The sequence below is a fragment of the Equus quagga genome, chromosome 6 (genome assembly GCF_021613505.1).
Source record: "Equus quagga isolate Etosha38 chromosome 6, UCLA_HA_Equagga_1.0, whole genome shotgun sequence".
Taxonomy (NCBI): Eukaryota; Metazoa; Chordata; class Mammalia; order Perissodactyla; family Equidae; genus Equus; species Equus quagga.
Genome location: NC_060272.1, coordinates 14,544,354 through 14,682,806, shown reverse-complemented (window position 1 = coordinate 14,682,806; position 138,453 = coordinate 14,544,354). Strand labels below are relative to the sequence as shown.

Sequence of the window (138,453 nt, the reverse complement as noted above, 5' to 3'; positions counted from 1 at the left end):
GAGGAGGCTCGCGGCCGCCCGGCGCCCTAGGCCGCAGCCGCCTGCGCCGCCGCCTGCCGGGGCGGCCGGGGGTAGGAGTGTCTCCCGCGGCCGCCCCCCGCCCCCAGCCGGCGGGGCGGAGCGGCGCGGGGAGGAGGACGGGCGGGCGGGCGGGGCGGGGAGGGGGCGGCCTCCCGGCGGGGCACCGAGGGAACCGGCTTGGAGCCGGGGGGCGGCCGCGCGCCCACCCGCAGCCCCGGGGCCGGTCGGGCGCCCGAGGTGCCTGGGCAGGGCGGGGGCGGTGCGCCCCAACTCTCACTCTACCCTCTTCCCCCTGCCCTCCGAGCCAGTCCACTGCTCTCCGTCTGCCCCCGAGCACACCGGCTCCGGACGACCTCCTCGAGGGCAGAGTCTGGGGCACGGGGACCGAGGAGAGGGAGAGTGGCCCGCGGGGCCTTGGCCGGTGGCCGGTTCAAAACTACCGGGGCGGAGCTTGTTGGGCGTCTGGGTGAAGTTTCCTACCAACCCAAGGAGGAACCCGACCGCGGGGAGGCCGGGGGCTGGTAATTCCCCGCGCTTCTGCTGCGTGAACACAGCCCCGCTTGGAATGCTAGGCGCTGTGAAGCCAGCTAAGGGAGGGCGCAGAGCCCGACCGTCCGAGCCCCGCACCAGGGCGGGCGCGTCCCCCCGGGGAAGGGAAAGGTGGGGGAGGGGCCAGGAGGAAGGGAAGACAATCGAAGGAAACATGTCTAGACTTACCCCGGCCCTCCCCCTCTCCTTCGGCTGCCAGCAAAAGCACCAGCTTCGGCCTTCACCTTTTAGCCACCTCTTCAACTGCGGGCGAAAGACAGAAGGAACGAGTCAATACTGCCTCCGGAAAGTATTTTATTTACAATGACAGAGTGGCAGCCACCGAAGTGATCTGCTGCATCTCGGTTTGTTGGGCCCCTGGCTCCTCATTCGTGCCGGTGAATGCCCTTGTTGCACCATCGCTGTGCCAGGTCGGACCTACTAAAGTGAGCCCCCAAGAGTTCATAGACTTTTGGAGGGAACTCTCAAAGTCCTTCCCTGGGGCTTATAAGGAGTATTTATTCTTTGAGGTGGCACTGTGTTCTTACAACTTCAGTTCCCTCTGGTGCTCTGGATCAGAGTGGGGTGCTTAAACTGAGTCCCTCTTTCCCTTTGGAAATAGGCTTGTTTCCCTCGGGGTCCTTCAGGATAGTTCAGATCCCTTCATGGTCGTCACTGGTACACTGTCTTCACTGCAATATGAAGGCCCTCCACCTCCAAGTACTATGAAGAGAATGTGGCCAATACAAAGTTAAGAAAAGCACGAACCCTAATACCTAGGAGCTTGCCATCTTAGTATAAATTTTGTGTACCTAAAAAATGGATACATGAAGAGATGAACAGCAAAACAAGCAAGAATGTGAATCTTAAAAATGTTAATACTCTTCAACCCAGGAGTTCTACTTACAGCAACATATCCTAAGGAAACAACCAAGAAGTGCTTAAGAAAGTATACAAGAAGATGCAGCACAGTGATAGTTATAATTGTGGGAAAACTGGAAACATTACAAGTCTACAGAGATTGTTAAGTAAATGATAGTATATTCATACAGTGAGTAGTTATTAAAAATGATGTATTCCAGTATTTTCAACATGGGAGGATATTTTCATTATGTATTTTTAAGAAAGAAACTGCAGGGTACAAAATTATAGTCTGATCTCAAGCTACTTCATATATATGAAGTTATATTTAAATGTATATATAATTTACATTTATATAATTTTATGTGTATATGCATAAACAGAGAAAAACCTAGAAGTATGTACGCCAAGATTTAACAGTGGCTATCCTTGGAATTAAAGGTGATTTTTTTCAGTGGGTAGTCAACCAGTAGAGAGCATCATGCTAAGATATCTCCCCTTAGGGTCAACAGTCAGGACAGTAACATGGCAGCAAGCTAAGGAGGAAGAAACAGGACGAGTAGACAGAAATGGTTGGGCACTGATCGGAGGCATTACCATAGGAAATTCTCAAAGAACACTGGGGCCCACTTTGCAGTGGGCTAATTTCCAACAAATATGCCACGGGCGACAATGGACCATAATAACCTGGGTCTAAAAAGTAATCAGAATCCTGTTTTGTATCCAGAGGCTAGTGAGGCTAAGAACATGTAGGTGACAATGAGATATGACTTATCTGCACACAGTGACTTGCATTCATTAGCTGGTCTGTCTCCCTATACCCTGTGTATCTCCTCACCACCACTCAACCTCATTTCCTCTTTCGACCATATTTATGCAAAGGAGCACTACTGTCTTTCAAAGAGAAGAAAGAAGCAAGATAGGAGTTACTGGTGCTGCTCAGTCACATGCAGACATCCCCCAGCATCCCCCAGACAGTGGCCCTCTCCCTTTGTTTTAGCAGAGCAGAGATGTTTGACAGGGCCTGAGCCCAGGACGAGATCCTGCCCAGTTGCTCACTGCATTCATTCATACGTTAACACATTTTTTGAATGACAACTACATGTCAGACATCTGGGTTAGCATTGGGCATGTAAACACTGGATCCTCAAGTGCCTCTTATCCCATCCTAGGACATGGTCTCCGAGAATCCAAACTTCAGAATTTTACAATACCACAACTGATTAAATTTAGAGTCACAATAGCTGTAATCTCCACTAAGGAAAGAAGATTATCCTGTCATCCTCTTCCTCTTGTCACTTTCCCTCCACCCTCAATTTACAATTACGACAGATCATATACTGCTGTAATTTCAGGAGAGACTTTGAGGGTCTCCATAGAGATTATGCATTTTCTGGTCTCCATGGAGATACGTGCTAACCCATGGAATTATTTTCATCCCCTGGCCTTCTTTGTCTTTTGTGTTGACTTAGGGACATGAATAGGGCAATGAATTGTGCTCTGACATATACTCAGGACCACAAAGGACATTTCCATACGCCCACATAGAGCCCCTCCAAATATAGAGCCCTTGTGTGCTGACGACCCGGCAGCCAGCCCTGTAGTCTCGGCAGAGCTCAAAGAGCGCAGCCGGAAACAAGAATTCAACAATCAGTGCCTTCACTTCTCCTTCTGAGTTGAAAAGATAAACACCCCCAAATGCCACTTTGTAAAGAACAGCCAGACAAGTAGCACATTAGCAATTTAAATTTTCAGATTAAAGAAAGGGACTTACATGGTGAACTTTAAAGGGAGAAATATGAGGAGCTTGGTAAGTAACTAACAGAAGGCTTGACAAATTTCTACACATGTTCAGCAGGTGAAGACACAAAAGAGGAAGACAGATTATTAAAATCAGTATAAAGAAGCATGCCTCGTCATAGTTGGATGACATGATGGCAAGGAAATATATGCTAAAGCCCCAGGAAAAGATGCAGCTCCATTGAGGAAGGGTGCAAATGAAGTTTCGTTCTGTGGGTGTGAAGCTCAGAGGGCAAGCTCTCACAGACATGTCGCTCTATGTCAGTTATGGTTGTTAGGGCTGCCGTAACAAAGCGCCACAGACTGTGGGCTTAAACAACAGAAATTTATTTCCTCACAATTCTGGAGGCTAGAAGTCTGAGATCAAGGTGTAGCAGGGTTGGTTTCTTTTGAAGCATCTTCTTGGCTTGTAGACGGCCATTTTCTTCCAGTATCCTCACGTGGTCTTTCCTCTGTGGGGGGCTGTGTGTGTGTGTGTGTGTGTGTGTGTCTTAACCTCCTCATTTTATAAGGACACCTGTCATATTAGATTAGGGCCCACCCTAATGACTTCATTTTAACTTAATTACCTCTTTAAAGACCTTATCTCCAAATACAGTCACATTCTGAGGTCCTGGGCGTTAAGACTTCAACATATGAATGCGGGGGGGTGGGGGGGGTACGTGATTCAGCCCATAACATGCCCGTTTCACTGTATGTGGGTTTCTGGTCAGCTCCTTTAGCCGGTTCCTCCAGGCTCTGCTCAGTGAGCAAGAGCTTCCTCTCTCGTCTCCCAAGGCCCGCGGACCTTTCTACACACTTCACATTTTACATTTCTGCTAATAGGCGTTGCTTCACGTTTCCTTGGGTGTAGTGCCTCAACTCTATCTCGTGTAGAAACCAGAGCGTTAATCTCCAGTCACTGGACAACTGCGAGCAGAAGCTGGGAACAGAAGCAGGTGTTTGCTTGGTAAAATATTTCTAATTAGAAGAAATCACCTGGAATACATGGCAAAATCTGCCAGAAAAGGCAGGGAGTACTTCAAAAGTAATAAATACTCATTTCAGCCCAAAGGTTACGGTTTAATAAGGTCTGCCTTTCTCTCCAGTGCCTCCTTCAGCCCTGAGCATCACTGCAGTTGGAGGTGCAACTTACCAGGAGGATTGGGGTCTGAGCCCCCAAGGGGCCAGGGGGCTGTTTCTCGCACATTCCTGGCATGACAATTCTAGGAGCTCATACTAGGGAAGTTGAGGCTGTTTAGAAGGGCGCTTTAGAACAGACTCACTGGAGAAATTCTCATGTGCAATTTTGCCTGGCAAAAAGCCGGTTAACGAGCTTGTCGCCCTCTGAACAGTGGCCACTTGACCCTGCCAATCAGCCGATAAAGGCTTCAGTATACAAAGGCTCCTCAAGTGCTGTGTGTGTGTGGACTTCACTCCCTCCTGAGGCTGGGTTTGCTTTCAGATGGATCCAGAAAGGGCAGAAATGAAATCATCCCCAGAAGGGTGATGTCATCCATCCTACAGTCACGGAACTATAGCGCCAGTTCTTGAAAGCCCTTGGCCCTGTTTTCTGACAAAGAAGACAAATTGTAGAAAATGATTTTAATTTTCACTTCAAGGAGATCTAGGGAATTATGTGCTTAAGGAACATTGTATAATCACACAAAGGTAAAATGTGCCTGTGAGTTGCACACATCGGTTCCAGAAGGCACATAACCAAGTATGCTTGCAATCCTCACGAATATACTGACCTAAACACTACCCTATCATCAAGGCGTCACCTGCAGAAAGATAAGCATGTAGTCTCATACCTTGATTTTCCAGCCCAGTTTTATTTGGCTTCCTAAGAAGCTATGTTAGTGATGCTATTAGTCAGAGCTCTTTGAATAAGAAGTGACAGAAACCTAGCTCAAAACTCTGTAAGCACAAGAGGGAAATTTTAGCTCAGTGATGGAAATCCAAGCTTGGCTAAATCAAACTTGCATAAATCCAGGAGGGTGTGTTCAATAATAAAATCAGAACTCTCTTTCTCTGTCTCTCTCCCCTGCTAACCTCTGCTTGGCTTCATCCTCTTATAGGTTCTCTAGGTGTGGTATCCAGAGTCACTCTATATGGTCCTTGTAATCCCAGAGAAGAGAGTGACTTTCACTTATCCAGTGTCCATATACCATATCCAGTAAAGGAACTCAAATTTGTTTATGTGCATTCTTGTTGCCACAGGGCAAGAAGATACAGAGATAAAACAGTCCAGTCCAAATAGCGTGCAATGTGGAAGAGGCACTTCCCAATGGAAAGAAGACTCCTGGTCTGATACAGTCCACCCCTTGGCTACCCAGCACATGGGCGTGCACACATGCACACGTATACACACACAGATACTTGTGCACACACACATGTCCTCCTTTTCCATATGTATAATTTCTTGTGTGCACCCTCCACCCCAGCATAATACAGCCAACCCATGCATAACTATTCATGTGCGTACCTCTTCTCCAAAGCAAGGCAAGCCCCTGTGCCTTCTAGTTAGGTCATCCATTCCTACCCTAGGCCCTCTGGATAATATGCATTCTTCTTTGTCAAGTCTAGATATAGCTTTTCACAGGCCAGCAATCTGTATCTACCTGGTAAATGTTATCACCCTTAATGTGTCTAATATATTATGGAAAAGAAATTTTTTTTTTAAAGATTGGACCTGAACTAACATCTGTTGCCAATCTTCTTTTTTTTTTCCTTTTTCTTCTTCTTTTCCCCAAAGCCCCCTAGTACATAGTTGCATATTCTAGTTGTAGGTGCTTCTAGTTCTGCTGTGTGGGATGCCGCCTCAGCACAGCTTGATGGGTGGTGCTAGGTAGGTGTCCAGATTCCGAACTGGCGAAACCCCAGGCTGCTGAAGCAGAGTGTGCAAACTTAACCACTCAGCTAAGGGCCCAGCCCCTGGAAAAGAAAATTTTTGATAGCCACCTTAAAAACTCTCACTTGAAAAGGATGAGAAAGGGAAACAAGCAGGCATTATCATGAGTCCATAATACACATGATACCTTCATGGAAAGTAAGGCAGTGGGCGGAGGGCCTGAGTCAGCCTCTGGGGCTGCACTCAGCTCTGTTCTTTGAAAGATTCTCCCTGTTCTGTGGTCCTCCACAGCCACTTTGGAGAGGAGCTGGGCTGGCTCTTCTGCAGGCTGTGCTGCTTTACCAGATCACCTCCTACTGGTGACGATTTCAGATCCTAGGGATTGTCTTAGTGCAGAGGTACACACTTTCTCCTTCACAGCACCCATAGTATCTTAGTAATTTTTTCCTAGCATCTCTGAGCCAAAAGAAATACCTAATAGTCCAATTAACTAAAAAGCTAGGTATAAACATCTTTGTAATTATTTCTCTCTTAATAACTTAGTAACCATTTGAAGAAATAATACTGTAAGTTACAAAATAATGATTTTAATTTAATTCTTTTTGGTTCATTGGCTTTGGTTTTGGTTTTGGTGAGGAAGATTAGCCCTGAGTTAACATCTGTTGCCAATCTTCCTTTTTTTGCTTGAGGAAGATTGTTCCTGAACTAATCTCTATGCCAATCTGCCTCCATTTTATGTGGGGTCCCACCACAGCATGTCTTGACAAGCTGTGCTAGGTCCTAAGTCCACGCCTGGGATCCAAACCCAGGAAACCTGGGCTGCTGAAGCGAGTGCGCGAACTTAATCACTACGCCCCAGGTTGGCCCCTTGATTTCATTCTTAAGTAATCACAGTTACATGCTAAGGGGACATATGTTCCTGTTGGACACTGCACAACTTCTCAAACTTTAGAATCAGATTGGACACCACCACCTCCAGTTCTTCTTACACATTGATTTTTGTGCTTTTTATCAGAGCAACTGCCAAAAATATAAGCAACTGTTTTGCAATGGAGATATGACATCACTGAAAAGAATATAGCAGGATCTAACATTAAAATTATGGACTACCTGTCAGTGTGGTATCTGATGGATGTTTAACATTGCTCTATTTCTAGAAAATTTGAAGTATCTTGTGTTGCTTCTGTGAATTCTCTGCAGGACTCAGGGCACCGTGGGGCAGAGTTTGGGAACCATGGTTTTACTGATTTAGTCAGGGTTTGTGATTGCCTTGGTGACATAACTTCCTTGAAAACTGAGTAGGAGACGAAAGTCACAAACCTTTTGAGTCAGCATCCTTGAATCTGAACCTCTTCATTGCACTTTCTGTCCCTTTTATACCAAGAGCCTCCTGAGTGTTGGGCTGTGGCACACCAGCATGTCAGGTGTCATGCCATGGGCAGTGCCAAGGCATCCAGAGCCCCAGGCCAGTGGCCTCTGGTGGGCCTCTTCTATTTGGAACAGGGTGCCATACAAATACGAGGCTTCTTTATATAGATGAGGATGTCGCAAATTTTCATCCTCTGTAGCTTTAGAGTCCAAAGTCTACAAATGATCCAGGTCCTAAAGCACGAGTGGTAACAACTCAACCAGCTTCAGATTAAGGACTGCTCAGGTCGGGGATCCCCAGCTTGCCACATACAGGGACTTCTACAGTCTTCCGTTTGGTCCTTCCCATGCCAATTACCCACTTTCTCACTTGCACCTTCCATTCCTGGTTCCAGTTTTTTACTTGTCTGAACTCTTTTGGTTCCATAACAACAGAAACCCAATTAAATTAGCTTAAGCAGAAAGAGTAACTTATTATCTCATATAACTGGGAAATCCAGTATTTATAAGTCAGTCCCAGTCTAATTTAAAGAGAAAAATTGTAAGAGGTGAAACTACCTTTTGACAATTTGATTTGGGGATTCAAAGAAGGTACTCAGGACTCCGTGTCTTGCTATTTTGGCTCCTCTGCCTCTGCTGGCTGCTCGTCAGATGAGCTTTTTCCATAGGACAGCAGGATGGTTATGTGAGCCCTGGGTCTTCATCATCCTAATAGCTTGAGAGCCCATATTTAAAGGGAGCATCCTTCATGACAGCTCTGCCAGTATTCCTAGGGAGGATTCTGATTGGCTGGGGCAGTGGGAGGGGTAGGGTCATCCCATCAGGATCCAGGGACAGAGGACAGTTTCTTTGGTGGGAGGCTGTACCCTAAATAAAATGACACTGAACAGACAAGAGTCTTATGCCCACTGGAATGGGGGATCTGGAGGTTTGTTCTGTGCAGCTGCTTAATCTGGTAGTAGGGAAATCTTTCTTATTAGGTTCAGAATCTTCTTACAGAGTTATAAGGACCGAGGGTTGGCAAATTTGTCTTATAAAGGGCCAAATAGTCAATATTTTAGGTTTGTGGGCCATATGATCTCTGTCACAGTTACTCAACTCCCTGTGGTGTCAGCAAAGTAGCCACCGATAGTGTGCATAGATGTGAGCATGATGTGTTCCAAGGAAACTTTTCTGCAAACACACCTGGCAGGCCAGATCTCTTTCTGGGAGCCATAGTTTGTTGACCCTTGATCTAGATGAGTGATCTTGGTAAGTTGAGTGAGTGGTCAGACCATTGAATAGAGTTCAAAGAGGACAAGTTTAGGGAAGTATATGAAGGAAGAAAAAGAAACTACAAACACGCTACATGGATATGTAGAGTTGACGGAAAGAGACCAAGGAGCTATCCTGGACTATGTATTGTAAATAAGTCCATAATACATAAATGAAGTTAAAGATAAAGGCAGGGTCCAAAATGCATATATAAAAACACGGGGAGGCAAATTTCTGTTCAGAGGATTCACACCTTCCAGGAAGATTGCCAATGGACCTTCACGATGAAAAAGGAGTCATAGAGAATACCTATGATGAATCATCAACTCCTTGAGGTCAGGGTCCAAGTTTCATATTTTTTCTTGTGATCCAAAGAGTGTTCCTGGTATGGGGATACAGAAGAGTCATATAATAAATACTTGTTTATTTATGTCAGACACAGGCAAGTTTCAAAATTAAAATTCTATTAGTTAGAAAGTGCTTAAAAATATAGGGAAACTGGCACTTACTTACACACTGCTGGTGTAAATGTAAATTAGTATGATTTTCCTAGAGGGACCTTTAGAAAAATAACAAAAAACTTAAAATATTCATACTTTTTTACATTATATTTTTATTTCAAGATATTATACTTAAGAAATAATTACAACTACTTAGGAATGTATATATGAAGATGAGCATCATATCACCATTTATAATAGAGCAAAAAACAGAAACAGTTGGAGTGTCCAATAATAAGGGTTTGGCTAAAAAATTATGACTCGCTCATAGAAGGGTATAAATTCTATGTAGCAATTTAAAATTATTGTGTAAATTAATATTGACATATTTATTAAAGATATTCATGGCTCACATAAGGATAAATGAGAAAAGTAAGTGATAGGAATGTATGTGTATTATAATATTTTTTCCTTAGAGTATATGTAGACTTCTGCTTCTGGCAATGGCTTAATGCTGGCCTAGGTTATTTCAGAACAAACCTGCCATTAAGAATAAATAGAAAAGCTAGACAAATTAATTAATAGACAAATTTATAAAGAAAAAATGTTTGAAGTTATCAGGACACCAGTAAGGCAATTTGTGGAGCCAAGACCCAGGGAAGAGGGAAGCCAAGAGAGGTGGACCTGGCGTTTGGGGCTGCTCTTCTCCTTGAGCCACTTGCTAGTTTGAAAGAGACAGCTGAGTGGCAAAAGAGCAACACAGAGGTTTGGCACTCTCGCAGGGCCAGGTGGGTAAAATTTAGACGTCAGTGCCCTCTAAGGAAGAGAAATTCTGGCAGACAGTCAGACTTTTGATTGAGACCACAAAGCACTACATCCTAAAAGTAAGAGTGAATCAAAAATAGACTCTCACAAGGAATAATTCGAGCTTCAAATCAGCTCAGTAAATTAAATTAAGATGATCTGCCCTAGCCTTGCTCTAAGCCAGAAGTAAACATAAGTCCTTTCTGGAGGACGATACCATCATCTGGAGTCTCAAACCATCTCTACATTTTTTCATAAACAATGTATGGCACTCAATAAAAAATAACCAGGCATAGTGAAATAGAACTTACAAAATACAACTAGATGTATAAGAAGGCAAGACTTGACAGAAAACCAGGAGAAGAAATATGCAATAGAAACATACTCATCATACTCATGGGAGATATCTAAGTGATCAGAATGAACATTAAAATAAATATAACTAATATATTCAAGAACTTAAATGGCAAGGTGTAGAATTTTCCAGAAAACTGGAAATTAGACAAAAGAATCAGATGAAAATTTTAGAAAGAAAACGTATAATTGAAAAATTTAAAAAGTTGATGGGTTTAAGAGCTGATTAGATACGACCAAAGAGAGATTTAATAAACAAAAATAACGTGTGTGTGTGCATACACACTAAAGCTCAAAACATAATGTTAAATAAAAGAAGGCAGACATAAAAGAATACCGTACATACGCAGTACCATATGGTCCCACTTATATGAAATTTTAAAACAGACAAAACTAATCTACAGGATTAGACATCCAGAGTGGTTAAATTTGAGGAGGATAAAGGAAATAATAATTAGGTGTGGGAATGAGGGAAGCTATTTCTTGACCTGAGTTGTAGTTACACTGGCGTATTAACTTTGAATTATACATCAAGCTGTTTATGATTTGTGTACTTCTTTCTGTATATGTTATACATCAATAAAATATTTATTAATATATGTGTATACACATATGTAAATATGAAAGGCTATTAATAGAAGTTGTCTTGGAGCATTATGGATAATTTTTTTTGTTTTCTTTGTTTTTTCTACAGTGATCATGGAGTCCTTGTGAAAAAGGAAATGAGAAAAGAAATACTGATCAGTTTTTTTTGTTTGTTTTTTAAATTGAGGTATAATTGACATTTCACTGACTAGTTTTATTTGTTAAAATTCTTCTAATCCTAGAGTAAAAGAAAAAGGGATTTAGATTTGGCTTAAGAAAGAATCTCCTGAAAGAAAAAGCTAAACAGACAAAATGGCTGTTCTTCCCTGGTCGCCTTTCAAAATAGAAGAGTTAAGTGAGGTCTTTCCTGAAGGCACCACTGAAGACCGGAATCTCTCTTAAGATTCCTATAGTTTTTGATATGAGGGAGATATATTCAAGGAACTTCTGTTATAGTGAGTTTCCCTTCCAGAGAGTGAGCTGGTGTCTGGGAGTAATAATATGTAATCATGTCCTTAGGACCACACAGTTTATGGAAGTCACGCAATGATAGATTAGAGGTGATAAAGTAGAATAAACACCATTCACTGATTCATTAACAATTATGAACTGCATAGGCATAGATCAGATTCTGATCAAGGGGCTGGGATATTGCAGTAAACAAAACAAAATCTATGCTCTCGTGGAGTATATAGTCTAATAAACAAACAAACACAGAACACATCAAGTGTGATAAGTGCAGTGAAGAAAAACAAAGCAGAGTACAGATAAAGAATGATGGTGGAGATGGCTGTCCAGAGAGAGCTATTTTAGATAAGATAGACAGGCCTTGCTTATCTTGTTATCTTGCTTGTTTGGGGACATTTTGACAGACACGTGAATGAAATGAGGGCATGAGTGATCCGTGTGGCTTTCGACTTGAGCAGTTCCAGGAAGAGCAAGTGTGCTCGGACCATCCCTAAAGTAGCTAAAATGCTACTTAGTAGCTAAATGCTCCAGTGTGGCTGGAGCAGCATGAGGAGGCCAGAGAGAATGAGAGATCAGGTAGCTTGGAGCAGATCACACAGGGACTTGTGGCCCATGATGAGGACTTTCAACTTTATCTTTGTGAGATGGGAAATTATTGGAGAGTTTGGAAGAGGCATGATATGATCTGACTTCAGTTTTAAATGTGTTACTCTGGCTGCTGAGTGGAGAATTGATGTTGAAAGGGCAACTGTAGGAAAAACACCGGGAGAAGACTCTTACTCTTCTCCAAGCAGGACTTGATAGTGGTGTGGACCACAAAGGTGTTAAAGGAGCCGGGGAAAAGGGATATTATTCTGGATATATTTTGAAGACAAGCACAATAGGATCTGTTGAAGGAGTAGTTGTAGAGTGTAAGAAAAACAGAGGAGTGAAGAATAACTCTGATCATCTTGGCCTGAGAAACTGAGAGATATGAGAAGCAACATTTATTGAAATGTTGGTAGTCTTGAGAAATGCAGTTGGGGAGGGGTACAGGACTATATTAGCAGAATGAACTCACTGTTCTTTTAATACAAAGGAAGCAGCAACTAAAAAGACTGAGTTAGGCAGGTAACCCTTCAGAATGGATGAAGAGAACATCACATTTTGATACAATCTTTGAAAATTATGCACACCACAGAGACTTTGTAATGCTAATAATTTCACAAATGATTCGCTACTAATGTTGCTCAAATTCCTTTTTTTTAATTACTGCATTTTAATGGGGTCATAATTAATGGCAACAATAACATTCCCTCCTGGAAACCATTTTTACTCATACATAACCTTTACTGCCGACCTGAAGTATCACTGTTTCTGAGAAGCTTTCCTTTGCCCCTTCCGTTAGGGTTAGGTACTCCTATTGTAGGATCTCCATAGTATTTTTCTGCCTGATCTAATGGACAGATGGTATGGGAAAGGAAAGAGGAAGGGCAGGCAGGGAAGGAAGGAGAGAAAGGAGTCTAGAATGATAGTGTCTCTCCATTTTGTTGTTAATACCGTGGAGTCAATTCCAACTCCTAGTAGAGATGAACTCTACCTGGCCTTTTTTGCTCCATCCTGTCACCTTCCAGTGCTTTGTCAAACTGTGCTCTGCTCCTGTTCATAGAGATTTCATGGCCAATTTTTTCGGGAAGTGGGTGGCCAGGTACTCGTCTGGAAGCTCTGCTGAAACCTATCCACCATAGGTGACCTTGCTTATACTTGAAATACCAAATTCCAGTGGCATAGCTTTCAGCATCACAGCCAGATGCAGCTGCCACAGTATGACAACCCACAGATGGGTGGTGTTGGCTCCCTGACCAGGAAATGAATCCCAGGCCCTGGCGGGTGGTGAAAGCACTGAGTCTTAACCACTAGACCACCAGGGCTGGCTTGTCTCTCCACCTCCTGCGATTATTTCATTGCAGCAACTCTGCCTTGCTTCAGTTCACCCCTGGTCCATTGGGCCAGGTGAGAGGTGGGTATATTCTATAAACATTGTCCAATGTGATTAAGTGGAAAATGATAACACGATGACTTCTGGAAGCATCTTAACATCTTCTCTCTGTTGCAGTTCTATTAAGACTAGGATTATAGACCAGAGCTGTCCAATAGAACTTTCTCTAATGATGGAAATGTTCTCTGTCTGTGCTACCCAGTGCAGTAGCCACTAGCTGCATATGGCTATTGAATGCTTGAACTGTGGCTAGTGTGACTGAGGAACTGAATTTTTAATTTCTTTTAATTTAGTGAATTTAAATTTAATTTTAATGCAGCTAGTGACTACTATTTGGATAGTATAGTTACAGACTCTTAATATTAGCAGGCATATTTTCTAATTTCCTCACTATAAGATGAAGAAACTCAGCCTTAAGAAGCAATATTATTTGCCCAACTTCTTAATTCCCTGAACTGAAACATGTTTCTGACTTCGTCTCTGCTTATTCCTAATGTGACCTTTATGTTGAAACCTACTTCTCCCATAGAAACGTTTAATTTTCAGATATCAGGCCAAATGCGATCCTTATGGGCTAGTAACAGTAATAAACCACTTTAAAGAAAAAAACAAGACCTTAAGTGCTGCTATATTTAGAAAAAGTGATTTTCTCAATAAGGAATCTTAAAAAATTATTATGTTTATAATAAATTACATTCTATGGCTCATCTGATGATTACTCTTAACTGGTATCATTTGTTGAAACTCAAAATTAACCGCACATAACATTACTCCAATGGTAAACTGAACATCTAAACAAAGAACCCAATTTCTGAGACTTTACATTCTCCCCTAGATAATAATGAAGTGGGGACACATAAAATAACTGAAAAATGACTGACTATATAAAATAAATATCATATCTACCTCCAAAAGCACCTCCATATTCTGTACAAAGATCTTGGGGGGAAAATGGTTGGGTTGTATGTGTAAGTGATGGAGGTCAGGCAGGGGTAGTGGAGGGCTGGGGGAGGCCAGGAGTTGTCTTTTCCCCTGTAGTCATAAGCACAATTCTTGTGAACCTACTGTGTGTTCCGGGTCCTATAGCCTATAGAACATTCTTTTCAATAGCTTAAACCAAACTCTATTCCTCTTTGGACTTTTCTTACATATCCACCTGGCAAATCTCTAACCCTAGATGGACCAAATGTCCACCATCTCCCTCTTGCTGCTGGGAAGCTGAGCACCTGGAGTAAATCTCACTGTGGGGCAGACTGGCTATAGATGTAAGATCACCAGTCTCAAAGGGGCCCCTGACACTCCCTACGGACCACCTCTGCTACTCCAGGTGGTCTATCTTCCCACTCTCTTCACAGCCCAGCATCCCGCTTCTGCTCCATTGCTCTTAACAGAGGATCTCCTCTCCTGCTTCACCGAGAACACATGCTATCAGATGAGAAATCTCTCAGTATCTCACCTCTCCATCTACATGAACATTGGTCCCAATCCTCTCTGCCTGTTACAACAGGAGACCTATCCTTCCTTGCATCTAAGTCCATTTCCTCCAATCCTCCTCTTTTTTCAGTGACTTTATGCTATCTTTTATTCTCCATCACTTCTGGATCTTCAGTCTCTCTTTTTTACTCAGTTTTTCCCATCAGCATTTAAACACGCTCACGTCTCTTCTATTTTAAAAGATATAAAAACAACCTTCTCTCTACCCTACATCCTCCCCAGCTGCCATCCCAACCATCTCTTTCCCTCCACACACAAACTTCTTGGAAGTGTGTTCTGTTTCTTTACCTTATTCTCCTCTCTCAATTCCCTCCAACCTGGTGTACACCCCCACCACTCCACAGAACTTCATCGATGACCTAGGCGGGTATATCCCATGGGCAATTTGCAGTCTTTTATCTTTTCATTATAACATCTGACATGGTTGACTATGCTGCCTTCTCGAAGCATTCTCTTCTGTTGGCATCTGTATCACACACTCCTCTGGTTTCTCCTTCTTAGTCTCTCCAGTGGGCTCAATCTATTTTACCAAACCTTTAAATCTGAAAACTCTTAGGGCTCAGCTCTAGGCCCCCTCGTCCTCTCACTCCTTTTTTCTCCCTTGGCTCCCTTATACACATTTGGCTATCCTGATGATTTCCAAATTTATGTCTCTGGCCGTCTCTCTAGAGCTCAAGACTTGTAAATCCAACTATCTGCATGCCATCTCCCTTTGGATGTTTGCCAAGATTGAGATCTTCCCCTGCAGACTTGCCTCTCCTCCTGTGTTCTCAGCATCAACTAACCAGACCACACAAACTTGCTGGTTCAAAAACATGGGACTCTTGCTTGGCCCTTGCGTCTCCCCCTCCTGATTAATCAATTAGTCCTCTTATCCTGTCCTCTACATTGCTCTGAAATCCATCCATTTCCTCCGTCTGTGCTGTCGCTGCTCTACTCTAAACCTTGCTACTCAAGTGTGGTCTGTGACCAGGAGCCTCTCATTCGCCTGGGAGCTTGTTAGAAATGCAGCGTCTCAGGCCCCACGCCAGACCTCCTGAATCAGAATCTGCATTTAGTGAGACTCCAGGTGATTTGCAAGTACATGAAACTTGAGAAGCGCCTCTCTAAACCACTGTAACTCTCCGCCTGTTCACCCTGCTTCCAACAGATTTTCCACGTGGCGAGCCAGATCATGTCACTCACATACTAAAAGCCTTTCAGTAGCCTTCCATTTTTCTTAGAATAAAGTGTATTGTACGAAGTTTTCCTTTTATATGCTGTGATTCAAGATACTATTTTAGTCCTTTGTCTTTCATCTTTATTGTGTCTCTTTTAAGACAAGAAATATTTGACAGCTTTATTTTTCAAAAAGTACCTTAAATCAAGAAATGTTTTATTTCACTTTTTTCCTTTTTCATACAAATGTTATATCTGCATTGCAAATGGAACTATTTCTCAGTTCATATAGTTAGTTAATTCATATAATAAATGCACATTAAAAGGCCTAGGTATTAAAGAAGTGGTTTTTTTTCTTTGCAAAATGCCATAAATTATACTCTGAAAGCTTGAGAGAAACCCCTTTGGATGAATAGGATTGAAATCTGAATTCCGTAAGCACAGAAAATAAAACTCTTTCTGATTCTGTTTTTTCATGAGAAGACAGTATCCTGGATGCAAGGATCACTTCTTTGAAAGAACATCGTCTAATATGCCCAAATACGTTAAAAACAGGTTCAGCACTCTCTTTCAATTCCTGTGTCAAATGCCAGTGTGGGAAAAGTTTTTGTTGCCATAGGTAACCTACAGGCCTTTGAAAACAAAAGCACTACTGTTGAGTCTATAAAATTCAATTTAAAAAATATCCCTTTCCCTGGTTCAAATATAAAAGAGGAGTCTGGGAATAAAAATATTTCATGAAGCTATGGAATCCAATGGAAAATATGAAATGCAGTATAGATTCTCCTCCAAACCTTTCTCTACCTGACAGTTTGCAGTAGGGTAAAGGGTCCTGCTGATGAACTTTAATGAAGTTGCCTAGAATATTGGCTGAAATGATCAGGCAGCCCTGCTTTCAGGTAGCAGAGTCCAAGATACTTCAGGAAGACTAAAGGGGCTCCTCCAGAATATTTCCAATCCACTCAAAGCACTGGATGGCAATCACTGGTGGAGTTCTAGGGAAGTGCCTTCTTGCCTTGGAGGGCCACCAGCAAAGGCAGGATTTTCTAAGGATAACTTCAGGAGGGATGACAGTGGCTTCTGCAAAGTAGGGACCAAAGAAACTGAAACTTGGGGCTGCACTTGAAAGGACTGAACTTGGGAGAAAGGAGAAAGATCAAAAGACCCAAAACAGCTAAGTTAAAGAAGCCAGTTACAGAAGACTGCATATTGTACGATTCCATTGTATGAAACACTCAGAATAGGCAAGTGCCTAGAGACAGAAAGTAGATTATTGGTTTCCTAGGGCTGGGGGAGAGAGATGGAGGGATTAGGGGTCAACAGCTAAGAGGCACAGGGTTTCTTTGTGGCATAATGAAATTATTTTAAAATTGGTTATAGTGATGGTTGCACAATTCTGTGAATAAACTAGAAGGTACTGAACTGTACACTTTAAATGGATGAATTGTGCGGTATGTGAATTATATCTCAGAAGAGCTGTTAAAAAATAAATTCCAAAAAATACTCCCCAAAAAAAGATGAGGAAGAAAAATTTAAAGATATTGAGCAGAAATAGTAGGGATGACTGTTTCTCATGATACATATACAGCTATTTCTTGATTTTTTCCAAGTTTGCTATCAACCATTGACTTCCTGCTATTATGTAAGATGAAGATTCCACTTCTTATATACCACCCCCCCGCCATGCATACATATAGTTTTTCCTCCCACCATCCTCCCATTATAGCTGTATTGTAATTTTTGGTAAGATCAATATTCAGTGTTGATGACTCTCAAATTCATATCTCCACCAGTGTTCTTTCTGGAGCCTGGATCATATCCAAGTGCTTACTAAACATCTATTCTTCAATATCTAATAGGCATCTCAGACTTAATTTGTCCAAACCTGAGCTCTTGATCCTCCTACAAAACCTGCTCCTATCATCGCCTTTCCCATCTCAGGATATGGCAATGCCCTTTTCCCAGAGGCATCTTTGGATTCACTCTTACTTTCCTACCCCAGATCTGATCTGTCAGCAAATCCATTTGGCTCTACCTTCAAAATATATACAGAATCTGACACCTTACCACTTTCACAATACACCCACTGCCACCCCCACTGCAGCCTACCCCCGGATCCAAGATGCCATTATTTTTCCCTTGAATTGCTGCCATGGCCTCCCAGTTAGTTTTCCCACTACTGTCCTTGGTCCTTTGATCTATTCTCAACAGAGTAATCCAGTTAAAATAAAGGTCAGATCATGCTACCCCTCTGCTCCAAAGCCTACAGTGGCTCCCCATTGCACAGTGGTGGTGAGATTCCTGAATTAATGAATCCAATTGGCCCCTGGCTAGTCTGTTACCAAGCACACAAGCTATAAGAAAACTATAGTTTTCTGCAATGGCTAGGAAGGTTAAACCTCCACTTAAAACATGAACCACAAAAACAACTCAGCCTTTACCTGTTGAGTTTATAATGCTCTCCAACAAAGACGTTTTTCACCCTGATAAACAGAAGTCCTCACCATTGGCTAGGCATGGGACGACTATCTTTCTACCTGGTCTAAAGCAAATCCAGCTTTGGTTTCCTTAATGAGGAGAGGGGGAAAAATACTTCCTTATTTTCCTAAACTACTCTTTCTGTATACAATCTTTTCCTGGCTCCTTACGCAAAGCATTCGCAGACTTTTCAGGCTCCTAACTTGGGGAGCAAACAAGAGTCTCCAAAGAGAGACTGAGGCACATCTACTAGGGGCACCCTTGGATGTCTTAATACCTGTTTCTTTCCATTTGCAAATGGCCCTGTCCTTAATTAGCATGGCATTCTTGATCCAGTCAGTGTTCTATTAATCCATAGTAATCGTCTTAATCTGTGAAATCCAAGTCGGTTATCTAGGAAGCAGTGTCACTGGGAATTGAGGTATAGAATTTCTTTGGTAGATTACAGAAGCAGCACTGGAAAGATTTATAGAAAAATTGCTATAAGCTAGTTTAGGAAGCAGGCTATTAAAATAATCTTTTTTGAGACTATTTTTCTCTGAAATACTGGGAAGGGGGTAAAGGCAAAGGCATGATCTTGTGATGAGGCAGTTAGACTCCCCTCCCTCACCTTCCAGCAAAGGAGGGTCCACAGGGGGTGCCCTGCTCCCTAGGTTGCTTGCTGGTTAAGCTACTTCTTGGTCCTGGCCCTAGTCCTCATACGTTTTCTTTACTTATTCATTCAGGCTTCTGCGGATTCAATCTCATTTCCTTTCCCCTTCGTCTTTTACGAAGTATCTGTCTGTTAGAGTTCCTCTTCCAGAACCAACTTGAATTTCCTCAGCTGCCCTTTTCTTTGCTGTCTGTCATTCTCTTATTCACAAATACTTGCTCAACATCTACCATGTTTTTATAAGTGTTTACATCAGACTCCGTCTCTGCCCTGGTGAAAATCACAAGAGTGAGGCAGACAGATAGTAAACAACTAGACAATCTTGTATACTCGCACGGAGGACGCATGATCTTTTACATTTCAACATTTCCAAAGTTGAAATGCATCTTATAGGTGATGAGAGGGAGAGAAAGAGGAGAGAGAAACTTTCCAGTCTCCAGGCTAGAGAATGCTATTTGCCTGTATGCTTCTGAAAAGCATGCTGAAGCTGCTCTCTGATGCTGGATTCCTCCCAGAAGCAGAGCCTGGGCCAAGGGCTTGCATATGGACAGTTTGCTTGGGGCCGAATCCCAGGGAGCAGGAATGATGGACTGGGCAGAATGCAACAGGGGAGGAGGGGAAGCCAATACAAGGGGCATAAGGACTGCCGCCGCTGTGGGCAACTGTGGGTCAGTCCTACCGGGTCCTTTTAAGGAGCCACGTAGAACATGCTTCAGAACTGTCTACTCTGGATAGAAGGGGAGCGTTTTCCACCAGCATCACATTTCCATATGCATGAGCACTGCACTACATGCTGGAGAGGTCCCAGATGTGTGGTGCAGCTGAGGCAAGATGCTGTCAGATTACACCTGCTGAAAGCAGGTTGCTGAAGCAACGGTTGGAGAAAGAGGTGGGCTAAGAGGAAGAGGTGGGGCAGCAAAAATGTCCAATACAACTGCTATTTTTTCTCTTTTTTAATAAGAATGTTCATAGCAGCCTTGTTCACAACGGCCAAAATTGGAAATAATCCTGAAGTCCATCAACAAGATAATGGATAAATAAAACGTAGTATGTTCATCCAATGAAATCCTACTTAGCAACAAAGGAGAATGGAGCGCTGATACACACAACAACATGAGCAGCTCTTACAGACATGACGCTAAGCAAAGGAAGCTGGAAACCAGAGTACACACTGAGATTCTACTGACGTTAAGTTATAGAACAGGCAAAGCCAGTCTACGGGTGGGAGTCAGAATAGTGGCTATCTCTGGTGGGGAATGAGGATTAATTGCAAAGGAGCATGAAAGAAGTTTCCAGCATGATAGAAATGGTCCATATCTTGATTAAAGGTATGGATTGCATGAGTTTATGCATTCATCAAAACTCATTGAATTATACATTTAAGATGTGGACATTTCTGTACGTGTAAATTTTACTTTAAAAAAACCATAAAAAATATTGAACACTAGCTTTTAGATTTATTTCTCACAATGATATGGGTTAGTAACTCTGAAAGTACTTTCTGTGTACTCAAGTCTCGAGCAAATGAATAGGATATACTTAGGATAATGACAACTAAGTGTCTCACTGTTGGAAAAGGGAATTATAAATATGGACAGAGGGACGATCAGAATGGGCCGCGTGGTGTTGGTTTGGAACTGGAGGTATCAGTATGAACTCATGGTTTTATACAGATAGATAGAGATAGACCTACATATATATGTGTGTATTCCTACACACACACACATACGTACACAAGCGCACACACATACATCTCCTAACTGTATCAGCTGAGAGGGCCTAGAAGCAATGATGCACAGGAATAATGAGCACAGATATGGCCCAGATCTTGGTTTCTAAATACCACTCTCTATTAAAAGGAACTAGAGCTCTTTGGAGAAATGGCTGATTCCAGGGCCTGGGCAGAGAAAGCACAAATTGACCCTGAAACATCTTGTGCCATTAAGTAAGAAAGTGACTCAAATACTGATGGAGAGATATCAAAAGAACAGAGGGACCAACATGAAGGAGTTCCCAGTGGTCAAATCTGGGGCAATTTGAGCATCAAGATAAATAATGATTGTAATGGAAGTTAGTTGTCATGGAACCCATGACAAACTAAATTGAAAATGATGATGCTAAACTAACCGTAATTAATAAATGAAGCAGGAATGGCAGCAATTTGAGACCATGTCCCACTCAACACAGTACTGTTAATGCCCTGATAAACAGCATCCTTTCCCCAAACCGCAGGAATCCCAACTATCCAAGTATGCACAAGTGCCTCCAAATTGCCAAGAGCTTCAAGGTGGCCAGACAGACTTGTGCACAGCGCCCCAACTTAGAATCCTGAGTCAATCCCAAACACGTCTAACCCTGGTAACAGTAACCACAGCACTCTTGGTCACCATAGCAGGTACCAGGCTTAGTTTGCAAACTCAAGGTGAAGAAAAAAATCTACTTCTTTGTCTTCTTTATATCACACCAAACCTTCCAACCCTCCAGCCTGCATTTTCATTGTTATTGAGGTCTCCTCTCTTCCCGGACTCTCAACAGAAGTCAGAAGTTCCAAGTGGTGCCAAGAACAGACAAACCTTCTCTCCTGTGTTTTGTGCACTCTGTTAGCTTCATTTTCTAAACCCACCACCGTGTCTTTAAGCCTGCTGGGTCGCTGATTCCTCGGGGCTGGGACCCCTTTAGTTGGAGTCCAGCCTCCATAGGCCCTCCTAAAATCTCAACATTTCTGCTGAGGGCCGCAGGGAGCAAAGCCCAAAGACTGGAAGAAATCCCTCCTGCTGGCCTGCGTTTGCAAGCTGCTCCTCTCCCCACTGGTGTCTTCAAAGGGAGACAGCACTATTTCTCTAATAAACTCTGCTTTTATGAAAATCAAGGCCAGGAGGAAAAGCATCTTTTGAGTAATTTCATTTTTCTACACAGTGGCCCCCAACTTCCTCTGAGCACAGGGCTAGTGGGGGAAGTGAGGGAGCACAAAGGTCCTGCTGACCTTGGTAGAACAGGGGAGGGGGGGTCTGTCAGAAGGAACACTCCAATAAATCACCCAGTCATGTAGATTATGTGAAAGTGACCCTGGGTTATTTGTAAAGTGAAAAACCAATGACTTGTACATTAATCACTCAAGCATCAAGAGAGGACTTCAGTTTTTAGATCAGTTTTAGGTTCATTGGGGGAACTTTGTGGTTCACTGATGCACCACCAACTTTTCTTAAAGAGTCAGGATATAGTTCAACCTCCCGTCTGGGGAGGCCACCCATCACAACGTCGTCCCTGCTGGAGCACCCAGGAGTAGGAAGCAGCTGCCTCCAGGGGCAAATTATGCCTTTTCTGAACAGCTCTCATCTAAAGCAACTTCTCATGCCCTTTAACTTCTTTTCACTGATCCAGCTTTCACCCTTTGAAACTGCCCTGAATTTGTGTAGTTTACCACTGTCTAGTTTCCTGGCAGTGTTCCAGGGACATAATTTTAAAGTTTTTGCAGGACTCTGGGGAACAAGCTGCTTGGACCTGGAGTCACAAACTCCTTTGAAGCATCTAGATCTTCTCTCAATAGATAACTCCTTTATCTAGGACCTTGTATTCTCTTAAGCTTGTCTAGTCTCCCCACTGCATTTGAAAATTTTCTCATTAAAAAAAAGGAAACTAAATTGAAATTAAGTAGTTGCTTAACTTTATTCTCATTACATAAAGAATGGGAATTCATAGTTGACAAACTAGGGGAAAAAAAGAAGGAAAATTACCATAAACTCAACACCCAGATCTCTCCTCAATTTAATGGGTAATTATAAGCATAATTCTGTATTTACCAAATATCCCACTGGCTGTACTGTTTTGATCTTGATTTCTCCACTTAGCAATATGCCTTGAAAAGGCCTATGTTCTCATGCTTGTCATTTATCATTATACTCCAGTCTCAAGCGGTGAGTTACCTCTTTGTTCTCCTTCTTTTTTCAAATATATCCGTTTTTTAAGCTCCTGAATATTTTGTTCTTTGGGTCCCTGGTATTATTTTTCAGTTCCATAACTTTCACTGACTTGATTCTATACACATTCTTCTGTCTTGTGTACACAGTGGTTTATAATCTGTCCATCGTGGTGTCACCCATGTACAATCCAATTTCTTTAGATATCTTCCCATTACTTCCATAAAAAAGAGGATCGTTTGTAACCGCTTCCTCAGAATGTTGCTTTTCTTAAGCCCTCATCCCTCTTGAGCCCAATAAGCTTTTAGAACCTCTGGCCTTGGAGTCAGATCTCTTTCTTTCCTCTAGACGTTTTTGACATCTGCCTTCCTAACATCTAGGGTACATAGTTAGCTGAGCCCAAGCAAGGAATCTAACACAGAGTTGGCCATGTACATCCACACGCACGCATACACCTGCTGAGACCCTGCACGCAGTGGTTGACCTATGGAGCATCCTTGGCTCTAGGACCACAGTCAGTTGGACTACGGTGGAGACATCTGGTTCAAACCAAGCCAGTAGAGTCTCTCTCCTGGGAGGATGGAGCAGGGGCACAGAGACTATTAGTCTCTTGCAGGTACTTGCATGGGAAGTGGTAGGAAGCGGAGCCTGGAGCAGCCACATCTGGCCCGTCTGCACGCAGAGGACAGAGAAAGCTGCTTTTCAGAGAGAGAGAGAGAGAGAGAGAAGAACAAAGCAGGCAGAGAAGGAAGCAGAGATGCTACAGCAGACACAGTTGTTGCTCTGCCCTGATCCCCTTGGGTTCATTTTATCAGCTCTGTAAGTGCCCATTGCCAGCCTCTGCAAGCCTTGTCGCTCAGGGCCCTCATTAGTGACTTTCTGAGGATTGCCCTTGTGTGCTGGAGCCACCCCATCCATACAGACAGCCAGAAGCCTCTGGCCTGCCCATCTCACTCCCTCTCCTCACAGGCTGTCATCAATCGATCAGTGTGTGAGGACAAAGTCCAGCTCCATGGCTCGAGGCAGAACAAACTCTGAGGTCTAATTTATACCCCTGAACTCCCCCTCCTTAGCCCCATTACTACGTTCTACCTGGGAACATCTCACTTATACCCCGAATCCTTGGCATTTGGAGGAACCTGATGCAGAACGGATGGGAAATCAAGCAGCCAGAGAAGTAGAGAGAGTGGCCTTGAGCCTAAGAGATTGCTAGTTCCTGGTTCAGGTCCCTTGTGAGGCCTGAAGTTGCCCCCTGTGGGTTCTGTGGCCTGCACCTGAATCTTGGACTCACTTCTCCATTGGGTGAAGCTCAAACCAACCAGTTTCTCTGACTCGTTACCCTAAAGACCTGACTCAGACACCCAGCCTTCCCTCCCTGTTGGGAGAGTCACTGTCCTCCAAAGTTCCCAGGCTTTCACTTTGATCAATTATTTATTTCCAATTGGTCAGCATCTGGGGGATGAAATTGTCAGCAAGATAAGTTTAAAATTTTTCAGAGGCTCTGCTTTTACTGGAAAGTGGCTTCCAGCAGAATTTCTAGACCTTTAAGTCATTCATCACTGCTATTTTTGGCCATGCTTATGCTTTTATATTTCTTTCTAGACCTTTGAAAGCTAAATATACATATTTATTTATATGAAGTAAATAAATATATCTAATATATGTAAATATTTTATATATAAATACTTTTATATATATGTGTGTGTCACTCTTGTCCTAGAACAAAATTTTTACTGGAATAACAGCTTCACTAATATTATTTTAATCGAAAGTTTATGTCCTTTGCCCTTTTATCCAAAAGTCTATTTATAGGGGGGAAAAAAAGCTTGTGTTCCTTATTTGGTGTTTGTGTTTTTTCTATTATAGCCTGCCTAACAAAGATATTTTTGTGGCTGAGATAGAGATTTTTGGTTTTCTTAAAGGTTTTTTCCTAAAAACCAAGGACTTCTTCATCTATTCATTGTCTATTTCCTCCCTGGCTGTGATGAAAAGCACTATTGCTTACTAGACTTTTCTGTCAAAAGATTAGGTATTTCCATTGCACTGAGAACACATTACACCACAACTGATAAATATAGAAAGTCAGGAAGAAGGGAAGAAATTCACTGTGGACCTGCCAGAAGCCATGTGTCTAGCAAGTCCCCTCCACTCCCAGGCTTCACCTTTTCTCCTTAATAAAATAATGAGGTTGGTGTAAAAGACCTTGATCACTTCTTTTAATGCTCAAAAGAAAGATATTGGAAGCAAATGTTAGCCACACATTGGTTTGGAGAAGCGCAGGACTAGAAATTAATTCTCATTCCTTGCTCAATGCTTTTCTTTTTTCTATCATCTGTAAGGCCTTGTTCTTTTCCACTTTCTCCCCAAACTGCTCCTTTATTTTCAGCTCTTCTTTTGACTTCCTGATGGTTTTCCACCTTTAAACACATATGAGCAACATTTGGGGGCTCCAAACATTTTCATCTGGCACTCCCACAGATCGCTGGACTTGATTTTGTTGAATGCTAATCACAAGTCCAGAGGGTCCTTTGCACAGCAACACACATAGTATGATTTCACTAAATGCTTGGTAAGTGGCTGGATCAAAGAAGCAGAGAGGGCATATAGAAATTCCTTAGGAAAGAAAGGCATGGATCTAGGGTTCCACCGACTTAATAATTACACTTATAGGAGTGACATCAGCAGCATGGCAGAGTGAGTTGTTTCCTTAGACTCTCCCCTCTAAGCTACAACTAAATAGACATTCATTAACCAGCAGAGGATTCCCTGCAGAGCACAACAGGACTTCTGAGAGATCCATGCAGCTGTATATCTGAAACTGGGTGGACTGGATCCCCGAGAGGCCGTGGAACTAGGTGAGTGCACCCTTCCCCGCCTGGGCCACAGAGGGCCAATTCTTAAATCATCACACAGATGCTGGCATGACTGTAGGAGGGGGCAGGGATAGCCCTGCCTGTGCGAATGCTTTTGGAGTTAGAATCTGGCCCATGGGAGCACCCACTGTGCAATGGCAGCCCTGCCAGTGGGAATGTTCTGCATCAAGTGGCAGCAGCTCAGCCCCTGAAAAGGTGCCTGCCTGCTGTGCACAGCAGCTTATGGGACCCACCGAGTGATGTCTCAGCCCTTGCATGGGTGCCCCTGTCCCAAGCACAGTGCAGGCGAGAAGGCACCCCATCTGCTCAGAAGTTGCCCTGCCCAAGGAGCACAGCAGCCCACGGAAACACCAAGTAGTAGCGTGGTGCAGTGCCCACATAGGCACCCTCTCGCCTAGCACACAGCAGCTCAGCTGGTCCCCTGCTGAGCACAGATGCCCCGCCTATGGTGCCTGATCTGCCCTACCAGGGCAGAGGCCCTGCTCACATGAGTGCAACCTGAAGAGCAGCTGCAACCAGCCAGCCCACACAAATGCAGAGTAGCCCTACCAGCACAACTTCCAGCAGATGGGGTGAGATCAGGAAACACAGCTCCTGTTCCCCTCCCCAGCAGTGGCAGTGGAATCTGCAACCTGATACTGTCACAAATGTGCTGGCAAAGGATCAATTCATCAAACACCATGGAGAACCACAGCAACACTTCAGAGCAGAAGGAAAATGACAAGTCTCCAGAAACCAATCCTAAACTCACAGAAATTTACAATATAAACAAGAGAGATTTCAAAATAGTTGTCATAAATAAACTCAATGTGTTACAAGAAACTCAGAAAGACAGTTCAATGGGCTCTGGAATAAAATTAATGAGCAGAAGAAATACTTCACCAAAAAGATTGACACTGTAAAAAAAAAAAATTTTTAAAAAACCCCCCCAGAAATTCTGGATCTGAAGAACACAATTAATGAGATAAAAAATAATCTAGAAACCATAAAAAAAGAGCTGATGTTATGGAGGACAGGATTAGTGAATTAGAGGACAGAAACATAGAAATGCTATAGATAGAGGAGGCGAGAGAAATAAAATTTTTTTAAAATGAAGAAATCCTTCAAGAAATATCTGACTCAGTTAGGAAAAGCAATATAAGGATTATAGGTATTCCCGAGGGAGAAGAGAGGAGAAAGGAGGAGACAGCTTGTTCAAAGAAATAATAGCTGAGAACTTCCCAAACCTCGGAAGGAACTGGACTTACAAGCACGTGAAGCCAATAGAACTCCCAATTACATCAATGCAAAAGACTTTCTCCAAGGTATATACTACCAAAACTGGCGAAAGTCAATGACAAAGAAAAAATATTAAGGATAGCAAGGCAGGAGAAAATAACCTACTAAGAAACCCCTATCAGGCTTTCTGTGGATTTCTCAGCAGAAACCTTACAGGCTGGGAGAGAATGGAGTGATATATCCAAAATACTAAAAGGCAAACTTTCAGCCAAGAATATGCTATCAAGCAAAACTATGCCTCAGATACAATAGAGAAATAAAAGCTCTCCCAGATAAACAAAAGTTGAGGGAGTTCATCACCACTAGGCCTCCCTTACAAGAAATGATGAAGGAAGCCTTCCTATGTGAAACAAGAAGGCAAAGGTTTACAAAGCTTTGAGCCTGGGGCCAGCCCGGTGGTGCAGCGGTTAAGTTTGCATGTTCCACTTCTCAGCAGCCCGGGGTTCACCGGTTCAGATCCCGGGTGCAGACATGGCACCGTTTGGCAAAAGCCATGCTGTGGTAGGTGTCCCATGTACAAAGAAGAGGAAGATAGGCACAGATGTTAGCTCAGGGCCAGTCTTCCTCAGCAAAAAGAGGAAGATTGGCAGTAGTTAGCTCAGGGCTAATCTTCCTCAAAAAAAAAAAAGAAAAGAAAAGAAAAGAAAAGAAAAGAAATAGCTCCTCCCTTTAAAAAAAAGAAAGCTTTGAGCAAGGACATAATATCAGATACTTGCAGCTCTCTAACAGGATAGGTTAGCACACAATTGTAACTTAAAAGATAAAGGGAAGGAAAGCATCAAAAATAACTATAAACACTTCAACTTAGTCACAAACTCACAACGCAAAAAAGAATGATTTGTGACAACAATAACTCAGAAGGGGAAGAGGAATGGGGTGGAACCTACTTAGGCTAGTGGAGAAAAGAGGTTATTGGAAAATGGATTATCTCATCTATGAGATTTTGTCATACAAACCTCATTGTAAAAACTAAACGAATAATTAGAACAGAGATACAAATAATTAATAAGGACAAAACTAAGAAAATTGTCATAGAAAAATACCTAACTGAATTGGTAGTCTGAAATACACGGGAGAAGAACCAAAGGAAATTCAGAAGAATCAGAAAATGAACAATAAAATGGCAGCATTAAGCCATTATATATCAATAATCACTCTAAATGTAAATGGATTGAATTCTCTAGTCAAAAGACACAGAGTGGTAGTATGGATTTAAAAAAAAAGAACCAATAATATGCTGCCTGCAGGAAATACATCTCAGCTCCAAAGACAAACATAAGCTCAGAGTGAAGGGATGGAAGAAGATACTCCAAGCTAATGGCAAACAAAACAAAGCAGGTGTTCCCATACTTATATCAGACAAAGTACACTTCAAGATAAAACAGGTAAAGAGAGACAAAGAGGGGCAGTATATAATGATCAAAGGGACACTCCACTAAGAAGACGTAACACTTATAAATATTTATGCACCCAACACAGGAGCACCAAAGTACATAAAGAAACTATTAACAGACCTAAAAGGAGATATTAACAACAACACAATAATAGTTGGGGACCTCACCAGCCCACTTACATCAATGGGTAGATCATCAAGACAGAAAGTCAACAAGGAAACCATGCCTTACATAAAACACTAGACCAGCTGGACTTAATAGATATATATAGAACATTCCATCCAAAAACATCAGAATACACATTCTTCTCAAGTGCACATGGAACATTCTCAAAGATAGACCATATGTTGGGAAAGAAGTCAAGCCTCAATAAATTTAAGAAGACTCAAATCATAGCAAGCATTTTTTCCAACCACAATGCTATGAAACAAGAAGTCAACTACAAGAAAAAAGCTGGGAAAGCCACAAATATGTGGAGACTAAACAACATGCTACTGAGCCAACCATTGGATCAATGAAGAAATCAAAAAATACCTTGAGATAAATGAAAATGAAAATACAACATACCAATTCTTATGAGATGTAGCAAAAGTGGTTATAAGAGGGAAATTCATAGCAATACAGGCCCACCTCAACAAACAAGAAAAATCTCAAATAAGCAATCTTAAGCTACATCTAACAGAACTAGAAAAAGGAGAACAAACAAAGCCCAAAGTCAGCAGAAGGAGGGAAATAACAAAAATTAAAGCAGAAATAAATGAAATAGAGACTCAAAAAAACAGTAGAAAGGATCAAGGAAATAAGAGTTGGTTCTTTGAGAAGATAAACAAAATTGACAAACCCTTAGCCAGACTCACTAAGAAAAAAAGAAAGAAGGCTCAAATAAATAAAATTAGAAATGAAAGAGGGGAAATTACAATGGATACCACAGAAATATAAAGGATTATAAGAGAATACTATGAAAAAACTATATGCCAATAAATTGGATAACCTAGAAAAAATGGATAAATTTTTAGACTCATGCAACCTCCTGAAACTGAATCTAGAAGAAATAGAGAATCTGAATAGACCAATTGCAAGTAAAGAGATTGAAACAGCAATCAAAAACCTCCACCAAAATAAAAGTCCAGGACCAGATGGCTTCCCCGGAGAATTCTACCAAACATTCAAAGACTTGATATCTATCCTTCTCAACTATTCTAAAGAATTGAAGAAGACAGAATGCTTCCTAACTTATTCTACAAGGCCAATATCACCCTGATACCAAAACCAAATAGGGACAACACAAAGAAGGAAAATTACAGGCCAATATCACTGATGAATATAGATGCAAAAATCCTCAACAAAATATTGGCAAACTGAATACAGCAATACATTAAAAGGATCATACAGGATGATCAAGTGGGATTTATACCAGGGACACAAGGATGGTTCAACATCTGCAAATCAATCAATGTGATACACCACATTAACAAAATGAGGAATAAAAATCAGATGATCATCTCAATAGATTCAGAGAAAGCATTTGACAAGATCCAACATCCATTTATGATTAAAAAAAAAAAAACCTCTCAGGAGCTGGCCCCATGGCATCGTAGTTGGGTTCAGTGCACTCTTCTTCAGTGGCCCAGGTTCACGGGTTTGATCCCGGGTGTGGACTTACACCACTCATCAGCCATGCTGTGGCAGCAACTCATATACAAAAAATAGAAGATTTTCCTACAGGGAGACGAAGCTGTGCCACCTTTAGTAACTGAAATGTGCACAGAAGGATTGCTCACCACATACCAAATGATGCAGTAGGAGGCAGGAGAAATTGCCAGGTCTTTGGTATAGATGAGAGAAATTTCAAAGCCGTGAGAGGCTGGCGTGACCAACCAATCCAGGCACTATGCAGGGTTATCATTTAAGGCAACATGCCAAAATTTAATTGGCAGTATTTGTCTTAGAAGTAAATAAATAACGTATGCCTTTTATCAAAGACATCTTAGACTTGATTAAATATACTATCTCTATTTTGCAGATGTAAAAACTGAGAGTCGGGGAAATTGGGTAATTTGCTCATTTCACAGCATTAGGAATGATAGAGCCAGGATTTAAATCCCAGCCAGTCTGATTCTAGGTCTTGTGGTCCTAATTACAAAACCACCCCACCCCTCACAGCACTTAGCACAGTGCCCAGGAAAATAAATATTTATCAATACAAACTAAACTGTCTAAAGAGGGTTTATTCTTGGTGAGAAAATAATCAAATATGAACAGAATGTCTCTAGCCATGGATACACCATCATTCTGGTGGGAGAAAAACTCAGAAAACATAGTCGCTTCCAAAACTTTGAGCCCAAGGACAAATGGGGAACCTCAGAGGACTGCCTCCTCCGCATGGTCTCCTGTCCAGATCACAGAGCACCAGGGGCGTGAGCCAAGGGTCACGGGCTTGGGTCCACGGGCTGCAACACACTCTTGGACCCTTGTCTTGGAGTTTGTAAGAGTCAGCCCCTAAGAGACTATTTTTAACCCATCAGTTGAATTATTTCTGATTTTAAAACTTGAGTTTTATTTTAACATTAGTTATTTTTGTGATTACTAAAGTAACATGCCAAAAAAAAAAAAGAAAGAAAGAAAAACTCCTAAGAAAAGAGTAGCCACTGTCAATGCTCTAGCAGACAGACACTGTCAAGTCTTGAATTAGGCCGCTTTGTAACGTTTTCTTTGGACTTAGTATGTTTCATAAATGCTTTCCCATATATTAAACATCTAAAATGTATATGTTTCCATCATGCAAATATTGTCTTTTTGAAACATTTAAAACTTACATAAAGTGGAAATACCCTGCAGATAAGGTTTATTGTACAAATAATAAGGCCTAAATAGACAATGGGATTTCCTCAGACAAAATTTAAATGTAGCTGGTTTTTGGAAATGAACGGATGGATAACTGCCTTCTGAGTGTCCCCTTAAGACCCTCCCCTCCTGCCCCTTCTCCAACCTCCCAAATCAAAGGCTTCCTTTTTATATTTAACCACCAAAAATATGATATATTAGTTTCCTAGGGCTGAGGTCACAAAGTGGCACAAGCTGGGTGCCTTAAAATATAGAAATGTATTCTCTCACAATTCTGGGGCTAGAAGTCCAAAACCAAAGTGTCGGCAGAGCCATGTTCTCTCTGAAGACTAGGGGAGGAGCCTTTCTTGCCTCTTCAGCTTCTCCTTGGCGTGCTTTGGCTGGTAGAAGCATCTCTCCAATGCCTGCCTGCATCTTCACACGGCCATCTTCCCTGTGTGTCTCTTCTCTTCTTTTAAGGACACCAGTCATGTTGGATTAAGGGTCCACTCTACTTCAGTATGACTTCATCTTTTCTTTTTCTTTTATTGTTATTACTTTTTATTGTGGTTAAAATATACATGACATAAAATTTACCCTTTAACCATTTTAAGTGTACAATTAAATAACACTGTTTGTTGTTGTATAATCATCTTCATTATCCACTTCCAGAACTTTTTCATCAGCCCAAACTGAAACTCTACCTATTAAAAAATAACTCCCCTTTCCTGCTCTTCTCAGCTTCTGGTAACCTCTATTCTACTTTCTCTCTGTGAATTTGCCTATTTCTAGGTAATTCATGTAAGTGGAGTCATATAACATTTGTCCTTTTGTGTCTGGCTTATTCACCATAGCATAGTGTTCTCAAGGTTCACTCTTGTTGTAGCATTTATCAGAATTTCATTCCTCTTTAAGGCTGGATAATATCCCATTGTATGTATATAACATATTTTGTTTATCCATTCATCTGATGATGCACATTTGGGTTGTTTCCATCTTTGGGCTATTGTGAATAACGCTGCTTTAAACATTGGTTCATGAGTATCGGTTTGAGTGCCTGATTTCAGTTCTTTTGGGTATATACCTAGAAGTGAAATTGCTAAATCATATGGTAATACTGTTTAATTTTTGAGGAACCATCAAACTATAGTCCACAGTGGCTATACCATTTTACATTCCCACCAGCAATGCACAAGCGTTCCACTTTTTCCACATCCTCACCAACCCTTGTTATTGTCCACTTCCTCCATAACAGTCATCCAAATGGGTTTGAGTATGACCTCACCTTAACTTTACGTTTGCAAAGACCCTATTGCCAAATAAGGTCACATTCTGAATTTCCAGGAAGGAAATGAATTTGGTGGGGGACTCTTCAATCCCGTACCTGTGGTAAAGAGGATTCCCCATAGGTAGAGTGGGATTAAAGAGTAAAATTCCCAGAAATCAAATTTACCAAAGATAGGCTGCGAAATATAACTTCGAGTTTGATTGAGGAATGATGGCGGTTAAATGCAGGAAATCAAAACTAACGTTTTCCTCATCTTAGTGGCTGAATTGCTGCCCATTTAGAAGAAAACAGTGGTTGAATTAACTGAATTGGTGAATGGATATTTACTTTATATGCAGTATATCACGGATTTAAAATTGTAAGTGACAAAACCATTCTGAAAAAATAATTTAGCAGATGAAAGCCAAGAGAAAGGCATTGGTAGACTAATCAACTCATTGAATCTATAAAGTGTGTTTCTGAACATGAGTGTTCACTTTAAATGCATAGTAAGAAAATGCTAATCACCCACCAGAGCCTCTGTGCACACATCCCCTTCGGTAACGCTCGAGGGGCACACACAGCTTGGACGTTGACGTGAGTGGACATTGAGAAGTTTCTGATCTTTCCTCCCTGGGATGTGTGCTCCCACAATTCACCCTGTAGAGATTACAGATGACTTTGGTTAAATAATGTCACTGAAAGGGAGAGGGGATGCATGCTTGAGATGCTGCACATGACAAGTGGAAGTGTTTCTCACTAGCCCTGGGTGAGCACATGGCCTCTTCTACCTCTTTTTCTATTTTTTGGTTGTTTTTAAACCTTTCTGGGTAAATTTTTTTTAAATATTAACCAAAATCCATGAAAAGAAAATAGACAATTGTCTAGTTATTTCATTTTCTGAAATACTTGAGTGGAGAAATGTGTTCTAGTAGGATTAATTAATAGTGAACTAATTAAGGGATGAATAGTTAGTTAAGTAAAGGCTGGGATTCTGGAGTGACTGGATGACTTTAGTCTAGTCACAACCTCATTCACCAATCCAGTGTCCTTATCTGACAAATGGGGATAATCGTTTCTACTTTCCTAACCCCACATGGCATTTGGGGGGATTAAATAAAATAACATTCTTGAGGGTTATGTCTCAGGTCCCTCTGTTTCATTCTCTGTTCACCACCGGGCCCTGGCCACCTGCTTGCATGCCTTCAGTTGGTATCTGTAGGTAAATGCCTCTAGTCCAGACATCTCTGCTGAGTCCAGACCTTAATATCCAGCTGCCCACTAACCACCTTCACCTGGCATCCGACTCATGGGCACTCAAACTCACCATGTTCAGAACTGAACTCATCGTCTTTCTCTACCAATCTTGGCTTCCTTCTGTTTTCTCTGTCTCGGTGAATAGTAACAACATCCCACCCACTCGGCAGCTCATGGGAACCCTGGGAGTCATCCTCACCTCTTGGTCCTCCCTTTACAGTCAGTCCTCACCGAACCCTTGACAAAGATTCTGTCCTTGATCAAACTCTAGCCAGGCTCCTCTGAGGCCCCTTCTGGACTAGGCCTTAACCTTGGCCCATAAAAACTTGAACAAACATTAGCATGGTTTCTAACAGCTCAAGGCCACATTCCTAGGATGACCCTCGTCCTCCTTAAAGTGCCTGCCTGAGAAAACTTAAGGCTGACCAAACAACCGACTGTTCCAGCAACACTGAAGATAGGGCCCCTGTGGCCCAGCCTCTGTGACAGGGGAGGAAGTTGACTTCCACAGGCACCAGTGTGCAAACCCAGATGGTTTCACACGGACCAATGCCCTCTTCCTGCTTTTTGAAATTTTTCACTTCCCTGACTCTTTTCAAACCCAGTCATTCCCCCTACTGCCTCCTTCTTCCTTTAAAATGCCCAGTCACCTCTGCACACATCAGAATGAAGCTCAGCGGTTTCCCATACTGTCGGTAGGAAATGAATAAGATCTGTTTTCACCACTTTACCTAATGGCCGACTTTGTTTATCTTCGACACCCTCTCCGTTCCACCCCCGAAGTATCTCTCAGTCCCATCTACGTTTTTCCAATTCCTTTGCTTCAGTTTGGCCACCATTGTCTGTCCTTTGGATCACTGCCGCAGCCTCCTAGAAGGGTCCGGGCCCTCAGTCTTGCCTTCCAAGCACTTTCCACACAGAGCAAATTTGATCAGTGTGGCCTCCCACATGGCCACTCAAAGCCTTCAAAACTGGCTTGCCCTGCTCTCAGGATGCCATTCAAACTCTCTCAAATGGTCCACAGTGAGGTAGCTTGTTGACCATGAGATTAGCAAACTCATGAGGAGGTGGTTGAGAGGCAGAATCCTTCGGGGCAGGATGTCCCGTCCTTTTCCTCCCTGTCTGCCAGGGAGAGTCTGACTTTGCACTTCCACCCCTGCCTGTCTCCCCATCCTCCCAGGCAGGTCCAGCCTCACTGGGCCTGTTCTTTTGGGCTTCACCGGTGCAACATCCCAGGTCCCAGGAGGGAAGAGGCAGCAGGGAGACTAGGAGGTGTTTCTGATTTTCTTTGTCTATTTCTTAACACAACATTGTTTTCACACAGCTCCACTCTCTGTTGCAAGGTGCTTTAACATTTTTCTTTCATTTAATTCTTATGATCACTCTGTGAGGTAGGTTTATTCTTACTGCCATCTTATTTGCGAGAAAACAGGCTCAGAGAACTTAAAAGACCTGCCCCGAGTCCACGACTCATCAGAAGACAACCTAAATCCAAGTCTTGTGCATCCTAACCAATTCTTCCTTCGGCTCTATCATGCTCACCGGCTTCTGCTTCTACGACATACCCTTTTTGCCCCTTTTGCATTAAGTTCACCAATTCTTCCTCGTTCTGCATTCTAACTTCTTGTGTGCGAGGAAAGTGTTTCTTCTGGTTCCCTGTCTCAGCTCTCCTGTACTCTTCTGCCTGTTCTATTGTACTCCACAGAGCTGACCGGCAATCTGACATTTCTATCCTTACTTGAAAATATAATGTTAATTTAATTTTTTGAACAAGTTATTTATATAAATGGTTGAAAAATTAACTATACAGTAAGACATATAGTGAAAATTTTGTTTTTGCTGTTATTCTCCATCTTTCTATTCCCACTCTTCTTTTCCCCACCGATAACCATGTCTATTATTTTCTTTATTTTTCCAGAGTTTCTCTATGCAGTACAAGCACCAATATCTATGTTTACACCCCTTACCTTTTATACAGAACTCTGCACATACATACACCATCTCAACTTTGCTTTTTTCACTTAACAATAGTATATATTGGAAATTGTCCATTATAAGGGCATAGAAAGTTCCCTCATTCTTTTTTATAGCTGCAGAGTAGTTCAATGAACGGTTATATTCCATGATTTATTTAGTTTGTCCTCCAGTGATGGAATTTGGCTAGTTTCCATTCTTTGGCTATTACAAAAAATGCTGCAAGGAATAACCTTGAATATACTTCATTTTGCACATGGAGAATAAAGATGCCTGAGTCAAAAGAAATACTTGATAGATGGTGCCAAATTTTCTAATATACATTCCCGCCAGCAATGAATGAGAGTGCCTGGTCAACTGTTTGTGTTGTCAAACTTTGAGATTTTTGCCAATCTTATAGATAAACAGTGGTATATTATTGTAGTTTTAATATGCATTTTGGTTATGTGTAAGGGGGACCATCTATTAATATTTTAAAAGTCATTAGTATTTGCTTTAATGTTAACTGTCTGTTCATATTCTTTACCTTTTCAAGAAATGGGTGTTGTGGTCTTGTTGTTGACACTTTAGAACTTTTTACATATTAGGGAGACTAGTGCTTTGTTTGTGATATGAGTTATATAAATATTTTTTCTAACTTTTAGTCATTGGTCTTTCGAATTTGCTTATGATGCTTTTTGCTATGCAAAAGGTGGCTTTATTTTTTTAAGTTAACATAAAGTACAATTGACTTTTCTTTGGTATACACTGCTATACATGAATAGATTTGTGGAACCACCACCTCAATCAGGATACAGAACAGTTCCATTACCCCAAAAAACTCTCTGGTGCTATCTATTTGTCATCACATCCTCCCCACTCCTAGAAACCACTGATATGTTCTCTTTCACTATAGTTTTTTCTTTTCAAGAATATCTTATAAATTTAATAATAGATAGTCATGCACTGCATAATGATATTTCAGTCAACAGCAGACTGCATATAAGACAGTAGTCCCAAAAGATCAGTACCATGTAGCTTAGATGTATAGTAGGCTATACCATCTAGGTTTGTCTAAGTACCACAGAGGAGACAGAATTTTTCCTCTACCTTTCTAAATTCTTCTGGCTGACCTAAGAATTAAATTGACATGAGACAGATTAACAGGAGAAAAACAAGTTTAATAACAAGTATACATGGGAGAAACCCAGGAAAACCAAGTAACTTGCCAAAATGACCAAAGTCCTCACCTTAAAGACCATCCTCAGCTAAAGACAAAAGAAGGTGTTGGGGGTGGGGAGAGACAGGGATGTCAAAGGAAAGGAAGGGAATTCACAGGTAGGTGAAAAGGAGCAAATGCTTGGAAAACAAGAGTTTGGCCACACAGAAACAGAAGAAAACAGAGGGAAGCCCAACAAACAAGCTTTTCTAGCTTCCTTCCTGTCTACCACCTAGTTCATGTTATGCTAAGGTGATAGCTCGCTTCCTGGGACACGTTTTTTAATCTGAATTCTTTTAGGCAGTTAAAGAGGAGGTAACAAGAAAAACTTCCTGAGTCTTTTGTTTCTCAAAAATAAGCAGCCCAAAATAATCCTCAACTTAAAGAGACACATTTTGGGGTGGCAAATTTTGTTCTTCTTCAGTATACTCTATGATGTTCGCACAATGATGAAATCACCTAACAACGCAATTCTTGGAACATATCCCACACGTAGTGTGTAGTATGATGTAATATAGACTTTTGAGATTGGCTTCCTCAACATAATGCCTTTGAGATTCATCCTTAGGTGTGGCTAAAATTATTAGCTTTTTCCTTTTGGTGCTAAGTAGTGGTCCATTGAGGGACATACAACAGGTGGTTTATCCATTCACCCACTGAAGGACATTGGGTAGCTTCCAGTTTGGGGCAATTATGAATAGAGCTGTATAAACATTCATGTACCGTTTTATGTGTGAATACATGGTAAATACATATGAATGGGGTTTCTGGGTTGTATGTTTGACTTTATAAGAAGCTGAAAATTGTTGTCCAGTGTGGCTGTATCATTTTGCATTCCCACCAGAAAAGAGAGTTCCAGTTGCTTCCCATCCTTTCCAGCCATTGGTGTTGACAGTATTTTTTATTCCAACCATTTTAATAAGTGTGTAGTAATATCTTACTGTGGTTTTAATTTGTATTTCCCTAATGATTATGATACTAAACATATTTTCCCGTGTCCTCTTTGCTTATGTCCTCTTTGGTGAAGTGTCTGTTCAAGTCTTTCACACATTTTTTAAGTTGTTTTCATACTGTTCAGTTTAGAGAGTTTTCCCTATATTCTGCATGTAAGTCTTTTGTTGGGTATGTGGTTTGAAAATATTTTGTCCCAGCGTGTAGCTTGTCTTTTCACTCTCTTAAAGGTATCTTGGCAGATCAAAATTTTGTGTGCATGATACAAAACTGTATAGTTTTGATGAAGTCTAATTAATCATTTTTTTTCTTTTATCGGTTGTACTTTTGGCATCCTGCCTAAGAATGCTGCTTAACCCAAGTTCCTGAAGATTTTCTCCTATGATATACAGTTTTACATTTAGATCTATGATCCATTTGAATTTTTCATAAAATGTGAGATTTAGGTTGACACTCATTTTGTGCACGTGTTGATGTACAGTTGCTCCAACACTATTTGTTAAAAAGAGCATCCTTTCTCCCTTGACTTGCCTTTGCATCTTTCTCAAAAATCAGCTGTCACATTTGTTTAGGTCCATTTCTGGCTCTCTATTCTATTCCATTGATCAATGTGCCTTTCATTTGCCATACCACACTGTCTTGATTACTGAAGCTTTATAAGAAGTTTAAAATTGAATAGTATGATTACTCTGAATTTATTTTTCTTTTTCAAAATCATTTTGACTATTCTAGTTCCTTTGCCTCTCCATATACATTTTAAAATCAACTTGTCTATATCTACAAAAAATTCTGCTGGGATTTTTATTAGAGTTATGTTACATCTGCAGATCAGTTTGGGGGGAATTGACGTCTTTACTATGTTGAGTCTCTCAATCTATAAATTCTCCATCAATTTAGGTCTTTAATCACTTTCAGTATTAAAGTTCTGTATTTTTCAGCATACAGATCCTATACATATTTTGTTAGTTTCATACCTAATTACTTCATTTTGGGTGAGCTATTGTAAATAGTATATATATAAACACATATATATTTGTAGTATATATGTTATATACTATATATAGTATATATATAAAAATATATATACTACATACCATATATATTTATATAAATAGTATATATATATTCTAAAATTTCAATACATGTTTTATTGCTAGCATGTAGAAATATGATCAATTTTTATGTTGATCTTGTATTCCACAACCTGTTAAACGCACTTGTTATGTCTAGGAGGCTTTTTGTTGATTCCTTGGCATTTTCTATGTAGACAATCATCTCATCTGTGTAAAGAAACTATGTGAATCCCTTTCCAATGTGTATGCTCTTTATTTCTGTCTTGCCTTATTGCACTGGCTAGGACTTCTAGTGAGATGTTAAATCAGATGCAGGAGTATTCGTGGGTTTTGTTTGTTTTATTTTTTGTTTCTTTTTTGCTTCAGGAAGATTGTCCCTGAGCTAACACCCGGGCCAATCTGCCTCTATTTTGCATGTGGGATACCACCACAGTATGGCTTGATGAGCAGTGTGTAGGTGCATGCCCAGGATCCAAACCCATGAACCCCAAGCCGAAGAAGCAGAGTGCATAAATTTGATCACTATTCCACTGGCCTGCCCCTGTTTTATTTTTTGAGGTTGCATTTATCAATCTGATATGAATTTTGGATTTTGAATAATGAAAGAAAAGACTTTCCTGCTGAAAATTATTTCATAACTTTCCTTTTCAATGCTTTTTGGAAGAAAGATGCTAGGCCAGCTGTGAGGCCTAGATAAGAAAGAAAAAGAGATTTAAAGAGGCATTACTGGGGCTGGATCTGCAGCCTAGTGGTTAAGTTTGGCGTGCTCCACTTCGGCAGCCCGGGTTCAGTTCCTGGGCATGGACCTACACCACTTGTTGGCAGCCATGCTGTGGAGGCAACCCACATACAAAATAGAGGAAGATTGGCACAGATGTTAAAAGGAGAGGCATTACTGTAGCCTATGTATTTCTTTTCATGATGTCTGAGAATTGTAATACAAGCACTTGAGTTATTTTGAAGTTAATTTTTTACTGATGGACTCTTTTTTCTTTAATTACAAACCACTCTGAGACTGGACTATGTGGGTAAGAGAAATTTAAGTGTCATATTACCAAGGAGACAAAAGGCATCCACACTCCATTCTAACACATGAGTCTGTTTACTGATGCAAAGTGAGATCAAATTCAAGTGGCCTGACAAATTTAAGTATGATTTCAAGAATGACCAATGAGCATATGAAAAGATTCGCATTAGATATTATGAATGCAAATTAAAGCTCTAATATGACACTATAACATATTCAACACAATGGCTAAAATGGAAAAAGACAAAAATACACTGAGGATTAGTCAGAATATGGAACAACCAGAATGTTCATACACTGCTATTGGGAGTGTAAATTGGTATGATAACTTTTAAAAATTGGTAATATCTACCAAATGCTACCATGTATATCCCATAACCCATAAATTATAGTCTTAGGTAGATGTCCAAAATAAACGCATACATATGTTTGACAAAAAACATGTACAAGAATATTCTTAGCAGCACTATTGGAATAGTCCCAAATTGGAAGCTATCCAACTCTCCATCAATAGTAGAATGGACAAAGAAATTATGGTATATTCACACTGTTGTGTACAAAACTATATTCATTGAGAATGAATCAACTTTAACTACATACAATAATATGGATGAATCTCACAAACGTAATGTCAAGTGAAAGAAGCTAGACGCACAAGAATACATACTGTATGAGTCCATTTATATAAATTTCAAAAATAAGTGAAACTGACCTATGGTGCTGGGAATCAAGACAGTAGATACCCTTAAGTTGGGCGGGGGGTGGCGGGAGTGAAATGGGCATGAGAGGGCTTCTGGGAGTCTGTTAATGTTCTGTTTCTCGATGTGAGTGCTACTACATGAGTATGTTCAATTTGTGAAAATTTGCCAACTGTACACTTAGATTTGTATACTTTCCTGTCTGTATTTAACACAGTTTAAAAAATTCAATGTGTTTTTACTTAGTGAGCATGGTAGCTAACAGGAGGAGTAAGACACAACTGCCGTCAACATCCAACCACATGATGCATTACTTTTAATGTGCTGTTGGATTCTGTTTGCTAATGTTTTATTTAAGATTTTCACATTGTTATTCATAAGTGAAATTGGTCTGTAGTTTTCTTGTTTGGTGCCGTCTTTATCAAGTACTGGGATCAATATAACGCTTGTTTTACAAAAGGGACTTGGAAGTTTTCCTGTTTTTCCTGTGGTCTGGACTGTGTTAAGTAGCATTGGGATGATCTGATCTTTAAGGGTAGATAGAAGATCGAATTCCCCTGTGAAAGCTGAACTTGGTGTGTTTTTGAGGAGAGTTCTTCCTCTATATCTTCGCTGGTAATAAGTCTGTTTAGACAGGTTAATTTTGACAGCCATGTTTTTCATGAAAATTATACATTAGATCACTGCGTTATTTTAGGCTAGTTACCTAATCACTGGGAGCCTCAGTTTTTCTGTCCGAAAAAAGAGGGCTAATCTTCCTTGGAAAAAAACAAATTAATTAAAAAAATAAAATGAGGCATATAGCTTCCAAAGTGTGGCCATAAGGGGAAAGAGTTTTTCCCTTTCTTCCCCTTCCATCCTTCTCCTTGACTAGAATATGGGAACTAGAACCGCCATCTTGGACTACGAGATGCAAGAGGCTAAGGATGGCAGAATCACAGAACAGAAGGAAGCTGGATCTCTGATACCGGGAGTCCAGTTCCAGACAGCCTGCCTGGATTTCTTTGCAAGAAAATTATACTTCCACCTTGTTAAGTCAAAGTTTCTCTGCTAGAGCAGCCAAACCTAAACCCTAATGCTGTATCTTCTCACACGAGTTTATACTCAGTGCTCACTGGCTTTATACTTACTCTGTTCCTTGACCCACTGGTCTGGCGTCTTTGTGAAGGCCTTATCATGCAAGGGCCACTGATGCCCATGCCTGCGGGCCCCCTCCTCCACCCCGACCCCTCTTCTCCTGTCCGCCTGCAGGGGCTGGGCATGGAGATCCTTTCCTTCTTCCCCGGTGATCTCCCAGCTCTATTAGGCAGAAGAGTCTATTAAGCATTTTATTAAAAGTTATTAAAAACCTTAAAGAAATAATATTTTAATGGCTGAAAAGATTCCATGCTGTAATTTTTAAATCAACCTCTATCATTGGCTATTTAGGTTGTTTCCAAATACTTGCCATTACAAAAATTAAGGCAGAGTGCAAAGAAAACGGGCTTCGAGAGAGGCAGACGTGAATCTGGCTTCTGCTCCTACCGCTTCCCATCTGTGGGATTTGGGGCAAGGCATTTCTCCGCTCCAGCCTTCAGCTTCCTCGTTTGTATAATACACACTGCAGTACCCCTCTCTCTGATTTGTTGTGAGGATTAGAGACAATCACAAAATCAGCTAGCACAGCAGCACTCATATAGAGCAGGCTCAACAAATAGTAGCTACACAAGAAGGGCTGATAGTATATTTTTGTACATAATTCTAACTCTGCATACTAGACTTTTTCAAAAATGATAAAATTCCTAAAGAGGAGGGTTATTGTTCAACGGATAGAATGTTTTTTAGATTCTTAATGCATACTTGGTAGGACTTATTATTGACGTTTTTCAAATTAAGAAACCAAGGCTCAGAGAAGGTAAGCAATTCAGCTGGAGTTTAGGCGTTCATAAGTGGTAGAGACCAGATTAAACCCGTATTTCGTAATTTTTGGTCTTGGGCAATTTCTACTAAACGTCACAGACCCAGAACCCTAATCCTTGCACCATGGGAAACTGAATTAAAACCCTTTGTGAAAATCAGCTGTGTACAAGCTTCCTTATAATATCATTGTTTCGTTCTGACTTGTCCTTCCTTCAGTAAACTTTTATGGGTATAAAATGGGGGAGGGGTGGTGAGAAGCCGTCAGCTTTGGTCAGGGAATCAGAAGGCCTGAGATTTCCCCTGAGCCCTGTCATCCACTCTTCATGTTTTCTTGGAAGTCAACATAGCTCGGTCACAGTTAGTTTATCAGCAAAGTGAGAACTCTGGATGATTCCTAAGGTTACTTCTTGTTTAAAGCCCTCTTGTTAAGTAGAGCAATATGGACAAATCTGGGTGATCAAAACTGAAACTATCTTCCCAGATGCCCTCCACTAAATACTCTGCCACAGCTGAATTAAGTGTTGCAAATGTATGTACTTTTGTTCACGTTTTCTTTCAAAATATGTTCAGACACCAAAAGAATAACACACGTATGCATATCCCGTAAACGATCATTAGAAGGCAGTGTTAAGAACCTGAAGTTGGGTCTATTCAAGAATTTAATGTATAAGAAAAACATATATTTGTATGGCGAAGGACTAGAAGGAAAATGAACAAGTGAAAGCCGTCAGAGTTGGAGGATTGTATAAGCGTAGAATTTTTCTTTTCTTTTTGATTACCCTCTGTTTATGCAATGTCAACATCAACAACAATAGTAATACTTCCTAAGATGCTGGTGGAGAATTCTGGCCTTGAGAACTTTACTTTGAGGACTTTAAAAATGTAAATTCTTATTCTTTAAAAACATTTCAAAATCCTGTTTAGTTTGAGTCAGAGTGAGTACATTTAATAGATATGGGTAGCCTTCTGGGGGGTCTCTGAAATTGGCTGGAATCTACACACAGGCAGATTTCTGCACATAGCACATTTAACGATTTGCTGCATAAAGAAGATTTCGAGACGTAGTGGCAAAGGATCAGCCGAGCCCTGTTTCAGGATACACCTGCTTCCTCCACCACTTCTCTCCCTCCCATTTTATTCTCCCTCTGTATCGACCTGAAATTAGAGGCAATTAGCATCAGCTGCTTTCCCTCAGGGCCTCTTCCCTATGATTCTGAAAGCACAGGGTCGCCTTCACATCTGTGGTTCTCGATGAGGGGTTGGCCCGCCACTTCCAGCTCCACCCCTACCCCAAGGGATATTTATCAATGTCCGGAGACATTTTTGGTTGTCATAAATGAGGAAGATGCTTGCTATCAAGGCCAGGGTTGCTGTTAAACATCCTACAATGCACAGGACAACCCCCAACAGCAAAGGATGATCTGACGTAAAATGTCAATAGCGCTGAGGTTGAGAAACTGGGCTTTAGAGATAAGAGAAGTGAAGATAGACTGGTGGCTTCTGGCCTAGTTCCATGTGGCAGGCTGTCATTTGCAAAGGGCACAGAACGTAACGAGTCATGGGCCAGTCCTACGGTTCTGCCCCAGTGACGTCACCAGCTCCTGGAAAGCTTTGCCTGGATGAAGAGTGTGTCGGCGTCCACCGACCTGTGGACATAGGGAGTTGGACCTTGCCCGCAAATGGGTGCCATGACATACATTCCTACACGCTCCAGACTTCTCTGTGTCAGCCACCCTTTCTGTAAAGGCTCCTTCTCACTGCAGCAAGCTTCCTGCAAAACCAGTTTCTCCAGCTTGGCAGCAGAGCCCTTAGCCTTCCACATCTCCTCTTCTTTGATTATGTGAACTCAGAGGCAGAGGAGGCCAGGGAGGCCTGGAGGCCAAGTACGAGGTGAAAGGGAAATTGGCCTGAGAAGAGAAGCCATAAGAGACGATCATAAAACATCAAGTCATAATGAGGAAGTGTAACTAAAATTGGCACAAACTCCACCCAAAGGATGACGATGGAGCAACAGTTCCGTGAATTTAGTTCTGGGAGTTGGCTTGCAGCCTTGAAAAGGGAAAGATGAAAAGAAGGGAACTGGTCAGAGACCCTGGAATCAGAGACGGAAAGGGCTGACGGACAGGATCAAATCTCGTCCACATTTCGGTAGTGAAGAGTGGGAACTTCTCTTCACCTGACCGTAAGCTTGGCAAAAATATTTCTGACAGCATCTGGCTTCTTTTACTTTAGTTTTCTATTCACTGAGCAACCCACCTCAATGTGTTTTCTGAGGTCATATTTTTCTGTTGACCAGCTAAAATGAAGACTTGATTGCTTTTATTGTAAATTAATAAATAAGCATTTTGGTTCTGTTGAGTCCTGCCCGTTCATCCTCGGGTGGGTCTGGACTGCAGGACTTGCAATGCTAAGGGTTCTGGAAACAGAGCTGGAGGCCTCCCACAACCTCCATGGTGACAAGATGAGGGGCATCTTGCTTCCGGGGGAGTCTTTCAGTTTCAAGGCGTTAAAAATGGTTTTTAGCGTAGGTGGGTCTCTGTGCACAGATTTGCACAGCAGAGTCGTGCTCCCTGAAACCAAGACCCTTTCCAATCCTTACTGGTTGACAACACTGATGGTGGGAAGAGAGAAAATCAGGGCTCTGAATCACTGGCTTACTTGGCTCTCCCTCTGCCATGGAAGGATTTTGTCCTCTTGTCAGTCGGGCTGAGGACATAAGCTTGTTAATTAACCAAGACATAAGGGGTAAAGAAAAGGGAGGGCCATTTAAATCTGGAGGAGAGGGGCAGAGGGATGAACCTGAGCAGGTCAGTAGGCATAACAGGTTTTTCTAGTGTAAAACTCAGCAGGACCTCTTGAGCAGTGGTCAAGGCCAGTGTGGTTGATGGAGAGGGGACCAGGGGAGGCATCCTCCCTCAGGGTCTTGCGGGAAAATGCCTCCTTATACTTGGAGCCCTGGGCGCTTGCTCTCTTAGTCCTCTCCTGGTGGGTTGCGCCTTCTTCCATATGCCCCAACCACAAGCTTCTGGAATTTCTGCAGTCTTAAATCTGCTCCCAGCTTTGACTTGGCCCACTGGGTTGAGCCTGCTTAGATTTTGGATCCATTTCTCCACTCTGGACACCCCTACTTGTCTTAGTCACACCCAGAGCTGCCTAGGCAGCTTAAATGGATTCCATTTAAAGGTTCCAACCAGGGTAAACGATTGTGCATCGCCTTGACCATATGTCACATTCCTACCCCCCTTATCTGAGATCAGCGCAGCCACAGGAAGAATCTGAGGTGGGTTGGTAGGTAGGAAAGTACCACCCATACTGTGACATGTGACTGTCAAAGGCCCCCAGGAGCCCTGTCCAGGCCAAATGATACTTGTGGAGCCTATGTGGCCACCAGTAAAGGTAAGTGTGGTGAAATGTTTCTGTGAAACAGGACAGGAATGTGCACGATGCCACAAGGATATTTCTCAAAGATGATGCTATTAGAAGTACCTAGGTCTCCAGCCCGAGGTTGGCTGCATAAGAATATTTGAGGCTTGAGCCCAGGAATCTGAACTTTAACCAGGTTTTTCTCATAGTCCTTAGAGATTCTGAAAATGAGAACCATGATGGAAAGAATCGTATGCTCAGGAGATAACACTGCAGCAAGTAGTCGTGTGGGATTGTTGACGTATTTTTCTTACCCCACACTTTTCACTACTACTGTTTCACTTACACAGGAAAAGTATTTTACTTCTAAAATGAAAAAATAAATAAAAATTAAAAATACATAAATAAAAAGGAGAGAGGAATTGGACAGAGAAGGCCCTGGCGACAGGGACACAGCAGGCAGCCACTGAACAGCCCAGGTGAGAGACAATGAAGGCAGGACCCATGTGGTGCAGGTGTCGAAGGGGGGGACCTTTAGACCTAGACTAAGAAAACTTGGTGTCAACGCCAGCTCTGCGGCACCAGCCGTTAACTTGGCATAACTTTGAGCCTCAGGTTTTTGTGAAGTCTGAATTTAATAGCTGCTGACATCATTGCACACTTTCTATATGCCAGTCCCTGTTCTCAGCACTTTCCATAAGTTATCTCTTCCAATCATCGCAGAAACACTTTGGGACAGATACTAGTATCATCCCAATTTTTCAGATGAGGAACGTGAGAAACAGAGAGGTTACGTAGCTCAAAGACACTCAGCAAGGAAGTGACAGAGCTGGGAAATGAGTATGAATGTGTGAATGTGCGTTGTGAAGCCTATAGCTCAGTATGATGTCAGGAAGCAGCTTTTTTTTTTTTTTTTTTAAGTGGCAGAGTGATCCCTTTAATCAGAAGGAAACCTCTACATCCTCCGCCATGCCTTCATACATTGTCTGCTCTCTTCCCAAGAGATCAGCACCACCTGAGCCAGACTCTAAACTGAGTCTGCTGGGAGAATACCGTCCCTCCAGTGACAGCAGGTATGGTCACAGGGAAGCCCCGTGGCGGCCAGCCTCCTCGCACGACATCTGCTGTGTGATTCGAAGGTGTTACCTGCACTCTGAGCTCCTCGTGACCTGGCCCTTTAGCCAGAAGCTCGGGTTTCAGGATCAGTACGCCCGGGCTCAAGTCCTAGTTCTGCCACCTGCCCCCTGTGGGATCGAGGCAACTCACTCCACCCGCTGGTTTCAACCCTGGCTGCTGCACTCGCGGATTCTGGGGCTTTTAAAAGCCCTGCAGGTGATTCTAATGTGCAGCCAGCATTGAGCACCTCTGATTTCTCGCTAAGGTTTTTGTTCCTAGTGTATAAAATGGGAGTAACCATTCAAAACCAAAACTTATTTCCCGAGAACCAACTAGGCATTTGCTCATTTAGCCATCAGAAAAAAACCTATGAAACCAGGACTGTTTATCCTCTATTTCAGTTAGTTTGTGGTTAGTGGCAGAACTGAGACCCAAACACAAGTGGTCAGACTCTAGGCACAATTCTTTCCACTGCCTGACATCTCTCCATCAACAAACGTTTTCATACGTGGTTGTTCTGCTGATCACCGAAGAAACTCCTAGCACAATGCCTAGCACGTCAGTCAATAAATGTAAAATAATTTATTATTAATTTGAGATTGGAATTTATTCTAACCTACATTTTTCCAGATGTCTTGGAGCTCTTTTTTTTTTTTTAAAGGCAAGTTAATGTGTCCCTTTTCAGTGATTACTGGATGCATAAAATTCAAAATCAGGGCCCTTACCCCATTTCTGGACTTCCTAGGTCAACTTTGTTCAACCACTCTCTACATCAGGTGGTCCTTTGGGGCCACTACAGCATGGTCTGTTTCCTGGAGCAGAGGAGCACGATGGCCTTCCAGCCAGGGGGGAGCTTGGAAGCGGTGGTGACACAGTGCAGCTTGTGCTGTATCTCCTTGGTCGTCGGGAGAGTCTTGTTTCGGGAAACCTTTTCCTGTTGTCTTTGGGTATCTGGATGACTTCCTGATGCATTCCAGAAATCCCAGGGTTATGGTCAAGGCCCGTCTGTCCTTGTGGGCCAGCTGAGGGCTGTGCATTCCAGGTGACAGTCTGGATCACAAGGAAGAGTGTGACGGGCACAGCACATCAGCAAGGCCTACTTCACCTGTGTGTATCAATCACCTGCAGGCTTGTTAAAGCACCCATTTCTGGGCCCCATGCCCAGAGTTTCTGATTGAGTACAGCTGTGCATTTCCAACTAGTTCTCAGATGATGTTGATGCTGCTGGTCCAGGGACTACACATTGAGAACCAATGGACTAGAGAGACAGTCATCATGATCACCTGGGTCTTATGAGGCTGACTCTTGGGGATTCCAACAATGACTCTGAGGCAACCTCATGCCTGGCCTTGCCTAGGAACTCCTCCTTTTGCTTATGTTGAGGGTGGAGGCCCATGGGGTGATGTGGGAGGCAGTGATGCTGGGCACATCCAGGACCAGCAGTCTACGAACTCCAGCTTGTTGGGTCAGGTGATAGCCAAGGCTGGACAGAGGTCATCTGGAGTTAAGGAAGTCTTACACGCTAGTAGTGAAGATCAAAGTCTAGGAGAAATGCAAGGCCCCAATGTCAAGAAAGTCTTAAAGATAACAGCAGACAAGGCCTGGGACAGTGTGATTGGGGATGGTGACCCTGATGAATGGGGATACCACCACTAAGACTGATCCTTGGGCAGAAGGACTTGATATTCTGCATGCTTTATACTCTGGGCAAAGACAGCAGAAAGGGAGGTCGCTGTCCTGTGCTCACAGGTGAGCAGGTAAAGCCAAAAGGAGAGTCAGAAGACTATGGGTGCCCTCTGCTCTGGACCGGGGCCGAGGCGGAGGAGCTCGGAGTGCTGAGAAGTAACCCTGGCAAAGCCATGTGAAAAAACCCATGTGATGGATGCATGACCTTGCTATGGGGACCCTAAAGATAATTTTTTGTATGATGGTAAGTGAGGCAAGAAATTGGTCTTGAGAATCTGTTTTGGTAGAAAATGTCTGATGTTGATGGCTTTTGCACACTGTAGACAGTTAGCACACAGGTCTCTCTCTGGCTGGTCTAGAGTTTGTCACTACTTTATATCTGCTGGTTCTGTCCCAACTCCAGAGGTGTCACTTTCGTTCATTTTGAAATTGCTTTGTATTCTTCTGTAATATGATTAAGAGCAAGTGAGATGGCAAATGGTCGGGAACGGTTAACTGTTTTCCTATAGCACACACGGAAGCGCTGGCAGGACCCTGGGCCTCTCCGAAGCTCCTCCATTAATCATTAAGGCTCTTGTTGACATTTCCAGACCAAACGAGGACACACTGCTTTAAATGAGACAAGAATATGACCTACCCTAGGAGTTATAATTTATTTTATTAAGAAAAAACTGTGCGCTGCCTCATCATAATAAAAAAAAACCCATTTTCAACTAACTGCTCTTCAATTGGTAAATTGTTTTTATTGGAACATCTTAACATCAGTAGGCCAACATGCGTGCTCCACAATGCACTGGTATCCAGGTCAGAGGAGCTCGCCTCCTCCACTGAGCGCCTCTAAGGAAGAGAGCACCAGAAGTCTGAGCGCTGGGCATTCTCTACTCGTGAGCACGTCTTACTTTACTTTTGTCTTTCACATTTTCTTCTTAATGGAGTTTTAATCCCACTGAAAACTATATTGGCTGAGATAAGGTCCAGTAGTAGATAGGCAGCATTAAGATGAGTCAGCACAAAGATAGAACAGGAAGTGAAAAAAATTCCAGTGCGATGACTGACAGTTAAAAATGAGAAAGTCTCCCAGTGCGGAAGAGGGCTCCAGCACAGGAGTTATCCTGAAAGGGGCTTGGAATATAATGGGGGAGACAGGGGAGTTTGATAATGCTCAACACTGCTCCTCTGAGGGATTTTTGAAAGCATTTTTCCTCACTCAAAAAGGTCCATAAAGTGAAATTCAGTGCGTTCACCAGGTTGAGCATTCATATGGGTGTCGTTTTGAGAACATTCTCAGACCAAGCGAACATGACTGCCATCGCCATCCAGCTGGGACAGCTCTGCATCCGGTTTTGGCTATGTTTTGATGACAAGATCAAATCTAAACATCCCTGTTACCCAGTGGCTTCAGCCACATAGACACTTGTTGGCATTTGCTTTGTCGATTCTTTTCTTTTCATCCCAGTGCCTTAATCCTGTAAGGCCGACAGGATTTTTTGTGGACAGTAACAAAAACAAAATGAAGCAAGCTGAAGAAGAACAATCCTGGAGTTACCAAGGACATTTAGTGTCCAGTCTAATCTGATAGGCACAGACCGGGGGCCTGGTCGTGTATGTTTCCTTATAACCCCTAGAGCATGCCGCAGGGCTGAGTTAACGCTTTCAAATTATGGGAGGACCCTGGGCCCCCAAAGCAGAGCATGCGAACTTAACCACTTGGCCACTGGTTTCACAAGTTCGGATCCTGGCCGCGGACATGGCACCACTCATCAAGAAACGCTGGGGTGGCATCCCACATAGCACAACCAAAAGGACCTACAACTACAACATACAACTATGTACTGGGGGGCTTTGGGGAGGAGAAGGAGGAGGGGGAGGGGAGGAGGAGGAGAAGAAGAAGAAGAGAAGAAGAAAAGATTGGCAATGAATGTTAGCTCAGGTGCCACTCTTGAAGGAAAAAAAATGGCAGAACCAGTGTAAGTGAAATAGGAATCTTTTCCCTAAGGCTTTAGCATAAAGGATGGAGGCAAGGGACTCTCCTCTGAATATTGTCATGAGAAGTTATTCCATTTCAGGAAGGAACAGCTGGAGAAAGCACATGAAACTACCCCATGAGGTCTGATACGCTATTTCTGTTGGGAGCCTGACTCAGTCTTGCCTAAAAGTGATGGTCGGGGTGGGAAAGGAGAGGCTCCCTGTGCTTTGTATCTGGTCATCACTGTCACCAGCCATCACATTTCCCCAAGGCCTTGCCGAGCACAGTCCTGCTGATTCTGTTAGGGATTTTCAGTGTTTTCCTTCCTGCCTCCAGCCCATATTGCCACTGCAACACTGCTACAGCTCTGCCACGGTGACTTCCAGTGGGGACTTTGGTTTGCTTTCCAAAGGAAGCAGGCCAGACATTTTCCATGAAATTCCAGAATGATGCCCACAGGTCTGATGCCTCAGTAACTAGAGCGCCCACATTGGGGAGGCACTTCCGGAACGTGTGAAAACCACCTTAGACTCCTGTCTGATCATCTCCCACTTGAGGAGAGCAGGCTGGGATGAGGTGGCAGGGCAGTTGGTAGAGCAAGGTTCTGGAAGGAAGAGGGCTTTCATGCCACAAGCTGGCACGTGGCATGACATCTTTCAAAGTCTCTGCCTGTGTGACCACGAACTTTGTGCCCAGTCCTGAAAAGCATCCCGGTCCCTTGGACAAGTCACTATGGATTTACCTTGACAGGATGGGGAGGACATTACCCCGACATGCACTCCACCCATCCCCGACCCTGGAAGGAGCCTTCTCTCTCCTGAGACAAAAGAAGCTGCTCTTACCCTTGTGGAAATAAATGAAGACCAACCCAATGAGAAAAGCAGTGGCTGTTTATTCAGAGCTTGCTGTAGCGAGGGAGGCAGCCACCACCGCTTGCGTTTGGCAGAGTCTCAAAGGCAGGCGGAGGAGTGGGGGAGCTTCACGGTGGAGAAGGGGAAGGCTCCAGGGGGGCCATGACTGGAGGCTGTTGGCCTGAGGAAGCTGGAGGAGGGCTAACCAGGAGTGCGGTGTCCTGTGTGACTGGTTGGGGGTGCATATTTGGCTTTCTCTGATGGGAAGTGACGACAAAAATTAGAGAAGCTGTCATTTATTAATCAAGTCCTGGCCACTTTTGGCCAGTTGCTAGAGGGGTTATTGTTTAGCTTCCTGGACTGGTTGCCAGAGATAGTGGTCTGACTTCCCACAAGCCTGACTAGGCAGCAGGCTGGCTTCCTGAGCGGGTGCTGCAGATTGTGCTGCCACTGCTGTTTCTATATATGGTCTGGCCATCCTCCATTTTATATTCTGTCCCTTCTCTTCATTTTATTCTCCTAGGTGTCCACTAGAGAGGGCAATAGAGATTGGGGGACCCCAATATCAAGGCAAAGAGTGGAGAGGGGTGGAGAAGCCCCCTACTGCCCAACCCAAAGGCCCTCAAGACGGCTGGCACTCCCACCCACTCATCTAACGCATCTCACAGCGCGCTGCCCATGAATCTCCTAAAGTGCCTCTCCCCCAGGGTACCCCCACTCACATGCCCAGCTCTACAATACTTTTTCCTTATCCAGCTTTCTTCGGTCCTCACCTTCTCCCTCCAAAGCTCCCCTTCAAAGTGTGAGGTCTTGTTGGACATTTGCAAAAAGATAGACATTTAATGCACACCTCCAATATGAAGGTGTGGGTGTGCCTGCAGAGCCCTCCCAGTGATGCTGCGTCTCTCACGGAGATGCCGGTTAAAGCCAGTGCAGCTCCCTTTCATGCAAGTTCTGAGGTGTGACTCAGGGAGAGATTCCTGGCAATAAGCGGGGAGGGAATTCTGTCCCGTGCAGTGAGACAGCTTCTTTAATGTCGTTGGCTTGGTGAGTGAGAGGACAGCCACAGGTACGGTGGGCAGCAAAATGGCAAGTAAGCAAGGGACTTGATGCTACCCTGGGGTGGCATTGTTCATAGGAATCTCACCATCCACCTGGCCTCTCAGGTCAGGGATGGAATCAAAGCACAGGGGCCATCAACAGCCCTCTCCGGTCACTTACAAAATTTTGTTCCCATAGATTTAGGTTCAATATCTTGATGCTGTTAGAGCAGGTTGTGTCCCAATGCAAAGCCCACAAGTCAAGTAAAAAATCAGTGCTTAGAATCTGGGAGAGAAGCCATGGAAGGCTGGGTCTGGACTCCCTTTGTTGGATCAATAGAGAGGATTCTGTGTCTCCCCCTTGTCCTTGACATGAAATTTAGTCCCTGGTACTGTACAAAGTGTGGGGAATATAATTAAAAACAAAATCGACTCCTAACCCTGAAAATGTGTCCACAAAGGTAGAGGGAAAGAAAAGAGTTTTATTACTGAAAAAGCATTGAACCAGAATGTGAGGAACACCACTGGCCCCCTGCTAAAGGGATCTCGAGGATGGAGGGCAACCTCACTCTGACAGGCTGAGTGGATAAACTGACTCCATCAGGTAGGTTTTGCATGTGGAGTCAGGTGACAATTAGGGTCCTCTCCTCCCAGGAAACTGGGAGATGGCACATTTGCAAAGAGATGGCTCCCAGGTCCTTGAGGAAACAGTCCTGAGTTGTAAGACTGGCAAGTTGCTTATGTGGCCATTACAAAGATTTATGTACGTTTGAAAAGGATGGAGAAAGAAATTCAAAAAAAAAGGGAGAGCTGCCAGGGAGTCTTTTTTCTCTTCCTTTCAACTGGAGGAATTAAGCTTCTTATTATTAATTTATATTTGCCCTTAAAAAGTCACACCTGATTCAGGAGTCAGGGACTCAGCGGCGGGCTGGTCTGAGAGACGCAGCCGGAACCTGCAGCCATCAGGCTGGGTCGGGGACGTTCCCCCTTCAGATGAGTTCCTATCTTGCCTCTGCCGCCTGCAGCCCCAAGGGAGGCAAGGGGGCTCCACATTCCTGGCTAGAGAAGGCCTCTCCGACACCGGGGGGATTTCTAAGGGCTTATGTCCCCCTTTCCTTCTCCCCACATGGCCTTACCCTCTCCTCCCCCCTCCCTGCCCCCTGCCCTCATTCTTACCTTTTTATCTCCGATCCTGACTCGCAAGATAAGGTTTCTATAATGGAAAAAAAGAGCAAAAGGGAGGGTCAGGTGGTGAGTCAGAGCCATTCAACAAGCAATTTAAGAAGCCCTGCTCTAAAGATGGACATGGGGCTGCAGCATGAGCCAAAGAGAACAGGGACCTGTCAGAAAGTCACAATCCTTACTTATAAATAAATGGCAAGCAATAGTATATATTGGAGTACATGAGGAAGCCATTTGGTGTAAAACTAATTTGGCCTGACTTTGTTTTTCCAAAAGGGCCTGAAGTGGCCGTTGAGCATGCATTGTGTATCTGTTTTAAGTATTTACTATGTCCCAAAGACAAGAACATGCCCTTTAAGATAAAGAAAGATGTAACTTCCCCCACATTGGCCCTTAAGGATAAGCATCTCTCCCTAGGCTAGGAATTGATTTCTGACCTGCTGTGCCCACCCAGCTGGAGACCACAGACCTGCTACCTGCTGTGTTCATCAATTGCTGTGTGAATCCTGTGCTGGCTAGACTGTCTTGGACTGTTGTAAAAGGGACATTCTTTTTTTTTTTTTTTTTTTTAAGGAAGATTAGCCCTGAGCTAACTGCTGCCAATCCTCCTCTTTTTGCTGAGGAAGGCTGGCCCTGAGCTAACATCCATGCCCTCTACTTTATATGTGGGACGCCTACCACAGCATGGCTTGCGAAGCAGTGCCATGTCCACACCTGGGATCTGAACCAGCGAACCCTGGGCTGCCGAAGTGGAACGTGCGCACTTAACCACTGTGCCACTGGGCCGGGCCCCAAAGGGACATTCTAATCATATGTGATACATGCTCTTTGATGGTACATAACCACTCTGTACACCCTCACTTCTTTGGAGTGCCCCATTCCTTTGTGAAAGGACTCTCCCGGGCTATATGGTCCTGAGATCTGGCTCATAACAAACTCACCCCAATTTTAATTTATAGATTGGTTATGGATTGTGTTGACATTATGTACACACACGTTTTCTCCTCTTCCCTCCAAGGAGTCTCTTCCCCACCTAGCCCTCTCTGGAAATGCCGCCCCTGCCTCTGCATTGCTTCCAGGGCTCTGGTGGAATCGGCATCCTGCTACTTCTAGAACATCCCCTAGGAGCCTCAGGCACCTCCTACAGTTTTCTTGCACAGCCATCAGAGGTTGAAAAAGACCTCAACTAAATCATAAGGTCAAACTCTCTGCCTCCAGATAGGTCATGACCTGACGTCCTCAAGGCAGATAACTGCTGGTCTTAAATAAAAATAAAATGTCTACATTGCTACGATCTACTGGACATCCATTCATTCATTCACTCCTTTACTCTTTTAACAAAAATGGATTAATGACTAACTTCCAGTTGGGCATTGCTCTGATGCTGTTGACACAGGACAGATTCTGCCTCTATGCATCTCTATGGAAAGAACAAATACATCAAGCTGTGGGGTTGAGCCATCTGTCCTTTAAAGAAGTGAGTGAGCCCCAACAGTGTGCAGGGACCCCAGGAGTCACCTGGCATGTGGTCTGAATCCTGTTGCACCTCACCTTGCATGAAAATGTTCAGTAGAAAGACCAGGAAACGTTTCTTGAAAAATACCTGGTAGCAGATAAGGCCACAAGGACACTTAGCTTCAGTCTTAGCTTTTGGCCAAAATCTGTGATTCAGCTGTGCAGTTGGGAGCAGCTTTGGAAGGTCAAAGAGCCAAGTTTTTTGTATTTTGGGGGATCCCAACCTTGTGCACTGTTCGGGATTGGAATTGGCCACCTCAAGATATGTCTCTTTGGCATGAGGACTATTTTGGGCTGGTGACTTTTAAAAACTGCAGACATGAGAGAAACTCTGAAAAGTAGAAGTTGCCCTTTATAAGAGACATTTACACTTGTAAAGGAAATCTCCATCTGTAAAGGCGTCTCCCTCTCTGTACCAGGAAGAAGGGAGGATGACCATATCTCTAGAAACTCTTATCAATGCGGAAGGCAAGGACTTGAATCTGCATAATAACCTTATACTTGTTTTCTGTGCTTTTCTGGTAACCACCCATAACTGACTCCTCCCACCCCCCAACATCCTCCATTGTCATTAGCTGAGGATGGTATTTAAGATGAGAGCTTCCGCCATTTTGGTGAGTTGCTCAGTTTGCCTGAGTCTCTCCCATGTGTACATGTTTTAAAGCTTTGTTTAATTTTCTCCTGTTATTCTGTCTCATGTAAATTTAATTCATTGTCCGGCCAGAAGGACCCAGAGTGGGTGGAGGAAATGTCTTCCTCCCCTACAGCACCGAAGTTACCATTAACTCTAATCAGCGTAGTGACGCCAGTAGTATAAGGAGTGCTGTTCACATCTGTTGTTATACCTGAATACTCACTTTCAAATATGAGTGAACACTGATGTGTAATAAAAACACTCAGAAAGCATGTTCTTTGAGCACTGCATGGGGCTTAGTTTGCATGATTGCTTCAATGAAGTTGCATCGTTACCATTGATCAACCTTTAAGTTCAGGAGTTAAAGAATAGACAAATCTCTACCTTTGTCACTTGCCACTGAAGAGGAAAGGAAACTTAATAACTTGGTGACAACATTATCAACTTCAGGACCTTGCCCTGGCAGAGCCAAACCAAAAAAATCATGCTCCCCCACTGAATTCAGTTGAAAGTGAGCAACTAAGATTGTACAAATGTGGTTTAGTGGCCACAAGAGAAATTGTCTCTATATCTAAGTGTCAGCTTTCAAAGATTGACTTCTAAAAACTTTAATAACATTGTAATAATAATTTTTGGTGGAATTTCAGATTTATTTTTGTAGACCATGAGTTTAGTCTTTGATATGCGGCTTCAACATCAACCAGACATTGATTTTAACATTTGGCTGTTCCCATTCAGCCAAAATAAACATTCACGCATCTGTAGTCACAGAGGACACCTTTAAGCTGGGCCTACACAGTTCTAAGGACTACTCTATGGGGAAGTCAGGGTGGGGTGGGGGGTGAGTGAAGGACAATGAAGGTGCAGGTCAAAGGGCAATCAAAATAGCTGAAGAAGTTGGGAGCTCCAGAGCTTGTGTGTGATAACATCAGTCCTGCAGCTTACCCTGCACTGATCCCCCTGCATTTCTTTGAGACCAATGCCCTGGTTGGCATGAGCATTTTAGCACCTGGACCCTCATCTTGTCCCCACTCTTGTTCTGAGTTCTTTTGTCCAGAGGGCTTGGTTCCTATGTGACTGGGATCTTGCCTTGTCCCCTAAGTCTTGAAGGGCCCCAAACCCTGCCGTTGAAACCCTGAGCTTGTGGCCATGCCCCTACCACTCATTGTCGGGTTCTGTGACAAGAGCTTTCCATCTCCCAGGCCCTAACCCTGTGCCTCTGTTAAATGCCTCCTCCCCCTCTAGGAACAGCTGATTCTGCTGTTGACTTGGCACGAGCTGAAACCCCATAACAGTGACCTAGCTGCTGTATTTTTAAGTGTAGAAATGTGCTTGATCAGAGCTTTAAGACAGAATAAACTGGAATTCAAGAAATCTTTGAAATAAACAGACAAATGAAGAAAAGCATATCATAGGCATAGGCATTTAAAAAAATAGCTGCTGTACCAAGCCACATAATACCTGGCGTTGAATTGATACTGATTATATCAGTCAATGGGGAGTGAGGACCCCAGGAGGACCCATATCAGATAAGTGGCGGAGGGCAAGTGGACAGCTTACTGCTACATCTCACTTCATCTTGATTTCATACCGAGAATAGTGGAGCAGAGACTCAAAAAAATTTGCCATACCATTAAATGAATTGGAATCCTTCTATGTCTGTCTTTCCAAAGCCAGTTTATTAATATTTCGTTTAAAAATTTACAATGCTTACGGTTTTTTTAATTTAAACTTTTTATTCTGAAAAAAATCTCAGACATCAGAAAATTTACAAAAACAATACAATGAACTCATATACCCTTCACCTAAATTACCAATTTTAGCCATGTTTACACATTTGCTTTCTTGCTCTCATTCTCTCCTCCCCCCCTCCCTCATAATATCTCATAAGAACAAAGACACTTTCTTACCTGACTACAGAACAACAAGTCCGGGTCTGGAGATTTCATAATAATGGCATTCTATTGTGTCACCAGTTGTCCAGTAATACCCTCTACAGCAATTTTTTTTCTGATCCAGGATCTAATCCAGGATTATACTTCTATTTAGTTGTCGTGTCTCTTTTCTTTGCTTTAATCAGGACCAGTCCTTCAGCCCTTCTTTTGGTCTTCAACGACATTGACATTTTTGAAGAGCACAAGCCTTTTGCTTTGTAGAATATTCCTCCATTTCAGCTTTGATTGTTTCCTCATGATTACAATCAGCTTTCCTCTTGATTACAATGAGGTTGCTCATTTTTGGCAAGATCTCTACATCAATGATATAGGATCCTTCTCGTGCCTTGCATCAGGGGGCCTGTGAGGTTGGTTCATCCCATTATTGCAATCACTCAGTTAAGCTAATACCCTCCGGGTCTCTCCACGGCCAAGGTCCCTTTTTTTCCTTTGCAATTCAATTAATTGTGGAGATAGACTTTGACATACATAATAGACTATAACCCATTGTAATAGTGAGGATTCTCCAGAGAAACAAAACCTATGTATGTACGGCATGTGGGGAGGTGGGGATTGATTTTAAGAATTGGCTCACACAATCGTGGAAGCCGTCGGGTTCAAAATCTGCAGGGCCAGCTGGAGGCAGAATTCCCACTGCAATGGGAGACTTTAGTCTTTTTCTCTCATAGCCTGCAACTGGTTGGATGAGGTCCACCCATGTTATGGAGGGTAACCCGCTTTACTCAAAGTCCACAGATTTAAATGTTAATCTCATCTAAAAAAAAATACCTTCACAGTGACGTTTAGACTGGTGTTTCACCAAATATCTGACCTAGCCAAGTTGACACATAAAATTAACCATCACACCCTCAACCTTTCGAACGATTTTAGTACCCATTGATGATTTGAGCATTAATCATTACCACAATGGTTCAAAATGGCGATGTTCTAACCCTTCATTCCTTCTAAATTTATTAACTTCAAAAAATTAGAAAATTGCAGATAAAGCTAAATTCTCCTCCCACTGTTTTCCAGAGGTATAGTACGTACAATTATTACTTTGATGTGTACACTTCCACATAGTTTTATTTTTTGAGTATTTAAATCTGCTTCATTTGGAACTTATTCTGAGTACATTGTGACATATGGAGACATCTTAATTTTCTCCCAGATAACTACCTTATTTTCCTAACATCATTTGTTAAAAGTCCATGATTTCTCCCAATGATATGATGCCTTTATCAAACTCTACATTCCCATAAAATTTGGGTCTATTTTGATCTTTATATTCCATTGCACTTGTTTGTTTTTTCATGGTCCATATTCCTTGTTCTAATTACAGAGGTTGTATAATATGTTATCTGTTGGGAGACAATTGTCTTTGGATCTCCTGCAATTTTTGTGCATCTTTTGAGCTGAAGATGTCTTTGTTCTGGGCTCTCTTTCAAGGACATGTGTATAGCAAACAGGCCTGGAAGATAGAGACAGTCTCTCCCGGGAGCAAAGGCAGGCATGCTTCCAGCCGTTGGGAATGATTTGGCTTCCTGAGCTCAGGGTTCCTCCCCCTAATGCAGCTCACCTGGCCCTCTTCATGTCGTCTGTGGGAATTAGGGCTTTAGGAAGCCACACAAGACAATGTCAATAATGCTGACTTTTGGCTTTACCCAAGAGTCTCACGTCTTCTACCAGCTCCATGAAACTGTGCCAGGCTGATGTGTGAGCTTGCAGAAGGGTAAAATCTCCGACCCTTGCCCGTTCTTGACATGATCACACAGGGCAGTCCTTCCTCAATGCTCTTCTCGTTTAGACAACTCTAAATCCTGGTATTCCTGCATGTTTATTTGCCCATTAAACTTCAGAATTAGTTAATCTAGTTCCCAAAGTCAATCAAACAAAAACTGGTATTTTCAGATGGAGTGTGTTAATTTCACAAACCAATTTAGGGATAACCTATGACATCATTGTTGAATGTTCCTCTATTCTCATGGCCAATCTTGTAATTCAGATCCTTATCAATTTACACCTAAACTACAGCTCTTCTTAAAACCAAATCTTGGGGGCCAGCCCAGTGTCATACTGGTTGAGTTCACGTGCTCTGCTTCAGGCAACCTGGGGTTCGCAGGTTTGGATCCTGGGTGCAGACCTATATACTGCTCATCAAGCCATGTTGTGGGTGTGGTGTCCCACGTACAAAATAGAGGGAGATTGGCACAGAGGTTAACTCAGTGGCAATCCTCCTCAAGCAAAAACAGGAAGATTGGCAATGGATGTTAGCCAGGGCCAATCTTCCTCACCAAAACAAAACAAAACAAAACAAAAACCCAACACAGAAAGAAAGAAAGAAAAAACCCCAAATCGTGGATTTTGTTTTAAATAAGTGGGGAGAAAAGCCTTTAAACTTTAGGATGAAAAGCATAGTGGCCAAAACACAGCCTGTCATTAAAATAAAACACAACCCACAGGGCTGTCCTGAAGATTAAGTAAATTTGTGCATGTGAGTCACACACTATAAGAGCACAATAGATAGTAGCAATTGTTATTATAATTATTTCTTTTTTGGTACAGTGATCTTTCATCTCATTCAATCAGAAAAATCCCAGTTCTAACCATTTTAATATGTGCAAATCTGTATGGTGAGAAAGTTCGGGATAATTCTTACAACACAGAAATATGATTTATTGGACACCCCTCCAACACGGAGTCATTAATTTGACTAATATGGTTCTGATCATCTATAAATAAAATCCTCTCCCTCAAATGTACCTTTTAATCAAAAAACATTTGACATTTCTCGTGGAGGCCACTACCTTCATCATTCTTACAGTTTAAGGAGAATGAAAGCTCTGCTTATGGGGAAAGGAATAGTGACGGATGGTTGTGTTCTGTATCAGAACTATTCTGACAATTCTGAGTCCTGTGTCCTTGGAAATATTGGGTTCAGAGATTAAAACCGATAGAAGGCACAGCAATCCAGTTTTTAACTGGAATTTGGTTATCTGCTTTATTCTAAGGTATATTTTTCAGTTCTCATTCTTTCATTTGGATATTAAAAGTCCTGCCTTTTATGCTATAATAAAATAAAATATCTGAATGATTCCTATGATAATATGCTAGCTTTTTTTTAAAGCCTAAATCTGAAATGCAAAGGGCGTCTTGAGTTGTTAAAAACAAGCCACCGTGCACAGTCACCTTTTCCAGAGGCAGGAACAACACTCGGGAAGGGCCTGTGTGGGCTGTACGGAGTGTCCAGCTGGGACTGGAGGCCCGGTCTCCCAGCCCCAAACCACCCCTCCCCACCAGTTCTTATGGCTCCTTAAGATCCAGTCTACCTTGGGGAAACCAAGAAGCTAGTTAACATCAGCTGGTTAGCAGGGATAAGGAAACCTTAACACCTTTCTCTGGAAGGAATGTTTGATGAGTTATGGAGACAAGCGGGAGAAAGACTCTAACATCCAAGTCAGCCCTGACGAGAGCTCTGATTTTAATCCTCTATTTCCCTCAGCTTCCCTCCCTCCACCCTTACTGCAGTTTTGAGCACCAGAAACCCGGTTATCTGAGGAATTCTGCTAAATACACAGTTTGGAACGTGGCTAGGATCCCGTGTTGTCATGTTAATTGGTTTTCTCTCTTAGGCGCCTTACCTTTGACAAAAAGCCTCCAGCATCCAGCCTGTGGCTGTGGGTTCTCTGCGAAGGTTCTAGTGCAAACCACATTCCCTTTTTATTTTCCAGCAATATTTTCCACAGGCCCTTCCAGGTCCATTCTCCACCCATCTCCACTCTGCTCTCTGCCCCAGGAGGCTGGTCCACCTGAACTGCACCAACAGCTCCCTTGTTCTGGCTTCTGGTTGGGTTCGGCCAACGGAAGGCAGGAGGAGAGAGAAAGGTCAGGGTATTGCTCCTTCCAGGCTGCCTGGGGTTAGCTGCATCCCTCCATCAAGGACCACAGCTGAGCCGCCCTCCCTGGGTTTCAGGAACGGCTTCCTCCCTTTGCCCCTTAGGTCTCCACTGGGAAGGTCTTTACCAGATCCAGGTGCTTAATCATCGAGTGCTGATTCCACCAGCCTCGCCCACACTCTTGCTGACGGCTCCTATAGAGACTTCTCATTTACCCATGTGAGTAGGCCGTCTGTTTTCTGCTGAGGGCCTGTATTAGATTCTTAGGGCTTCCCTAAAAAATTACCATGAACTAGGTGGCTTACAATAGTAGAAATTTATTCTTGTATAATTCTGGAGTCTAGAAGTCCAAAATCAAGGTGCCAGCTGTCAACAGAGCCACGGTCTCTCCAAACGCTCTAGAGAACACTGGTGCAGGCACTTCTCTGGGCTTCTGGTGTTGCTGGCAATGCTGGGCGTTCCTTGGCTTATAGCTGCATCACTCCATTCTCTGCTTCCTCATCACAGGGCACTCTCCTCTCTGTGTCTCTGTGGCCCTTCTCTTATAAGGACAATCCGATATGACTGGTGAGTCATTGGCTTAGGGCCCACCCGACTCCAGCATGACCTCATCTTAACTAATTACATCTGCAAAGACCACATCTCCAAATAAGGTCACATTCACAGGAACCAGGGGTCAGTATTCACAATTCAACCCACAACAGGGCTTGACTGACACAGTGCCCTAAGCGGGCTTCTGCCTCTTCAGGTTCTTACACCGCCAAATCTCCCTCCACTGGTCCTTCCTCCCACCTCACCTTCTCCTACTTGATTTCCCAACTCCCTCAACGTCCCCTGAAAACACTTCTTCCTCTCCTGGTCCCATTGCCACCACTCTAGTTGTAAGGCATTCATTTCCTTGGCCCTGTCCTGGTCTCCTGACTAACTTCCCCACCACCCAGACCCGAGGCAGTTGTGCGTGGCATTCTCTGTCGACAGCTATTAGTGCAGACATGGGTGGGCATGTGGTGTATATTCACCCAACCCTGAAGGGAAGGAATTGGGGGCAAGTCTCTCTCCCCCGTGCATACACTCGCATTGGCCGGGACTAAGGAAGCAGAGCTGCTGACGCAGCCTTCCTACAACCACGAGGGGAACTGGTTTTAGAATGAGACCAGGGTAATGTGGATGGAGAAAAACTGGAAGAAAATGAAAAGACTGACAGAACTGGGTCACTGATGCCATTGTAGGAGAGCTGGATCAACCAGCCCAGAAGGCTGACCCGGCTTTGGACTTTAAATTATGCGAGCCAAAAAATGCCCACATTACCGAAGTCAGTTTGGGTTGGGGTTTGTTACTTGCAGCCAAAGGCAAGTACACCACTAGAGTCTTGTCCTGTTTCTAAATGACTAAGCAGATGGAAAAAAATTAAAAACAAAATAAATCAGAAAATAACTTTCCTGGATGCAAGGTGGCCAGATCAGAATTTCGGGCTGCCTCATTCTCAGTGTCATGATGTTGATGGGGTAACGTCTTCTCTTCCCAGACCCCCGGGTTTCCAGCCCCACCAGGTCTGTCCTGAGCGGGTGTTGCAGCCTGCCTTACAGCTGGAAGCCCCATGGAAGGAGAGTGGGTGGCAAGCTAACCTCTGCAGGACCAGGCAGACTCCTTTGGGTCTGGGAAGAACAGGTTAGCAAACCACAGCTGGAAGAAAGGGCAGCTTTTCCAAGCATTTTGAACAAACTGCCAGAAAGAGTAGAGACAAGGAGCATGTGCAATAAAAAGGCAGCTGCAATTAGGACTTGTGGATAGAGATGAGGACTAAATACAAATATTTACATCTACTCCCTTCTTAAACTCACTAAATGACAGTAAAGATGGTGAGATGTTTTCTTAAATGTAGAAACTCACAAGAATTGGAGAGAGGACAATTTTGGAAGCTGTAAAGCACGCAGACGAATGGTAAGAACAAAGCTGACTTCAGGAAGCTGGGTCCAAAGCTAATAGTAAGGAAGCTATAAAACAACTCAAATTGCATGCACGCATGCATGCAAATGCATACACACATGCACACACGCATGCATGCACACACACACACATCTCAGGAACCAGTGGCATCAGTACCTTAGGGAGCAGGGGTGAAGGTGGGGCAACAGGTGGAATTTCATCATTAAGCTCCTCCTTTCCACCTGCACAAGGGTCACCAGCTCAGGGGACAGCTAGCACAACTGGTGGGGTACTCAATGATAAACACAGGGCATAAATGCACGTTTCTCTCTGAATGTGACGCCTCCTCCTCCCTGACTTGGAGTTCAGGGCAGTTGGCTCTCACCCTCCTGTCTGGACCAGCTGAAGGCAAAAAGCTCTAAAAATGCCACCTTCTGGGTTTCTGTAGTAACGTGGCTCGTCCAGATTTTCCTAGAGTGAAGAGCACGGTCATGTACAGACAGCTCCAATCAGCTTTCAGACTCCTCCTCTTAAATAGGAGCAGACAGCCAGGATTCATAAGACATTTGAGGAAATGTGCTGTTTGAAAAACAGACTAAGAAACAAGCAAATCAGAAAAAAAGCGACTTGGAAGGAATAGAGACTATACATGGGAAGAACACTTCACAATACCCACGGGAATGGCTGAAAGAGGAGAAGATGCTGTTGTCACAAAGCACAGCTGGATGCTGTCAAAAATAATTCAGATCATCAAAAAGACTCTGGATTAAGGACATGATGGCAGAAATTTTAAAAAATACGTTAGGAAGTTTCGAAAATAAGTTGAAGAAATCTCAAAAGTAAAGGAAAACAAAAGTAGGAGGGAAAGGATAAGAAAATTAGAGGCTAGTTCAAGGAGGAGTAACACCTAAATAATAGGAGTTCTAGAGAAAGCAGAGGAAATGGAGGGGAGTGAGCCTTTTTTTTTCGATTCATGAAAATGGCCCAGAATCAAAGGACATGAGTTGCCAGACAGAAAGCAACCACTGAGCATCCAGCACAAGTGGTAAACATGGACCCATGCCAACATACATCACCATGAAATTTCACATTACTAGAAGCCAAGAGATGATCCTATGAGCTTCTAGAAAGAAACGTTTTCATACAAAAGATCAATAATCAGAAGGGCTTGGGCTTTTCAACAGTGATATTGAGAACTAAAGGACGACGGAGCGATGCTTTCAAAATTCCCAGGGAAAATGGGTTCCGACTAGAATTCTACGCTCAACCAAATGTCAATCAAATGGAAGGAGAGGATAAAAACATTTTCAAACGCTCAAGACCCTAGAAAACATTTATCTCCTATGTTTCATTTCTCAGGAATCTACCACAGAAAAGTGCCCCAGCAAAAAGGGAATAAATCAAGAAAGATGACATGGGATACACAATACAGGAGGTGACAAAGTAGAGAGGTGAAGGGAACCCAAGATAGTTTTCTTTTTTTAAAGATTGGCCCTGAGCTAACATCTGTTGCCAATCTTCCTTTTTTTTTCTTCTTCTTCTTCTCTCCAAAGCCCCCAGTACATAGCTGTATATTCTAGTCGTAGGTCCTTCTAGTTGTGGTATGTGGGACACCGCCTCAGCGTGGCCTAATGAGTGGTGCCATGTCTGTGCCCAGGATCCAAACTGGCCAGACAATGGGCCACTGAAGCAGAGCTGGCAAATTTAACCACTCGGCCATGGGGCTGGCCCCCCAAGATAGTTTTAAAAGGATCTTTCTGGCCTCTAGATTGGGGTCTTTCAGAAGGTTCCAGAAGAAACCTCTTTAAGATGATGAAATTGATAGAACATTTAACATCTTTGATGATAGTGAGAGAACATTTACTAAACCAAGGGAGATTTGGAAGTTGAATTAGTAAAAATATGCAGAAAAGTAAGCAAATTTATAAAAGAATGATTAACTCCAGGGAAACCAAACTATCGCATTGTGTAGAGAAGGAAAAACTAATCACAGCACACTGTGTAGCTTATGTGAAAATAGCACTTACACGAGCATAACAACATAGCAGTGAATATCAGTCTAACGCCCCCTACATAGCTGTATTGGGAGGATGCGGACCGCCCCCCCATGCAAGTGTGCATTTGTAGCTGGTGTGCATGGCAGGATGTGTGTAAAGAAGGGCTAAATTCTCCTCTCTAGTAGGAAGTTAATATATAAAGTTTAAAACTGAGAAACCAACAGGTAGTTATATACACATGCTATTTGGAGACAAGCAGAAGCAGCAGTTCAAAGTGGTTGCCTCTAAGGAGTGGAACTGGGTGGGGCTGGGAGGGGGGAGGATTGCTGCTTTCCAAAACAAGTCTTGTAGAGATCTCTGCCTTTTTAGACTTTGCATGTCCTGACTTGATAAAAAATAAAACCTGAAAAAAATAGACCACTTCGTTCAGAGTATTCAAAATGGCGGATGGGGTTCAGACAGGCATTTTGGTTCAGGCGGATGCGGTTGGATTTCACGTGCCCAAAGCTCCAGTGAGAAGCTGAGTGGGTGCCTTACCTCCATCTTGTAAAAATAAACTTGAGGTGGCGGGCCACCAGCCACTCTGCACACGCTATTGACACGCCACTGATTCAGGGAACTGTGATCTGAAAGCCAACACCACTAGTGACTGTGCTCTTTGCACCTCACTAGGCACTCTGGCGAAGAACAAAGGAAGGGGTAGCACAGTGCTGTGTCTTCTCTCTGCTGCCAAAACCACATTGTTTAAAGACCACCATTTTTTGATTTTTTTTTTTAATTGAAAAGTGATAGAAATTTCAGAGACCAGTCTAAAGGCTCCATCTGCACTTTAATCTCTACTAAATGCCACACCCAACTGATATTTGATTGATATCCACATGGATTTCAACTGTCATCCTGAAGGTGGGAAACGTTGCATCAACGGCTCAGTCTAAGGCCTCCTTGGGGGGGAGCCGCTGATGTTGCTGGTTCCGCACTTTGAGGAATGGGGTCAGGAAGGAGGATGGTCAAGAAAAGGGCTTGCAGGATTCAGCAGAACTCCTGGTGAGAAGGTTCCAACCTGTTGGTAATCTTTCCAGGGCAGAGATGGGGAGCCCAACTCAGGCCATGAAGCAATCCCATAACACTTTATTTTGCAACAAAATGGGGTCCAAGCAGGGCATTTGTTTATTACATTCGTAGTTCCTCTGCCCAGATGCGCCGATCCACCAAAGGAAAGGCACGGTGGCCTTGGCTGGCATATCTTGCTTCAGAAAATGATGTAAAAATTACACATGTCTGTGCCAGGGCTTCCAAGCACCACTAAGGATGCTCCATAGGAGACCCCCAACACATTTTTTTCCAGATCAAAGTCAACATATGTTTGCTTAATTAAATTAGCAGCCTCATTTCCATAGTTTCCTTTAGTCGGTCACATGCCGATGTGAACAGAAGGGAAAGAATATGAGAGGGTTTTTGCCATTTATGGAGCTATGACCATCGCCACCTCATTATATCCCATTATACTTGTTATTAACAACAGCACCAAACCTTGCCTTACGAAAGTTTATATACAAGCATACCCAAAAAATACAAGAACAAAAATATGCCTGTATTTTAGCTGTATCATCGTGCTTATTATGCCAATCATCACAGCTTCTAGCAACTCACAATGCTCTAGAAGCTGCATTTTCCCTAGCAAAGATTCATTCAGGTGGATGGGAGACAGGAGGCCCAACTTAAAGTTCACAGTTTTAAATAGCTGTTTTTGATGACCTACGCTGCATTCCCATGCACTTACTGGATCTAAAGTTGTCATCCTAGAAAGGCACACATTATCACTAATCATAGTGTTTGCATGTTTTTACAGTTTCTATTGTGCTTTCACGATATCGAATGTTGTGGTTTTTAATCGTGGTTGTTTATTAGAATCCCTGGGAGCGTTTGGAAAAAAGCAGACGCCCAGGCTGTGACCCCAGAGCTCTGATTCGAGTTGTCTAGAGTGAGGCCCAGGCACGGGGATTAGAGCTCCTCAGATGATCTCAGGAGCACCAGCATTGAGAACCCCTGCTCTGGCAGCCTCCCAAGATGAACAGGACAAAACCCAATGTCCCATGGCCCACAAGGCCCTACATGGCCAATCTGAGCCACCTCTCCCTCTTCCCTTGCTCACCACCCTCCAGACACAGGGCTTCTTTGCTGTTCTCAAACACACACCATACTCCTATCTCAGGACATTTGCCCTTGTTAGAACTCTTTCTGGAATGTTCTTCCCCTAGGCATTTGCCTGTCTTGCTCCCTTACTCCATTCAGATCTCTGCTCAGATGTCACCTCCTCAGAGAAGCCCTCCTTGGCTGTCCCATCTAAGATACCAGCCTTCACCAGTCTCTATCCCCTTACTGTTTATTTTTGCTTCCTAGCACTTATCAACTTGACATTATATATTTATTAGTTTATCTGGCCTATGTCACTGCCTGGAAAACAGTAGAAGCTTAATAAATATTCGTCGAAGGAATAAATGAGTGGATGAGGATATATGTAAAATAACGCAACTAGCATGTAGGAAGTGCTTGATAAATGTGACCTTTTTTTCCCCTTCTCACGTAATGCCCGTTGCTGCCACAGGCTGTCTGATCCCATCCTGGGGAACAGCGACCCCTGCTGGAATTTGTACCTGAGTATCCGAGAGACTAGAAGTCCACTGTTGCCAGGTCCAAGGAAGAAACTTCTAGAAATACACTCAGGATCTGATGAGGCCTTCTGATGTGTATGCGTGAAAAATTCCTAATAAGGTATTTCTGACATCTACAGAAGCCTTTTGTTGGCTCCACCTTTTCCCAAGGATGTACTCTTCTGCCATCTTGTGGCCACGCTGGGGAACTTCCAGATAAACAGTTTGCGACGACCTGGCTTAGTCAAAAGGAAAGTTCCCGCAGCTGGCCTTACTCAGAGCCATTTGGCAAAACGCCTGTGGTAATCTGACCAGCCCAGTGCTACCCAGCTTCTCAGCCTCCCATTTTTTAGAAACGGGAAGCAACAGAGGTGACTGCCTTGTTTGGTAGCTCTGCTGGGGAGCAGCTGAATGAAGTGCCTAAAGGTCATGTCCTCAGAGCTCAACCCTGCCTGACCTTTGCTCCCATGATGACACAGCCCCCAGGTAAACCCAGTCACACCTAGTCCCCAGTGATTTGGTCTGCGTACTCAATAAAAGCTTGTAAACTCCGTGAGGGCAGGCTTCATCTATCTTGTACCCTCAGTATATTAAACCCCATTTAGCACAGAACAGGTTGGTTGTTGAACAGTTGTTGTTGAAGGAATGGAGTAGTAATTGCATTTATAGAGCACTTACTGCATACCATGCCCTGTGGAAGCCCAAGCACCACATGCATCGGCTCATAAGTTAGGGTGACCAACTTGTTCTGTTTTGTCCAGGACTGTCTGGGAGCTCCCTCAGTCCCTGTATTAGTCAGCTGGGCCACCATAACCAAACACCACAGACTGGGGGCTTAAACAACAGAAATTTGTTTTCTCACAGTTTCGGAGGCTGGAAGTCCAAGATCAAGACGCCGTCAGGGCTGGTTTCTGGTGAGGCCTCTCTTCCTGGCTTGCAGGCGGCCGGCTCCTCACTGTGTGCCCACGGAGAGGGAGAGCTCTGGCTTCCTCTTCCTTAAGGGCACTAATTCCATCATGAGGGCTCCCTCCCTCCCTCCTGGGATGCCTGCTGTGGGTAATACTTATTAGACACACCTGGGTGGTGACTTTTAGTAGCTGAGTGGGACATATTACGAATTCTTTACAGGTTTGTAACAAACCAAGGACCCAGATAAGACTAATGACTTACTGGAGGCTGGTGTTACTGAAGACTGAGATCTGGGCTGAACAGCAGGGGGCAGCTGAGAACATCATCTCTGCCCGAGGCACAGCTTAGGGAGGGGCTCTCGGCACCTTTTGCAGGCTGCAAAGCTGGGGAAACCCATCACTCCGAGTTCCATAACAGATGGCCTGTACCTTCCTCCTCTCTCTTTCCTGTGGTGATGGGGGCCGAGAACATTTTAGGAGCCGCTTATGAAATGGAAATTTTTAAGGGAAACACTTTCTGGACTCAGCGCTTAGGACAGGACACTCCCCAGGCAAAAAGGACTGCTGTCTGGACCCATCCTCTTGACTCCCACACAAGTAGAAATCTCTTGAGGCCCCACACTAGCCTCCAGAACCTTCAGCCTTAAGAAATGCAAGGCTCTTTGTTTCAAGGGCACCAGAATAGCAACCCAATAGATCGGTTCCTGTTCCTTTTGAGTCTTTAAATATGTCTATGGACCCTACAGCTTTCGTGAGATCAAGGCAGACATTACATCAAATAAAAACTCCGGGGACCGGCCGGTGGCATAGTGGTTAAGTTTGCGCGCTGGGCTTCGGCAGCCCGGGGTTCACCGGTTCAGCTCCCAGTTGTGGACTACGCCCTGCTCATCAGGCCATGCTGTGGCAGGCGTCCCACGTAAAAGTAGAGAAAGATGGATACAGATGTTAGCTTAGGGCCAATTTTCTCAAAACAAACAAACAAACAGAAAACTCCAGTGGCTCTGAATCACCAGAGGCTAGCAGGATGCGGGAAAGCAAGACCGAGAGCTGTCCCCGTCCGGCTGCCGTGGGCAGTGGGGCTGTGTCCTCCTGACAAACTCGGACCCAGGAGGCCCAGGCTGTCTCTCCACCGTTTACTGCCTGGGATCAGGCCCCTGACACACAGGGCTCTCTCCAGAAAGCCTGCACGCCCTCCAACGTCACAGGACAGGGGCAAGGGGAAGAAGAATTGCTTTTCATTTTCCTGGAAGCCTCTAGGAGGAGAGAATTTTAGTGTTTAATGAGTATGAAGTTTCAGTTTTGCAAGATGAAAACAGCTCTGGAGATGGATGGTGGTGATGGTTGCACAGCAATGTACATGCTCTGAATGCCACTGAGCAGTACATGTGAAAATGGCTAAATGGTAAATTTAGTTATGTATATTTTACCACAATTAAAAATAAAACACAGCGGCCTGCACATGTTCTCTGCCGTCCTGTGCTGTGACTCTGCCTCCTGTCCTCTCCAGCACTCCTGCCCACCCCTTATCCCAGGCCGGCTGCCCCTCAAGGTGAGACGGTGGCCTTTGCATGGTGAGCTTCAGAGGTGATCACCACGACCTTGGAGGAGCCAACGCTGGGACTCCCACTGGCAATGAGGGGGCAAAACTCAGACCCATGGGGGACGGGGTTCTGTGTCTTCAGAACATCATGAGGGCCTTACAGGAGGCCCTGGCTCCTCCTAAAATGGTAAATATGTTTAACCTTTTCCATCTAATCCTTTGAGATTACCAGCCTCTCCTTCCTACACACGGCCCCTCTTGTCCAGCCCTGGGGTGTCCGTCCTGGATTTCCTTTGCCTCTCGGAGGCCCTCCAGGGCCCACTTTGCCCTTTCTCTGTTTCCATCACTCCCACCATCATGTGTTTGCCTTTTGCTGTGTAAAGGCAGACAGTACAGCCTGGTGGTTAGGAGACAGGTTTTCTCTCCACTCAGACGTGCTGGGGTTCAAATCCCTGCTCAGCTGACTGTAGCTACGTGGCCTTCGGCAAGTTACCGAAGCTGGGTATTCCTTCTGGAGGTGATAAGACCTTCTTTAGTATTGTCATAAGGATTGCATTGAGTTAATCCACACTGTCCACTAACATGGCGGTGAGAGGCAGGTGGCTGGCAGCCTGGGCTCTGGAGCCGGGCTGTGGATGTGACCTTGGGCTGATTACTTGGTTTCTCTGTGCCTGTTTCTCCTCTGTGAAATGGAACTAAGAGTAGTAATCTACGTTAGAGGGCCGTTGCAAGGATTACACACTTGTAAACTTCATGCAATTGAGAGCTTAACATCCTGTCTGCGCTTATTCACAGTCCAGTAAATGTTAACTGCTATTGTTTGTTATTAAAAAAACGAGGCTGCAAAAAAAATCCCAAAATGCATGACAAAATCTATGGCTAAAATGGTCAACAAAAATCAAACTTAAACATACATTTAATAAAGTAATTTTATAAAGTCTAAAGTAGACTGCAAAATAAATATTTTAGTACCCTGAAAGAAATAAAGAACATCCACAAAATGAAAAAACAATTATGGAGAAATGTCTAAACAAAACAAGAATAGGCCAATATGAAAAAGATTCATTTGTACATTACAAACACTTTTAGGTATAATGGATGAAATCCTGCTATTTCCAATGGGAGCATTTCCATTCCAGAAGCTCTCCCCCACCCCTGCTGAACTGTACTTTAACGGTCAGCCAAGGTTCCAGTCACTGTACTATTTTGGCTATGCGCTGATCAGCCTGGAACTTAGAGAAAAGTGGGAGCCGAGGAAAGGGCAGAAGACCAGAGGTTATTGATCTGGCCTCATGCATCCCCTGCCATCACCCCCACCTCATGACCTTTGCCACTGTCCGATGTCTTGTCCATCTTGGCACCCATCAGTCTTGATTATGTTTGGAAGAAGTGGTCAAATAATGGCTAGAGGGAGGATTAATCTGAGAACTCAGCCCTGAGGAGCAAAGTGCCCCAGTTCCCTTCCGTCTCCTCCACATAGCCTTTAAGGCCAATGAAGATCACATGGGCGTAGTTCCCATCCATGTGCAAAGCAGACTACAGTGTTAATATCAGAGTTGATTGAGGGGCAGGGCTTCATTCAACTATCTGGAAGCCTGCTGTGTGCCAGGTACCCTCAAACCAAGGATTTTTAAGACCTCAGGTTGTTTCGTGTACTCTTTGTCTTGTAGAAGAAAATGAGATCTAAAAGGTCCAGAGTTGCCCAGTGTTCCCCAGAGGCTATAAGAGAAGTATAAGAGGCCTACTATGTTCTGGAGATTCAACGGAGAACAGGGTGCATGCTTTCAGTCTAGGGAAAACTGGACAGTTACGATATACTGCGGGATGTGTGATGGGAGAGAGCTCAGAAGAGAGACACGGCCAAACTAGGGGAAGCAAAACTCTTGGAGGAAGTAGCCTGAATCCTAAAAATGAAAAGGACTTAGCCAGGTGGAAGTTGCTGGGTGAGGGGCGGGTGGAGAATAAGTCTAAAAACCTGATTTTTCTGAGCCAGCCCTGATGGCCTAGTGGTTAAAGTTTGGCAGGCTCCACTTTGGCAGCCCAGGTTCGGTTCCCAGGCACACAACCACACCACTCGGCTGTCAGTAGCCATGCTGTGGCGGGGGCTCACACAGAAGAACTAGAATCACCTACAACTTGAATATACAACTGTGTGCTGGGGCTTTGGGGAGGAAAGAGAAAAAAGGAAGATTGGCAACAGATGTTAGCTCAGTGTGAATCTTTACCAGCAAAAAAAAAGAAATCTGATTTTTCTTTTGCCTTTGACCCGGAAGTGAGAACCTGATGCATTCCAGGAACTCGAAGACACTCCATGTTGGCTGGATCAGAGTGAGTGGAGAGAAAGATGTGTCCAGAGAAAAATGAGCCTCGTGGGCCCCAGTGAAGAAATGAGGACATGATCCTAAGAGCAGAAGAGGTCTTAAGCAAGGACTTTGAGTCTCCACCCTCATTCTGTCTCCACAGTGCAATGACAAGCTGGCGCATGAAGCATCTTAGAGATCCAACATGGGCCCTCATCCAGGGACCAGTTCCAACACTCAGAGTGTGCACAAGTTAGTCTAAGAACTGTTGCCAGTTTTTATAGGAGTGTCAAATGTCTGCTACCTGGGAATGGTTAAATGATAAAGATCTATACGGAGAATTAGGTACTAAGTGTTTACAATGTTTTGGCAGAATTTTCATTCAAGCAGAAAAATGCTCATGAGTATTGAGAAAAATACTTTGAGATTGTACATAAATATGCACATAGAAAGATCCTAGTAAGAAAAGAGAAGTGTATATATATATCCCTGGGGAAAATAGGAGCAGGTAGAGACCAACCTCGATATTTCATGTTCCTGGAATTTATTATACTTGGGCATTGCTTTTGTTCTGCTTTTATCAACTTCTGATGAAATTTTAATGAGCACACACAGCTTTTGTACAGGAAACATGTTAAGGATTTCTTACCCTACCCAAAGACACATGGACACATTCTTAAGAATGGGAATTTATTTCACAATGTCAAAACTCTGAAAATCATTACTGGCCTTTACGTGAGTGGTCTTTTGAGTTACACATAATTTAAAAAGAGGTAGGGACGGAAAATCAAAACAAAAAGCAAGTGGTAAAGTTCCCAGTTAATACTAGCTGGTGCTTATTACATACCATTCTAAAGCCGGTAAATTCACTTTTGGCAGCGGCTCCTGCCTCACTTAACATTGCTTTCATAGAGTGTGGGAATTTTGTCACCCTTTTCATTATGGAATTTTGTCACCCTTTCAAAAAATTAAGTTAGTCCAAGATAACTTCATTTGTGTGGTAAAGAAGGAGTTAAATGCAGGGGATGCTCTCAGTGTTTTAAAAGTGAGTGTGCACACACACTCACACACTTTAAATAAGACTTCTCTTAAAAAAAAAGACTTCTTCCAGATTTTCAGGTTCATTGCTGGCTGCTTAGAAAATAGCTTTCTTGGTTTGGTCCACAATTCTGAGGTCTTCCCCATCAGGGGCCATCCAACTGAGTGTCCTGCCACCTGGGGACAGAAGTCAGGGCACGTTCTGGGCCCAGTCCACCTTCTACTTCCTCCTGACCTTCACATCCGTGTCTGTGAGACGGAATCCAGTGTGTAATATGGGTTCTCCTTTTCCGGGTTCTTTTTCTTTTCATCCTCATCAAACTTAGCTTCAACCTCTGCTGGGTTGACGTAAGTATAGAATTGAGCCATGATGCCAAATATTACGCAGACAACCAGAAGCAGAGCAGCAAATAGAATGTACTCGGCCCACTTTAAAGGGATTGGAGTTGGAGTAAGAAAAAAACAAAATCAGTACAGGTTATAGTAGTATATATATCACATGTACATTTTCTTGCTATGTCAAATGGAAAGTGCTTTGAAATTAAATTGTTAGGGAAAATTGGTAGGCTACTGCCACAGATAAATGGTGAGTTACTGCCATAGATACTGAATGGCCAGCTTTTCTTGAATGCTCAAGTATAAATATAACATTTTTCTAATAGCACTGGAGTGCAGAAACACAAGACTTTGGGAAGACGAGAGAAAATTTCTGAAAAGCCCAAGTCTTAAGGCACATAGCTGGCTCCCGGAAGGATGGGCACCAAGAGAGCATGAGGCAGTACTCTTGAGGGAAAAAGAATATGCTGAAATGTACCAAGTTAACCCCTATGTTGTCCCTTGGCAATACCTTGAGGTCATGAGCACGCAACATTAGCACACGCTCTGATGGAACTGGTTGGGGATGCAATGAAACTGATGGGGTAAGGGACACCTCCCTTATGAGATAGATATGCTGAAGGAACGAGTTGATCATGAAAGCCCTCATTTTATTTTTGCTGGAAAAATTACAACAACTTTCAGAATGGCTTTAACTTTAGGTGTTATGAAAGTTTCTAGATAACATGTCTGGTTTGGGGCCATTAAGTTGCATTTATTGAAGCTGGGAAAGATATGTTTTTTGGACAATAAATCACATTAGGGTGTACGCATGTTAACCCAATCTAGTTATTTTGGTTGTCAATTTCCAGTTGTATAATACCCAGTGGAAATAAGAGGAATGAGCACATGCTTGGCCACAAGACCACGGGGTGATGGGCCAATCTGCCTGGTCTGACAGTTTTATTCAGCCACTAGCCGAGATGACCACATGTATACAGACAGTTAGAGAGGGTCATCATGATGACTGTTAATAGACAAGACAGAGGCACGTACAAGCTCTTCTTCCATCCCATACCTGTTTACTGAACTGGCCTGCTCCTGCCACGATAAGCACAATGATGTTGCCAACAGCCACTGTCAACAGCCATCCTGCTTGAAGCACCGACTTCATGTTGGAAGGAGCCTGAAGAAACAAAGCAGAGTGAATCCCAATCTAGATCTCAGCCTCAGAGCGGGAGAACACAATTCACGGAGTCAGTTAATGAAGCCGCCTACCCTCAAAATGCACGTTAAAAGTCAGGTTGGTTTAAATTGAAAAAGGACACTCACTTGGCTAGCAAGACACCCCAAAATCTCATGTTGTACAAACACAAGAATCTCTTGTCTTTCACTCTCCACATACTTGCAAAGTTGCCATCTTAGTTAAATGGACAAATCTACAGATGAACCATGTCTAATTCTTCAGAGAGTTTCCAAGCAAAGTCATCCAGCGTGACATTTTCTTCCCCCAAACGGAGGCTGCTCTGTGGTCTGCTCCTCTGCAAGCTTCCGTCCTCATCACCCAATCTCTTTTCAAGCCCGTGTCTCCTGTATTACAGGCAGCTCCTTTATTAGACTGTGAGGAAGTCATCGCAGAAAGGATATCCACCTCATAAGCTTGACTGCAAAACTTGAAGGTACTAGATATTGTGGGGATACAATGACCATAACTGCAGTTTTGATAAAATACTTCTGCAATTCAGCTGTAATTCAGGTATCAGCAAATTTTCCTCATTAGTATAATATACATAAAAGCAATAATATATACACATATATATATATTATATATTTGCTTTTTGGTGAGGAAGATTGGCCTTGAGCTAACATCTCTTGCCAGTCTTCCTCTTTTTTTCCCCCCAAAGCCCCAATACATAGTCGTATATCCTAGTTGTAGGTCATTCCAGCTCTTCTACATGCGATGCCGCCACAGAATGGCCTGATGAGCAGTGTGTAGGTCCGTGCCCAGGAACTGAACTGGTGAGCTGTGGGCCGCCAAAGTGGAGCACGTGAAGTTAACCACTTGGCCACGGGGCCAGCCCCAGCAATAATATTTTTTTAACTTCTGAAAGCTAGGCCTTTATCAGTGTGTTTACTAAGAACTATAAAGAGACCTCAACTGAACCTTAAGGAAAATAAGGACACAGACTTGTAAACGAGCAGCGTTGTGAATTGCTGATTCCATTTGGTTGTTTCTGAATGCAGAATCTACTGACGATCATGACCCTGGTAACAGTCATTCGGACAGTTTTCGGATTCTGAACCTCTCGTATATGACTGCGAGAATTCAGACACGTACAATATATGCATTCATGAAGCTAAACAGAGTAAGATTCAATAAAGACAAGACTTGGTGCTCTCAAAAACCTTCAGTGGAATATAGCACAATGCTTTTTAGATTTTTTTACAACTATAAATATGTGGCTACCCAGGATTTAAATTAAGTCCCAGCAGCACTTTTTGAAGGCAGGGGGAGGGGAGGGGTGGTAAAAACAAAGCAGCAGAAACCTGAGAGTAGGAAAACTCCAGCCCCGTGACGGAGAACACCACCTCGCCGCAGGTGAGGAGGAAGTACTGCGGGATCTGCAGAGCCATGTTCACTGTGTTGGGTGGAATGTCTCCAAATACGCTGAGTTCGGGGCAGCCATCAGCCTAAACCAAGAAGCAAGAAGTTCAAATCGAGATTGCTCCTGGAATCACAAAAATTGCTCAAACAGGCAAATTGAGCTTGGACTTCCAGGATTACATCATACGACTTAGCAAGCAAGTACATACTTTGAATGTAAATATGCAACACTGCATTTTATCCTTGTGATGGGATGGCCTTGGTGGGACTTGAAAACATTAGTGTTTTCCTCTTAAACAAGAGAGTAGATTGCAAGTCAGGTTTGTTTAAGACATTGCCATCTCTTTGAACGAGAAGTTCCTCAAGTGCATGTTAATAGTCTATGAGGAGGCATCTGATACTGGTCAACATGAATCTTTAATCAGAGTAAGTCAGTCTGTTTAATTTTAACGGTGAATTTAAGTCAATTATAAGCTAAAGAATTAGTGGTGAACTGAATTAATTCTAAGCTCATTTAAAATACAGACCCTAATATTACTCTCGTTAACTCATTACCCTGTCCTAAGTGTTTGTGAAGGCTCACGTCAATAAAGTCTGGGTGGAACTTCTGATCTCATGCAATGAGTTACTAACCTTCCTTCCCATTACATAGGTATACGCACTACCGAATCCGAGTCTGGGAGAAGTGAAATTACGTTCACACTGTTGTGAAATCTCTGTTGAGTTTATTGTGAAGCTTTTTCTATGAAAAGAAGAATGATATAGGTCAACATTCTTGGTGTTAAAAGCTTCAACGTATTATCTAAAGAAAAAGACTTAAAATCCTTGAACTTTGGAACAAAGTGGCCAGTATAGATACTTACTTGCCAGAAGGAAAAAACTGATATTCGCTGGCACTGTGACTGGTGACATTTACATAAACTGTCCCATCCATTGTGACGTCGAAGCTCTCGTCAAAAGTATTCACGAATCTGCAATAGAAAACCATCTGTCTTGTGACTGGCCTAGGGACTAATTTGCTCCAGGTCACTGCGTGTGCACCTGAAGTTGGGCCATGCTCCGTTTTGGAAGGAATTTAAGAGGTTTACAGAAGATTTTTAGAGTATAAAGGCAGAAAGTAAGCAACCCTAGGTTTGCCCTTGCCCACCCACTCATGAGAAACCCATGAGACACCTAAAAGAATTTATTTCACACAGTTAAATGCCAGAAAACTGTTCCAAGCACTTTGTAAGTAGGAACTACTTCGATGATATTTTGTGATGGCAAGTACGGACTGAAATCGGTGCCCTTCCCCTTTAAGAAGGCAGCCGTGTCCTTGAGTTCCTTGCTTCAGAAGCTATAAAGCGAAGGACCAAAAGCAGAAGTTGCATAGCACGTAAAAGCCTCCAACTGGCGCTTCTTTCTGGGGGGTTGGGATAGAAGTTCATTTATTTCCTCTATCTCCAAGAGCCTGAGGCAGGGAGGGGCTCCAAGGACTGGAGAGGAAGAAGAGGGCCAGCCCAGCAGGCAGGCACAATTTGGGGGAGTTCCACTCAGACAGTGGAGACATGTGTCTGCAGGTCCTCGAGTGACGGTGAGCAGCACCCCGTTGGAATACAGCTAGGAATGGAACACCCAGTAGGACTTGGTGCTGGGTCCCAAGGCTTCCCGTCCCTGCACAGTCCCCTGTGCCTAAACTTAGAGATCCCCCCCTTCACTGTTCCAGGCTACAGAAGACCCTGACACTCTCGAACTACCCCAAGGAGGAGAAGGCTGCTTCCCAAAAGAAGACCAGCTGATTTTTCCTACCAAACAGATGAGTGAAGGCTTACGGCAGATTATCCAATTTAGAGAACGAGAAGTAATAACAGTGTACACCCAAATACTGTAATGAACAATTTCGCCTCTGCCTCCCTAAAATATTTGGCTGAGTTTCACTGGCTTTGTGTGAACAAGTAATATTGGTCAAATATAGCAACTAAGAGAACATTTCTATGAATTAAATTCTGGTCCTGAAGTCCTTAGGCATTTGACTTGGTACAGATTAATATAAGTGATTAATATAGAAAACTGAACCTGATGCCGGTTAACAGGAACCTAACAGATAGAATTCATACCGCTCCAAACTGTAAAAGCTGCTTTTGTCAAAGATCAGGATGAACCACTCAAAAGAGAGACAGTATGAAATCAAGAAGCAGAGCCTTGGTCCTGGGGCTGTCTGTGGGACTTTGTTATGGCAGCCCCAGCAAACTCAGACAGGAGGGAACGAAGAAAATGAGGGAAGGAAGAAAAAGTTGAAAGGGCCTAGGGCTGGCAAGATAAATGAAATTATACCAACATTTAGTGACACTGCAGAGAAACTTGAGACCACCAAGGAGAAAGAAGATACTAAAAGCTTGGTGAGAAGACAATTAAGTAACTACAAAGACTGTCGTTGTAGCTTTTTTTTTTTTTTCCAGCACAACTAGGTGCTAGATGCCAGAAGAAATAAGCCTCCAAAATTCTGCGAGAAAATGGCGTCCAACCCATGAGCCAAGGTGAGAACAGAAAAAGACATTCTCAGGCATGCAAGGCCCTGCCATTTACCTCATAGCTTCTCTTGGTAAGATATTTGAGCGCAGTCTGCAGCCAAACAAGAAAGGTGTCCGAGAAAGATGACTCGGAATCCAAGAGAGAAAGGTGCTAACCTGGGCATACAGGGAAAAAATGGCACAAGGACAGTGGTGTCACAGGAGTGCAGAGCAAATGGTCCAGTAGATCAAAGGGCATGCTGAAGAGATGGTTTACAGAGAGGAAAGTGAGTTCCTTAGACCACCTTGGAGATAAAGGCTTATGCTTTTGTCAGCAAGAGGCCAAGTGAGTTACAGGAATAAATAAAAACCGTGCAAGGAAGCCTTGGTGAAATTAAAGCAGTCAGGATGAGGTACCACCGAACAATTCGTGGAATATAGTAGGACATTCCAATTCATCTCGACCTTCAGGACATTTCCCTCTGAGGATACATTTTCAAGGATATAAAGTTACATTTCCTTCTCTTTCAGACGGATTACTTTTATTACATTGTGACTAATATTTATACAGTTATATTGTAAATCCTGTTGATCTATATTTTAGAATTGACCTAGAGCATGGAATACAAAGAAAGATGAAGATTATAAATTTTAACAATGTGAAACAAACTGGACGTGAAGAGGGATGAAAAGTAAAAGTTAATTTCTTTACCATTTATATTAGTAAGTCAATAGACATCATCTTAATAATACACTTATATCTCTAGTAATTCACGTTTTAGTGGTAACTAGCAAAAGCTAAAATCAGAAATCATGAAGTTGTGGCCACAGGGAAAAGGGGTTTGGGGGTGAGAGCTGAGGCAAATAGGAGACTACTCTCATTTTTTTCCCCAATTTATTCTTATTTTTCATCCTTATTAAAAAAGTGTATTTATAGTAAATTGGCTTTTTGCTGTACAGTTCTATGAGTTTTAACATATGTCCAGATTCATATAAACACTGTTACAATCAGGATACAGACCAGTTCCATCACCCTCAAAATCTCCCTCCTGAGGGCCTGTAGTCAAACCTTTCCTCCACTCCCAGCCCACAGCAGCTACCAATCTGTTCTCCACCATTGTAATTTTTTTGCCATTTCCAGAATGTCATGTAAGTGGAGTTATACAGTATGTAACTTTTTGAGGCTGGCTTCTTTCACGGCATAATGCATTTGAAATTCATTTATAGGGGATGGCCCGGTTGCGTAGCAGTTAAGTTCCCACATTCCGCTTCTGCAGCCGGAGGTTCCCTGGTTCAGATCCCGGGTGTGGACATGGCACTGCTTGTCAAGCCATGCTGTGGCAGGCGTCCCACATAAAAAGTAGAGGAAGATGGGCACGGATGTTAGCTCAGGGCCAGTCTTCCTCAGCAAAAAGAGAAGGACTGGTGGCAGATGTTAGCTCAGGGCTAATCTTCCTCAAAAGAAAAAATCATTTATATTGCTGCATGCATCAACAGTTTGTCCTTTTCTTTTTTTTTTTTTGCTGAGTAATATTCTGTTGTATGGATATACTATAGTCTGTTTATCCATCACCCACTGAAGGACCTTTGAATGATTTGGAATCTTTGGTGATCATGAATAGAGCTTCTATAAATATTCATGTATAGGTTTTTTAAATGAACATAAGTTTGCATTTCTCTAGGATAAATATTTAGGAGTGGATGGCTGGGTCATGTGGTAAGTGTACATTTAACTCTGTAAGAAAATGCCACACTATTTTTCAGAGTGGCCGTACTATTTTGTGCTCCCACTGGCACTGCATGGGAGTTCTGATTGCTCTGTATCTTCACCAGCACTTGTTATTGTCAGTTTTTAAAAAATTATTACAGCCATCCAACAGATGTGTCATGAAAACTCACTGTGGTTTTAATTCATTTTTCCTTAATGGCCAATGATGTCGAACACCTTTTCATGTGCTTATTTGCCATTTGTATATCTTCTTTGGTGAAATATCTGTTAAAATATTTTGCTCTGTTTTTTAACTGGGTTGTTTTCTTATGATTGAGTTTGTGTGTGTGTGTGTGTGTGTATGTGTGAGGAAGACTGGCCCTGAGCTAACATCTCTGCCAATCTTCCTCTATTTTGTATGTGGGACACTGCCACAGCGTGGCTTGATGAGTGGTGTGTACATCCACGTCCGGGATCCGAACCCATGAACCCAGGGCCTCTAAAACGGAGTGTGCGAACTTAATGATTACGCCACCAGGCCGGCCCCATGATTGAGTTTTGGGAGTACTTTATATATTCTGGATACAAGTTCTTTGTCAGATATGTGATTTGTAAATATTTTCTCCGTTTGTAGCTTATCTTTTCATTCTCTTATGGGATTTACAGAACAGACGTTTTTTAGTTTAGATGAAATCTGATTCATCAATTTTTGTCCTTATGGATTGTGCTTTTGGTGTCCTAAGAACCTAAGTTACAAAGATTTTCTTTATTTCCTAGAAAAATTTTATAGTTTTACATTTTATATGTAGATCTATAATCAAATTTGAGTTACTTTTCTTATAAGATATGCAAGAATTATTTTTTTTTGAGGAAGATCGCCCCTGAGCTAACATCCATGCCCATCTTCCTCTATTTCACATGTAGGACACCACAGCATGGCTTGATAAGCAGTGCCTAGGTCCTCACCTGGGATCTGAACCGGCCAACCCCAGGCCGCCGAAGCAGAGCATGTGAACTTAACCGCTATGCCACGGGGCTGGCCCCCATATGTAAGAACTTTAATATAATTTTTATGTAAGACTTTTAGGTCAAATTCATTTTTTTTTACATACGACTGTGCAAATGTTTCAACACGATTTGTTGAAAAGACTATGCTTAGTCCATTAAACTGTCTTTGTACGTTTGTCAAGAATCAGTTGGCTATCCTTCTATGGGTCTATTTCTGGATTATTCCATTGACCTATCTCTTTGCCAATACTATTTTGTCTTGATTCCTGTAGCTTTGTAGTCAGTCTAAAAATTGGTACTAGTATGAGTCTTCCAAATTTGCCCTTTTTCAAAATAATTTTGGCTCTTCTAGTTCCTTTGCTTTTCCACATACATTTTAGAATCAGCTTGTTTATATGTATAGAAATAAGGCTATGTGGTCAACTAATCTTTGACAAGGGTGACAAGAACACACAACGGGGAAATGATAGTTTATTCAATAAATAGCGTTGGGAAAACTGGATATCCCACAAGCAAAAACTGGACCCGTCTTACCCAATTCACAAAAATTAATGCAAAATGGATTAAAGACTTAAACGTAAGACCTGAAACCATAAAATTCCCAGAAGAAAACACAGGGAAAAGGCTCCTTGACATTGGTCTTGGTAATGATTTTTTTGGACATGACATCAAAAGCACAGGCAACAAAAGCAAAAATAAACAAGTGGGACTACGTCAGACTAAAAAGCTTCTGCACAGCAAAGAAAACAATCAACAAAAATAAAGTCAATCTATGGAATGGGAGTAAATATTTGTAATTCACCTATCTGATAGGGGTTAATATCTAAAATGTATAAAGAACTCATACAACTCAATAGCAAAACCCCTCTAATACTCCAATTAAAAAATGGACAAAGGACCTGAATAGACATTTTTCCAAAGGAGACATACAAATGGCCAACAGGTACATGGGAAGGTGCTGAACATCACTAACCATCAGGGGAATAAGAAATCAAAACCACGATGAGATATCACCTCATACCTGTTAGGATGGCTATTATCAAAAAGACAAGAGACAAACATTAGTGAGGATGTGGAGAAAAGAAAACCCCTGTACGCTGTTGGTGGGAATGTAAATTGGTACAACCATTATGGAAATCACTATGAAGGTTCCTTAAAAAATTAAAACTAGAATTACTATATGATCCACCAACCCCACTTCTAAGTATATATCCAAAGGAAATGAAATCAGTATCTCAAAGAGCTATCTGCACTCCCGTGTTCATGGCAGCATTATTTACAACAGCCAAGACAGAAACAACCTAAGAGTCCATTGATGGATGAGTGGATAGCTTGGGTTTTTTTTTTTTAAAGATTTTTTATTTTATTTTTTTCCTTTTTCTCCCCAAAGCCCCCTGGTACATAGTTGTATATTCTTTGTTGTGGGTTCTTCTAGTTGTGGCATGTGGGATGCTGCCTCAGCGTGGTTTGATGAGCAGTGCCACGTCCATGCCCAGGATTCAAACCAACGAAACACTGGGCCGCCTGCAGCGGAGCACGCGAACTTAACCATTCGGCCATGGGGCCAGCCCCAAGCTTGGGTTTTTTTAGCTGTCCTTTTTCAGAGTAAGGAAGTTCCCTTCAATTCTTAGTTTGCTGGGAGTTTTTATCATGAGTGGATGCTGAATTTCATCAAATGCTTTTTCTGCATTAACTGATATGATGATGTGGATTTTCCTCTTTAGATTATTGAGATAACGGATTATATTTATTGTTTTTTTGAATACTGAACCAGCCTTACACTCTTGGGATAAACTCCATACTCTCATTTTATCTCCTTGTTACAGCTGGACTTTACTATGGGTATGCATTACTTTCATAAGAAGCTGATATAACTTAAGTTTTAAAGAAAATATATATACCTGATTCCATTTTGTCCTTTTTCTGGCTTTCGGTCAAGGCCATCCTTTATCTGAGAAAAAAACATTTTCAAATATAATTCATTAAAGTAAGTTCAGATTACCATTTCAGCCTCTGAGAAGGAAAACGACACTGACATTTATCCCAGGAGCTAAGGGCATAATGATTACATTTAGAGGACTCCATCCTTCAACCCTGATTTTCCTTGAAGTTAACATGAACCTCTACAATTTTTGATGCTTGATTTCCAACAGTTCCACAGAATACTGCCTTCCAAGACTTTAGAACAAGCCACTCAACAGCTCCCCAATTCAACACGGGACCAAGAATCTTAATTCCATATTGCAGTTCTATAAAAGCTCACTTAAATTCACCTTTCACAATATCCAGAACTCCTTTTTTTACTTCAACTATGCCTTCATAGCTTCTTTATATGCCAAATGGCATATCCAGACACTATATTTTGCCTTGAAATATTTTATGTGTATTTTTTATTGCTTTTACCTGATATATTGACTTATTTTTTCAGAAATTGCTCTAATTTTCCAATTATGCAGTACAAATTTTAAAAATTAATACAATTAATGATATATTCAAAACTTTATCTCAAAAAGTCTCTGAGGATGCACATATGTACTCTGTGTGACTTGTGTACACACTCCATGCCCAGAAGTTCTTTGATTAAAAAAATTTTTGATTAATATTAACCCTTCCCATCCACCAGTCAAACTTTTATTGGAAGTCAAATGATTTGTCTCCTTGAAGAAGGAAGAAATTGAGGATTATCTAATATGATACTACATAGAAGTAAAACAAGTCACATCAGTAAAAGGTCACGTCTCCAACGTTACAAATAATAAAGCGTCAGCTGTAGGTGTCCAGCTACTTACCACTCGGTAATGATTGGGGGCCCACACTAGAACGGTATGGCGATGGCCCTGCTCAAAGTTATGGGTTACTGGAGTGACTGGTGATCCAGTGGAAGAAATGTTTATACTCAGCTTGTCTACATCAAAAGTCATAAAGTCGCCTGTCTATAATGGAGGGAAAGGAGTCATGATTAATACCATTGACACTTGTTCAGCACTGTGTAACTGAACATTGTTATAGCGTATTATTGGACATTCCCAGTTCATGGTCATAAATATCAAAAAATGCCTTGGCAGAGCTGGCATTGGTTTGTCTCAGCCTCCCAGTCACCAGAATGGACTCTTTCATGAAGTTGTTTAATATTATCAGAGGAATTATACTTTTCATTCATCATTTTACTTTAATTTCATTTTACGAAGATAAATGCTATGGAAATAATTCCTACCATTGGGCAAAGGACAGCATCAGGGGAAAAGCAACAGCCCTGATGAAAACCAGTACTGGGCTGCCCCAAGCATCAGGAGTTGAACTTTCTTTTTTCTTCAAGATTATTAGTTTGGTAAGCTCTAAAGAAGTGGTTCTCAACCATCGCTCAACAGGAATGAGACCAGTTCGATCAAAATCTCTGGAGTTGGGACCCAGTATCAGGATTGTTAAAGCTCTCCGAGTGCTTCCAATACGGACTCAAGGTTGAGAACCTCTAATCCAGACCAAAGACCATCTAGATTAAGGTTTTCCAACCTTGGCACTACCGACATTTGGAGCCAGATAATTCTCGGTTGTGAGGGGCTGTGTGTCAGTATCCCCGGCTGCTATAGAGGAGATGCCAATAGCAAATTCCAAGTTATGACAATGAAAAATGTTTCCAGAGATTGTCAAATGTCCCCTGAGGCGGCAAAATTGCCCCCAGTGGAGAACAACTGACCTAGACATTTAAGGTGGGGTTCCGTGCATGAGCAGCAGCAACATCACGGGATGGCTTGTTAGAAATGCACATTCCAGACCCACTGATCAAGAACCCGCATTTTAGCAAGCTCCCTAAGTGACTCCCGTGCACATTACAGTTTGAGTTGCACCAGTTTAGAGTGAAGCCAAAATGAGATCAAGATGATTCAGATTTACACAAGGACCAAGAAGATCAGCTTATTCAATGTTATTATAACTCAGGTCAGAAGTTGAAAAGAAAGTTGCACTTCCTTCTACTTACTTGGGACATTTGGTTAACTGCCATCGTCTCTCCAGGAAAAGATATGTTCATGCTATTGTTTCCTATATTCAATACTTTAACTTGGACTTCATGTCCGTTGGGGAAGACTGGAAGAGTTTTCTGAGCAAAAGAAAAGAAAATTGGCAGTGAGGTCTTCAGTGCATATTGAAGATAACCTTAACCATGGCAGTCCAGTCACTTCCCCCTAGCCAAGGAAACCTGTGCTGGCTGAGGCATCCCAAACGCACACCATGAAGCCCAGGGGGCCTCCACTCGCTTACCTCACAGCACCCACAGAAAGTGATGTTTGTACAGAACACGGAGGCAATCAGAAAGAGGCTGCCCCTGGCCCTGCCTATCTACCTCCAGGTCCAAGGATCCCAGGTTAGGAAGCCTAATATCTGAGGCAGTCAGAGTAACCATAGTCTCATGAAAGGTTATCTTGTTGTGGCCTCTGAGATTGGCTCTGCCCAGATGCCAAAGTCCTCCTTTCTAACTGTGGAAGCCCAGACCTCAGTCCTGGACACGGTGCTTGAAATACCCTCTCACAAATGCTTTATGCCTTCCTGCCTCCACACCTGGCTTGGGGTTTCTGCCTTTTCCCTACAACGCCCTCTCTCTCTTCAGCGTCACTGAAGCAATCCATGTCTATTTTAGCCCCACAATTCATTTTCCACAAAGCTTGCTATGTTCAAGACAGAGTTCACCCATACATATAGCAGCATTATTGACAATAGCCAAGAGGTGGAACGACCTTGTCAACGAATGAATGGACAAACTAACTGTAGTATATCCATACAATAGAATGTTATTCAGCCTTAAGAAGGAAGGAAATTCTGACACATAGTACAACACGGACGAACCGTGAGAACATTATGCAAAGTGAAATAAGCCAGTCAGAAAAAGACAGATACTGTATAATTCCACTTACATGAGGTACCTAGAGTAGACAAATTCATAGAGACAGAAAGTAGAATGGTGGTCGCCAGGGACTGGGGGGAGAGGAATGGGGAGCTGTTTAATGGGTGCGGAGCTTCAGCTTTGCTAGGTGAAAGCGTTCTGGAGACTGGGTGCACGACAATATGAACGCCCTTGGCACTACTCAACTGTACACTTAGAAATGGCTAAGATGGTAAATTTCATGCTATACATATTTTACACAATTAAAAATTAAAAAAGAGAAATTAAAAGAGAGAGAGAAGAGGAGGGAGGGAGGGAGACAAACAGAGAAAGTTGCGGGGGGGGGGGGGGGGGAGGAGGAAGGGGGGGGGGGGGGGGAGGGAGGGTGAGGAGGAAGGAGTGGAGGAGAGAAAGAGAGAGAGAGGAGAGAGGTCTTTGACCTCCTGTCTTAGATACTTCATAACACCCCGTTTCTAGGACCTGTCTCGGACTCACAGCATTAGGTGTCTAGTTTAGCCCCATTGGGGGCCCAACAGATGTGTGGATTAGCTACCATTATTATAAACTTAGAACACAAAAGGTGTCTTCCTATCAAAAAGACAATTTACACATTTTTGAAGTACTTCGTTTGTGAGCAAACTTCTTTTAGCCAGATCTCCTAGGAGTTCATATTGCAAAACAACAAGTTCCATAAACTTCCCCCCATTATAAAAACTGCACAGTCGTCCCCCCTTATCTGCAGTTTTGCTTTCCAAGGTTTCAGTTATCCCTGGTCAGCTATGGTCATCCTCCTTCTGACACAGCCTAACGCTGGGTCACAGCGCCTGTGTCGGCCACCTCGCTTCATCTCATCACATAGGCGTGTATCACCTCGCCTCATCACAAGACGGGTGCGTATAGCACAACAGAACATATTTTGAGACCACATTCACATAAGTTTTACTCCAGTATATTGTTATAATTGTTCTATTTTATTATTGTTATTGTTGTTCAGCTCTTTCTGTGCCTAATTTATAAATTAAACTTTATCATAGGTATGCATGTATAGGAAAAAACACAGTATAAATAGGGCTCAGTACCATCTGTGGTTTCAGGCACCCCCTGGGGGTCCTGGAGCTACCCGCTGTGGGTGAGGAGGGCCTGCTGTACTATAAATGGAAGCTCCTCATGGAACTGCTATCTAGTTTTTCTTCTGATTGAGTGCGCCCATGTGACCCAGTTCCCGGCTTTGTCCTTTGCGGTGATACGAGCCGCAGCGCACGCACGCTGACGGAATGGGACTCTTTTACCCCCTGCAGCACAGCATCCATAGCTCCAGGACTGAGTTTGTCAGCAAAGACCCTGGCCTCCCCAAATGCTCTCAGTCCTGGAGGAAGACGACTTCTGAATGCTCCACTGGACCCGCCAGGAAAGGGCCCTGGAGAGTCAGAGGACAACTCACATCAATTTCCACCTGCACAATTGCAGCTGCCACGAAAGCCATGGAAGCCAGGAACATCCCAACCGTCATCTTCTTCAAGGAGCTGAAGGGACAACAGGAGAGTGGGTCTCAAGTGGCCTCATACAAACGAACTAACGATAAGCCCCCAAAGGAAGCTCTCCTCTCCCACCATCCCCCCCAAAACAAAGCTGACCTCCCTACAAAACACATGGGTTGGAAGTATTTGTCTCTTATTCATGACCAAGACTAAGAAGAATAAATGGAATACAGCTTCTCATTTGCATTTTCCACTTAATTTCTAGAGATTATAGTTCAGGAGATACTTCGGATTATAGTTAATATTTCGATCATCTACATAGATAAGAGAACCTTAATTAGAGGATTTTCTGGCTGCCATTAACAGCACTTTTATTTTAAGGGCAAATTTTCAGAAACATCGGCATACAGACATCTAACTCAAATACTACATTTCTTTAAGAACCCCATCTCATAGGTGGTGTTGTGGAAGGGGAGACAGACTTTCTTTCCACTGAGGCACCGGAAGCCGGGGGAGAGCAGCCTGCTTGCAAAGCCCTCGGTCGAGTGGAGCTTCACCCCAACCCCAACCCACTGGTCACCTACGTGAAATTGAGACCACATTTTGCAATCAGAGGATACACCACAGCATCCATGATGGGGACCATGATCACAATCAAGATGGCGTTCACAGTCTGCAGATGGAGTGGAGATGAACTGTTACTGTTGTCTCAGGGGCTTTGATCTCTGAAAGCAACTTACATATTTTCTCCTACCTGCATTTGATCTGGCTGAATTTCAATAACTCCCTAAAAAGAAGGGAAAAAAAATCTCATTGATAAATCCCACCGATGATTGACTGGGGAGATGGGGGTGGCAATGTCACGAAAGGGAAAGAGAAAGGGGACAGAGGGACTGAAACTAGGGAATAGTGACCAGGGGAGGTGAAACATCTGTTGCTTAGCTCAAACTTACAATTTGCCCATTCATAGTGGTCGCTTGCAGTGTCCACCTTGATCCCTTAAAAATGAACAGATTTATTGCATCATTTGGGAACGTGTGGGTTTTAAATATTTTACAAGTCAGTGTCGAGTCTTTTCCAAATCAGGAACGAGGTTTGAAATGTTATAGGATTTAAAATTTCTTAAACATCAAGTTAGTCTCCCAGTTCCGCTGTAATGGTGGGCAAGAAGAGACAACTTGCATTTCTGCTGTACGAGTTAACACAACACGTAGGACTCCAACCCTTCACGAAGATTCTGCAAAGCGCTGCTATGTGATAAAGTTATCCTTAGGATACACAAAAATGCATTTCTGAGGCTTGTCGGAGAGCATGACATCTCCTGTAGGGTGAAAGCAGCCAGGCACTCTGACAACATTCTACATTCACTGGCAGAAAAGTTTCAAGCACATTATTGTGCTAAGAGCCACTTCTGACAGACGAGGCTGTCTTACAGTGGAATTCCATCAAGAGAGTGTTGGATTTAACCCTGGGCAGCCTAGTTACATTCAACCTATTTTATAGTAAAAGATGACTCAGGACTGTATAAGTATATATGATTATTTCCACAGAGGACTGAACGTGTAAATGTTTCAGCATAATCTATCAACTCCACTGGAAGGACATCGTAGCAAGTCAGGAAAGATGCCACTGTTGGAGTTCTTACTATATGCCAGTCAATGATCACTTTATAAATGTTCTCCAATTTGATCCTCACAGCCTTGCTGTGGGTTATAAGCCTTTCAGAAGGGTTAAGGAATTACCTGAGACACACAGCTAAAACGGGATGAGTGTATTTCTAGCGTAGACTGATTCCACTAACCAGTCCCTATCCAACCTGCAACACTGCCTCCTTGGGGCATCTACAGTTGGTTTTTAAAAAAGAAACTCAATGTGATCCAACAATTAGCAAATAAATGAAAACATTTTTAGGAGCTAAATACTAAGTACAGCTTAGTGCCTGGTGGTGCCCGAAGAATGTTTGCTTTATGAGGATGCACAGAAATAGCATTTCACGTTACCTGCTGATCGAACAAGGCCCAGAACATGGGGAGTGGAATGTACAGGAACATCACCCTCGTGACCATCTTGATTTGAGAGATAAGCCGCTCCTGCAGTTGGAGTGGAGGAGGGACACATCAGCCACGACCTGTGCCGCTCGCAGCTATTAGCAGTTTAGTTTCAGTGTAGACATATTTGCATCTAGAGACAGGCTGGGAGGTGATTAATTATTCCAAAGAACCCTACCACAGATTTCTTCAGAAAATCAAAAATTCCTAAGTTATTTAAAATGTGAGCAAAACATCTGCTTAGGAGGTAAATTACTCAAATTTAAATGTAAATTCCATTAAATGTAAACCCCACTACCAGCACTTAGCTCTTCCATATTCAAACTAAAGTTATGTGACCACAATTACGCACAATTAATGACAGATGATTCCAAGTGAAAACCTATGAAAAGGTAATATTGTTTCCAGATAAATTATGTCCATTATTTATCAAGTTCTTCTCAATATAAAAAAACACTGTTGCATAGTCTGATACAAAATGCTATCAAAGCTTACGAGGATACAACTGATAATTTTGTCCATGTAGCCTTAATAATATGGATTGCGACTGTGGATGTCCACTTTCTAGAGGAAGCTCTCTGGGGCCACCGGAGCAATAATGTCACTCACATCGTATTTCTCTTTGGCCCAGTCCAGCCAGTGCTCCCTCTTGGGGAATTTGTTACTCCGATGTCTAATCCTGTTTTTGATGGCAAACTGAAAGAAGGAAAAAAAATCAAATTTCAAAACATAACACATTATTTTAGCAGGAAGACACATTTCCATTAAACCCCCTTTAATGGGAAACTATGAGAGAAGCAAAATACAAAACTGTATACACTAGTATAATGACGATGCTAAAAGGCATAATATGCATTTATTTCTAATTTCTTTCTAACTATGAGTGTTTGAGTCGGAGCAAACGGTAACACGGTTACTTTACTCTCCAGGCCCTCTAGACAAGAGAGTTCAATAGAAATATAACACACGACACATTTGCAATTTAAGTTTTCTGGTAGCCTGATTGAAAATGCTAACAAGGGCCTGGCCTGCTCATCAAGCCATGCTGTGGCAGCATCCCACATACAAAATAGAGGGAGACTGGCACAGATATTAGTGCAGGGACAATCTTCCTCAAGCAAAAAGAAGAAGATTGGCAACAGACATTAGCTCAGGGCCAATCTCCCTCACGAAGGAAAAAAAAAAAAACCAAAAAGCTAAACAGGTGAAATTCATTTTAAATATATTTTAACCCCCAAACCCAAAATATGATCTTAATATATAATCAATATTAAAAAACTAATGAGGATTTTTACATTCTTTTTTCATTACCAAGTCTTCAAAATCTGAGGTATATTTTACACATCTCAATTTGGATGCTAAATTTTTATCAGAAATATTTCATCTGTATTTACATTTCATAAAATTTATGTCTGAAAAACTAGATTTACTAAACTAACTTTACTAACTAAACAACTCAACTAAGTTGCTCCAAACATACTTAAAGGTTTTCCAGTAACTGAATTATCAGTTTTTAAGTTTAAGAGAACCACTACACAGAAATACGCTTATAAGAAATTATATAATTTAAATTAATTTAAGTGAAACTCAATTTAAAATTCTGTTGCCTAGTTGCACTTGCCACATTTGCAATGTTCAACAGCCACCTGTGGCTAATGGCAACCATACCGGCCAGAGCAGATCTACAATAAAGGTACTGTCACCCCTCAAAGGAGAGGGAGAAACCCCCACATAGAACTAGATTTATAAGAAAAGAAAGATTATAGTTAAAGATATTTTAAAATATGCTAAGACTGATCAGAAAAATATACTGGCTCACCCATCATAATATTAGGGGCTTCTAAGATTCCTTGTTAGCGAGATGACTTTAGGAAAAGCAAAGTGCATTTGCAATGATACAGCAGCAAGAGAAGGAGATGGTGGTGCTGGCTGGGGACGTGTGTGTGACGAAAAGGCAATAACTCAAAGCTATGGGCTGATTTTAGGATACCGGGAAATACAATTCTCATGCCTCTAAACAGCTTGAAGCTGTTCTTTTGGAGTTTGAGCTAAGTGGTCAATTATTTGGTATGGAACGGGAGAGATTATTGGTAAGATCCTCTTTTTAGCTTGGAAATAACTTTTTTGTTTGGAATCAATTTAATGTTAGAGGAAAGTGCAGGAGGAAACAGGGAGAGTTGCAAATGAAGGGGGTTTTTTGAACCCTGAGAGGAGATATTTATTTCACAAAATGAAGTCCACTTGTATAATTTAGCGCAATCAAGCCGGGAAAGTGACCTAAAGTTATCTTAAAGCTATCTTTTCATCCAAAAGATCATCCACACGTGTATTTTTTAAATAAATAATTGACACATTTTTCCCCTATTGTACAATGTTCCCTAAAAAAAAAAAAAGGGGGATATGTAGAGGAAAAAAGTTATTTGATTCTATGATTTAAAGATTTCTACACTCTACATTTATTTCCTGCCTTTAAACGTGCCTCCGTGTACATATACCCTGTAGATATATATGGAAGAAACCTTAATCTTTGACAACGGGACTTCTGATGCTGCATTAGATAGCACAGACGTACTGTAAGTTAGGCGCTGTTCTCCTATTTTCAGCAATTTGGTGGACTTAAAAATTTTGCTGTTATAAATGTTACATTGACAATTTATGAATGTGAATCTCCATTCGTTTTGCGTGTTCATTTTTAAAAGTTATTTTCCAAGCCTTAATTCCTAAAAGTAGAATTACTGAGCCCTTTCCACGCTTCAGACTCTCGATACACAGTACCGAACCACAGCCTTCCATTTCTGTCTCACTGCTCCCCGACAGACGTCAGACATCGTTTGCCATTTTGATAGGTGAAGTCACTTTGATTTGCTTTTCCGTGACCATTGACCTTATAAGTCCAAGAGCCATTTCCATCCTTTTCTTTTTGAGTTCCTTTTGTGTCCTTTTCCATTTGGTGAGTTTTATAACCCTTCAATTTATCCAAACAGTAAAGAACACTAATAAAATGATTAAAGGAAAGTCAAAGCTTCACTGAATTTTAATTTAAAGAAGGTGGCAGGTTCTGGGGGTGACTAAACGCTATGAAGAGAGCGCTACTGAAATACTTACGCCAATGCACTTGGCGACTTTAGCCATGATGTTCCCCTGGGGCTGGAACTTCTTGTACATTCTACTGCCGATGACGAATACGACTGAATAGGGCGAAAGAGGATGTGTTAACGTGGCATTTGCTAGAACTACTTCTGACCTAGAAGATGTAATTTTATGTGAGTTAGAAACTCATTTCAGAAATACTGGGATTACTCACAGAATGGGTTTACCTCCCTCCCAGTTTAGAAAGTGCTTTTGACTCTAACAATCACAAGAACTCCTGACTAATGTTATATTTGTATTCTCAGATACAAACTTTGACACCTAATACTATCTGCTTCCCAGAACTTGGGGCAGCTCCAAGACAGCACAGCTATTTAGGCACAAGTTCTATCCCTATGTGAAGGGAGACAAAGGGGTGCTTGCTGGCATCTAACGCATTAATGTATTATTCTATAAAGACAAAAAACACAGCTTTAATTTTCTGATTGAAATGGCAAGAGAAAGTTTCTTCTTTCTTTAAAAAAAATCTTCAGAAAAAAGTAGGAATGAATCTGTTGAAACTTTTACTTAGTCACATGTGGCAAAATTGATTCTGTGATCGTGGTACAGAAACACAGCTATAATTATTTGCATCTGCAGCTACAGGTTGACAAAAGTAAAAGCACTTTCACAACGAGGCAATCCTTCCGTGGACCTTCTTAGAAAAAGCATTCTGTGAAAATACCTTAGGAAAAAGCATTTCTGCAAGAGACTCTGAAAACACCATCCCGCTACTAGAATTTCTGATTTTCCAATACCACAATTCAATCATTTAAAAACACTGATGGATCATTTGAATTCTACTTGTTTTCCTCAATTAAGAGCCCCTGAGGTTTTTGTTTTTGTTTTGTTTTGTTTTTTGTGAGGAAGATTGGCCCTGAGCTAACATCTGTGCCAATCTTCCTGTATTTTGTATGTGGGATGCTGCCAAAGCATGGCTTGATGAGCGATGTGTAGGTCTGCATCCGGGATCTGAATCCATGAACCCCAGGCCACTGAAGCAGAGTGCATGAAACCACTATGCTACCAGGCCAGCCCCAAGAGGGCCTGAGATTTTGACAGGTACCAAGTCGCAAGCCTATCTCCAAGTATGTGCCTGTATCATAGACGTTCTTTATAGTTGAAGACAGAGAAATTCACTTGTATTCTTGCTCAGTGCCAGTCTTCCTCAATGCCCAATAGACTGAGTCTACATTTTTTTTGCCAACTAATATCTTAATCTTTAAGCTTCTGATTAACTGAAGTCTAATTCAAGCATAAGATTGCTGCAGATGGAAACTTCTAGAGACGGTGTTGATACAGAGGAGTAGGCCTGGTCTTAATTCCTCTGTAAGAAAAAGCATAATCTTTGATGTAAGAATCACTTGTACAGACTCAATGAGAATCTAGTCTGATGGTGTCAAGTTCACACAGTGTCCAGCCTGAAACAACACTATCTCCTTACCCAGAATTAGAGGGGAGATGGCATATACGAGCCTTTTGGGGGAGTGTGGCAGTACTTAAACAACTATGGAAGAAAATGGACATAAAAAAATGGGGAGAATTCTGAGCTCTGGGATGAGTCTAAGGAAAAGGCTACATTGCTACAACATGTGGAAAAGAGGCTAAAAGGGTGCAGACTTGATATTATTAAGAACTGAAAACACCCTTGGAGAGAGTGATAGTGCTGACTGCGACCTCACTTGAGTGGGAGGCTGTGAAGGCTTGAGATGGTTCTTGGGCTCTGGTTCCTTCTTGCATGACTGCTATAGGGTGAATTGTCCCCCTAAAAGGCGGTAAAGTCCTTAACTTGGGTACCGTACCTCAGAATGTCACCTTATTTGGAAATAACAGTCTTCGTAGACGATCAAGTCAAGCTGAGGTCATTAGGGTGGACCCTACTCTACAATGATTGGTGTCCTCATAAGAAGGGGAAATTTGGACACAGAAGTGCACACAGGGGGACGGCCATGGACAGATTGGTGGTATTCTGCCACAAGCCTGGGAAATGGCAGAGGTAGGAGGACAGGGGCCTGGAAGAGATCCCTCCCAGTGCCTTCAGAGGGAGCATGGTCTCCCGACATGTTGATCTTGGACTTCCAGCCTCCAGAACTGTGAGACAATAAACAAATTCTGTTGTTTAAGCTGCTCTATTTTCCTATGGTGGTCTTAGGAAATGAAGACACCTACCACCTTTCAGGCTAGACTACCCCAGGTGGAAAACTTTTCACATTTCCTAAAATGCCAGTGTCAAGAACTAATCTGCAAATGAATGCATATAATATACACATATATTCCTCCCAAAGGGAAGACACTCAAGTAGAAACATTTTGGGATGATACATTACAGAAATCTAGAAGTTCACTGGAGGTATTTAAAAACAATTAGGGGGCCAGCCCCGTGGCTCAGTGGTTAAGTTCGCGCGCTCCACTTTGGCGGCCCAGGGTTTCGCCGGTTCGGATCCTGGGCACGGACACGGCACCGCTCATCAGGCCATGCTGAGGCGGCCTCCTACATAGCACAACCAGAAGGACCAACAACTACAATATACAACTAGGTACTGGGGGGCTTTGAGAAGAAGAAGAACAACAAAACAAATGAAGATTGGCAACAGATGTTAGCTCAGGTGCCAATCTTTAAAAATAAATAAATAAATAAATAAAAACAATTGGACTGGACTGCCATGTCTTCAAGCAAGTTGTAGATGAGCACGTGTTAATAAGAACAAAAGCTCTCAGCCACGGGTGCATCTAGTCTAGCAGATTCTATTACCTTTATCTTAATCTGCCTAAATGGTATCAAACCTTAAATGTCCAACTCAATTGATCCCTTCTCCTGTAAACCCATTTTTGATCCTATTCCCTCTGAAACAATATGCCAACTCTACTTTCTTTGAATTCTCAGAGCATGTTTAACATGGGATGGCAAGTCTTCATAGTACTTATTATTATAATTTGTTACATGAACTTTTAAAAATTGGTCATAATAATTAATGTGAGGGTCTGACCTGATCACAGAGTTGTATTAATTCAACTGGTTTCTACTTACTCAGAGATACAGCCATGAGAGCAGCAGGTACCCCAAACGCCAGTGGGTAACAGGCTTGTTTACTGTGAATTCCACATTGTTGAACTGGGGAGAAATATCAAGATTAAAATTCATTATGGCATTGGTAATGCTCACATAGTTCCTCTTTTTAAAAATCTCTAACTGGTTATTACATATTGTTTTCATTGAATGTTCTAGATTTATCCATTTGCCTTATTGATGTCACTGCCAGCTGAGCAAAGCAGCTTTGCAGTAGAAAGAGCATGAGATGGAGACAGGTTCTAATCTTAGCCCCTTAGAGGTCTGACACTAGCCAAGCCAAAATCAGTGGGAATCCTGTGTTCTGTGGATTTTCTTCGTGGAGGAGATAAAAACGACCTGGATACACTAACTTGAAGATAGTGGGACTTAGTAAATAAATCAAAAGTACCCTGTAAATTCAAGATTGTCTAATCCTGAACTCATGCCAATCAGGTGACCATTAGATGACCCAGGGCAGGGATCAACAAACTTTTCTGTGAAGTTGTTAGGCTTGTGGGCCATTCAGTCTTTGTCTCAACTACTCAAGCCTGCCTTTGCAGGGGAAGCAGCCACAGACAACACACAAATGGATGGTCTTGTCCAAATTTCTGGATTTGGCTGATGGGCGATAGTTTGCCAACCTCTGACTGAGGATCTATTCTAGCTCTGAAATCCTAGGATTGGTAAGGAAAAAAATTAAAACTTTGGAAAGGGCGACAGAGATTCCTGGAAATCCTTTCAATGAATGCTGGACCCTCCAGGAATGATCTGATCCTACAGGGGCTGGCTTTGTCTTTGACTAGCTATTTCACAGTTCTGTGGAGAAAGAAGTTAACTAGTAGGAAACTGATAGTCATGCAAATGTTTCCTGTGCATAGCTGTACAAATGATTCCTTGTTCAACGCGAGATAATTTCCCCCCTGGAAAGAATATAAAACTCTGTTAGGCAAATCCTTATATGAACTGATTGTAGCACTTTTCCAATTCCTCATCAATTAATAAGTTACGGTTATATAAAATCTTGGTCACATGCTCACTTTATGTTTGTATGAGTGGCATGATTTTACATTTAAAAAAATTATCCTTTAACACATTCTCTAATTCCAACATGCACAGTACATATTCTAGCAGAATCTGGAGGTGGGGGAGGTGAGGGGATATAACACAAGAATAAAAGCTATTAAATTTTATGCAAAACAAGTTGGGATGGGGTTTAAATATCATCTTCACGCTTCTACTCTATGCAGAAATATGTAAACCCCCACAAAATATTTTATTTCATAATTTAGTCTGATTCACGGTGTGGACACCACGTCTTTTTTGGCCTAATTTGTCCCCAGATATTCCCTTCCACGTGGGAAATTCACAAACTCTCAATGGAGCGTTAGCTGTCAGAAAAATCTGAGCGCTGTTGACAGCGGCTGTCTCATTCTCTCTCCTGGGGCACTTCTTTCTGAAATCTCTGAAATGATAGGGAAGCAAAGAATAAAGCCTTGCCCACTAAATTCTTCCTAACTCACTCAACAGCATTGGGGAGCAAAGCTTGAAGGCAGAAACGTCATCTATGGCCCATCCGTGTGTGGTTCCCAAACAGCCTCTCTTGTCTTATCTCTTTTTTTTTTTTTTTTTTTTTAAGATTTTATTTTTTCCTTTTTCTCCCCAAAGCCCCCCGGTACATAGTTGTATATTCTTTGTTGTGGGTCCTTCTAGTTGTGGCATGTGGGACGCTGCCTCAGCGTGGTTTGATGAGCAGTGTCATGTCCGCGCCCAGGATTCGAACCAACGAAACACTGGGCCGCCTGCAGCAGAGCGCGCGAACTTAACCGCTCGGCCACGGGGGCAGCCCCTCTTGCCTTATCTCTTACCAGGAATAAGGAGTTTGAGTTAGTAATAATTTAGAAAAATTGATTGCTATGCTAAGGATGTTTTAGATTCTTCAGTGGTCATTGGGATAAGGGATTCAAATAAGATTAGAAGAAGAGATAAAACTTGAAGGAAAAGCAGCCCATATTCTGGATTTTAGAGTGTACTCAGTATGCACCCGAGTGCTGAAGTACACGGGAGAACACAGGGACTAAACTAGGACTTGACCTTTCACCTAACTTTCTCCCCACAACTAAAAGAAGAAAAACACAAGTCCCCTTCAGATATTTTTACCTCTGAGAATGGGAGTGATGATAGTAGAAAGCAAACTTCCAGCATTAATGGCCAAATAAAAGATGGAAAAAAATCTGTTTCTTTGTTTCTCCTGTAATAAAAAGGGTAAAATGAAAGTTTGATGACTTTGGCTCTCTATCCACCGATCCAATGTAGCTAGTGATCTGACTTCACGTCTTAGTTTCGGTCAGTATCCTACTTTCAAGTGCACTTGAAAAGAATCTAATGGGGAACAGACTTTGTGTTGGTAGAATTTGATTCCTGGGTGTTTATAACTCATTCATGTGGTTTCCGGAAGGCACGTGCTCTTACCTGGCCCTCTTCAAACTGATCTCCACCAAATGCAGACACACAGGGCTTTATTCCTCCAGTCCCGAAGGCTATCAGGGCCAGGCCAATCATGGACAGAGCCCTAGGGAAAGAAGGGTGTTACTGCCGAAATGCAAGACCCTGAAAAGCTGGAGCCTCATGTCCCCTGTCTCCCTCGGAGGAGGGACTCAACCTGCGCGAGAAGATAATTTACAGGAATGCAGTCTTCACAGCTGAATGAAGCTGGAACTCACGGGCCTTCAAGTTCATACCTTTATCTAATAATATACTGTCTAGAAAAGGTAAAGCAATGCTTGAATACTGAACAAAGATTTATGTATGGCTTTCTTATGTAGCCTTACCATTTTCAGTGAAAGAATGGGTAAATGAAATGGGTAAGCACTGTTTCTGGTACAATCATAATACACTAATAATAGTCATTAAAAGACACTGGAAAACATGATTTAACTGCAAACCAGACTATCAGATTATGTAGTTTGAACTTAACTTGTTTACAAAGTATAAAAGATTGGAAAGAAGTAGAGCAAAAGATTTATTGTCATGTCTAGATGGTGAGATTTAGGGCTGTTTATTCTTATTTACGTTTGCATTTGCCAAGTTATCTTTAAGTGTTTTACCTCCTGAATTGAAAAAAATTCACTCATAGAATTTACCAACCTCATTTTGTAGTTTTGTTAGATTTATGGTAGGTATTACAAATTTCAGGTTTTCTAAGTGTTTATTCCATATCATCCCGGTTGCTAATGTTGCTTAAAAAAACTAAAAAACATTTTACAAAACAGATAAAGTCAAGAAAGATACTGTAAGAGAAAGAATTCTTTAAGAATCATGCTCGTCTTCCTGGATTAATTGGCTGAAACACCTCTTGATTCTGGTTTGCTTCTTAATATAACTTGTGTTGAGTGTTGTCACTCTAAGTATTTCAAAAGACAACAGAAACCTGGCCAACTGAATATTTCAGACCACGCACACTTGTGAGAATTGTAGGCATGTTCCAGCACTAACTCCGTGGAATGAAATAAGGAGCTCCGCTTTCATGAGTACATATCTCTTGGCAGGCAATGTCCTGGGTGCTCTCTCTGGGTTAATGCACAGCATCCGAGATGATGTAAAGGACTATCACAAATGAGGAATCATGCACAGAGGTTAAAGAACTTGCTCAGATCACATGACTAGCAAGGAGCACAGCCAGAATTTGAACCCACACAGCCTGACTCCAAAGTCCATGTTCTTAATGGATATTATAGATTAGAAAACTGAGGCATGGAGGAGATAAGTCGCCCAGGGTCATACAGCTACTCTGTGGGTGAGCCAGGAATCAGCCAACAGAAGCCTGAGCTGCTGGACTGTGCTTATGACACTCCCCTCCACCAACAGAGTTCCCTGTGGGCACCAAGGGTGTGGCACCAAGGGACCTAGTCTGGACAATAACATGATTGACTAACATACCCGAAACCCAGGGATTGCAGATACTAGTTTGAATTTCAATCATAGTTTCCCAATCCATAGGATGGTTTACTCATAGATCAAGGAACCGAAGCACAATAACAGGAAACAAAATAAATCTTTACAACTCGTCTGCCAGGCCAGACTGCAGGGAAGGGAGAGTCATCTCACAGAGGAGCATTTCTCAGCAGCAGTTTCCATCAAGAACTCAGCACATAGGGCTGCAACAAATATTCATGAAATGGAATTACTGAAAACTAAGCGAAAGTGCAGTACAAGACAGAAAACCAAAGGTACAGAGTCTTGAGGAAACGTGGTACAATTAAGGATTAAGGTCTGCAGGAGTCACGTCCCTCTAGGGAAGATCAAGACTAGCACAAAGGTCCCATGCACTGACCGTGCTCATGTGACAGCAAGCCTTCCAGTGAGCAATGACTCCAGACAACTGTTGGGATGCTGACACACTGAAGACTCAACTCTTAGTCAATTAAGTGGCTTTCTCTACACCACTGATGAGGAAGAAAAGGCCTCCTTATGCTTACAGTGAAGTTCAAGGAAAAAAGATTAAAAATCAGGACACCAAATAAGCAAGCATGAGAAGGAGGGGGGAGGGCAGCATCAACTCACACATGGACAGGAAGGCTGTCAGGAGTTCCATCACGGTTGCCGTCTGTGAGGTCATTAATTGAGCTCACTGCAAGGACTACCTGTCCAATTGTGTAGACGATGGATAGCGACACAATTGTCCTGTGTTTAAAGGGGTTAAGAGAACCCAAGTTAATTGCACAATAGCACCACTTCCCACTCCACCACAAGGCTCCCCTCTGCAAAATTTCAAGAGCCCAGTCATGAACATCCTTGTTTTTCAAACTTGAGTAAAACGGACACCTCTTAGAAACACAGCCTGCTGAAGAATTTGTTGCCTGGCATGGGCACACGCTGGAGCAAGCTTTGGCTGGAGGCGCCAGGGAAAGGGGGAAGACCCATCTTATCTTTGAACCATGTGAAAGACTCAATGTTTTATTTTACCAAACTACTGAAATTAGTACTTATACCTTTAAACAGTGAGAGATACTTATCTTGGGCCTGGTAACAATATTTGGCCAGGAGTGGACCATTGGTTACTTTTGTATCATACTGAATTCTTCTGAGATAGTCAGTGACTATTCCTACTTCTGCCTATGTCATGCCTTTGGCCTGGAAGAGTCTCCACCGCCTTCCTCGTTAAGTCCTAGGAAACTCCTGATAACCCCTACCCAGTGCGATCTTGGAGCTGTTCCTGTAGGACTGGGTGAGGGCCCCGTGTCCTCTCTGCCCATGGAGCAGTATGGCCTTTCAGCAGCCAGGACCTTTTAGGGGGCTTCTTTGTTCCCCCAGCCCTTAAGTCTGAGCCTTACACATCATTAATGATAGACAGCGTCCCAGCTGCAATTTCAAGACGAAACAAAGTTATCACTGTTTGCAGGAGGAAAACACTACCATGGCTACGTGCGTTCACAGTGCTGAGTGCCAGCACTGTGCCAGGTGGTGGGGATGCGACGGTGAGCAGAAGCAGGGCCTGGCGCAGAGTTTCAGGTTCCTTGATTCTTTGTTGCCATAGTCCACCATCCCAAACCACAAAGCTTAGAACTACTTTTTGGCTTGTTTGTTAACAAGAAAGTTGCAACTACTCACTTGAACTTTCCCAGCCAGGAGTCGGCGATGAGAGCTCCGAGAATTGGCGTCAGGTAACACAGAGCGACAAATGTGTGGTAGATGGCCGTGGACAGATTATCGTCCCATCCGATGAAAAGTGTGAAGTACAGAATCAGGAGTGCTTTCCACAGAGGGCAGGGGCAGGAGGGGGGGGACACAAAGTTAGGAGGGGCTGCAGTAACTCACGCTGCTCACGGCCGGGGGAGGAGTGTAGAAAACTGTTACCTCTCATTCCATAGTAGGAGAATCTTTCGCAGAACTCATTGACCACGATGAAGAAGATGCTCAAGGGATAACCAAAGCAACTCTGACAAAAAGAAACAGTCTAGGATCGAAATAAGCTCCTCACCGGTCCTTATTCACAAACGAAGGCTCATGGCCTGAAAGGCGGCTGATGCATACGTAGGAACTTCTCAGTGACTCTCCAGAGGCGGAATCTAGAGTTCTAAGATTTTTATTCCCTTCCCTTCCACATAAAGACAACAATGAAAAAAGCATAGTTCTATTGTGAGTCTGAGAAGGGCTATACACAGCATTTCCTAAAGAGAAGAAATTTCACACAGAAACTCGGAATTGCGCCCCCTCATTGATGTTAGATGCATAACACGCATTTGTTAAATAAATGAGGCACAGCTGTGAATATTTAGGAGCAAAACAGACTGCAAAGTTTACAAAATGAAGCTACATGGGGAAGACAAAGGATACTCACCTGCGACCTGGACATTCCTGAAAGAAAAACAAAATGCCACCATTAAAGTCAAGCAATTCAAGGACTTTTTGCTGAGTCTAACTCAGGACCTCTGGCTGTCCACGGCGGTCGGCCGTGCTGTCAGACGGCTCCGGCCCTCTCTGGATCCCAGCCCGAGGCCGGGCCTCTTATCTGGAGTGGGGCCTGGCATCTGCTCTTGCTTTTAATTAGCTCCTCGGGCAAGTCTCATGTGCAGTCAGAGTCGAGAAGCAGGGGCTCAGAGAATGGTGCCCAAACCATTTCCTCCTTAAAACACTTCAAAGACCGCCCAGCGCCCACAGGGTAGGATGCAAACTTTCAGCGTGTCCTTCCCATCTCACAAGGTCAGCGGGTTTGGGTGAAGATTAAGCAACGGAAATACAAAACGCCTCCGGGTACCTAACACCCAGTGCGGACTTGACCCCCTTCCTGTGACCTGGGCCCACCTTTCAGCCCCTTCCCCATGCACACAGGGCTCCCACGGCACCCAACCGTTTGTTCACGGAACACATTGCAGACCCAGCTACAGTCCTTAAAGCCCAAGACAGCAACTCCTTTGCCAGGGACACTCCTTCCCTTCACAAAGCTTCTCTGACCTCCTGCGTTACCAGAGGGCAAGAGCAGACTTTATATTTTTGCCTCCCCTCTAGTGGAAGAATCACGTGCCCCCCATCTCTGCATCCCAGCATCTTTTCCGACACCTGCCCCAGAGCAGGGCTCACTGTCAGAAGAACGGTTAGAAGAGCAACAAGAAAAAGGGTGAGAATCCAAGCAAGTGGGCGCAAACCCCCTGCGATGGACTGCCTTCTCTATCTCGGGCGCGCCCTTCATCCCCGCTGCCCCCGCCCTTCTGTCTCCCCGGAATCTTGACACGAGCTGACCCCTGCCCTTGTCTGGAGTCCTCTCGCTGCTCCCCACATGGACACAGTGCCTGTATTTGTCAGCGTCTGTCACGTGCTGTGCCCTCTCCATGGGGAATCACTACGGACCACAGCTCAGAATCCTTTGTCATCAGGGCCCCCTAGCACCCCCTGCCTCTATTATAGTCAGTGACCCCACAGCAGTGGTTCCCAAACTGGAGTGTGCCTCAGAACCACCCGGGGGCTTGTAAGAACAGGCTGTTGGATCCCATACCCAGAGTTGCTGACTCTGTAGGTCTGGGGGGCCCCTTGAGGCTGCATTTCTAACAAGGTCCAAGGTGATGTCGGTGCTGCTGGCCCAGACCACACTCTGAGAACCACAGGCAGGCTGTGATGGGGAGCTGCCTCACTGATGGACATAAGTAAGTTTTACCACTTCCCTGGCCCGAGCAGCAGGGACCCTTCCGTGCCAGGTGTGCAGAGAGGAACCGAATACAGGAGCTGGACAGATAGCATGCTGGGGTCTCCAGCAGGGTCGCCCCACTCAATCTCTCACACCCTTCCCCATCGGGGCCCGTCTTCTCGGATCTGCCACCTTGTGTTTTCATTACATGGGAGTCCAGGGGCCCATCCCACAAGAAACCAAACCACAACCCTGCCCGAGGAACTCCTGTCTTGGCCCAGACCCCCACGTGGCGCCCTGGCCCCCGTCTGCCCGTCTCGTGGGCTGGGGCCTCACTTCCTGAATTCAGTCATGCTGCCCTGTGGGTACTTGACTTCCCAGCTCCGCGGGCCCCACGGCCTCACACCAGACAGTCTCGCACTTTTGTCCACTTAAGAGCAGCGATGCTATTTTCGTCCTTGTCCGAAGGTGGGAAATAAACTGTCCTGGTCTCACAGGGCTCCGATTCCCAACTCTTCCTGCCTGTAAAGTTCTGGAAGGAGATTCCTCACCACTAATAGGCTGGTTTTCTCCCCAGTTAGACTTCCTTGGAGTAAGCGGCTGCTCTCAGGGGCAACACATCAGGGTGTTCCTTTCCTTGACACCCTCCCAAAAGGTCACCTCACACTGCTGTGTCCTCGAGTGACAGTCACTGCTCCTCTGGCGTTGGCCCTCTCCACACGGCTCTCTCCTCCCAGGTTTCAGTCATTGTTTTGTACCACTTCCTACAGGTGGTGACAGTGAGGCCATTACTCCGGATACCGGCACTGTCATTTATGGTTCTCTGTCTCCCATCCTTTCTAAACAGTCTTTGTGTGAATAAATGCTCCTATTTTGACTATGCCATCTGTTTCCTGATGGGACCATGATGGATACAGCCCACAAACCAGGTTTCTTCACCAGACGCTACATGCTGCCATTTGTTTCATCACCAGACTGGGGAGAGAATCACTCTGCAGTGAAGGACAAGGAGCGGTTAGGAACACGAGCTTTTGTAAGGTTCCACACACACGCCTGTCAGCAGGATTTGAAGCCTGTTTCTTTGCAGTCATGCTGCGTCTTCTTGAGGACACTGCAGGACCTTATGATGCTCTGCCCACTTAGACTTCAGATAATGTGGCCTTACAGTTTCCCAAAGACCAGACAAGGCAAGGAGTGACGCCCATGCAAGGGCTCAGATGGGCCTTCCATAGAAAAGCAGGAGGAGGGTACGAAAACTCAACTAACAGAGACGCCTGGAGCTCCGCTGCTGTCATTCATTTCACACGTTTCTCAGAATTGTGGTTGGCAAGGAAAGAGTTCGTCTGGCCAGGGGAGCATGTATAATTTTTTGCAAAATATTATTTAGCACCTATTATTTGCTAAATACTAATGGCAAGGGTTTTGTTTACTTCAAACATAAATAGGGTTGCAGAAAAGAGAGCTCAGATCTTGTCCCAGCCACCACCACACCCAGAACGCCACTACGGAAAATGAAATCTCTAAACTCACTCAAGTGAAAATCTGAGATCTCGTATCCAGTCCTCACCCAGGAAGTTTTTATCTTCTGAAAGGTGTGCATCGCAAAGAGCTACTTTTATTACTGCAGGGCACAGGTTGCTAAACTCTCCTTTTAGAGAATTCAGAGCTGTTTCCCGGATGTAATACCAGAGTCAGCATTTCTTATCTTCATAGCCCTGTGTCAACAGGATTGCTATCTTCGAGAGCTCAAGTGCAGAAGTGGTGCTCACGTTGAGCCTTAAGTCTGAATTCAGATTTCAATCGTCACGAGATTCTGTTTACTTCGTTACAACTGTGTCTGTCATTGGTATTCCGATAGCAAAACTAACCAGCACATTCGAGTGGTCCGGTGTTTCCAGCATCATTCCTGGGTCACTTGGATTTACCTACTGATCAGAGTAGAGTGGCCTGGAATCAGGCTTGCCAGGTAGTGAGCTTCATTGGTACCCGGCACATGGTAATCACTGAGTCAGTGCTGGCTCTTACGGTTATTCTAAGCCAGCCACGCTTCTGCCTTCCTTTTGGCTAAAGGATTGAATGAAATAAGAGTGCATCACAAATGCCTATGATTACTGACCTGGGGGACGGCAGGGAAGACCAAGAAAGACACTCTATTACTTCCCACCACTTAGCGAAATCTCTTCACAAAGGTTCATAGTTCCCACTATTTAACGAAGCACGTTCTATATTTCGAACCATTTAGAGACAGAAACCCTACCTTTAACGTTTTATTACACAGAAATTAATAACTCCCTCAGCAACAGGATGGGTGTAAAGACCGCATTTCTAGAACCTGCACTTGAGAGGGGAAGAAGGAGGCATTTTGTTCAAGTCTACGAGAGATGCTCTCACCGGCAGACGGGGAGGAAACTGTTCCCTCTTGTGACTCAGTGAGACTGAGGGAAGGATTGCAGTCCTGCTCCGTGTGTTAGGGATGGTCTCTCTGCAGCTGCACGGTGTGGCAGGCAGAGCAGTGGTCCCTCAAAGACGTTCCATGTCCTATCCCCGGAACTCGTGGATCTGTCACCTTCCACGGTGAAAGGGACTTTGCAGATGAGATTAAGTTAAAGGCCTTGAGATGGGGCGTTTACCCTGCATTATCCGGGTGGCCCCAGTGTAATCACAAGGGTCCTCAAAAGTGTCAAAGGAGGAGATGTGAAGAAGAAAGCAAGGGTTGGAGTGACGGTAATTACTGGAAGGCCACCGCGAGCCGAGGAATGCGGTGGCCTCTAGAAGCTGGAAATGACAAGGAAATGGATTCTCCCTGGAGCCTCCAGAAGGAATGCAGCCCTGCCTACACCTGGTTTCAGCCCATGAGCCCCACGCCTCTGACCTCCAGAGCTGTAAGATTATAAATGGGTGTCATGTTAAGCCACAAAGTTTGTGGTAATTTGTTACAGCAGCAGTAGAGAAGAGCACGTGGGTTTGCCTCAAGCTCTGTAAAGCAGGTCTCGATCACTATGTACACAGACCTAAGACTCAAACTTCCCAGCAAATCTTATCTGCCAGCAAACACCCTTCTTATAGTGTTTTTTCCTCAGCTACATTTTCTACCTGGGGGCCTAGAAGTCCACACCTGGCACCGGCCTTTTCGATGGAATTTGGCAGGATCTGTCACTTGCTCTGCTGCCTTCTGCGGATCGCTGACTCTTCATCGCCCGTCTCTAAAGGGGGCATGCTCCCTTCCAGGGGTGCTGTAGGGAATGAGGTGGCCTGAAATGGCTTCACAAACCAGGAGTCAAACGAGTCAAGCTGAGTCTGGCTCTCTTAGACCATGCACGTGCCTCACAGAGGGGGTCCCATCAGACCCCCAAGGAATGCAATGGCCTCTGCTAGCATACACTTGCAGAAGTGGTGTGTGAGTTAAGCGAAGAAGTCCCCTCTCAATATTACCCCTGCATCTAGTAGGTGGAAGGACACCGGCCTTGGGACTCAGGAGGTTGAAGCTCAGCTTAGAGACCTTCTCTCTAGCCATGTGGCTTTGTTCAAAGTACTTAACCACTGGACCTCCATTCCTTCATGCAGATATGCTAACACCTTCTTTGCACATTGGTTAGTAAGATGGAATCTACATTAATAAAATGAGGTTTGTTATTTACTGCATCCCGTGAAGACAGCTGGGTAGTGTGGATGGATGTCTGGAATGGACTGATTCAAAATATGGACAAGAATTTACCGTGGGAAGCCCTGGTAGGGGTGAGAAATTGGTCCTCAAAGAAAGAAGCCATCCCCTCCAGAGGTGCTCACATTGACCAAAAGCAGAGGGTCCTGATGACATCACCCTGGGAAATCAGGCCTCCGGGATTATGAAGTTTTGGACGGAGAAAAGTCAGTCTTCTCAAATACAAGCCATGTGGCAAGCACCGATGTTCACTCAAGCTGCTTTTCAAACGGGCAGCACTATCGTGTGTGTGGCACGCAGGAAGCTATAGGGATTTAAGGATCATCTTTAATTCTCCAGTGCAGTGGTTCTCAAAGCGTGGTCCCTGGACCAGCAGTAGCAGCAGCGCCTGGGAACTCCCAGAAATGCAAATTCTCAGGTCTATCCCAGACTGACCAATCAGAAACTCCGAGGGTGGGGCCCAGCTGTCTGCACATTATCAAACCCTCTGGTGATGCAGATGCAGTACAGTCTGGGAGCTACTCACTGCTCCAGATGCTAAGGAGCCATAAAGGAAAGGGCCTGGTATGAAGGCATGCGAACTAGGTGGCAGCTCGCGTCCAGGCCATCAGCTCCTATGGTGTGACTCTGGCCTCTGCTCCTCATTCCCACTTGCTGAGCTCCGTTCATCCGTCACCAGGACCACTGCAACAAGCGGATGCCTTGCCTCACCTTTCCTGTCTCCCATCACCCCACTGACCTGAGCTTCCCCAGATGGAGCATTTCAGACCTTGCTGACTCTCTGCTACCTGTAAGGTCAGACCTGCTGCTCGGCACAGCATTCCAAGCCCTTGGGGATCTGACTTCCATCCTCCTCCACGCCAGCAGTCGAGCCAAAGGACCCATGCCAGTCTCCTTCATAACGTCTTCCACCATTAGGGCATTTAGCACTTCACCTCCCTCCTAGGACTCCCAAATACTCCCTCCCTCCTTAGATCTCTTTAGCTTCTTTATAACTGCCCCTGACAGAGCGAGTTGTTCTGGATTCTGAAAAATGTTACAGAGCCTCACGTATCACATGATCTCTCTCTCTCTCTCTCTTTTTTTTTTTTGAGAAAATAAAGTGTGTGCCACTTCAAAAAGAGCCCAGCAGGACATGCACCAACTGTAACTGTGATTGATCTGAGGCGAGGCCACGGGGGGCCTGGGGGGAGGAAGGAGCTGTGCCCTACGCTGCACACTTGGTTTGATTTTGTTTCAAACTTGATCAACCCTGATCAAGCAGTGAGAAGCGCTTTCCTTCCTGAATCGGGCTATCCCACAATGTGGTCAGGTTAGCTTCAGAAGAAGTTCCGTGCCTGTAACCCACAGCCCTTGTTTCTGGGGTGGCTTTTCTTGAGGCCATTTCTTGACCGGTTTGAGGATTTTTTTTCTTACTTGAATATTTTGCCACATTTCCCACCCTCAGGGGCCCTGCTGGTCCATATGTGCTGGTACACATTAGAAAGTGGTGTCCTTCAGGCCGGATGCTGCCCCGAGAGGCGTGGCTTGACAAGTGGACAGCAGCTTGGTTCCAACAGGAAAGGATGTCCCTGGGTGGACACATTGCTTGGCATGGAGCATGGGCTGTATTCCAGCTCCCCAGGGCCCTCCTGCTGGGGCCTCCATACAGGGTACAGCCTGCACACCTCTGGGCAGTGGCCTTGCCTGTCCTTCAATTTTTTCTTTTATAGAAATAGCCTCTTTTCCACAATTACCTTCTTCCCCACTAAGAGAGAATGTATTTTTCCTCTGATACAGGGACAAATAGCTACAGAAACATAGAATGCATGGATGTACGGTTTCTAGAACGCCACTTTAATCAAGCTACTGGTTGTCTTGCCTGCACCACTGCTGGAAGTAAATGAGTGACCAATCCTTTGAGAACTAAGAATGTCAACTAAACCCTAATAACATGAAGCTACTTTAGAAATACAGGGAAACTAGTGCTAATGGGGCAGTACAGGTTTTATTAAGTGGATTGGCATGAAGCCATTGCAGGGAACGGCTCAGCCCTGGAGCGCTGGCGACCTTGTATCCACACAGGCCACATGGGCAAAGGTGTGAGCCCAGCTAATGAGGCATGGGGCTGTCTGTCCAGGCCCCGGAGAAGACAGACACAGGATATAAAACCACTTAGCTACAGTCTGGAGTTGGCTCCTCAGCAACGGGGTCGCTCACACTGTGTGTTTCCGTGAGCAGCCCTGTTGTTTCAGCATCAGCCTTTTCGTTGTGGGGATGGGGACCACAGGGAGCTGACACTTTGGCTAGTCTTCCTTTGCTGTCTCTGTGAGTAACAAAGGGCCTCGTTGTATCTTTAACCACCCAGCCGCCAGGCCTTGTCCTGTGTGTGTCTGACAGCCATGCTTTCTCCTTTCTTTACGCCACCTGCTCCCTCAGCTTGGGCCCCACTGGGCAGGACTGAGGGAGGCAGCTCTTGGTCAGTGCATTAGTTTGCCGGGGCCGCCATAACAACGTTCCACAAACAGAGTGGTTTGAAAGAACAGAAATTTATCGTCTCACAGTTCTGGAGGCTGGAAGTCCGAGATCAAGGTGTGGGCAGAGTTGGTTCCTTCTGAGGGCTATGAGGGAGACTCTGTTCCATGCCGCTCCCTTAGCTTCTGCTGGTTTACTGGCAATCTTTGACTTTCTTTGCCTCATAGAAGCATCACCCCAATCTCTGCCTTCATCTTCACATGGTCTTCCCTCTGTGTGTGTGTGTCTAAATTTCCCCCTCTTATAAGGACACCAGTTACATTGGGTTAGGGGCCCTCTACTCCAGTATGACCTCCTCTGAACTAGTTACATCTACAATGACCCTATTTCCAAATAAGGTCCCATTCTGAGGTACCGAGGGTAGGACTTCAGCCTATGAATTTGAGGGGACACAAACCATAGCAATCAGAGAGCATCTGTGGTGCACAAGCTATTGCTGGAGGTTACAGATAGTCTGCTGCCTTTTGAAGATTTCTACAGATGACTTTCTAAAGTCATAGGCATAAGAGGCCTGAGATGGCCGCCTCTGATGGTTTTATAAATCACCTATGACTTTTAGCATCTTGTTTCCATAACTACAGATGTGAATCACTGACGGCCATTCCTGTTCTCCTTCAGAAAGAAATGATCTCTGCGGCCCCAGGATCCAAGTACCTTTGGACGTGCTCAGAGATCGCTTACTCCTCAATTGCATGGCAAGGGCGGCCAGGCCAGAGGGTGCGACAGAGTTACCGTGAAGTCAGCTGTTATGCACAATAGAAAGATCCAGGGACAGTCCTAAGTTCTGTCTCAGGCGTAGGCAGGGCTTGCTTACTCAGGGGAGATGATTTTACTGGGTGTTAGGAAGGCAACCCTTGCTCTCCAAGTTATTTCCTTTATCTACAGCTGGACATTCTTTTATTCTAGAAGTCTATCCTGAACTTAGAGTGAGGTTTGCTTTACATGCTATGACTGCTGAGAGTGAATAAGCAAATACAGTCATCCCCCCTTATTTGTAGTTTCTCTTTCCTTGGTTTCAGTTACCTGCGGTCAACCATGGTTCGAAAATATTAAATGGAAAATTCCAGAAATAAACAATTCATAAGTTTTATATTGTGCACTGTTCTGAGCGGCGTGATGAAATCTCAGGCCATCCTGCTTCACCCTGCCTGGGGCATGAATCATCGCCTTGTCCAGCGAGTCCATGCTGTATATACTACCCACCCGTTAGTCACTTAGTAGCCATCTGGGTTATCAGATGGACTGTCACGGCATCACGGTGCTGGTGGTCAAGTGACCCTCACTTTACTTAAAATGGCCCCATGGAGGCATTCTATCACCTCACATCATCACAAGAAAAAGAAGGGTGAGTTGAGCACCAAGAAGATATTTTGAGAGACCACATTCACATAACTTTTATTACAGTATATTGTTATAATTTTTCTATTTTTATCATTAGTTATTCTTGTTAATGTCTTACTGTGCCTAATTTATAAATTAAGCTTTATCACAGGTATGTACGTACAGTCATGCATCGCTTAATGAAGGGGATATGTTCTGAGAAACGCGTCCTTAGGAGATTCATTACTGTGTGAACATCACAGAGTGCACTCACACAAACCTGGATGGCGTGGCCTACTACACACCAGGGCTCTATGGTACTAATCTTATGGGGCCACTGTCGTACATGTGGTCCATCGTTGACCCCAACGTTATTATCTTGCACATGACTGTACAGGAAAAAACATATAGGGTTTGGTACTATTCATGGTTTCAGGCTTCCACTGGGAATATTGGGATTATCCCCTGCGGATACTGTACATTCACAGGTTGCAGAGAAGACAGACCAATCTTCAGAGCAGGCTCCAGCAGGAAATAAGAGGAGAGCACGTGAGGGGAAGCCGCCATCAGCCTCCCGGACAGCACCCTGCCCCACAGCAAACTGCACACCTGAACAGGCAACAGAAACAAGTCTCTCAGCATCAGCCCTGATAACACTGTGTATTGTCAAAGGAGAAAGCAATGCCAAAGGCACACAAGCGTCACTAAATCAAAAGGAACCAATCTCTTGGTCTTTTAGGGGATTTGTTTAGGAGACAATTAAGTTAGAGACCCTAAATTTTAGACACAGATTTTTTCACTCTTAGATGTTAAATCATGACTAGAAAAAATGCTTTATGATGCTGGTAAGTGCGAAGGTAGGCTACAAAACTATGTAGAGAACGCACATTTTCCTCCAGTTGATATTTAGCTTGTACATGCCTCATTCCTATCATGAGAATATCTATAAGAAATTTCCAGAAGTAGAATGCTGGTGAAGTATTATGTCTATTTTAAATTTTGTTAGCTATCGCCTAACAAATCTCCATAGAAGTTTTAGGTGACTTAATTTTTCCAGTCTTATAATTTTAGAATGAGCATGATTAGAGGAAACAGCTATAAAAAAAAAAAGAGAGAAAAGTTAAACACTATTCATTGTTAAAGGCTGCCTGAGAACTTATCCACAGATCCATAGCATAGGACCAACAAAGTAGGAGCATAATTTTTAGAATTAATTTGAGATCAATTACCTGTGTCTACAACATCACTGGGAGTATTTCTGATTCACCTAATATTATATATGCGGGGTGTTCAAACAGATTCTGTTTAGAACTGATCAGAGCTGTGACCAGAAAATCCATCTTTCTCACTGAGGTAAGATATTAGTCACCAAACATAGTGCCGAAACTGAGGATGCAGGTCACAATAGCGCCACCTTTACACACTAAGAATATTTTCTAGCTAAAGTTATGTAAAAGTGATGTACGTATTCCAGAGAGAACATTTTCTACTACCACATGTACTGGGTTAAGTAGTGTCTCCCCAAACTCATGTCCTTCCTAGAATCTCAGAATGTGACCTTATTTGGAAATGGGGTCACTGCAGATGTAATGAGATGAGGTCATACTGGAGTAGGGTGGGCCCCTAATCCAATGACTGGTGTCCTTATAATAAGACAGCCATGTGAAGACAGGCACACAGAGCAGAGAGGATAAGAAGACACACAGCGAGAGGATAGTCATGTGACAGCAGAGGCAGAGCTCGGAGTGACATGTCCACAAGTCAAGGAGTGTCAAAGATTGCCGGCAACACCGGAAGCTAAGAGAAAGGCAGGGACATCCTCTCCCCTAGCGCCTTCAGAGGGAGCACAGCCCTGCCAACACCTGGATTTTGGACTTCCAGCCTCCGGAATTATGACAGAATACATTTCTGTTGTTTTAAATGACCAAGCTTGTGACACTTTTGTCAAAAAAGTATCTTGTTCACCATGCGAAATGAATATACCATGTGAGCTAATGTGTTTTGACTGAATGGGAAAAAGGTTTGCTCCCCCAAGAACATCTCAACGTACCTCCAGATATGTCCTAATAGAGCTGTAGTAAAATCTTGCCACTCGAGGCAGATGGTAGAAGTTTTAAATGCTTAGTTGGAGAACTTTCAATGGGCCTTCTTATGTGAGCACATTTTGTGAATGTTCCAGTCTGAAGTCTGATCCTTGAGCCAAATTTTCCTTTGGGCACGTGCTCAGTTTCACGTATCCCCACCCACTCGCTGGAGGACCCAACCCTCTCCCACAAGAAGCTCCCTTCAGCAGCCCAGTGGCGGCCTTGGCTGGTTTCCAGACTTGGAGGAACCAGACCTCCCTCCTTCTTGAGGCGAGTCTGTGGACAATCCTCTCCTGTCCCCTTGGCCCTGGTACTTTCCCGCTGTTGATACTGTCCTTTAACTTGGCACTGCCTGTGGACGGTGGCTGCACTTGTGCAGAATCCTGACAGTGAGGGCGGCGGCGAGCAGAGACACGTGCGACACAGCCCCATTCACATCAACCCCAAGCGATCCCCTGTCCACTTTTCTCAGTGATGTACTTCTGGTCTCTGAATCCAAAGGACAAAGTTACAAAATAGCCATTCCCTGGCTCTTTATGTTGCAACCCCAGTATGATGAGTCACCGGTTCTCATTCACCTCCTGATAATGCTGTTCTTATTCTTTCACCATCATCGTGGAGGAATGTGGAATGGTCCTCAGATTCCACCCTTGTTTTTATTTCCTTATCAGCTCACCTGGGCCACCTACCCACTTTCTCTCCTGCCAGGGATGGAATCAAGATGCAATTGTGTCTGAGAGCTGTTGCTGCCCCAAGAGGTGGGACACAGCTGGCCTGGTAGTCTCTGCCCCAGGGTTTCATTCATCCCCCTCCTGTCATTAGCAGCTCTTCCCTGGAGAACAGATGGCTGTCCATCTCACTAGCAAACTTTCCTGGTAATTCAACTAGCCAATTGAGTAATCTCTCAATCCGTTCTCTGTTCTTCAGTAACTCAAAATTATTAATCAAAAAATCCAAGGAAACCAAAAATGGAATAATTCCACTCAGGACATTTTAGAGACGGGTGAAGGACTATGCAGAACTAAGATGGCAAATCCTCCAACTTTGACGAGACGCTGTCAGTCGCTGCTTCCGCTGGTCCCCCAATACGTTATTCACCTCAACCATAACTCAGGGTGGAAAAGTGTTCCTCATAGGCGTGAGTTCCCGCCGCTGAGGACGAGTTTCTTTAAGGCAGGACTATTTTAAACCTTCACATGGTAAATAAATACCTGCACAAAGAAGTGATTTAGGCCCACCCCCTGCCAGTCTGAGCTGGACCACATCAATTCAGCACTCCTGTTATTTTCTACCCTACATTCTTACCTTTGCAAGCTAATTTTCTAATTCTAGCTACTAACTTAGCCAGCTCTGGCGGTCTAGTGGTTAAGATTTGGCGCTCTACCTGCAGCAGCCCAGGTTGGTTTCCGGTCAGGGAACCACACCACCCATGTTTCCGTCTGTTGGTTGTCATACTCTGGCAGCTGCATGAGGCTGTGATGCTGAAACCTATGCCATCGGTATTTCAAATACCAGCAGGGTCCCCCATGGTGGACAGGTTTCAGTGGAACTTTCAGACCAAGAGAGACTAGGAAGAAGGACCTGGCCACCGACTTCTGAAAAAATTAGCCATGAAAACCCTATGACTAGCAGTGAAGCATTGTCTGATACAGCGCTGGAAGGTGAGATGGTGCAAAAAAACTGGGCAGGGTTCCGCTCTGCTGCTCTGCTCCATTCAGGGTCACTAGGAGCTGAAATTGACTTGATGGCACTAACAAGCTACTAACTTACCCCAAACTTGATCATCATGGACAAGCCAGGGCCACACAAGGGCCAGACTGCACTAGATCTTTCTTGCCATGATCTCATTTTTGGGGCACAGTAGTTGGACATGGGGGAGGGTCAAGAAAAAGACAGCCTGTCATTTAGAGTCATTTCGAGCAGTGGTTCTCAAAGTGTGGTCCTGGGACCAGCAGCAGCACCCGGGAACTTGTGTAAATGCAAACCCGTGAGCCCTGCCCCAGACCTACGGAAGCAGAGACTCTAGGGCTGGGGCCCGCAGCCTGTTAGAGCAAGCCCTCATCCAGGTGATCCTGATGCACACTGAAGTTTGAAGGCCACTGACTTAGAGTAATGGCAGCCCCAAAGAACCCAGTGTCAGAAGTTCTCTCTTCTTGCCGTCTGGGAGGAAGAAGCTTTTCCAAGGCTCAGATGCCCAAGGCGCCCTTTGGTGAGGAGCAGCCTCAGCTGCCAGCTGTACTCTTACAGCCTGTAGCAGGAATGCTGGCTTCCCTGGGCCTTCAGCACTGTCTTTTGGTTTACTCAAGAGCTTCTAGAAAGAGATGAGAATGTGGAAGGACTTTTAAATGGCCAGGTTTGTGGCACCTTCAAGGCTAGTCCATCATTTCATGCTCAGGCAGGAAGCTGACTTGACCAACTCATCAGAATGCCATAGGAGGCCAGCAAGAGGCTGAGATTTGGGGGGGCAGGATTATAATAAAGTGTGCTTCGTTAAGTGAATGAATTTCTCAAAACACCCTGGAGGCCCTGGCAGAGAGGGAGGCAGAGATTGCTTCATAGAACTTGAAGCCTCCTCAGGATTAATTTTCAAAGTCAAATATGTGGCAAATGACAGAGCCGGACCTATGGTTTTCCGGGACAAAAGTACAGGAAGCAATTTGTGAGAGCAAGAACTTTAGTGTAATCTCTTGCTAAGCTCTGGGAAGGGGGTGGGATGGGGTGAGATGGGAGAGATCAAATACTTGAAATCTTCAGCAAAAGTTTTCCCAGCCCTACAAAGGCCTCAGAGCCGGCTCTCCAGTTACTTGAGAGGTTCTCGGCCATTTCAAGAACTGAGTCCTCACAACAGCCCTTGGGAAACTAGCCTTCTCTCCACCGCCGATTCTGATGAGCACACCCATGCTTTAAAGCCGCGTTCAGCAAACTATGGCTCACAAGCTAACAACAGTTTCTACAATTTTAAACGATCGAAAAACAATTTTTAAAGACTATTTTGTGACAAATGAAAATTAAATAAAATTCAAATTTCTGTGCCTAAATAAAGTTTTATTGGAACACAGCTCTGCCCATGCGTTTACATATTTGGACTGCAAGGGCACAGTTGAGTAGTTGCCACAGAGACTGTATGGCCGTCAAAGCCAAAAACACTTACTATCTGGCCCATTATAAGAAGGGTTTGCTGACCCATCTTTGAGGCAGAGGGTTTGCAGTTCACGATTCCAACCAGATACTGCCGCCGGGCCTAGTTGTCCAGAATTCACACCCAAAGCAACCTTTTATCCAGTTTATTCTTGTGGGATCTTGTTGCTTATGTTACTAAGTCTAGTGAAGGCCTCGAGGATACAGTTCCCACTCTCATCACACCCCTCACTGTCCTGTCCAGCCCTCACTTCTGCCCCTCCACTCCCACGGCCAGTGAAAGATCCCGGGCTGAAAAGTGGTTCCAGTTCCACTTGGGATGAAATCAGCTCGACACAAACGTTTCTCTAAGAACCATTTCCTCACTTCTTTCCCTCCTGGCGTGTCCACCAAGTGTCCAAGTGTCCCCCTTCGGTCACTAGGGGATCTGAAACAATTCTGGAATAATCTAAGTGCCCAAGATCTGCTCTCAAGAGGGGAAGTTATTGCTACTTTTGTATCAAAACATTTTTCTAATTATTTGTTTCACTTACTAGCTAAACCTAGATACCGAAAATTTAGGATTTGAGTAAACATAAAACTGGGGTCTGAATATAAACTTCTTGTTGCTACTCATATGCCAATCTTAGCTGCGAATAAATAATAAATCAATAAATCAAATAAACCACTGAAGGACCAATTTGCAAACTGGAAAGAATCAATTCATCCAGGACGATACTTCAAAAGCTGACTGTATTCATTTGTCAATTATCGGGCTCCTGACTGCTACCCGGAGTGGAACTATTTTTGGAAAGTTCTAACTCAGCAAAAATGCTACTCAGGTAGGTATCAGAAGACCAAAATAAATACTCAGAGCGCCTCCCAGAAGTTACATGGAGTGACAAGTGAAGGGTGTTTGAGGTGGGATCCAGAACTCCAGCCCAGGAGTCAGTCTGCCTGTGAAGCACACACTGCTGACAGCCTCCACCTGAGAGGGAGGCAGCAGCATCTTTCTGAAAGGAGCACAGTCAGCCACAGCTAGACGTCCCAAGTGTGAACCACTCAGCACTGCTACTTCAGAACCACCCTGCTGCGTGGTCCAGTGGGACTGGGAGAGCCAGCTGGAGTGCTGCACACCTGGTGTTGTGCTCTTACACACCTCAACACAACCGCTGAGGGCGATACTGATGCTTCTGACTAATGGCTGTGGAAGTGGAGGCCCAAAGAGCTTAACGTACTGATGCAGAATCATAGAGGCGGCAAGCAGGTAGAAAGGGATGTAAGTACAGGCAGGCCAAAGTCAGACCGGTTCTCTCAACCGTGGGCCACATGGTGCCTCCTGGGCCCATCCGGGGCACGACTTTGGGGGAGTCACTTGACTTGCCTGCCCTGTCTGTAAGGAAGAGGGCTGGGTTGATCTCTGGTCTCTTCTGGCTCTGCTCCCGGCTTCTGCATTCCTTCCAGAGCGGTTTATTCCGAAGCAGGCAGGATTAAGTTGTTTCCTCGATGTTCTACTGACATGACACTCCATGCCTGTGGAGGGCCAGCTACTCTCCTTCTGTGCCTTCTCTTGAGGCTTGAGGACAGTGGCAGAACGATAAGACGGGCCACAAAGGGCCAGCCGCAAATCCTCTTGGACTAGGCAGGGCTGCCTCCGGAGCTCTGGGGTCACCTCGCCAGCCAGGGGCAGTGAGAGTGCGAAGGCAGCCCCTGAGCGCCCAGCAGCTGGACGGAGCTCCTGCGGGCGCTGCCATCGCGCGCACGACCCAGCCCAGCTTCAAGCCCACCGCCAGCGCCCAGCCTGGGAACACGAGGACCGAGGCTTCCCAACAGGCGGGCAGGTCGAGCGCTGCGTTCCTTCTCGAAACTTCCGAGTCCGGGCACCTCGGAACCTCCGCCTGCGCGCCCTGGGAGCGCGGAGACCCCCTCGGCACAGGAGGGAGACCTGGCGCCCCGCGACTTCCCCGGAGCCCGCGAGCACCGGCTCCACCGACCCCCAGTCGCTTCCCGCCGCGGTGTCGTGTCCCTGCCGCGCGCCCCTGCGCCCTCCCGGGTGCCAGCCCTCCCGGCTCCGAGAGCCGCCGGCGACAGCGGGGACCCGCGTCGCAGCCCGTCCCGGCGCTCCCTCTGCCGCGCCCCGACCGCGCAGCCCCCGCGCCTGGGGGTCCCCTCTGCTCCCCGCCGACCCCGCCCTCCCGGGCCCGCGAGCCTACCCATGCTGGCGGCTCCGAGGGCTCCGTGCGACCGCGAGCGACGAGGCCCGGCGGGAGGGCTTCTTTTGAAGGTGCTGCTCCTACGACTTTGTTTCTAGGCTCTGCCCAGCTACCTGCGTCTCTGGAGGTGTGCAGGCAGGGCGCCCGGCTCCACCCTTGGAGGCGGTGGAACAGCAGGGAGCAGAGGTTAGCGCCCCTTGAGCCCCAGCAGGAGGACACCTGTCTGGACCCGCGCCGGGCCTCCGCGGTCTCGCCCCAGGCCCTCGGGGGCCGGCTAGGGGCACAGCCGCCCGCGACAGGAGCGGCGGGGCCCGGGACGCCCCGGCGTGAGCGCGCATCTGAGCCACGACAGGGCTGGTGAAAAGGCAGGTTCCCAGGCCTCACCCCGGCTTTCCTGACTCAGTAGGTCGGGAGTGAGGCCCGAGAATGGGCATTTCTAACAGGTTCTAAGGTGATGCTGCTGCTGCTGCTCCGGGGACCCCACTTTGGAAACCGCTGAACTGGGAACACACGACTTCTGTGTGGGGAAGCAAACCTGGGTGAAACTGGTTAGTTTTATGTGTGCATGTGCATGCGTGTGTGGCTTTACCTGAAGTGTGAACCATGGAAAGCGTTTCTGGAGGACTCTACCTTACGTTTCTTTACAGACAACAAGAACAAAAATAATAAGATAGCAATTATCTCCAGATCATTTTTCTGTTCCTTATCTGACTTAGGGGAGAAGGGGTTGTGCTCTGCAAACCCTGAGAGGTACATTAAAACGGGAAATGAAGGCGAGTTTCTATTCTCTTTTTTTAAACCGTGATAAAATTTACCATCTTAACCGTTTTGTGTACATTCAGTGGCATGAAGTACAGTCACACTGTTGTGCATCCATCACCACCATCCACCTCCAGGACTTTTTCATCTTCCTAGACTAAAACTCTGAACCCACTAAACACTAACTCCCCATTCCCCGCTCCCCCAACCCCTGGCAACCACCCTTCTCCTTTCTGTCTCTACGAATTGACTCTCTAGGAGCATCATATAGGTGGAATCATGGTATTTGTCCTTTTGTGTCTGCTTCTCTCCCTTGTTATAATGCGTCAAGGTCCATCCATGTTGGAGCATATGTCAGAATTTCCTTCAAGGGTGAATGATAGTCCATTATACGTACACACCACATTTCGTTTGTCCATTCATCTGTCTCTATTGTCTTTTGAGTCTTAGCAACGCCCCCAGCCACGCAGACTGGAAGACTGTGGTGTGTGGGGGAGAAACCAAGGCAGATGCTCCCCAGAGGCACTGAATCGGCCCTTCTTGGACTTTCCTCATTGTGCACAAGGAAGAGAAACCTCTTCGGGTCGTGGCTTAATTGATACACGCAGGGTAGCAGCTGATGTACATAAAGGTGGAGGGGCTGCAAGTAAAGGAATGCATCAGGTAGAAAAACGCAGCATTGACTCAAGGAAAGAAAACTCGCTCTGAAAGGGCTGGAAGCCTGTCCGTGGTTGTTATCAGCCATCAGATAAGCCAGGGGTAGAAAGGTGAAGCTTGTGAGAGTTAATTTTGGTCAAAGTTTTCTCTGCGGGGTGGTATTTCTGTTGTTGAGCTCGTGAACCTTGGAATCCTGGGCCACTGTAAATGCTCCCCTGTTCTGGGCCAGTGGTTCTCAGAGTGGGGTCCCCTGGCCAGCAGCATCAGCATCACCTAGGAACTTGTGACAGACGTAGATTCTTGGGCTCCAGATCCACTGAACCAGACATGGCAGATAGGGCGCAGCCGACTTCTTAGTAGATGTGAGGCAAACGCTATTTCTCCATGTGCTTCTTTAATCCTTCATTCAGCCATTATTTATTTACCACCTCCAAGTGCAAACTGCTGTGCTTGTGACAGGCCTTGGGCAAACAGCCCTGCATTCAGCGCTTACATTCTTTACCTTCTAAGCTTGACCAGAAGGGGCAAGTTACTGGAGATGGAGAAGCATAAATGAAGAACAAAAACTGAGAGGGTAGAAGAGACAAGCTCTGCTGATCCTGAGTAGATCAGCCAAGACCTAGAACCCACTAGAATTCCACGATTGGACTGGACTTGGAGGCCAGGCATTTCTTACCGGGGATGCTCCTTGGCATGTGGCATATACAGGGGAATAAGACTTTGGACTGCTGTGTTCTCCACCCTGTCTCAAGGGAGAGTAACACTGTGTCAGCCCCTATTTACCTTCCTGCCCCTCAGCCTTCCATGTCTGGGTTTCCTGGGGCTGGCATAACAAATTCCCACAAACTTGGTGAATAAAAAAAATCTATTCTCTCACAGCTCTGGAGGCCAGAAATCTGAAATCAAGGTGTTGACACTGCACTCCCTCTGAAGGCCTTAGGGGAGACTCCTTCCTGGCCTCTTCCAACTTCTGGTGGCTCCAGGCATTCCTTGGCTTGTGACAGCGTCTCTCCAGCCTCTGCTTCCGTCTTCACATCGCCTTCTCTGTGTCTTCTCTCTTTCTCCTTTCCTATTAGAGCACTTGTCACTGGATTTAGGGCCCACCCTGATCCAGGGGGATCTCATCTCAAGATGCTTAACTTAGTTCCACCTGCAAAGACCTTTTTCCAAATAAGGTCACATTCACAGGTTCCAGGTGGACGTGTCTTTACTAGGGGACACCATTGATCCCACTACACTTCCCAAAGGGCCCCAGGTCTAGAATTTGAAGGGAAGAATTGGCAAGATGCTCCAGGATAAATAGAACTGTTGCTTGGCCTCAGAGGATGGCCCTTATGAAATCTCCTGGGGGAGAAATGAATGTCAGTGGTAGCGATAAGATCAGCACAGAATGGTTGTAGTGAGAGTCATTCAGACCTAGACCCTTCATTATTTTCTACTTACTGAGGCAGTTAAATGGTACAAAGGCTTCATAGAAGTCTGTTCTAGTAAGAAGGCTGCCTTGAAAAGGTGGCTGGTGGACCTTTCAGTGTAACAGAGTGTCATTTTCTCCAGCTCTGTCCCTCAGATCTTGGCTGGAAAGACCTTTAAATTCCATCTCAGAGGAAAATTGACTAGAAGTTTTCCTCTAAAGCAACTAGAACGGCAATGAAGATGTTGATAGTCAAGGGGCGGACTTTAGGAATAAATAACAAAATTGGGTCCCACAGCTATGTATTTGAGAAGAGAGAGAGATTCTGAGAAATGGCAAGGCATGGGGGAAGGAGGAATCTGAGGTATAAAGATATACTAAGGATCATTTGGAAAACAGTTGCCTGGAGAAGAGAACCAGAAGCCAGCTCAAATTCTTTCAAAGATACTTGTTGGATTCCCAGCCCAGCCCATTTCTGCTGGACCCGCGTGCCATCTGCCTGCTGCTGAGAACCTGTTCTGCAGAAGCCCCTGCTGGGCAAAGTGGGGAATACATACAATGTGTAAGAAATGTATAAGAACCACATACAAACTATAAGAAGAGGATTTCCTCTTCTTTAGCACACCTCTCTTTAGAATGGTCCAAAATGACTTTCACTGTATGTATTTATATCTGACCAAGCGAGTGACAGACCCACACTTCAGGGTGTGGGTGCCTTGGTGGTGAGGGCACAGCCTGGAGCAGGGGTGGGCAGCAGCGTGGACACGCACGCTTTCGGCAGTGTCCCAGCACAGGGTTGGGAGGTGGACTCACAGTGTCGGTTACATGAATTAGAAAGAAAGACCAAGGACAACACCACCACAGAATGTTTCCTGAGCATCTTCCATGGTCAGGGAGCTGCACATTCACATGATTTCAAGAGCCACACAGTTGATTCGAGAGAATTGCTGGCTCAATGGCGTCACCCTGTGTGACCTTGGGCAAGTCACCTTCCCTCGCTGGGTCTCATTTTTTTCTCTTGTCAAATGAGAGACTTGCCCTCTAAAACTGGGTTTATTTTCTTCACAAAGGTTCCAAAGCAGAAGCCAATTGTGGTATCAGGTTTATTGTGGGGCAGAGAGATTATTGTCACTGTTGGAAGGTAGTTGTTTATGATCTGAATCCTTATCAAAAAAGCTCGTGGTGTCTTGTCCTCGTCTGTATCCCCAGCTGTAAGGACAGTGTCTGGTGCTTAGTAAATGCTCAACAAATATTTGTTGTGTGACTGATGGACTCATTCTTATAATGATGTGAGTCAATCTCTTACTACAGTAAAAAATCTGTGTATGTATTTTTAAAATATATGTGTGTGCGTATATATATATACAGTTTATAAGATGTACCCACTCTAAATAAGAATTTTTTTTCTTTAATAAAACCCTTGCAAGATGAACTTCAACAACAGCCATAACAGCAGCAGCCCATGGTATTTGGAGTCAGGGGTGGGGGTGGCTCACAGGCCTGGATTAGATGCCACCTGGATTGACAGGATTCTCTGGAATCTTGGATTACTGTGGGGGAGAAGGCAGGGGCCAGGATCCAGCATGTCTGGGTTGATTGAGCTCCAGAGGGAATTAAATAGTTTGCGAATTCTTCAACATGGTGTCTGGAGAGATTCCGGTCCCTGTGGTCATGTTACTCCTTTTTTTTTGGTAACAGCTTTATTGAGATGTAATTCACATACCATACAATTCACCCATTTAAAGTATACAATTCAATAGTTTTTAGTATATTGACAAAATTGGGGAGCCATCACATCAATTTTAGAATGTTTTCATTATCTCTGAAAAGAAACTCCATACCCATTAGCAGTCCTCCTCCTCCCACTGCCCTAGGCAACCACTACTCTGCTTTCTGTCTCTATAGATTTGCTTATTCTGGACATTTCATGTAAATGGAATCATACAAAGTGGTCCTTTGTGTCTGGCTTCTTTCACTTAGCACAATGTCCTCATGTTCATCCATGTTGTAGCGTGTGCCGGAATGTCCTTGCTTCTTATTGCTGAATAGTATTCCAGTGTATGGATCTACCACATTTTGTTTATCCACTCCTCATTTGATGGACATTTGGGTTCTTTCCACTTTTTTGCAATTATGGAATTTTGCTGATGTGAAAATTTGTGTACGAGTTTTTATGTGGACATATGTTTTCATTTATTTTTTGTATATACCTTGGGGTAGAATTGCTGGGTCATATGGTAACTCTATATTCAGTTACTTGAGGAATTGCCAGACTGATATTCCAAACAGCTGCACCGTTTTACTCCCTCGCCAGCAGTGTATGAGTGATCCAGTTTCTCTGCATCCTCACCAACACTTGTTCTTATCTGTCTTTTTGATTACGGCCATCCTAGTGGGTGTGAAGTGATGTTACTTAATATTGTAACATATCTTTACATGTTTGAATGTATTTACATAAAATTTTAACACCTTTAATATTAGTGGAAGCATTGTAAATATTTCTTCAGCCTGTTTTCTTTAGAGTAAAGCAGGCACCTCCAGTTTCCCCCAACTGCAATGAGAGTGTGGTCATCGCCGTGGGCAGCGTTGCTGCTGGGTTATGGCCTTACGGGGGCGGGGGAAGGTCAGGAAGCGGAAGGCGCAGGGAGAGGGCGGTCGTGGGGGTGGAGAAGGCAGCGTCCCAGGTTTACAGATGAAGGATAAAGAATGGACAGATTGTTATACTTTGAACAAAAGGTCTATTTTAGGATAATCTATGAAATGTTGATGAACCGACTGCTCTTTCTGAATTACTGTCCTCCCACAAATGCCTCTTGTTCCTTAGCTATTGAGGTCTTCGTATGCTCCGTCTCCATCAAAATCTACTCTCAGGAAGGAATCTGGTAACTCACCTACACTGTGAAATAAATGCCTGGTGAGCCTTCGAGTTACTTTTTCTGAGAATATGCATTTTAACAGAGGGGGAAAAAGTCACCGATTTAAACAAAACAAAGGAAACTCTAGTTGTGAAATTGGGAGAAGGGAAGGAGTTTTTAAAAGCAAGAGTGAGTTACCGGCATTTAGGCAATTCCGCCATGTGGGCCACCTCCTACACACAAGACTGGCTTGCCCCATGACGTTGGGTGGAGTGGCCTAGGGGTGCTAGTCATAGTTTCTCCATGGCTTCCCCTTCCTTCCTCACAATATGGCCTGGCTTCCTGGCTGCTGAGCAGAAAGCCATAGGAAATCGGGACAGGGGCATAACCCGGGGGAGACATGGACATATAACACAAAACTGGTGCTCTCAGGTAGCCCAGCAAAGAGAGAAAATGGGGGAGGCTTATGTAGGGGTGCTAAATAGTCTAACCTCTGTCATCCCCCCAGGGGCACACCACTGTCTTACTTCAAATTAAGAAAGAAACCAACAACAACAAAAAATCAAATTACTCTTGATATAAAAACATATCACTTTTTGGGGGGGAAATAAAGGCCATCAAATAATTCTCCACCTCCATATGTTGAGAGACCAGATAACATAATTAAATAACATATTTGTCATTCTCAAATAAAGTTCACCTTCCTTAGGTGCTTGGAAGGGAACCAAAAAAGTTCCACATGACAGTGGCACAAGGAATTGTAGACATTGCCCACCCAGATCAGCTGTAGATGCTGGAAGCTTTTCATTGTCTGGAAGCTCACTGCTTCGGAAAGTATACGAAACATGTATTTTGGAAAAATTTCTTCCAATTAATTAATATAAAATCCCCAGGACATACCAAAATAAAGAAGGAAGCAGAGATCCTTTTAATTTCCCATCTGTTCTCTTCACTACTCTTTAAAAAAATTAAAAAACAACTCATTAGTAGTAGCTTTCAGAAATTATTCCAAACTGCCAGGCATAAAAATGATATTGGTTTTATGTGCCAATAATATTACAACTTATTTATCATCTCCTATAAGAAATACAGACACAAATGCCCGATATATTCACTTCAGGTTTAATTACACAAAAGCAGAATTTGTTAAAGTGCCTTTATCTAATGACCTGCTTTAGTCAATGACTACAAATTTAAAATAATATAAGAGATGGAATCTTGGGAATTTACTGTGAATAAATATATACTTTTTGACATCTGATTTACTCATATATAATTATTCAATTTTATTTTCTAGAATCAATGAAGACACATCATCTCTCCAAATGCCATGGATGGCACAGATTTAGAAAATTCAGGTATTTCCATGACACATCACTTTATTTATCTTTCAAATTTTCTATCACTCAAATCTATATTACTGACAAGAAGAAAGGATAGATAATGTTTTTGAGGTAGTGTTAGTTTCCCATTGCTGCTGTAACAAATTATCACAAACATAGTGGCTTAAAATGACAGAAATTTATTACAATTCTGGAGATCAGAAGTCCAAAAAGGGTTTTACGAGGCTATAATCCAGATGCTGGCAAAGCTGAGTTCCTTCTGGAGGCTCTAGGGAAGAACCCATTTCCTTCCCTTTTCCAGCTTTTAGAGGTTGCCTGCATTTCTTGTCGTGTGGCTCTCTCCTCCATCTTCAAAGCCAGCAGCATAGCATCTGCGAGTCTCTTTATCTTTCTCTGACCTCTGCTACCCTGGTCTCATCTCCTTCTCTGACTCTGATCCTCCTGCCTACCTCTTACAAGGGCCTTTGTGATTGCTCTGGCCCTACTTGGATAATCCAGGATAATCTTCCCATCCTAATATCCTTGACTTAATCACATCTGCAAAGTCCTTTTGCCATTTAAGGTAAGATATTCACTCAGATTCTGGGGATTTGGACATGGACATCTTTACGCAGGTGGAGGGCATTTTGCTGTCCACCATGGGCAGTAAGGAGGCGAGAATATTGGCTTATACCATGGTGGCTGAGAAGCCCAGATCATTTCTTAATGTCGGTTAAAGGTCATGATATATTTAACTAAATACTGCTAGCAGGAGATAATGTTTTCTTAGAGGGAATCAGTATGGCACACAAGATAAAGGAGTATTTTTGGAGAGCATCAAGCCCATTCCTCAAGTTCACAATTAATGCATGAAACAAACAAACAAATGAAAAACCAAGCAAATATGTAAAAAATCCTGAGCATTGACTGTCCTAAAAGTATAAAAGTCCTAAATGTATCTAAGCCTTCAAACGTGGAATACCAATGCACTTCATTACTTTCCTCCTGTGGTTAGAAAGAGTATGCATCTTACTAAGAAAGAGGTAATGGGGAAACTGGGAAATCTTTAAATATTATGATCTGAATATTTACACAGTAGAGCCTTTGTTGTTGTTAAAGCCGATACCTAGCCACCCTAAAAACCCTTTGGGAATGTTAAGAAGTTGATAGCCGATGGAGATGAGCAACCAAAGGATATTGCATCTAGTCTCAAAATCTAATCTCCCCAAGACACTCATTACAAATGGAAAAAAGTAACTTCACAGTAGGGAAACCCAACAGATACCACCCTGACCAAGTGACCAAAGTCAGCATCACCCAGAAGAAGGCAGGTCAACATCATGGACCCCTGATGCAAGGCACTGAGAGGGGCACAACATCACTTCTATAGAATTCTTGCCAAAACTGCATAACCTGATTGTGAGAAAACATCATACAAACCCAAAATGAGTGACATGCTACACAATAACTGACCCATATGTTTCAAAATGTGAAAGTTATGAAAAACAAGGAAGACTGACGAACTGTCACAGATTGAAGAAGACTGAAGACATATGACAACTAAATGCAATGTGGGATCCTGGAGCAGAAAAAGGATGTGAGTGGAAGAATCATTCAAATTCAAGTAAGGTGTGTAGTGTTAGTTAATAGCGTGGTGTCATTGTTAATTTCCTGGAGTTCATCATCGTACGGTGCTCACGGAAGACGTTAACACCAGGGGAAGCCAGGGTAAGAGGAGACACTAACTTTCCGTATTATTTTTGCTTTTTCTGTAAGTATAAATTTATTTTAAAACAAACGATATTTTGAAGATATGACATCTAAATTATATATTTTTTGATAGATGGTGGCAATTTAAAATTTTTCATACAATAAAATAAATTTTATATACATTTGTAATATAAATTTTGGTCACATAGATGAAACATTTGGATATATGTTTTATTTATTGAAATCATTTACAAATGCTAAGAGTTAAATTTTATGTTAATGATACAAAAAATTATCCCTAGACTTTTTTTTATTGTGGTAAAAAACACACGACATAAAATACACCATGCTAATCATTTTTAAGTGTGTAGTACAATAGTGTTAACTACATACACCTTGTTGTGTAACAGATCTCCAGAACTTTTTCTTCTTGCAAAACTGAAACTCTATGCTCATTAAACAACTCCCTTTTTCCCCTCCCCCAGCTCCCGGCAACCACCATTCTTTCTTGTGGAGACACCACATTTTCTTTACCCATTCATCTGTCGATGGACATTTAGGTTGCTTCCGTCTCTAGGCTATTGTGAATAATGCTGTAATGAACACGGGTGTGCCAATATCTCTCTGAGATCCTGTTTTCAATTCCTTTGGAAATATACCCAGAAGTGGGATTGCTGGATCATACCGTAATTCTACTTTTAACTTTTTGAGGAAACTCCATACTGTTTTCCATAGCCCCTCAACTTTTTTAGTAACAGTTTTACTGAGATACAGTAATTTACATACCATGCAATTCTAAAGTATGCCCTTCAATTGTTTTTAGTGTATTCACAGAGTTGTGCAACTATTACCACAATCAATCTTAGAACATTTTCATCAGCCCTGAAAGAAACCCGGAACACATTAGCAGTCATTCCTCAATTCTGCCATCTCCCCCCTAGCCCTAGGCAACCACCAATCTACGTGCCATCTCTATGAATTTGTCTATTCTGGATGTTCCATATAAATAGAATCATACAATATGTGGTTACTCTGGCTTCTTTCACGGTAATCATTTTTAGTCATTTACGTTTTAGTTCTGTTGGTAATTAACCTCCATAATTCTAAATAATATGATTATATATTTCACAACGTATTAACTCTAAACTATAGTTATAGACTCCCTAACATGAAAAATGAGAATTTAGCTAACTTTTAATACCCCTCTTAAAATACTTCCTTCTTCTTATCAATTTCAGAAAGCTCTTTAATTGGCTACCTCAATAATTTTAAGTAATATTTGTAATTATTTACTTCTATTAGATAGTATTTGCTTACTTCCCATAGATAGGATATCAGGCCTCTGTCTTACGTTTTTTTTTTCTTTTACCTGATCTGTCCTCTCTCATCTCCCAAAGTCTGACTGCTGTCATTGTATTTTTACGTAGTCCAGGCACCATTTAATTCTGTTCTGTAATAGTCTTCTGTGAATGGCCTACAGGTTGATTATATAAGTCAAAATCCAATAAATAGCAATATCCTATTAGAATTCTAAATGTTCACTGCAGAGCCAAACAATAGAATCTGGTTACATTTTCTTGGTACCCTGTCTGATTACATATACTCATGGTTACAGTGTACATTTCTGTGCCACAACAAGGAGAATGTTCCAATTGTCAGTGTCAAGTGGATTTCTTTTCCAGTGCTCCAGCAATCATTCCATCTGAGGCATGTTTTTGTTTGCTTTACACAACAGTTGTAGTGCTTTTTTCTTTTTTTATAATTGCCTTTATTTTTTTCTTACTGAGAGAATAAATATATGCTCTCACCTTATTCCGGAGGTTATCCACCCCTTCAAGTTATCTATTACACGGAATCCGCCTCTTCCAGAAGACTCACTCTTATATCTTGTTCCCATCAGAGTTGGTTGCCTCATGGGCCTGGGGCACAACCGTTATCCTGAGACTTCCCTCTCCTGCTCTTCCAGTCAGGATTTCTGCTATTGGATCCCATGACTGACGGACTGACGGACTGACGGACTGACTGACTTCCTCCCTACCTCCCTCCGTCTCTCCCTCCTTCTCTTCTTCCCTTCCTTCCTTCTTAGGAGCATGTTGTCAGAAAGGGTGCTTGGCAAACAAATTTTTGCGTGCCTGAAAATATTTTGCTCTTACAGCTGAATAAAATTCTTCGTTGGAATTCACTTTCTCTCAGAGTTGTGAAGATATCGCCCCGTGTCTTCTAGCATCCGCGTTGCTGGTGAGTTTAACACCAGACTATTTATTTTTCCACTCTAGGGTCTTTCCCCTCTGGAAACTAAGTTTTTACTCCTCTCATGAGAATATGTCAGATGCGGGTCTTTTATTCATTTTCCTGAGTATTTTCAATTTGGAGGCGTCTTGAGCTCTGGGAAGCTTTCTTCCATCATGTCTTCATAATTTCCTCCCCTCCATCTCCTTGGCTCTCCTTTTCTCAAAAACTAGTAGTCAGATGTTGACCTCCTGGACTGATCCTGTCTATCTTTTCTTTTATGTCACATTTTCTGTCTCCTGGCATTATGGGAGATTTCTTTGTTTTTCATCTCTTGATTTTTTATTTAGCAAAAAATATTTTTAATTTCTAACAGCTCTTTATTTAAAGATAGAACATCTCCTTGAACGTCTCTGAGGATACAAACTGAAGTTTCAAAACAAAATCCCCTTTCCCATCCCTAAACCTCCTCAGGCCCTCCATGGCCTCGTTTGTGCTCCCGGGGCCTCCTCTTCTCAGTTGCTGAATTTCCTCCTCAGTTCTTTATATATTCTGAATACAAGTCCTTTATTAGAGATATGATTTGCAAATATTTCCTCCTAGTCCGTTGCTTGTCTTTTAATTCTCTTAATGGGGTCTTTTTAAACTCAAAAGTTTTAAATTTTGATGAAGTCACTTCAATTTTTTTACAGATAGTGCTTTATTCATCATAGCTATTCTTAGCTGTTCATAGCTTTTCTTATCTTTTTCCTCTTCCAAAATCACAAAAATTTGCTGTTACGCTTTCTTCTGTAAGTTTTGTATAGTTCCTATATTTAGGTCAATGATCCATTTTGAGTAATTTTTAGTGTATGGTGCGAGGTAGAGGTCAAAGTTCATTTTTTGCGTATGGATTTCCAATTGTCCCAATACCCATTGTTGGGAAGATTATTGTTTTCCCCATTAAAGTGATGTGGAACTTTTGTCAAAGATCAATTGACCATAAATATAAAGGGCTCTTTCTGGACTTTCTCTCCTGTTCCATTGATGTATATGTCTGCTCTTACACTAATACCACACCTTTTTGATTACTGTAGCTTTACAGTACATTTTGAAATCTGGTGGTGTAAGTCCTCCAACTTTTTTCTTTATTTTCAAGATTGTTTTGACTATCCCAGGTCCTTTGTATTTGCAAATAAATTTTAGGGTCAGCTGAAAGAGGGAGGGAGGAGGGGTGCAGAGGACGGGGACAGACAGGGCAGGGGGAGGGAACTAATTGGCAAACGTATCATTATAAATACCAATAACATAATTTTTACATATCAGATTATCTTAAGACCACATGTTTTTCTGTTGCCTTTATGTTTTATGTTTCATGTGATATAAAATCTATTATTCATATTAAATTCTACAAGTAGCTACAGATAGATAAAGACCTGCCATACTCAGTATTGTTCTCTAATATCTGCTCAGACTATATTGTGTACATTTATTTCTTGAAAAAAGAAAAGCCAGGGTGAACGGTGTGACCCTAACAAGGTACGAAGCACTCACAATGGCAGGATGAATCAGCTTCCTCAGGCGCAAATCTCCACACCATCAGGGAGAAAACTGTGTGCAGAGAAGGAAGCAAGTTCAGCAGAAGCAAGGTTGTAGATGAGAAATGCGATAGGCAGGGTTATTTTGTTACAACGTTCACCACACACATTTCTCTCTAATGATTATATAAGCCCCACAATCACAAAATTATTTATAAAATACATTTATGGAAAGGTGTTCTTTATAAAAACTATGTTGTTCCAAAATACCAATGTGCTTTAAAGAATGATTTGAAGCTTTTCTTTGCGACGAGGAGCTATCAAGGATAGCTTCATATGGCTACAGAAAACTATTTTGATCCTCTTGTTCTGCTACACGTGGTCCATGGGCGGTGTGGACAGGAGGAGAGGAGACAGGATAATTGTTAATTGGGTTTTTCAGTCTCCTTCAGGCCTTTAAATAGTTTCCTTTAACTCTCTGTATGTGAAAAAACCACTATTACAGTCTTCCTTTTCTACCTTAAGAGCAAGGTTGTGTTTTGTTTTTCTTTGTTTTTGTTTTTGAAGCAGTAAGTTAATTACCACAAACTTGGTGGCTTAAAACACCGGGAAAGTTCTCTCACAGATGCGGGGCCAGTGCTGTGGAGCTAGAGAACTGAGTTGGACTGGTGCTTTTTCGAAGTTGGAGATGTTACTGACATTTCCAGATCCCAAAATATTTAGTATGTAAATGTATTGGTAATCTGGACGGTTGTTTGTCAAAAGCTCGTGTTTACACATTTGCGTGTGTGTGTGTGTGTGTGTGTGTGTGTGTATTCCATTTAGGACGGGCTACATAATTTGTGCATTTGGGCCTGGTACAAAATAAAAATGCAGGGCTCCTTGCTCAGAAAGCAGGACGAAACTCCTGTAGAAAGTACTGAAATATATAGCTTCTCTTTCCTCCATGGTTTCTCTTGACTCGTCAGACTGTTTATTTGCTATTTAATGTGATTTTAAGTAAAGAAAATATTTAAATTATTACCATAAATTTTACCATTCATCTTTATATTATGTGATGTCAGTTTTAAATGCAAAACACATGCATTTAATTCATGTGAAATCTCCAAAATTACACTGTGGAAACGCTGCACGACACTAACTCAACTGTTTTTATTTCACTTCGTGCTACACTCACATTCTGCCGACACCCTCAGCCTTTGGCCCACTGATGAGCAAGGAGGTCTGAAAGGAGGAGGAACCATGGGTTGCTCTACTTTTCTCTTTCCTTCTCTGTCATCATTTTCCGTATGTCATTGGCTAAAACAGGGAATTAACACAAGCGTAAGAAAGGATATGACAGAGTTCCTTGGTTGTGTTTCTTAGAACGCCATTGCTTTTTTTCCGCATTGGAAGCAGGTTCTGGCTGGAAAGAAAAGCATGGCCTCTTGGGGCTGTCAGTCCCTGCTTACTTCGTCCTAGACATAACTCCTTACACCTTGTTCTCACACTGGGTCTGAACTCCCACACATCACGGGTCTGCTGGTATTCTGTGCTCATGGGCCACTGTGAACGCGACATGCCAATGGGGCAGCAAGGAGTGGCGGCAGATGATACATAATGGTGTGTCTCCACCGCTCACGCTCATGCTCCAGTGTCCCGTTGGACTTCACTTACAAAACACAAAGGCAAAGATAAAATTATTAAGAATTTCAAGATGGTGACAGCAGAGCATTAAATGAAGTACAGGGCCCTCCTGTGCTTGTGGCCCTGGGTGACTGCACAGGTCGCATGCCCATAAAGCTGGCTTTGGCTTTTTTGCCTTCATGAAGAATAATAAATATTTAAGGATTCCATGATTCCATTTAAGTTCTTTTACACCCACCCAGGCCCAACCTTTACTAATATCGCTTTTGGTAATACACTGGAAGTACCTCAAGTTCTAGAGGCAGACATACTTGATTTGGGATCTCAGGTTTGTTGCTTACTTTGTGTGTAATTGGGCAAGTTACTTAACCTTTAGTGACAAATATAAAAATGCAGATGACACTTAACTCATGGTGTTGTTGTGGGGATTAAGGGCATAATATATAAAATTTCTAGTCCTAGGAGTCCCATAAAAGAAGGAAGTACCCAAAAATGGGAACAATTTTTATTAGTAAGAGAGACAATGCTTTGCATAAGCAAACCTATGACCTGCTCCCTCAGAGTTCTTCCTGAGGAAACACACTGTCCCAAAAATGGCATGGGATGCACAGACCTGAAAACCCAGGAATGATTCCAGCTCGATCAAGCAATAGGTGCGTGAACTTGGGTGCGTCACCTTCCCTTTTCATGCATGGGTTCCCTATCTGTGAAAGAGTGATGCTGTTACCCATCCCATCAAATTACAGAGGGGTGTAACTGAGGCAGTATACACAAAGCGCTGTGTAAAATACCATCCAACACTCATCTCTAGAGGACCGCCACGTTTGTGGAGTTGGGAATGGGTGAGGACCATTTAAAGGAAGTTAGAATTACAAGAGGAACTTTGCCCATTTTTTAATTTTCGATCTTTTTGCATCGCTTTCTTTTAGATGAATCTCTTGCAAATAGCACAGAGCTGAGATTTGCTTTGTGAGCCAGTCTGAAATTCTTTTACTTAATAGGCAAGTTAATCTCGTTGACTGATGTTTGATTTTAGTTCTATTATTTTATTTTATATTTTATGTTTTCATAGTTTTAAAAAAACTTTCATTATGTGGTAATTTTCTTTGCATTTTTAACAATTTTATTGAGATGGAATTACGTAACATAAAATTCACTCATTCTAAGTGTACAGTTCAATGAATTTTAGTTGGGTGTGTGTTGGGGGTCTTAGTTTTTCCTGATATTTAGTGAGGAAGATTTGTATTTTTGCACAGCTGGTTAGTTTATAATTATGATCTTATATAATACCCTTACTTGTCTATTTCTTTAGGTTTTATCATCGTTCTCTAGGATGTGAAATAACATTAAAATGTCTCTCTTCATCTTGTATCCGTCTCCTCTCCCTGCCGCCCAGTTTAACAGTGTTCTCTTTCTGTATTTGTACGGAAACGTATGCTTATACTTCTGTTACTCGATTGGGCACCTTTCAGGGACATTTCTGACTCCCAGCGACTGTAGGTGAGGCAATCAACGAGCCTTGCTCTCCACCCCCACCCCTCTTTCACTGACAAATTTTACCAGTTGTGTCCTCTCTGGCTTCTCAAGGCACAAAACCTTTACAGTCTGATCTGTCACTTTTGTCTCACATTTGTTTTAGTCTCAATTTTATTTTTAAATATATTTAGCGCTCATTATTGGTGCCTTTGCCATAATTTCCCAGTTATCTTTTGGCGAATACATTTCTTTCATTCAAAGTCCCTGAAGGGTTCCTGGGAACAATATTCCCTAAAAAATATTCTACCAGCAAGACGAATTGTGTCGCTTCAGTGGGGACAATATGAAACCATAAAGCATACTTTCTTTTTCAACGTGCGAGTCTGTGACTAGACAAGAAAAACAGCTTCCATTTACTTACTGTGTTACTGATCTCTGAAAACAAGGTTTTCTGGAACAAACATTAGAGTGTTGTATTGCTTTGGGGGTTCTACTCTCTGAGTATCCTACAGACAAGGAACCAGGCCCAACAGTGGAGCAGAAACTCGAAGAATAAGTTGACTGATTTTATTGAGCTGATAAATCCAGAGGAAAAAGGCAATTCGCTGTACAAAAGTTTTCTTATCTGTAAAACAGACCAAATAATGCTCATTTCCCATCGTCCAGGAGACTGTGTCCTAAGATGCTAATGTGTGGCTGTCAGTGAGGACGAAGCAGGTCTGCAGAGATTAGATATGCGTTCACTGCCCCCTGCCCAAGTCTATTTAGTAAATGATGTTTGTTCTCTGAAGTATTGTGGAGGAAATTCTCTTCCCAATCGTATAAACTGTTTCTCTAAACCTAGTAACCGAGAAGAGCTAACGTCCTTTCTGAAGATAAGAGAAAGTTACTCCCATGTTATCAGCAAAATCAAGTGGACATTTTTCTCTTGGATATCTTTTTTCACCTTTTTGAACATAAAAGTAATACATTTTCACTATAAAATTTTCTTGAAAAGTATATAGGAAAAAATCTAGAGAGAAACACAAAAATTTGTATGCAAATGTTTATAGCAGCATCATTCACAATAGCCAAAAGTGAAACAACCCAAATGTCCATCACCTGATGAAGGATAAACAAAATGTGACCTATCCATACAATGGAATATTATTGTATTGTACATAGGAATGCACTTCATAAAAAGGAATGAAGTACTGATACACGCTACAACATGGATGGACCTTGAAAACAGGATGCTAAATGAATGAAGCCAGACACAAAAGACCACATATTATATGAATCCATTTATATAAATGTCCAGAATAGGCAAATCCATAGAGACAGACAGGAGATCAATAGCTGCCAGGAGCAGGGAGGAGAGGGTGTGGGGAGCGACAGTCAATGGGTACAGAGTCTCTTTTGGAGTGATGGAAATGTTCTGGAATTATATAAAGGTGATAGTTGCACAATGAATATACTAAATAAGCATGTTAAAGGCTTTAATATTAATAAGGGACGGCCTCTCTTTTCTTGCTTTATCTCCTTAGCAGCCCATGAGCCACTGCTGTTTGTACTGGCACAGCGGACTTGGAGTTTAGGTCCTGACTGCCAGCAAACCGCTGTACCCTTTGACCTCCTTTTCCTGCTGCATAGCTCACGGTGACGGGTGAAGAATAACAAGATGCGCCCTTGGGCCAGGTGCCTTAGCAGCACAGTGACAGGCAGAAGTGTGGCAACAGTCCCTGACTGAAACGGAACGCCAACCCTCGGGATCCTGCTTACGAATGTTCAAGGAAGGGCAGCTGAGAGCAGGCAGACAGCTCAGGGGTCAGATCCAAATCCTTGCTAACACCTGAGCTCTTGGCCAGTCATGGAGATTATCATCCCGGATGTGGTGTGTTGTGGGCGCAGATGGAGCAATAAAGGCTTCAAGCTGATGACTTTCAGATAGGAGAACATTCTGAAGCAATTCTGAGGCCTTAGAGGGGCCGGTGGAGCAGACCAGCTCTGCCATCTCACTGCTTTCCCTGGCCACCCTCTGAGCGCTGGCAATGACGCTGGGAGAGTTGCCCTTAGGGAGCTTCATTCTCTTGGGCTTCAACTTCTGTGTCCTGAATGTCTTTGTCTCTTTTGTACATGTTTGAAATTCTCCGTAATAAAAATGTAAAAGAAATAAATAGATCAGCATCAAGCGTAGGCTCCAAAGGAAGAGAAGGCTTTGCCTTTATGTTTTTACTTTCAGGCTTTCTGCCTGTGTACCAGCTGCCTGATCTGTACCCTGGGCCTGGAGCCTAAAGGATCATTAGTGATGGCTCTAACTCTCAAAACAGCATGATGGTTGTGAGCGTGGGCTCTGGAGCCAAGCACATAGCTTCAAACACCAGCTCCGCCATTTCCTAGGGTGTGACCTTGTACCAGTCAGTCATCCTTTCTTCTCAGTTGTTTCATCTGTGAAGTGGGGGAAATAGTTCCACTTCGGGGCTTGTTGGGCAGATTAAAGAAGCTGATATTTGGAGAGCACTTAGAACAGTGCCTGCTGCATGGTAAGTGCTAAATACGTGTCAGTGTTGCCCTCTGTATTCATTCTTTCACTTGTTCTTCAGATCCAGCTCAGTGCTAGGAGAGCTGACTGAACGAGAGTTAAAGAAGCAGCACAAAGCACTATGTGGTGCTACTTCTGCTTAGGGGGTGTGGGTCGTGCCCCAAAGGAGGCAACAGCTAACCAGCACCCCCATCATAGAAGAATGGCCCACGAAGAGGGCTGTGGTGGGGCCAGGGCATTTCAGGCCAATGTTACTTCCTGCACAAAGGTGCAGAAGCCTGCGAGGTCAGGGCGGGGTGAAGCGACGGTGAAGAGCTCATCAGGTCACAGTGGGGACAAGGAGGAATTCCATGGGTTCCCACGATGTTTCTGAAACTGCATCCTCAGGGCAGTGCTGGGCCAGGACAGAAAGCGACATATCCCAAGAGCCTACTATGTGCCAGGTCCTGCACATGCATTGTTGGATCCTTGCAACAACTCTCTGAGGATGGCAGGGCCAGAGAGCATGAGCCACTTGCCCAAAGTCATGTCACTAGTGAGTGGTTGAGGTGATATTTGAATACACAGGCCTATGTGATTACAAAGGTCTCTGGAAAGCTGACTAGCTTTTACCAGATCCTTCACAGCCCCAGGAAAGTGAAAATATAGCAGTGTTTTATAAAGCCCCATTTCCTTACACATCCCTCATTTTTGTATGGCAGTGTCACGAACGGGGCTGAGAGAGGCTTCTGGTGACGAGTACTCTGACCGAGCATATGCTGAGTTTCAGATTCTAAACCATTTCCAAGTAGAGTTGTCAAGTAGACAGGTAGACAGGGAGTCTAGGGTTTAGAGACGTCTGTGCTGGAGACATAAATGTGGAAGTCACCATATAGATGATGGAAGTCACCA

At 43.4% G+C, this 138,453-nt stretch overlaps 1 protein-coding gene across 1 annotated transcript; it reads right to left on the bottom strand.

Moving 5' to 3' along the window:
- Window positions 1–73,883: 73,883 nt before the first annotated feature.
- Window positions 73,884–119,660, bottom strand: SLC15A1 (solute carrier family 15 member 1). Its single transcript, XM_046664867.1, has 23 exons — window positions 119,480–119,660; window positions 103,290–103,306; window positions 102,806–102,887; window positions 102,560–102,701; window positions 101,513–101,632; window positions 99,422–99,521; window positions 99,110–99,200; window positions 96,932–97,015; window positions 93,881–93,963; window positions 91,385–91,471; window positions 90,728–90,817; window positions 89,681–89,725; window positions 89,482–89,514; window positions 89,312–89,400; window positions 88,691–88,772; window positions 86,350–86,469; window positions 85,163–85,306; window positions 84,275–84,324; window positions 78,032–78,139; window positions 77,802–77,910; window positions 77,111–77,254; window positions 75,642–75,749; window positions 73,884–74,677 (listed from the first exon to the last, which is right to left on the bottom strand). Exons 1-23 carry the CDS (start codon window positions 119,481–119,483, stop codon window positions 74,486–74,488), a joined length of 2,124 nt encoding a protein of 707 aa, XP_046520823.1. The 5' UTR covers window positions 119,484–119,660; the 3' UTR covers window positions 73,884–74,485.
- Between the last annotated feature and the right edge of the window lie 18,793 nt (window positions 119,661–138,453).

Coding starts and splice junctions, on each gene's coding strand:
- SLC15A1 (XM_046664867.1), bottom strand. Junction 102,702..102,805: donor CTCCTACTATGGAATGAGAG/GTAACAGTTTTC, acceptor CTCTGTGGAAAG/CACTCCTGATTCTGTACTTC. Junction 90,818..91,384: donor GGGCCAAAGAGAAATACGAT/GTGAGTGACATT, acceptor CTCCAACTGCAG/GAGCGGCTTATCTCTCAAAT.